This window comes from Rutilus rutilus (assembly GCF_951802725.1).
Source record: "Rutilus rutilus genome assembly, chromosome: 21".
NCBI lineage: Eukaryota > Metazoa > Chordata > Actinopteri > Cypriniformes > Leuciscidae > Rutilus > Rutilus rutilus.
Window position 1 is genome coordinate 12,725,959 of NC_140226.1, and position 121,305 is coordinate 12,847,263.

Genomic DNA, 121,305 nt, shown 5'->3' on the forward strand with positions numbered 1-121,305 from the left:
CTACATTTTGTCTAGTCAGAGTAGCCGTTTCACTAAGATATATGTCACAATAGGGGAGAAAAGACTATCGCAACTTCAGTTTCACACCGACTTGCAGAATAACCATGTTGACTTACAATATTGTGACTGAACATCAAACATGAAATGTAGTGAGATCATGTGGCAAAACAAGTAGCATACAACTGTTAATTACATTATTATGTTTATTATAATTATTATAACGTTGTGTTATTGCATGTTGCTTCACTGACTGAAATAGTAGATCCTGTACAGCATACACAATGCAGAATTCCATCTGCAACAACTGTTGTTTTTATATTTTTATGTGATGTCATCTTTTGTTCTCTGTTTATTGCTAGTAAACAGCATCTCTAAGCATGTGGATCGGTTTGACCGTAAGTCCCGGCCAGAGAGACACTGACGACCAGAGTTAAAAGCTATGAGTCATGCAGCACGCGACCATTAGAGTGATGTCATGGCCTGAGTTTAGAGCCTGCAGATACAGTATGACCTACTCTCTCACATCACGCTCTCCAGAGCGCTTCACACCTAGAATACACAATCGGATCACATAAAGCTTTGACTCAGTGGTTTGAATGCTAAATGCTTTACAGCTACAAATGGTGCCTAATGCATTGACATGTTTGGACGTGCATTGAATGTTGGAACTTCAAATGAAAAGTTGCATTTCAGTACCTCAAAAATAAATTGCAGCTGTCACACAGTTAATGTTTCTCAAGCTAGATTTAATTTTGAAAAAACTATTTCTGTACATGCACTAACCTTTATGTCTTGGCCACAAAACAAAGCAAATGAGCTATTGAACAAGGCACTGATATTACACATTTAATTTTTGGTTGTCTTTGGTATTTTATTTGTATTATATGCTATTTATAATGTATTGTAGTGTAATTTAGTGTAAACTAAATTTGTGTAGTATACAAAAAATATATATATTATAGAGTTTTTAATGTTTTTAATCAAAATTAGAATTACAAAACCGAAATGTCACACACAGTAGAAGAATAACAAAATCATGTTTTGACTAACCTGTATAAAATTGTATACCATTTCAACATTTAAGACACTCAACATAAATCAACTTGACATGAAAACAACGTAGTTCAGCTGCAAATTTGTTGACCTTTATTTATGGCATTGTGGATAGTTTTGAAACCAAAATACAAGATCACAGCCAGGACAAAAACAAGCATTTCGTGCATTTTCGACTCAAAACAATGCATGTCTATGAATTATTCACTGTTTGGCATTGTATTATTCAGGAGGGGTGTGTCAGAATGAGCTCATCACAATATGTTCTAATATAAATCATCTGGCATACCGTAATGTACCTCTTAAGGAAAGTGTGTCCATCTGTCATTCTGCCACAAGTATCACAAGCCATTAGACTGATGTGTTACTGATGTCAGAACATTTTCCACTGAACTGCAGCTCTGCTTTACTGTGTGTTTTATATGAAGTACAGATGTATGTACAAAAGTAGTTTTTAAAATGACAACAAACTGTTCCTTATTAAAAGGAAAAGGCTTAATGTAGTAGAAAAGAATTTGAAATCACTATCAATAATTTGAAAGTTAAATATTCTTTGTATATATAGTATGTACTATATACATGCATATACTGTATATATACTATGCTATATGTATAGCATAGTATATATACATTATATGCATGTATATACACTGTTCAAAAGTTTAAGGTCGGTAAGATTTGTTAATGTTTTTGAATGAAGTCTCTTATGCGCTCCAAGACTGCATTTATGTCATCAAAAATACAGAAAAAATAGCAGTAATATTGTGAAATAATATTACAATTTAATATAATTGTTGTCTTTTGTAATATATTTTAAAATGTAATTTATTCCTGTGATCAGAGCTGCATTTTCAGCATCATTACTCAACATCATTACATCATTACAGTCTTCAGTGTCACATGATCCTTCAGAAATCATTCTAATATGATGATTTGCTGCTCAAGAAACATTTTACTTACTAATGTTGAAAACAATTTTGTTGCTTTATAGTTTTGGGGAAACAGTGACAGTTATATATATATATATATATATATAACGCCATTACCCTAATGATCAAAACTGTTTAGAACACATTTTCTACAAAAAATATAACAAAATCTATTACAAAATAACATGGAAACCATCAGTAAGGTTTGTGCTTGTATGCATGATTAGCTTCATCATCATCATCATCATTGCCTGTCAGGTCAGATGTGGACTGGAAACTGCATCATTCTGACTAGAGAATCCAGCACACCGCTCCTGATTGGCTAGAAATGACATCATAGCAGGGTTACCATGTGATGATCAGGCTTTCCTTGCAGGCGCATTGTTTTCCTTCACCACATCCCCCCACCTTTCTCTTTTCAGTCTTTCTTTACCGCTCTGGTGCGGTTTCAGTGCACCATTTGCGAACAATACCCATTATACACCCTACTTCCTTTTTCCTCTGTCCTTCATTTCTCTGTTATTCAGTTTTAGGACCTCGTTTGCTGCATTTTTTGCTCTGTTGCCATGTGAAAAACCCTGTATGCAGGCACACGTCTCTCCACCTATAGCAGACAGCTGGATGACATCATCGTCTCCCCTCCCCCTGCGGCCTCCTCCAGTGATCACATCCAGCATACACCAAAACCAACAGTTCGTATGGGTGGGTGATCCTTTCTTGCACAAATTATGTGCTCATATATCGTTTACTGTATTATTAACTACAAAAATGCCATCTTTTGTTTTGCATTAAACCATGTGCATTGAGTTCCTTTGTTCTATTCACTTAAGACGTTGTCTGTGTGCTTGGAGGGATGCGGTGCCACTGGGAAATGAACTAGGTACAGTATGTTCTGTTCCACCATATTCAACATCCACATCAGGACCGCTGGGAGTATTTCTACCTCACCTGAGAGACCTCGAAACTGCAAACAGGTTCAAATAAGCACCTTATACAAGTTACTCCTGCACATTTACAAGTCCTGTCATTAAATCCATCTAGAAACCATTCATCTGTGACATTAGAGATGTGACGTGCATAAACTTGGTATTAAAATGAAGTTCGTTCTACAAAATGAATGCTACGTTGAACAAACTGTCTTTGGAATTGTGAAAACTCCAGTAGTTTGATTTGGCACAGGACCAGAGCAACAGATGGGCCATTGACAGACTGTTCAAACAGGCCCGCTCTACCCGCATCCAGACTGGGCATGTTGGCAAGGTTATTTTGTCATAGTCATCCACAAGACTCCAGCCATGAGTGAGTGAGAAGATGACACATAAATCCCAGTCCTCCTCCGTTTTTAGACATGACATTTCGAGCAGCTCCCAAAACCAGACCGAACTGGATTAGCACACGATGCTGCGCGTAATTCAGTTCTAAACTGGAATAACCTAAAAAAGGAAATGCATCTGGGTTTCAAGCCTCACAAATGTAGGATATATACTATTTAATATTCTTTGATAGCTCCAATTTTCAATAACAAAAAACAATACAATTCTGTTTTCTTATTAGATACTACTAATATTACTAAATAGTGCTTCTTCTGCATAAAGCTGCATAATATGCCCTGTCCTTCTCTGAAATCATAACCAGTTTTCAACAAAGAGTTAACCACCCCCTATCTGCACTCCCAGCCATTCCAGCCCATCAGGAGCCTGCATCCCTCTCGACCAATCACGGCGCTTGGAGGTGATGTCATGCTTTATCTAGCAGAGGTGGTGCTGATGCTGCCAGGTTGAGCATCCAAACAGCAGCAGACTGTCAGACTGAACGCAAGGGAAAGACCCTGATAGAAGATAACAGCACGCTGTCGGTGAGTTAATTGTATATCATAACCTGTCATTTGCTGTATTATGCTTTTGCAGGACAAAGGAGGACTGCTGATCTGTTGGACTAACGCGATTGAAGTTTTATTAACTATGGAAACTTCGTTCTGTTTTGTTCCGTTTTACGTAGGGCAGAAAGATTCTTAGATAATGTTGCACTGCAGATTTGCATGCTTGCAAGATTTAGATTTGAGATACGTCGTGTAGCCTGGGTTATTAGACGTATATGTAAATCATAGCCTATATAAGCATGAATTGTTGGGTTTTGCAACTGTTTAGTCTTAATACCACATCAGAAAGCAGTTGTGCTTGAAATCATGTTGGTCTAATGCATAGTGCATTGTGAAAAATAGGAGAGTGCATTGCTTGTTTAAAAAGGGGCAAAGTGTGCATAGGTCTTGCGGTGAGTGTGCTAGTCTGCGCTCTGGGTGGTAATGAGAGGTGAGATTATATGTTGGTGTGCAAAAGGCCACGGCCCCTTTATAGAGCGGCACAACCTCTGCTTTCAAAACACCAAGCGATTATTTCGATCAGAAAGCAGTGGGAGGTTAAGAAAATGACTTGCAGCATGAGCTGCAAACAAATGCATGATGAACTTGTATGTCTCTTGGATTGTGCTCCAAAGCATGTTTTATTTATTACATCAGCTGTGTTGCTGGCATCAATAAAACAGGAGCTGATTTTGGGCTTTGTGTGCATGCGGTGCGACCCTCACGACTTGGGAAAATGATGCACGTTCTCAAAGAATCAACATTTTTTGGCTTTCATGTTAGGAATGGAGTTGAAACGTTTTATAGAATAAGCCCATGCACTGAAAATGTCACAGAGTTGCAAAGGTGTTAGCTGGTGCAGCGATCGTGAAGCGTGGGAATTGAGGGGGCACGGCGAGGGCAGAGGCAGGACGAACGAGAGAGAATGATAGAGAAGGAGCGTAGGCTGAGAGATGATCATCAACCCTGAACAAACCAGATTCATTTACGCGAACGATTGCCATCAAGTACATTACCACTGAGTTTGTTTGTTCCTTGCTTGGTTTTTGTGGATTTGAATAGATTTGTACTTGGTATGCATACTACTTTGTGATTAGATGTAACTGTGAGATTCTCTTACTCTGCAAACAAATCGGTTTCTTTTCCTTTCTTTCTAAATTTTTCGATCTCTAAAACAAGGCATTTACTTGTGAAGCAAAATTGTGTAAGGAATTAAGGCTTGGGAATACATCTTTTAAATATTATTATTATTTGAAACTGTTTTATGCATTAACCAAATGATTTTTTTAGCTATGCTTAAAACAAAAACTTGATGCAAAATGCTTAATCTGACGGAATTTTGCCTTTATTTTTAATTTATTGCTTTATGCTTTATTTATCTAGTATTAACTGGTGATTTGGACTTGTTATTCATAATACCAGACTTTTATATGAGGACAAAGACATATCCATGAGAAGTGATTGACTGGATTCTGATTACATCATCGTTTCTCTCTCCTATAGGACCAGCTGAGTTTGAAACGCCTTCGAGGACTCAGAAGAAGGAAAGATGACTCTTGCAGGTACGTGTACATCCACCTGCTCTTTCACACGTGATCTTGTGAGCGTTTGACCGAGCAGAAGGAATGATGTGTGAGCACATGGCATCAGTGGCATGAGCTCAAAATAACCCGGTCTCTTTCTCCGTTGCAGCATACAGAGAGAAAATGAAGGAGCTCCCTCTAGTGTCTCTCTTCTGCTCCTGCATCCTGCCAGAGCCTCGGGAGAAGCCCACCAAGAAAACACAAGGTACCTTAAAAGCCCCTTTAAAGGTCTCAAATCTAAAATCTTGTGTAATTACTGTTAGTTTAATTTGATCTGAAAATTGTAACATTAGTTACATGAATCATTGTTGATCTTTCGTTTTAGATGTTGTGGACCTCAACCTGTGCATCATTAAAGACATGGAGGTGATCGAGCTAAACAAGCGGACATCGGGACAGGCCTTTGAGGTCATCCTCAGACCACCGTCTTTTGACGGTCAGAGGGAGTTTCATCCCACTTTCCCACCTCGCAGGGACCCTTCGCTGGAGGAGATCCAGAAGAAACTGGATGCAGCTGAGGAGAGAAGAAAGGTGAGGAATATATATCATGATGGAAGATTACGTGTGATTATTGTCGCTTTCACTCGCATATCTATAACGGAGACATAATTTGGTTATATATATGCATCAATTTAAACTTTACATCATTTGCTTTTTTTAAGACAACCTTGGATAGATATTTCAAAGCTGTATATGCTCAGTGGAGTATTATTTATATACTATTATAGTTTTTATTAATATTTTTGAGTTAGCTTTACTTTATATTTTCAGTTTTCATTTTAGTTTTACTTTAAGTAATTTGGATTACTTTTTGTCATCTTAATTTTGTATTCATTTCTATACATATATATTTTTTATTTTTTTTTTTTAAATGTTTATAGCTTTAATGTATTTTCATTTCTGTTTCAGTTTAGCCAAGGCCCGTTTGTCATGTAGGCTATTTGTATTTGATTTGATTTCAGGTTGGTTTCAAATACCGCAAATGATTTTGAATTATTTTCATTTTAGTAAACAATAACAACACTAGATATGTGTATAGTTGAGTCTCATATTGAGTTAGAATCTCCTGCGTTATCTCCACAGTGTCAGGAAGCTGAACTTCTGAAGCACTTGGCTGAGAAGAGAGAACACGAACGAGAAGTGGCCCAGAAAGCCGTAGAGGAACACAACAACTTCATCAAGATGGCCAAAGAAAAACTGGAGCAAAGAATGGAGATCAACAAAGAGAACAGGGAGGCCCACATCGCCGCCATGCTGGAACGTCTTCAGGAGAAGGTACGGTGAATCTCGGCATTTTAACCCAGGTCTATTTAAAGATGCACCACTAGTGGCACAAAAGGGAATTGCAATCTGTTTGTTCAAGTTGCTTTTTTCTAACGGTGTCAGAAATGTAACATCATCATCTCAAAGTGTGTTTGCTGCTACGACCTACGCACACTGACTAGCCAATAAAAACGCTGCATGAAATGGCGTATTGATCAACGCGAAAACTATACTTACCTCAAGCTCCATTTTCCAAGTTGTCCTTTTTCCCTAGCCATGACCGCGTCCATATTCTCCTCTTTCGCTTCCTCCTCTTTTTTCAGCGCACATAAAAACCACAACTGCCAAAGTGCGATTGATATTGTTCTGTTTGTTTACCACTAGCACATGCTGATGACGTTTCATCCTTCTATACTAACTTGCGTCGTCAATAGGTGTTAATTGGGCTTGTTTGGAAATAGGCATTCTTTTTGCAATTCTGTTTGGTGCCACTAGGAAAATCTTCTCAAAGCTTTGACACTTTAGGGTTGAGATTGTTCTATTATTTAATCGTTTTTCTTCCTTTTGTCTTGTATTTTTCCAGGACAAGCATGCTGAGGAGGTGAGGAAAAACAAGGAACACATTGAAGTGGACTGGGATTAGAATCAAGATCATTTCTTGTCCAGATTTTTTAAAGAAATGACAAAACAAGGCCTAGCAGGTCCTAGTCATGCTAAGAAAGGCTGTGCTTCGGAATTGACAGCGATTTGAAGGCTGCGATATTATCTTGCGACATTTGCAGCATTAGATACTATATTCTTGTGTTTGCTGCAGCACAAAACGCAGTATATTGTGGATGTGGAATTGGGCATCAATTGGAAAATGCAAAAAAGTCGTTTTGTTTTGTGGATTTGTTTACCGCCAAACTGTGTAAAATGCACGAGTGATCATCAATCCTTTTAGTCTTTAGTAATAGCTTTGCATGCACTGATAGGATAAAGATAATGAACGAAGAGGCAGATAGAAACTACAGAGTAACCAAGATGTGCATTTGTGTTGTAATGCTGTGAATTAGCTGTTTGTAACATTGTTTGTGTATTTCGAGAGGTGATGTGTACTTAGCACTGTAGTTCTGCTTTGTATTTATGTCTTAGAGTTGGTTTCTCATAGAAGAATCCCCCAAAAAACCAGTAGAATATTTGTTAGTTACCTGACAACGTAGTGTATTCAATGTGTCCGAAATCAAAGTTTTAATGCTTGCATGCCGTGATGCACTTGATAAAACTTGTGAAAAGCCATTTGCTGTGTGAAAGTGTGGTTTTTGTCCTGATATTAATTGCTATATCTCTGAACTTTATGTTCCAGGTGCCTTGAGATCTTCCCACAACACACGCTGATCATATGGGAGAACATTGACCAAAGGACTCACTATCACGCTGAGCTTATTAGCTTGGATCATATGAGATTATGACTCTGAAACCCGATTATATGATATCATTATATCATTGTAAGGTATGATGGCCATGTTGTCAGACGAACGGAACTGGCCGGCCAGCAAAGATCCCGACGGAATCTTTACTACCTTAATCTGAGAAGCGCAGAGAAGTGTTTGTCTCTGTGACGAGCTTGTATGCCAATAGTGCCAAAAAATGAGTGAATGTGAGTGGTAACTTTGTGTGTTTGTGAATATTTGGGTGACGTTTGGACGGTTTCATGTACTTTGCCCATGTGGATGCAGTCAGTTTGTCTTCTGTCCTGTCTTTAAGGCTCTATTTTTGGTAAACTGCTCAAGCTTTTGCCGCTGTACATATGTTCACTTGCCTCATGATCAGCTGGTGTCTGATTTGGCTATATAATTCTGTACAGAAATTGTGATATATTTTAGAAGCAGAGGGAATTAAAGGACTGCTGGTATAGTTTTGTCCTTGTGACTTCATTTGACCTCATTTTTAGATTTTGAATTTTTTTAAACGCTTTTAAAAAAAAACAGCCCATCAGAACAAGCATTGTAGTATTTCTTTCCTCATTTATTGCAATCTTTAAAACAGTCTGGATCAATAAATAAATAGTCATTTTCATACAAAAAAGCCAGTAAAAATAAATAACCTACAGTTGCAAACACGTTTAATGACATCAATAAATTAGATTATTAGACAGATCAAGTCGGTTGAGGGTTTGAATCAGATTTTTCTGGTTCTTCAAAAAATGTTAAATATCAAAATAAAGCAAAAATAAATATCCTATATTTGCGAACACGAACTTATCTGTGGTAACAGAAAAAATTATAAAGTCTTAAGTCATATGCCTTAAGTTTTAGAATAGTAAGAATACCAGTGACATAAGTAGAAAACATCTACAATACGTTAACTCATTTTAAACCTGTTCTACATATGGACGAATGCAGGTGCATCCCACTGCGATGGTTTTGTACTCAAGTCTAAAGGAGTAGTTGTGCTTTTCTCCTCGAATTCTCCTCAAGACCATGATTTGGGTGTAAATAGGTTTGGACTGGTAATCCTGGACCTCTTTCCATCCTGATTTGGTTTCGATCAAACATCCAGTAAGAGAACACTTCGCCTCTGCAATGCTAGAAGGGTACAGGTTCTCGTCATGCGTAAACCTATGAAACAAAATGAATCGTGCAATTTTAGGTCAGCGGGTTGCAACAGTCACAATCTCATTTTAAAAACAACAAAGAAGCTCTTAAAAAGAAACGTTCCAAAAGGGAATGAGGGTTGCAGCAATGCCTTAGAAGAGCCATTTTGGGTTCCCCAAAGAAGCTTTCAATTAAGAGTTCTTAAAAGAACCATTTGTTACCGTCATTTTAATAATCTAAGGTCCAGTTTCACAGACAAGGCTTAGATTAAGCCAGGATTAGGCCTTAGTCCAATTAGGACATTTAAGTAGCTTTTATAAATGCAAGTTGCTTTCAGTTAAAACAGCTCAAACGTGTATTTTAGACTTAAGCCTTGTCTGTGAAACCAGGGGTAAAGAACCTTTTTTAATATAAAGAACCTTTAGTGCAATGGATGTTGAAGGTTCTTCATGGAACCATAGATTCCAATTAGAACCTTTATTTTTAAGGGTATATAGGACAAGGTCTTACGTGTAGGTCCATGGAGAGATGGAGTCATTGTTTATTGATTGGATCGGTTTGGCCGCTTTGAACTCAGAATCCAATATCAACCGGTATGATGATGATGATGGATCCGATTCTTCTGATGACCTGTGGTGGCCGTTTCCTTTCTTCTGAGGATGTTTTGAAGGTGCCGCCTCAGCTCCAAATGATATCAAAACGATCGCCATCAAACAAGCCACCTGTGAAACACACACACACACTGTCATTTTACACTCATTTTTGTGACTTCAGCAGCAAAAACATCAGTAACAGTTAGCAGGCCATCTTCTAACATTTCTGCAATACTCACCACGAGGAACTGGATGTTTAACGCTGATGACATTGTTGCATTCATTTTTGTCTCAAGATTTCGACCTTTTCTTTTCAGATGTCTTCTGTCAATCTTAAGTCTAGCTGTTCTAGATTTGCAGTGGTAAATGCAGTTTATATAGAGAGGCCTTGGTGCATTCGCAGCAGTGTAGGTGCATTTCCTTCCCTTTGATCTATGTCGTCATATTTTATGCGTCAGCATAACCACTTTGAGTATTGTGACTCTACAATCAAATATCACAATGCTTTTCTTTTGACAAATGTTACAAAAAATGCATTTAAACAATATGATGCACTTATAAACTTCACAATTTTGTTTTATTATGTAAGAAACAATGTAAGCACTTGCTTCTGGAAATCACTTTTCTGAGCCATTTTTTGCTCTTACTTTTCAACTAACTGGACCCGAAGTTAATTTTAGAGGACGTATTAAGTCACTGATGTCATAGCAGAACTATTGATATGTTCTAACGTTTGAACCCCATTGACATTCATTGGGAAAAAAGATCTTCTTTTATGATCCACAAAAGAAAAAAGGACATAAATGTTTGAAATATGATGCATTTTTCCAATTAATTTGAACCAACTGGTGAATTTTTGTGGATGTATGGAGTTATTGAGTCCAAAATCTTTTTTTTTTTTTTTTTGACTTAATTGTGAACTCATCTTTGTATTGCAAAATAAATGTCATTTGGTTTGTTATTTTGTTATATAATGCAATGAAATTCATAGATTTTTTTTTTTTTTTTTTTTTTGGACTGAAGTGTCTAAATACATTTGTGGCCACATATAATTGTGTTTAGTGCACCTTAGCAACCAAGTAAATAACATAACCTACTTTCTCTGACAGATGTGTCACATTTATTCAGATCAGGAGGTATATATTAGTATGCTGAATTAAACTCTTGCTGCATGATTCTGACCGCCATATTTCAGCCCCCACGTTGCCTTTTTTTAATGCTAGTGACCTCAATTGACATAGTTTGCAAACGGAGACTTCCGCTCCAGTGTCTGTAATGGCTTGCATTTCACCGATGCACAATTTCCCACCGGTGCTGGTTTACGACTGCGTCAGATGCGGTGCAATTGCGGTTCCTACTCTGAAATTTCGAAGGATTTGGTGGGGGGAGATAGGGACCACATTTTCATGTGACTCAGAATTGATGCACTTGACAGTAACACAATAAATGTAATCTCCCAACAGTATGACAGCGCTAACTCCATGCATTTCAACTGTCAGTTTTCAATGTTCTTTTTGTTAGCATAAATATTGTTTACAGTTCATAAGCCTTTATTCAGTATATCATTTTGGGATTTTAAAGGGACAATTCAAAAAAAGTCATGCCGTTTCAAACACAAAAGTATTGACCCCATTGATCCTTCTTTTACCTTCCACTAAAGGAAAAAGATCATACTGGTTTGAAACTTCATTCCCTTTAAAAAATACTTCTGCATGTTCATCATCTTAGGCCGTTTAACCGTTGGAAATGTGACGCAGGCCTCTGACCTACTTCTTGGATTTCTCCTACTTTCAAACTCATGAAAGGGATTTCAGGTCAACATCTAGGAACGGGGGCTTTCATAGTGACCCAAATTTGGAGATTCTTTAAAAGAGCTGAATCACTAACCCCAGTTTACACGCAACATATCGGCTACTTCATTTTCACAGTTTCATCACTTCATCAATATTCCTACTCTGGATTTTTTACTATTGAAGGCATATTGTGAATATTTCTATTAGGGTTCATATTATGAATAATCTTTTACATTTTTGAGTTAGTGTTGCCATTAGTTATGATGAATATTACACTGCAGAAAAGGATTTTGCACCTACATGTCAACTAACTCTCAATAGAGGACTGTCTGCTTAATATCTGCTAACACTTTACTTTGATGCTCCCCAACGGACATTCAACTGCCTATAAGTAACTTTACCAGTACATGTCAACTTATTGTACTCACCCTAACCCTACCTGTCTTCTAAGTATACTTAATACTAAGAATACTACAAAGTATTTATTTATTTTCCATACTATGGAAGTCAATGGCTACCGTCAAATGTTTGGTTACTCATATTCTTCAAAATATCTTCTTTTGTGTTCAGCAGAAGAAATAAAAACATACATGTTTGGTTTAACTTGTGGGTGATTAAATGATGACAGAATTTTCATTTTTGGGTGAACTATCCCTTTAAATCAAAATACGTTTACTTGAGAAGCAAAACAACTTCAGTCTTGTTCACTGAAAGATTTACTAAAAGTTTGTGTTTAAAACAAGTTAAAACTGCACTGGCAGATGTTTTAAGAATATACTCACATTTTAGACAAAGGATTAATCACAAAGAGTGTGAATTAATTATATATTTTTAAATTTGGGTGCACCTAAAGTTTCATATTTCTTTGACTTTGAACAGTGATTAAGTGATTAACTAAATTGCATAAACAGATCTAAGGCTCTTTTTTTTCAAGAGCAATTTGTTATATCATCATTTGTAGTCACAGTGGTAATGCTCTTGGATTTATTCTGCCCACTCAGTGAGCGGAAATCAAATAATATATTTTATTGTGGTGAAATTACACAATCAGTGGCCAACTGATACTGTCATGAAAAGGATCATTACAGGATGCTATATTTCCTTTCATTAAAAGAAAAAAATGAGGTCAGTGATTTGCTGAGTAGCTTCCGCTCGTTGTGTGAATGCTATGTCATCAATCATAAAAACCACACAGAGAGGATTCCCGCATTGGGTGCTGCCACATCAAAGAAGAATAGGCACAACTGTAGCACAACTTTGGGTTTAGACACAGGGCACCCATGATAAACCTGCCTATTAATGGACAAAACATACCGACTAGTTGGAAACTTTGCAAAATGTTGCTTTATAATTGTTGTTTGTTTTTGATTGCTTAGGCGCTCTAAGCGATGTCACGCGTTTTTTAGGCCAAAACTTTTTTTGTCACATACAGCAAACATCTCCTCACTATCCGCTAGCTGCCCGTCCCCTGAACACACTGTAAAAAAACGCGGTCTCTGTAGACAGCCCAGGCTCCACAAACGGCAAGAAAAACAAACTGGCCCAGCCTGGACCACGAAACAGAACAAACAGTGTTCCAGCCAATAACCGACAAGAATGATTTGGGGGTGGGGGTTGGGGGGTTAGTGCACGTGCACATGAAGGGGGGTGTGGGGAGTGGAGGAGAGAGAAGCATGAAGAGGGAAGTTAGCTAGAGGAGAGATGTCCTAGACAACGACAACGTTAAAAATGTATATTCTTGAGAATTTAGATATGGCCGACACACGACCAAAGAGACGACGTTCCGATGAACAAATAACAAAGAAGAGGGAAAAGGAGAAGGAATGCACGAAGTCCCGAATTTACATCGGAAAAGCGTTCAAAAGGTGGCGAGAACTCCGTCGGGAGAAGAGCTTCCGAAATTCAGTTTGGTTTTTCTAAATGGTTCATGACTGTTTATGGAAGCACGGAAGAGAGGGGGAGGGGACGGGATGAGGAGGAGGGAGGGTCGAGCTAGCCTCCGTTTTGTTTGACAATACTTTGAACGTCAACAAGAAGTGACTTCACCCAACATCGCTTAGAGCACCTTTAATTTTTCGAAACAAAAAAACAAACAAATCTATGCATTTTGGTCTTAAGGCATACTTGTCCAAATGAACTCATATTACACAGATAATAAACGAAAAAGAAAGAAGCAAACGAATTCGGAATTCTGACCAAAAAAGGAGCTGTCTTTGCAACCAAAAGTGAACGGTTATGTGGGTGGTGAAAATAGGCCTTACTTTGCACTGAGACACCGCACAGAGACACTTATCAGTGAAATCAATCTATCAAGAACACTTCTCACTTTGATGCTTGGATAATCTCCCATGCATCAGTAAACTAACCCACCACAGCATCTATGTGAGAATAAGCGTGATGTAACGTTTTGTAATGGTTTCGGCACAGCGGAATTTCCCTAAAGAGTCTTGAGATGGCAAATGGCTTGATGAGGGTCCATCGCAATAGATAATCAACTTTCGTTATTTAAATTTGACATGTTATTGATAAAAAGTGCACTGCTTCATTTTTTCCTGCTTATTCATACAATTACAAATATTTGCTTAAGTTACAAAGAATGTACTGGTACACTGGCACATTCATTCATACATAGATACCTGAATTGTTAAACAGGTACTGATCTGAATCAAATGAGAGTAATGTAAAGTGAGTAAAAGTAATTATAACAAACCATAGCATTGACATGTCAGTAAAACTTAATGTCGACGACGAGGTCTTTCTTGTGGAGTTGGTTCCCAAGGTGGTCTAGCTCTCTTAAAATACCGTTTTAAGCTGTTTTGCGGGTGCAAACCAACTAGACATTGCTGGGATAAAAGCATCCAAAAGGTATTATAGGCTAGTCTTCTCAGCAACGGCATGCTTTGTCAATACATTAGAAAGCAGGAAATACATGTTCATTTTCTGTCTGGTAGATGTTTATTTTTACAGAAACTGGACATTTCATTCATATATCCATCAAGAAAAATTGTTATTAATCCATTTGGCACATTAGGATGACTAGAAATCCTTCATCACAATTATGCTTTTCAGTTGCTTTTCATTAAATTATACCAAACATTATTCATTCTTAGTCAATAAAAAGTTCAATGGAGTTCTATTTACAAGCTGTTTAAGTCATAAGATTTAATTAAAATTAAAAATGACTTAAAATAAAATAAATTAATTAAAACTAAATCCATTCAATTATCCCATGAAGGTTCTATAAGTACCTGACTGAACCCTTATAGTGCCAAAAACCTCACTGATAACAACATTCATTGTTCATTCAAGACCAGGATAAAAAGTGGCAATCACAAAGATTTTTTTTTTTCATGCACTCTGCAGGGTGTTCAATAAAAGTTTCCCAATATTTCTCCAAGCATAAAACTTAAACAGACCAGATATGACCAAATAATTTCCGAAACAAGACTAAAAAGATAAAACAGGATCGAAAATCTTGATAACTCACCCTAAAAGCCGGATTTTTATGATTCATCATTTTTTTCCCAACCAAAATTCGGTGAAATAATTCTGCAACCTTGCCAACGCAGACCGATCTTTACTCCGTAGATCAGATTACTGGCAAAGAGTGTTAAAATGTAGGTCTAAACATTACCCCCACCTATCAATTGATCTGATGAACGAATCCAGGTCAGAGGTAGGCCATATTATCTATGCAATCACGATCAAGCATTGCATAAATAGATGAAGTGAACAAGAAACATTTTCACTGAAGACGAGAATAAGAAGAGGGCATTAAAGATGTTTCTGAGCTTCTTCAACGCTAAATACATGGTGAGACGACCGATATTTAGAGTCTATTAGCTAGCCTAATGCTAACACGATTGGCTTGATTACAATGTTTGCTTCACTAAAGATTCATCTTAAAACTTTTTAGATTAAGTTAAATGTAATATGTTGTGACAAAAAGAGACCTAAACTCAGAAATGATTTGAGCCTTTGCTGTTAACAGCAAATTGTCTTCATGGATGAATTCTAATGAAATATAATAGCAGATAATGATCTTTCTCTCAGGTTTTACTCTGTGCACTGGCAAGCCTCACGTTTGCCAAACAAAAGCCGAATCAAATATGTGACACTGGTTTGACGATTTCCGATGACTTCTATGGCTCTCCTTCAGATGACAAGGGAAATGGCAACATCCACAGCCACTCACTATCTGCATGGACCTGGATGTGAGTCACAGAATCAAATGATACTTTCTCCAAATTCATAAGTGAATCAAAAATGATTTAGAGTTACAGAATGATGTAGATCTGTCTGGTTTACCCTGTTGAGAAAACAGCTAAAAAAAACAGCCTAAGGTGTTTGACTGGTCTTAGCTGGTTTAAGCTGGATGTAACTGGTTTAAGATGCTCAAGCTGGTCTCCCAGTCTGGCCTAACTGGTGTTCAATTGGTTTTAGCTGGTTGGACAACTGATCTCCCAGCCTGGCTATCTAAAAACGTGTCAAACCACTCTAAAACCAAGCTGCTAAACCAGCTATGACCCGACTGAAAGACCAGCTAGACCAGCTATGGCTGATATTTGCTGGGGGGTTTTTCTTTTCTTTTCTTTTTTTCAGCAGTGTAACGTTTAATGTCAATGAAAACAATTAGCAATTCTTGGCATACAAAAAGTTCCATGGAAAAGTTCCATTTCCATGTTTGGCAGGTTAACATTAAGCTAGCTCTCATAGCAACTATGCTAAAGTGAAAGCATTTTAAGGTACAGGAGGTCATGCATGTGATGTCGATGTGAAACATCAAGTAAATCAGGTGTTGGTTAGGTCTGTGGGTTTTGTCTCACTGAAATAACCACCTTCGTTTTCTCTGTTTTTAGACAAAATATTTCACAAGACAGAATACCACAGGTCATCTTTGAAGCCCAGTGCAAATCAGAATATTGCACCTTTCCTACTGGTGTGGAAGAGAGACTGAACTCTGTACCCATATATCAGGACATCCTGGTGCTGAAAATGGATTCAAAGAACAAGAAGTGCTTCAGGGCAACTTTTGAGAGAGTTATAGTCGGCTGTACATGTGTATGGGCCAAAACTTCCTAAAATGACTTGCATGTTTCCATGTTAGAATTTATTTATTTGTTCCAATGAAACTGCGACTTCTGCATTTTAATGGATTTAAATTTATTTTGTAGACAAAATAGTTTCTGATTTTTTTATTTTATATTTACATGTATTCATTTAACAGACACGTACAGTATGTGACACTTATATTAAACAGTTGTATTTGACAAATTAACAATAAAATGTATGCATCATAAAACACCAATCTATCACTGGTCTGATCTTTGCACTCTCTGTTACAAAACTGATGTCTTGAGTTAAGTTATTTTTTTCCTGAAAATGTTTGGTTTATAGAAAAAGAGTTAATGAAAGACATGTAGACCCCAAATCTAGAAAAGTTGGGACATTTTGTAAAATGCAATAAAATCAAAAATCTGTGATTTTAATAAACTGACAAAATAACTGACAAAAGTTCAGTGGATTTCCAATGTTTTCACTGAACAACTTAATTGCATTTTGTAAATATTAACACATTTTTATTTTGATGGCTGCAACACACTCCAAAAAAGCTTGAACAGAGGCAAAATAAAAGTGAAAAGTTTATAGAATATCCAAGTTAAACTCTTTTGAAACAGTCCACAATAAGTTGGTGAATTGGTAGGTGAGGGTATCGTGATGATGAGCATCTCAGTCTTTGCAAGCAAAGATGGGTCATGACTCACCACTTTGTGCCAAATTTCATGAGAGAATTATCAAACAATTCAAAAATCACATTTCTCAATGCAAGAATGCAAAGATTTTAGGTCTCTCACCAGCTACCACACATGATATTGTGAAAAGATTCAGGGAATCCAGAGAAATCTATGAATGTTCATGACATTGCATGAGAAACTGTCATGCTACTGTTAAATATAGCAGCATGGGCTCTGGAGTACTTTGGAAAACCGTGTCACTTAAAACAGTCTAATGCTGCATCAAGATCAAGGAATGCCACTTGAATCTCTGTTACTCAAGGAGAAAGCTATACAACTGTTCAATGCAGAGATGGAGCTGAGTTCTCTGGGCCCGAGCTCATCTCAGATGGTCCAAAAAACAGTGGAAATGTGTGCTGTGGTCTGATGAGTTTCATCACGTTTCAGCTTGTTTTTGGGAAAAACAGACATTGAGTTCTCAGTCCCAAAGATGAATGGGACCATCCAGACTTTCATCAGCGACAGGTGCAAAAGCAAACATCAGTGCAAATGGCATGAGTGTGAAGGTACCATTGGCAAGGAGCCGTACTGGGATTGTACAGAGGCATATGCTGCCATCAAGATGACATCTTTCCTGGGAAGCAAGACAATGCCGGGCCTAGACACTCTACACCATAGAGTGGATGTGTTTGAATGGTCTGCCGAAAAACACTTTTTTGATTGTTGCATTTGACCATTAAAGAATAAACTTTATGAATTATAAAACACTGATCACTGATCCTTATTTGTACACTCTCCAAACCAATGTCTTGAGGTATTTTTAAATAGTAATAAATTAAAGACATCTTAAATTAAAGGCCTCTGTTGTACTCATCTTTCATCAAATATAGAAATTGCAATTTATACACAGATTGTAATTGTCACAGTTATGTTCAATTAGTTTGTTTTCACAGACTTTCAGTCGGTTTTCATCAGTCATATGTGTTCTTTGTCAGACATCATTTCATGATGTTCACAATGACTCATCAGATCATCCTCTTTGATAATTTGTTATCTGGTCACGTCTACGTTAAGTGTGTGTTGCTCCTCCTGCCTGTCTGCTTGCTTGCTTATTGTCATTAACTTTGTGGTGGAAATATGATCTTCGTCTGCCTTCCTGCAAGCACCCGTGAGAGATGACCGCATCACAAAATGGATTTAAGAGCTCAGTTTATTTTGGTGGCTCAGGAGAACCCCGATTTTTGGAGCTTCACAGTTAACTTCAGTCGTCTTGCACTCGCCAGCCCTTCCAATGACGAAACCCTGAAGAATCTGTTCTGGATTGGGGCCAAGGTCCAGGACACGGCCAGACCCAGAGCCTGTTTCAACACCTGAGACCACGGAGGAATCGTGTGGGGCCCCCCACAGACGGAGAGCTACCACTTCAACCAGAGCCCGAGGATAAGAGGACAGTGCTGACCCTCACCCCGGAAGAGGAGTCCCCAAGTGAGTCTGACCAGGGGTGTGAGCCCACGACATCAGTGACCGATGGTATACTGGTGGAATTTGAGACTGAGGACTGGCTTATTGACTTCAGTGTGGAGGTATCATCTCCCACCCCATTTCGGATTTTTCATTGCTGTTCCTAGACAGCACCGTGGATGGTTTGAACTTTTGATCTGTTCCTTCTGAACCTTCATCACTGTTTTTAGACAGCACAAACATCTGCATGGACAATGTTGTGTTACCTTCAATCCTGCCTAGCCTTCATCTGCCTCCATCACAGCCCTGCTCAGCCAGTCCTCCACCCCCGCCTCTGCTGGAGGTTGTCAGCCCTTCACCATCTCCTGCGACGCCAATCACTCACGTCGAGCCTCAGGTCCTACAACCACCATCAGCACTTGAGTAGGTAAATCCAGTGGATCCACCTACGCACTCAGATCGTCTCAGCCCATCGGCTCCACCTTGGCTTCACCCACTCTGCTACACCAGACACCCTCTGCTTTTCGACTCCATTGGGTTCCCTCATCCCACCGAATCCCACTTGGTCATTCGTCAGACCACCTTTGCCACAGACTTGCGGGCCGTCCGCTATGCTCTGTTCCTCCACCCCGGCACCCCAGGTACAGACCCAGAGCCAAGAGCTGACAGCCCAAGGCATAGTCAAGGGAGGGAGGAGCAGTAGCCGATGGAGCAATGCCTCGGTGATGATCATGTAAGGAGAAGCCAGACTGCCCAAGGACTGAGGTGATACCTGAAGGGAAGGAGGAGCCCACTGTAGCTGTAGGGGTGGAGGAACACATAGCATAGCGGACGGCCCGCAAGTCTCACACCCCTGGTCATACTCACTGGGGGGCTCCTCTTCCGGGGTGAGGGTCAGCACAGTCCTCTTATCCTTGAGCTCTGGTTGAAGTGGTAGCTCTTCGTCTGCGGTGGGCCCACACAATTCCTCCGTGGTTTCAGGTGGTGAAACAGGCTCTGGGTCTGGCCGTGTCCTGGATCTGGGCAAGACACTCTCCAGACACCTAATGACTGCATCCCTCCAGTTAAGTCCAGAGGTGTCTGGGAGATCAACATGCTGATGGTAATTGACCCCAGTCCAGAACAGATTCTTCAGGGTTTCGTCATCGGAAGGGCTGGTGAGTGCAAGACAACTGGGATTGACTACGCCTAGGGCTGTCAGCTCTTGGCTCTGGGTCTGTACCTTCAGACGGATTCCATCATCGCTGCCGGGGTCTCGTCATTCATCTGACACCATTCCTCTGCTGCTTGCTATCACGATCCCTTCATCTCCTGTTTCCATTCCTGCACCATCTCCACGTCCTCCTCCTAAGCCTCGTCCTCCTCACCAAGTCACGAGGTCGAGCCTTCTCGGGAGGGGCCGTAATGTCACAGTTATGTTCAGTTAGTTTGTTTTCATGGAATTTCAGTTGGTTTTCATCAGTCACATGTGTTCTTAGTCTTTGTTTCCCGCCAGTCATCAGTTGTCATGGACACTTATCAGATCGTCACACCAGTTCGTTATCTCCTCATTATCACTGTGTATTTAAGTTTGTTATCCGGTCACGTCTACGTTTAGTGTGTGTTGCGCCTGCCTGTTTGCCTGCTTATTTTCATTAAACTTTGTGTTGGAAATATAATCTTCATTTGCCTTCCTGCAACCACCCGTGACAGTAAAACACCTGTCAGAAAAAAAAACCTTCAGGCGTAAAAATAATGTTCCAAAAAGCCTTCCAAACACAAAATACATGTTTAAATGACTCACTGAGGGATAATTCAAATAATAATTAATGGGTTCGTCAGAAGCTGATTAGATATGCAATGTTGCAAAAACACTTCTTAAAAGTGAAATGATTTCTGTAAATCCAGGCCATATCCGGATCTGATTAGGGACCTGAGCCTGGACACAACGACAACGCCGTCCTGAAGTGTCAACTAGTCTCTCCCCTGTGAAGGCCTCCTTCCCTTCCCTTTACCTCTGTACTGATAAAACGTTGTCAAAATGATTCCAGTTCACGTTGATACGTGGAAGCAAAAAAAAAAAAGTATTATGAATTTTTAAGGCCAGACAAGTAATTTGGTGAGGTTAATTTGTAAAGAAAGACTACACGCCTGCATACCTATGACTAAACACGTAATACATGTGCACGCCGTCAGCATTTTCACAGATTTGCGTTTTTGAAGTTTACGCGGAGATGATTGTTGTCGTGCAAATGAGCAGGCCGAAGCGCATTAAGGCTTTTCTGTTAGAATGGTGTCGTGTAAGCGGCCCCTTAGTTAATAACTAGTGATCTTTGCAACGGAAGTGAATCAATCAAAACTAGACTTAGCGGTACAATAACTTTATTCTAGAGCTGCTGTAAAGCCAAAACAATCCCTGTTACTCTAATTTCCTGTAAAGCTGCTTTGAAACAATCTATATTGTTAAAAGTGCTATATAGCCTAAATGAAGGTGACTTGACTTGACTTGGTTAATTATAGCCATCTGATAAGCAGTTGGTAAACTAGACTTTCTAAATGTAGCTGCTTTTTAGAAAGGACAGTTTAAAACATGAATAAAAAAAAGAATTAGGGGGGATCGCTAAATTATGAAGGATTTACTGCCATTGTGTAAATAATATGTAATCATGTAACCAGTAAAAAAGTAACTGTAGTCTGATTACATGCATTTTAAATGTAATATAATCTGATTGCAATTACTTAATTTTTGGAATCTGATTACGTAATCTATTATTCAGTTACTACCCAGCGCTATAGGTAAATAAGGTATAAAGTAGGTTACTCCCCCAGGGACAAGCTGTTGTAAAAATTAAAAATTAAAAAAATTAAAAGAAATTCTGAGCATGTAGGCTGCTGATGGCATTCTAGTAAGAAGAAAAAAGTGTGTCGTTTTATAATAGCCTATAGAAAAATTAAATAGCAACAGTTGCATCTTTTGCGCATAGGCCTACATGTCAGGACGTGGATGTGGTCTCTGCCCACTCTACACTGCACGGCCCCTTACAAACATTCACCATGGTAACCAGTCACAACAACAAAGCATCTTGCCACTGACTGTTGACCATAGACTGTAAAAAGCTGTTGACATGCAAAACCAAAACTAAATGAGAGCGATTCTGAATGCATCTTCCGGGTTTTTTTTTTTTCTTGTGAGACCTATTAGATGTTTTTATGACTGATTATCTAACATAAAATAAAGCATAAACAGTAGCTAGTTAGCTTATTTCAGTCTAAATTTGCAACCCTGCTGCTGCAACCCTTATTTATGAACAGTGCAATGAATGAGATTCCATAATAATTATTACAGTAGTATCAATAGGCTACATTTTTATAAGGTAGACTATACTTATCTATTATGCTTGCTATTAGATGTGTATAAGCCTAGACATTTATTGTTGAAGTCGTTTCACAGCCAAGCCACTAAGTGGCGATATACAGAATATGAAACGGAAGATACACATGATCTATGACCGCCAGCCAGCGGGCGGGAGGTGCAATTACACGCAGCAGCCTCAATAAACTAGTGTCTGTATTTACATAAACAAACATCAACCTGGGGATGTACAAAGTTCCCTAGAAGATAACCATTTGATCACCACCTTAGATCACCATCCAACCATATTTCATTACTTTTTTACACATTCATTAAGCGCTTAATGAAGGTTATTTAGCTCTAGCCAACGGGATTCTGTAAACTTTTCCTGCTGTAACGTTGCTACACATTGTCAAACTGGATTTACAGTCGAGCTAGCAGGCTAAAGGCAAGTAACGTTATCACTCTGAAATAATAAACAGCTGTCAACTGCTGTTTCAGGCGTGCATGTTCAGATTTGTGACAGCTCGTTGTTAATTAGACTTTTCGCTAAAGTGCTGACATAAGGTTTTGTTCATGTGTTTGTTTACCTCCGAGATTACGTAAATGCTTTCTGGTTTCCATATTTACCATGCTTTTACTATGGTAACAACTTCTATAACAATGAGATTTTAGCTGAAATGTTGTTGTAGGTTCTTACTAAATAATTAGTGAATGAAAGAGTCAGTGGATAAATCTAATAGTAATAAAATACAGTAATTCAATCTTTGTCGTTTGTAATTATAGGTTTAAAGTGTGTTTAGGTTGCTATTTTTCATAACACGTTCTATTGTATTGTATTGAAACCATATTGTATTGATCTAGCCATGCTAATAGTTACATTATGCTTACTATGCAAGAATCATGGTTCATTTAAGTGGCTAACTGGACTTCATATAAATGCTATTATTGCTTTATTTTAGTCTTCCAGTGGATTTCCTGATATTAAATTCAACGGTATCTGCAACATCCAGATCCTGTAAATGGGGAACAGCGCGCTCAAAGCTCATTTGGAAACATCTCAGAAGACTGGAGTCTTTCAGCTGACCGGAAAGGGTTTGACAGAGGTACTAATAGGCTTGTCGTAATCACATTCCCCACTCATATGCACTTAGCAGCGATGTCCTCATGGATTATTGACAGCTCATGTGTCTTTGTTTATATAGTTCCCAGAAGAGCTGCAGAAACTCACCGCAAACCTGCGGACAGTTGATCTGTCCAATAACAAAATCGAGGTGCTTCCAGCGTTCATAGGAGGCTTCCAGCAACTCAGGAGTCTTACCATAAGCTGCAATAAACTGAGTAAGTGTTGACAAATCTCTACATTAAGATAAACTTAACATTCTATATATTTTTTTGTAATGTTATTGAAGTTCTTTGCAATGAAAACATAGTTTAATACGCAAGTAATTTGAACTCTTTTGACTGTTAGAATTAAGTAGGCTCAATTTGCTTCTGTCCTTCTGGATATAAATTACATCTGTTGAGTGTTGATTAGGCTTGGTAGTGTACAGTGTACATTGTACAGTGACAATTTCTAAATGACCCATTTTTGGGTAGCTGACACCTAACATGCCTATTGACAGGGGTGCACACATTTTTTTGGTCTGGTTCTCAAGGGAGCACCTGGAGATGCTGCTTAGTACTCACACTTTACGTGGCACACTTATCCTACAAGCTGTCTAAATGTAAAATAACAATATTTGTTCACTATAGAAATTATATATAGGTTAATCTTTGTTAAAGCTGTATTTTTATTTTATTTTATTAACATTAAAGGGATAGTTCACCCAAAAATGAAAATGCTGTCCTCATTAACTCACCCTCATGTTGTTCCAAACCTGTATGATTTCCTTTCTTCTGCTGAACACAAAAGAAGATATTTTAAAGAAGGTTGGTAATTGAACAGTTGCTGGTCCTCATTGACTTCCATAGTATTTATTTTTTTCCTACTATGGAAGTCAATGGGGTCTATCAGTCGTTTGGTTACCGACTTTATTCAAAATATCTTCTTTTGTGTTCAGCAGACGAAAGAAAGTCATACAGGTTTGGAACAACATGAGGGTGAGTAAATGAGGACAGCATTTTCATTTTTGGGTGAACTATCCCTTTAATGACATAGACAACAGCAGGAATATTAGGCTGCTGTCACTTTAAGACCGAATGCACAGATCCGGTTACTTTCTCAACTGTTCACTTATGACATAAACGAGAGAATACTTGCAGAGACAGGTATTTTAACATAATTTTGTGTGTATGTGTCCGTTCAACCGCAATTAAACACGAAAGAGGAATCAATTGTTTGAATGCTGTCTGAAACGCCCCTCTCTCTCTCTCTCTCTCTGCGTGCGCGCACTTCGGGTGTGTGCGCTGTTTTGTACACAGATAAGAGCACGAGAGTCCTGATTTTCGCCTCTTTTTCCGCATTTAAAATCGTTTGAATGTGTAAATTGGGAAGACAAAACACGTCCAAATTATAAACTTTTACTTTAAGATGGTTAAACTTAGCAGTTAATTCGCGGATCACATGCGACAGGCCTGGTCCGTGCGGATCACGCATCAACTGCGATCCGTTGCACCCCTAATAATTAATGAACACACTTATCATAAGGATTGCTATCTTACCGGAGATGGAGAAAAATCCTACTCCAGTAAGTAAACGTGTCCCTGAGGCTGTACCCAAAAATGTTGGTACTCAAAAGCGCTTTCCTCCACGTTTTCTGCAGCACATCGTTCATTTTTACCACGCATGCGCACCAGTTATGTGCACCCCGTCTACAGACTTTTTTCTTAATAAACTGTGCTTACAAGGATATTCGACAAAACTGGAATTTTTGACGTCATTTTTTGTGTTTTTGCATTTAATTTGGCTGATTTAAATAATGGCTTATTTTCCTCTACTGCAGTGGTTCCCAATCCTGGTCCTGGGGACCCACAGCTCTGCACAGTTTGTATGTCTCCCTCATTTAACACTCCTGATTCAGATCATCATCTCGTTAGGAAAAAGCTCTATGAACTGAACTGGGAGTGTCAGATAAAAGGAGACCTATAAAATGTGCAGAGCTGTGGGTCCCCAGGACCAGGATTGGGAACCACTGCTCTACTGCAGTGTCTACACAGTAGATCAGTGGTTCTCAATTCCAGTCCTCGTGACCCACTGCTCTGCACATTTTGTACGTCTCTCTTATCTGACACACTCAGTTCTGTTCATGGAGTCTCTCCTAATGAGCTAATGATCTGGTTCAGGTGTGTTAAATAAGGGAGACGTACAAAATGTGCAGAGCAGCGGGTCCGAGGACTGGAATTGAGAACCACTGCAGTAGATTAAACACACATTATTGCAAAAAAAGCCTGTATTCTACTATATGAACCTTTAAGCACTCCATTAATGTGTGATTTTTATTGTGTACAGCCAGTCTACCAAATGATATCGGGAAACTCAAGAAGCTGGAGACTCTTATTTTAAATGGGAACCAGTTGAATCAGCTTCCTGCGTCAGTGGGTCAACTGAAGTCGTTGCGGACCCTGAACCTGTCTGGGAATCACTTCAAGGAGTTTCCCGCTGGACTCGGCAGCCTTCGCCAGCTCGATGTTCTGGACCTGTCCAAGAATCAGATCCACGTGGTTCCTGCAGAGGTGGCCGAACTGCAAGCCATTGAAATCAACCTCAATCAGAACCAGGTGAGTTTTTAGTTCATTGCGTCCAGGAAATGTCATGTCATGATTTAGGGGTGTCAGGGTGACTTTTTTTTGCCGTGTTTGTTCTGTTTCAGATTTCAACCCTGACTCCAGAGGTGTCTCGCACTCCCAGGCTGAAGGTCTTACGGCTAGAGGAGAACTGTCTGGAGCTCTCCTCTATCCCCATCTCCATCCTCACAGAGTCCCAGGTGTCCCTGCTGTCTGTGGAGGGCAACCTGTTCGAAGTGAAAGATATGCGGGACCTAGAAGGATATGATAAAGTACGTTTGTGTCAGTTTAGGCTACTCTTATATTTTTCTCTTCAATGCCATCTCTGGTTCCATGATGAACCTTTAGCATCCATGGAACCTTTCCATTCCACATAAGGTTCTTTCTTTCGGGGCTTTCGCACCAGAGGAACCTTTTTTATAGTTCCTAGAACTAATGGCTGAAGTACTCGCTTTTTGGCGTGATCGCACCGCAGGAACTAGGAACACTTTTGGAGGAACTGAATTAGCTCCTACTTTAGACCAGTGATGTTAGTGTACACAGCCGAACGCACGTGAAACACCAGCTCCCGCCATTTAAAAAAAAGAAAAGCCGTGTACACACACAGATTTATTTATTCTATGAACTAACTCTATGAACATGGAAAACAGTGATAGATGGACCTCTTAAAGGGATACTCCACTTTAAAATGAAAATTCTGTCATCATATACTCACCCTCATGTTGTTTCAATCCTTTATGAATTTCTTTCTTCTGCTGAACAGAAAGGAATATATTTAGAAGAATGTCAGTAACCAGACAGTTTCTGGTCTCATTGACTTCCATAGTAGGAAAAAAATATACTATGGAAGTCAATGAGACCAGAAACTGTCTGGTTACTGACATTCTTCTAAATATCTTCCTTTCTGTTCAGCAGAAGAAAGAAATTCATAAAGGATTGAAACAACATGAGGGTGAGTATATGATGACAGAATTTTCATTTTAAAGTGGAGTATCCCTTTAACTTTAACGCTAAGGAGAAAATCCATCGCAACTTTGAGGGGACCACACAAAACATTTGTATTTCTGCTCAGCTAGCGATATTGGGCATCAACCACACAGCAAACGCTAATAACATTTCATATACTGTCTACTTTCTATGTATAATAGTTATATCTAATAACGCATTAGACAGGACTGTTAAACAGATTGTAAACTAATGATGACAGAGAATGGGAGCTGTGTGCTCAAGCTCTAGCGTTCTCAGCGCCGCACCGTTAAAATAAAAGCGCAGAACAAGCGCAGCTTACATTACTTGAGAGTTCCAACTGGCGGTGCGAATGGTGGCTGGTTCCTATAACTAAGTTCCTATAGTTATAAACTCGATGCTAAAGGGCCTATAGTGGAAAAAGTTTTTTTAGATTATTAAAATGCATCACATTAAGAAAAATGAACTATTCACTGAAAGGTTCTTTTGGGAACCAAAACATTTCTTCTATGGCATTGCTGCATAAATACCCTTTTAGAACCTTAATTTTTATAGCTGTACATTTTGTCTTTTATAAGAAGGCATAATGAAAAAAAAACCTTTTGTTTTTAGGTTATATTCCAGGTCCAATGTTAACTGTCAGCTTAGTTTTGTGCGTCTCATCCTCTATAAATATCACGTTTTTTTCCAAGATGGAAAATACCACAGCTTAAGTTTGAATGTAAAACAAAACTGGTCTAAGTATTTATTTTTGAAACAAAGTCAAATCCCACACAATCTAATCCCGTCATCTCAGGAAGGTGTAATAGGAAAGACCAAGAAGAAATCTAGCTAGGCACCAGTACTTGACAATACAACTTGCCTCTAAGAGAAAAGGAAATAAAAAAAGAAAGAAAACCCCTCAAATATAATGTAGTTTGAGTGATTAAATCTCAATGCATTTTGGACCTTTTTTTTTACAAAAAAAAAGGTTAGTTAGTCCACTTGTGATTGGTTTGCCCAAAAGAGATCTTACTTTCAGGCATAAACGGTGCCAAGTGGCTATAAACAAATTTCCAACACTTTACAAAAAGTTCTCATTTGTTAACATTAGTTAATGCATTAGCTAACATGAACTAACTATGAGCAATATATTTTTTAAAGCATTAATTAGTCTTTGTTAACGTTAGTGAAAATCTAATTGTTTATTGTTCATGTCAGTAACAAATACACCCTTGGATTTTAAAAATTAAAATGAGTAAATTTACATTGACTAAGATTAATAAATGCTGTAGAAGTTTTGTTCATTCTTAGTTCATGCTAATTGATACAGTTATCTAATGTTAAACCTTATTGTAAAGCGTTACCAAAAAAAAAAAAAACTCGATCCAAACAGGTATTTGCTTCACTTATGAGTGAAATTTCAATCTTATAATCAGCTAAATCTTTTTATATCTACTGATATAAAAAGAAGTTTGAGAGGTGGCGCCCCGACAAATCTCGCGAGAATCACGACTTGCTTTACGGCACGACGTCACATACATCAACAACATATGAAGCAGCCTCTATGGAAGACACTAGCACGCATTTCAGACGTGAATCATGGCAGAGTCGACGAAGAAAGCGCGGTCGGAAGAGTGCAGAGACGGCTCTGCGTGAGTGGTATTTACGACAGTAATGTTAAATAATGTACTCCACAGCAACTCTAGGGGTCGCTGTTTGACAAAAACGGAAACTGCATTACTCATAAATTGAAAAACCCCATTAAAAACCACATAGGAAAATTTTGAAGTAACCAGGGGCAAATCAGTCTTCGGGGGTCTGACTTCATACCCGCACCCAAGCAGATCATTTATGATTACATGCTAAAACTATAGAGCTGGTAAGTCCCACCCATCAGTAAAACCCCAAGTGGACCTCTAGATTGAAAAATCGTCAATGCAAGTGAATGTGAGAAAATAATTATTTTCTGGTCCCGTTTCAATTGTGCCATGAATGTGAACATATGTTGTCTGGGAATTTTGTATATAATTTTCCATGTTACGAGTTTGACAGTATATTGTATGATTCTTCGGCTAGCAGTTGTGGAAGAGACATAACGAGAAAGACTACATGTCGCCTATGTGACGTCACCCCATAACACATTTTCCCTCCACTTGTCAAATCACGGTGCTAATGCTGCGATAATCTATGGAGACAGATCGAGACGCCCGTGTGTTTTGTACCCAAATGTCACCATCCAAACCAAATGAGCTGTTCTTTCTTCAGATTCCCGTCGAAAGCAGCGAAGAGTTGTAGTCCACAAAGTGCTCTCACACAAAGTCTAACCGTATCAAACTTCTACCCGCTAAATTGTAGCATTCTTCACACGAAAAATTATATTAAAAATTCACAGACAACATATGTTCACATTCATGGCACAATTCAAACGGGACCAGAAAATAATTATTTTCTCACATTCACTTGCATTGACGATTTTTCAAACTAGAGGTCCAGTGGGGTTAGCGGAAGGGGCGGGACTTACCAGCTCTATAGTCTTAAAGTGCAATAAGTGATTTCAAGTGAAATCAACCCAAACAAACACACACCTCCCTTCATTGCTCCGCCCCCAAAATGCACAAACACGCAGTCTCTTTATCATAACTGAAGCGAAGCAAATTAATGCTTTGCGAAAAATACATCGAAGATGGAGAACGAACGACAAGGAAGAACAAAATATGAACATCCACTTATTTCTCAGAATTCGCTTACTGCACCTTTAAGACAGTACTCAGCCTAAGAAAGCCATTTGAAATTCAGTTCTCATACTCATATATTACATAGTCATATAATGACTTGCTTTTATCTTTCCCTTGCTCAGTACATGGAACGTTTCACTGCAACCAAGAAGAAATTTGCGTGATCAGTCCGAGGCTTGCTGCACCTGTCATCTGCGCTGGGATTTAGCGTAGAGAGGCTCCGGCTTTGACCACACATGAAAATGGCTAGACGGGAATGGAAAAAAAAAAAGGTCAGGACTGCTTCACGGCGACGGCTCAGAGACCACAGGCCTGCTGCTCATCACCGTTACAGTACAGAGAGCACGTGTATGAATCACTCTATGAACCGTGCATCACTCTTTCTTTTGCAAAGATTCTATAAACTGAAATACAGTGCTGGTTCTGCTTTATGAGGACATTTACACTGGAGAATGGTTTCTTTTATTTTTGAGCGCACTAATGCCACGTCTCTTTTAACTAACGTAATGAACATCCTGTACCCCTTTGCAATGCATTTATTGATCCATTTATTTGAATGCTGTAGAGTTTGAAAGTAGCCTATTTCTAACAATTAAATCTACTTTATTATTTTGATTACACACGTTTATTTAAGCTTTATTGTGTCGTGTAACAGTATTTCGGTTGAACTGTGATCTCGAAAACTTCCGTTAAAGAATATTTGTGATATTTATGAAGTAGCCATTTTTTCTAACATCAAAGGCTGCATATAAGTCTTAATGTTGAACGAAACGAATGCCAGTGGATATTTATATTTTTGTTAATACAACACAATGTTCAGTTTGAATTTGCTTTTACACATTTATACTTGCTGCATGTTTTCTTTAAAAATGCAGAACCCGAAAAGCATTTTGGTGAAGGATTATGTATTTTCATGCCATTTTGAGATTGCAAATCCAATTCTTGTTGTGTCTACGTGTTAATCTATTACTTACACACTTGAATGTCAACTCTGTTTCTGAATATATGCACATGAATGGTAATGTGTTAATTACAAACATCTAAAGATGTAATTTCACAATCGGAATTATAACAAAAGCAGTCATTGGTAGCTTATACTTTCACGTCTTCTTAATGTACTGTCACCTAAATATTTTTACGCTACAGCATTTAGCCGCAGAATAAAGCTCGCATATAATGCCATGCAACTGTCAAGCAAATTACACCTGAATGTCCTCCTCAGGATTAATAAAGTACATCTATCTACCTGTACAGTGTTTATACTCGTGATTACTGACACACCAAGACTACCAACTTGCAGTTTTGTGTATAGTGCATATATAAATACTCAAACACAACTCGACATATCATTGATTCAAATGATTTGCTTTGAGACTAGTAATGTTACTCAATTGGTCCATCTGAAAAGCAGAAGAAAATTTTAAACTAATGCTCTTTAAAGCTTTAAAAGTGATGTCCGACCTGTAGGAAAATTGGCACAGGGTTTCTGCAGGTAAATTTATGACCAAGTAAAGAATAAATTGAAGGGAACCTCATACGTCAGTATGTTGTCTATTAAATGTAAATGTCTAGGGAGAAACACAATGAGTTGTATTGGCAACAGTTTCAATACTACTTCCAACAGATATGCTTTAGTTTTTAATTCATTTTATAAAAGATAAAAGCTTAAATCGCTTCCCAGCCACTAGACTAGAATATGTAAATAACTTTTACTGTACCTTCTGATCACATGCACTGCAGAAATGTTATGTTCTTAATCATTTTTATTTTGTTGTCTTGTTTTCCAGTGGAATTGTCTTACAATTCTTAAATCAAAATACATTTACTTGAGATGCAAAATGACATAAAATATGAAGTCTTGTTTTCTGTGAAATTGTTTAAAATTATGTGAGTTTGTGATTAAAACAAGAACAAATATCTGCCAGTGTGCTCAGAAAAATCTATTTAATTTAAAGGGAAGTTTTCATAACTCATTGACAGATATTTGTTCTTGTTTTAAGCACAAACTCACATAATTTTGTTACATTTTTCAAGACTTCATTTTACATTTGCATCTTTATGAATGGCTTTATGAATTTGACCTCTTCCCCCTTTATTAAAATATTATAAAAAAAAAATGTTTTTAAAGCATAAGCCCCTTTCACACAGAGATTCCGGAAAATACACGGATAAAGTGACCCGGGATTTGACCCGGGTTCGTTTGATTTTGGTTCATTCACACTGCCAGTGATTTTCCGGAATCAGAGAGTGCGTTCACACACAACCCGTAAAAATGCCGTAAAGACACGTGACATCGATGTGACTTGTAAAGTTGTAATCTCTTAAGTTTGCTTATGAGCTGCGAGAAACCACGCTTGTGCATTTTTTTCTCTGATTCGATCATAAACTTGCGCTTTACAACTTGACGTCGTTTGACAGCTTGCGAACGATCCCGGCTTTAGCGTCATCACTACGACACGGCAATATTACGGCTTTTCTTCACACAGCGCGCGTTCCGGGACTGAACACGGCAATGTTACTAGGTCCCCAAAACGGCATCGATCCCGGCATCAATCCCGGGTCGTGTTTGCGTTCACACAGAAGGCGCTCTGGCAATTTGCCGGCAATTTCCCGGGTTCAAAGCGCTGTGTGAAAGGGGCTATAGTTGTGCTTGGTCTCAATTGGTTTATTTGTTATAGTGCAATGAAACATGCCAAATTGTGCGGACATCATTTTTGGCCTGGACTGTCATACACGCAAAAACAAGAGAAATATCAATAACTGATTACACTGCAAAAATTATATGATCAATAATTTATGACATGTTTTTACATTGCTGTAACTCATCAAAATAAATTAAGCAATTTTCAACTTTTTTATGTTAAAGATACATTTTTTAGTCAAATGAATGTAATTTAAGTTGAAATGACTTAAACATCCAAGTTGATTGTACTTAAAAAATTTAAGGCAGCATGCTTTTTCCAGATATTTTTGTTTTTCTGTGCATTTTTTTTTGTTTTGCATAGTAAAATAAAACCTGTAGCTGTAGTTTGCCTTTTTTTTTTTTTTTTTTTACCAAATTATTTTGTCAAATACATACCTTAACGAAGTTTAGTGTTTTGTTCTTCCTGCATATTTAAAAATGTTGTTTTATAAAATATATTCCTCCTATTCTGATGGTTTAATCAAACTTGTAGAGTCATTAAATATCAAATATATTTATACAAATATCCCCTCTGGACATCACTTTTGGCCACTACTTTATTTAAACCAAGGTATGATTTAAGTCTTATGTTTTCTCTTCTTCATCTTGTGCTGTATTAATGATCTGGCAAACATAATTAAAGGATAATACTATGACTCCACGCTCACTAAATTAGTTTGGCAAAGATTATACAACTTGTCTCTTTTTTAACCCATGGTATTTCTATTCTAATTAGACTATTGAATTGTGTCATTTATTAAGGACAACAAAGCGCTATGATATTGAAATGCTGTATTTGAGAGTTTGTTCAATGTGAATTAATAAGAAACTGACAAAAATACATTCAGCACAGAATTTTCAAAAGTATGGATAAAACAAGAAATGTAAAAGTCACAGTACAGCAACAAACCAAAGGGTGGTGATATAACCCCACATTTAAAACAACAACAACAACAACAACAACCAATGACCAGAGCTGAAATGTACATTACAATGTATGATATAAAGAATTCATGGCTTGACTAGACTGTAAATAGAGCAGCATCAGATCACATCTTCTTAGAAGACCTGATAAAGGCCTGATACTCTGAGAAGTTGTGATAACGTCTTGTTTATTCACTCCTAAAAATACTTAATATATCTGTATTTCATAAAAGATGTTGGACGCGCGAGAGCGTTTCGTTACACTGAAAAGTCACCAAGGATGGAAACTGTCATATGAACACAGTGATGAGGCAGAAATGTAAAAAAATAAAAGTAGGATACAATTTGGTAGCTTGACACGGCATTACAAATCACTACACGTCAGAACTGGGTTCAAACGCCATTAACTGAGCAGAATTGAAATGGAAAATGAGCCCAGTCGTCAAAATACAAAAGTAAAACACCTCATTGTAGTAACTTCACCTGTAATTAAAATACATGGTTGAATTTGTCCGGCATAATAACCTTACAAACGGTGTTGCATTGAATAAACAATAAAAATAACATCAGCTTTCCCCACATTTCAAATGACAGACAATACACCAACGTATCTGTTTTTAAACATCAAAAAAGGTATTTAAATCATGATATACTGTACATAAAATGGCACTATTAAACATTTCAGACCTCAGGTAGATCAGGCATGTTTTATGGAGTATTTGCCTTTCTGAAGCTGTGAGATGTACAGTTTTGACTTGCTCCCATCGACCCGTTTGAACCAGACTTCATCGTGATTGATTGTAGTTATTATAGCACTGTTTTGAAAAAAGACAGAGGAGAAAAATGCTGCAGAATAATCAATATGAGCTTGGCAATTCAGCGTGTCTGGGTAAGGAACCCTCACCTCGTAGGATACTCGTCTTTCTTGTCAATACATATGGCTTGTCCGCGGCTGTACCAATCCCCGTCGTAAAACAAGCGTCCGTCCTCCGAGCGGGCATTGTGCTGGTGTTTCTCGCTCTTTGAAGAGACTACAACAAATAAAAGCAAAGTTCTGCTGTTACTGATACAAATCAACTAACCATACATACATGCTGTGTCTATAGTTAACTGGCATTTGTTAACAAGTTACCACTTCGCAATTTGATGAGATTATTATGCACCGAAACTCCTGGAAGTTTCCCCGAGCAAAAGGGACTTAAGTACATTGTTCAAGGTCACGATAGTAAAAGGGACATTTTAGAATAGTGTACCCTGATTTGGATTAACTGTTACATTTGTGCCAAACTTATAACCGTTACAGCAGGTGGTCTAGAGGTTAAAGATCTTCTGAAAGAACGGTTGCATAAAGCACCTTAAGTGTAATTTTCCCTTAAGTCCGCCCTTATGTTTCCCTTAAACCTAAGGGTGTTGCAGAAAAAAAACCTTAAGTGTTACTTTAAGGGTTTCTTTAAGTGAAACGTCATAAACACTTAGAATTTCCCTTAAATGCTGTTTTTTCACTTAAGTAATCCCTTAAAAAGCGTTAAGTGTTGCATAAAACCCCTTAACGGTCATTTCCCTAAGTATAACTTAAGGTTTGGAAATCGTAACCTTAAGAGTAACGCGGACAAAGATCATCAGCTGAAGATCATTATGTGTCAAGAAGAATTTTTAGGGATAGGGAGAACCCTTTGTTGCAAGAATACCAATTTGATCGTCGTGCAATATTTGACGTCGCTAACAAACTAGACGGCGACCTTGACCATGTCACACATCGCAACCACTCTTTACCTGCGGTGTTACAACTGCTTATAGCACTGCGTTTTTTTGCAACTGGGAGTTTTCAGACGGCAGTGGAGATGTTTTCCACGTGCATAAATCGTCTGTCAGCAGAGTGGTTCACCGGGTTGCGGGGGCTCTTTCCCGTCATTTAAACGCAACGGTTTGCGTATCTATGGCAACAACAGATTTTTATAACGTGAATCCAGGATCGCTGTCGTGAAACACTTACATTTTTCCCTTACCTAAGAGAACCGTTTAAGAGATTATATTCAACACCCTTAAGTTATTCTCTTAGGTAAGGGGAAATCGCCCCTTAAGTATCATACTTAAGGGAAAAACTTAAGGTGCTTTATGCAACCGGGCACTGGGTTGGTCACTGAAAAGTTGAATGTTGTAATCACTCAAGATATGATACATAATTACATACATTACTCTTCAAGAATTTGAGGTCTTTTATTCAGCAAGGACATATTAAATCAATCAATCGTCTAAGAATCCTGAATCCTGTTTCCACAAAAATATTAAGCAGCACAACAGTTTTCAACACTGATAATATAATCTTGAGCAGCAAATCATCATATTAGAATGATTTCTGAAGGATCATGTGACTGAAGACTGGAGCAATGATGCTGAAAATTCAGCTTTGCATCACAGGAAATAAATATTATTATTATATATTATTATATATATTAAAATAGAAAGCAGTTGTAATAATGTTTCACATTTTTACTGTTTTTTTTTATTTTTATTTTTTAAATGCATCCTTGGTGAGCAGAAAATACTTAAAAAAACATGTAAAAAAAAAATCTTGCCAACCTCAAACTTTTAAACAGTAGTGTATAATTATTCCAGTTGTACAAAAACTAATAAATAATGTAAATACTGTATATATAAATGAATAATATATTTGACTATAGTTGTGAATATTAAATATATCTTACCATCAGTCTTTACTCTGTGAGGTCCTAATGTTGCCATGGCCTACAAGATAGTAACATGATACATCACTTACAAAATAATAAAAATGTCTTCACATAAAAAAAGAAGAGTTTTTGACAGTCTAACCTTTCTAATAGCAGTCCAGTCTTCCAGTATATCCAGGTCTTGCAACATGTAAACTATATATGGCCGTGAACAAGTTAAGAAACTCATAAATCACATAAACTCACAATTGCGTGATATACAGTCGCTATTGCGAGTCATAATGTCAAAATTGCGAGTTATAAAATCAGAATTGCGCGATATAAACACAACTGTGAGATATGAAGTCTGAGGAAAAAAAGAATTGCAGCTTTATATCTCTCAATTCTAACTCTATAACACGCAATTGCGACTTTATATCATCCAATTCTGAGAAAAAAATTCAGAATTGTACAAAATAATAAAAAGTCGCGATCATCTTTTCTTTTCTTTTTTTATTCCATGGTGGAAACAAGCTTCCATAGTAGTTAAATACTGCATGTTGTAGTAAAGGATATCTGACACAACAACAGGCTTTTTCTTTTTGTCTGGACTGAAGGGATCTTTCTTCTTGTTTTTTCTTGATTGTAACTCATCATTCCAGAGCTCTAAAGAGGAAATATGACAAAGATTGCATAAATAACACAAAAACACAAAAATGATGTGTGACCGTATTAACAATTCCAGTACCTGAGGTAATATCTATACTATGTCGGTCTTCCTCCAAACGTCTGATCTTCTCCTCCAGTTCACTCTGAACCGTATCAAATAATAAGAGTTTCTCACTCTAGAAGAAATAAATTGTAAATATATAAATAAATAAAACTGGCAATTCTTTCTTTTTTTGGAATGTTGCAGTATTTATTATAATTTTTTATAAGTATTTATTTATAATGATTTATCCGTGCACATCATTATTTTTTGAAAATGTATGTTCCCTCAAAATCATTCATCAGAATATCTTCCCCTCCCTTTGTAGCGACATCTCTTCTGTTCTGATGATGTGTTTACTGGCACAAGGGCGGGGCAACCTGTCACTCACATGAGATCAACCAATAGCAAACAACAACCATCCAATCAATTCCCCATGGACAATATCAAGTCCCGCCCATTTTCTTCTCTTGTTTGAGAAGCCGTTTCACTCGGATATATGACTATCGCAACTTCTGTTTCATGCTGACTTTAATTCTGAAAGTGCATTTAAATCGATGCATGCTTCAATTGTGGTAACTGACTAACAGCCTCAAGCAATATAAACACTTCTGTATGGCTCTATAATGACATTTCAAGCATGCACCATTGTTTAAGTAATAGTGGATTACATCTGTAAATCTCACCTCCCAGTGCTGGAGCGCTGCTTGGGTTTCACAGTCGTATTTATTCTTCACCGATTCCAAGCACAACTCTCTGTAGATACCTATGCATATAATCAGTGAGATAATGCACTTTCTTACCTAATAAAAATCACCATTTCAAAGAACAAAAACCCCATGTTCGGTTTGGACTGACCTGCAACTTTAGTTCTGACTTGCATATTCTCCTGAAGAGTTGCAAGAGGTTCCAGGTACTCGGGGGCCTTTCCTGACATCACTTCCTGGAGTTTGGCGTCAACTTGACTGAGTCTTTCTTTATATAACCTAATAAAAGCATGCAAACTTAGTGACCAATGTGGAAAAATCCACGTGTAAATTCCACTTTTGCATGCACAGATTCAATTCAAACAAGAAGATTGTACATACTGGTCTTTGAGATCAGTGAATTGTTTTTCAAGATTGGTCATCTCGTCAAGGCATTCCGTCCTTCTCCTTTCACAGTCCTCATCGTCCATTTCTGTAATAAAACAGATTGTTTATTTCTTCATATGTTTCAAGTAAATTAGAATTAACAGAATCAGGCTCAGTATGTGAAGTGGACTGTCAACTGACTAGTAGGCGCTGTCAAACAGGGACCAGCAATTCCTCAATGCTACAATAATAACAATAATACATACATAAAATATTGCTATTACTGTCTCATTGTAATATAGACAGACAGACGATAGATAGAGAGATAAATACCTGAACTTTCTCCATCCTCGGAGACAGAAGAGCTCTCTGTATCCTCATCTTCTGAAGTGCTCCCCTCTTGCTCTGCGAAATCCACCTCCATCTCTTCATGGTTGCTCTCCTTCTTTTCTCTCGAGTGCACTGGCATCCTGTCTTTTATTCGACTAAGATTACCGCGAAAGCTGTGAACTGCTTCTCACCTTTAAATCAATGCTTTTTGTGAGCAGATATTTTTGTTAGCTTGATGTTATTGCTAAAAACAAAACATACATCTAGATGTATCATGCTAACAGCAAACGTTTAAATCCTGCAAATGACTAGTAGTTCGTTTAGTCTGGATTTGATGAAATCGAAACGGGGAGCTTTTGCTTATTAAGTAGCTTTAGCTCGTTTAATATTTTTGTAAACCACAAAAAAATCTCTTTTTGCTTCATTAAGCCATGCTACCCTGTGAAAGGCTGGGACAGTGGCGCGGAATGTGAGCTGTTGTAGCGCTTCTGGGGCTTGTAGTTTTATGGTGATACATGTAACTACGTTAATATGGGTCATAGTGATCTAAAGAACTACAGTTCCCTGCCAGTCACTCGTCCTGTGGAGAGCGTGTTTACTACTATAAAAACAGGCTGTATAAATCAATGGACGACTAGATGGAATGATTGTGTTATTTTCATTGTAGCAAGAACACTTCTAAAATCTCATTTATTATTATTTGATTTATTTTGAAATAGAGTTACTGTTCATCCAGTTTTATTTTTAGACAACTTGACAATCAAAAAATAATACTGTCTGAAACCAAACATTATTAAATAAACCTCTTTCTTTCTTTTTTTTCTTCTTTTTTTTATTAATTTATTCTCAAAGGAATATGGCACAAAAATAAAGGATATAATATAAGGAGAAGACATATTATTTTAGAAATACATTTTTTAAATTAAAACTCGATTTGATATACTAAACAATGAAAATGAAGTTTGAATTTGTATTATGTCTATCATTTGTTTTACTTTTTTTGCTTGAATAGACTAGTATTCCTACAGAACAAGTTTATGGGGAAACAACTTACAACAAATATGTACTACTGTACTACCTTACATTTATTTACTTATTGAAGTGGATGATTTAAAACATTTTTTTCAAAACTCATAAATGTGGAACTTAGTGTGCAGACTTCTGCTTATGAATCGACACAGAATCGACAAAACAAAGATGTTGAATTCATTATTTCATAATATATTGTCTTTCGTTTGTAAAGTATAATTTATATTCACAATGATAAATATATAATACTGCTCAAAAACGTTAACAATATTATAATAAATGAAAAAGACAGTTGTTTTGAATGTTCACATTTTTAAATGTTTGTTGTTGTTTTTCAGTCAGTTTTCCCCAGTTATTAGCAAACAGAAATTGACCCTTCTTTGAGTCACAAAGGCAAGCAATATAAGAAAAAAATAGAATTATAAATAGCGTAGAAATATTAGAATAGCGTACATAAAAATATAAACACATAAAACCTTTCAAACAAGAATACAAAAACATAACATTATGACAGTTTAGAAATGTCTTACACCTTTTTATCATCAAATATGAAGTGCAATGATCTATTTTTACATAAATTATGCAAAAACACGGTTTATGAACGTATAATAAAATAATATCGCTCTTGACTGGTGTGTTTCTGGATGTGTGTGGTTGTGCGTCTGAGCGTTGGATGACTCTGGCATCGATGAAGGTGTTTTTCATGTCGCGTCCTCCGACCGCCATGTTTTTTCAGATCTTCAGAGAGGTGTGTACTGTGTAGTTCACAAGACACTTACACACAGAGGAGGGCTGCCTGCTCTTTTCTTTTGTCTGACCTCCTCTGCAAAAATGCACGCCTCACCACTAATTCCTCCCGTTTCCTCACAACCCATAACTGCTTTCGAGCCGTGAATTTGACAACCCCTTCCATGTATGAGGAAATTAACGGAAGATTATCGTTCGCTCTTCAAAACATCTCGGAATGTTCTCTAAAAAACCTCATGGAGATGTCAGGAAATCGACACAGAAAGTCCTGGACCCCAAGAAAGACGTGCTGACAAGACTGAAACATCTTCGAATCGTTATTGGTGAGAAATAACATTATTTGTATTTATTTTATGAACCTAATGTTGCCTTGCATGGAGCTAACATGCTATGTAGAGAGGAGAATGAAGGCACCATCAACAATCATGGTGTTTGTTTACCTGCAATTCTGTGACACGTTTGACAGTGTTTGACAAGTTTGCATTTGGAAGTGTGGTCTGATATACAATGATTTGATATGGGTGTCTTTTTCTCTTTTATGGTTGAATGGGTTTTTTTTTTTTTTGTCTGGAGTGGGTTTTGTTTTGATAAGACATGCATTGGTTTCACTGGAACCTCTTTAGATGTCAGTGAATCTGAGATTGAATAGATGTTGTGTTTGCACATTTTGACAGTTTTTCTATTAAGTTCAATTGGTTATTATGTCTGTAAGTTATCTATCTATCTATCTATCTATCTATCTATCTATCTATCTATCTATCTATCTATCTATGCCATATCAATTATATACCTCATATACATATATACATATAATTGAATGAATCATTTTGCATGTGATGGCTCACATTGTGATAGGATGTTTAGAAGTTGAGAAGAGTATGAGAATTTTAATAACGGTAAATTATTCATAATTACAAGTAACTAACTCTAAGCCAAACCCTAACCGTAAGTGCATGTAGTTAATATTACTCAGTACTTATTTGAGTACAATGTAACTGTCAACTTTAAATAAAGTGGATCCCTGAACTTTTTTTTTTTTTAAGAGAGAGAGAAATAAATCTCACTCAAATTCATGGCCTGTCATGCAAAATGCGGTCGAAGGAAAAAGATGTCTCTTGACCAGTGGAGATTAGTTCATGTTTTGGGTGGGGGACAGCAACGATTTGGTTCTTTAGGAATGGGTGGGATGTCACTGAATAACAGAAATAAACCAGCACTTCCTTTGGGATTAGTCAAGGAAGTCCGAGAAGGAATCCGTCTGAGGCCAGTTCCCTCAGATTCCTGAGTTGTTTTAGCTGCACTGACTTCCTGAATGTTGGATATGTGGATGGTTTATGTAACATCACAGATTTTTGAGTGAAGTGTCTTCGGTTAAAGAGTCCTGTTAGAGATGTTGGCCTGCCGTGGAGTATAGGCTAGTTACTGTCCTGTTTCCTGAATTGCTCAGTGTGGTGTTATCTGGCTTCCTTGTGCCATTGTGTACACTGATGATTGTTTTGAAACTGAAAATGTGATGTTGCTATGAATGGCAAGGAAACTTCATGTAACTTCCATTACAGCAAAAAAAACGATGAAAAATGATTTTCATTGTAACACACATAGTTTTAATGTTGTAATGTATTATATTGTAAGGTCTATTTTAAAAGAAAGTGACTTGTAAGTAGAGGTGGGTAAAATATAATGTGAATTTCAAAGAATTAACCATAACAGCATGGCAGAAAAACAATATAGTTTTAGTTTCTGCACTTTTCACAATTAATATTTTTAGGGGAAAAGGAGCAAAACTGGTGGCTTTGCTTATTTATTTCAATTTTCCCAAAACAAACAAGTTCTAAATACTACACTACAGTTCAAAAAGTTTGGGGTTGGTAATACTTTTAAATGATTTTGAAAGTCTCTTATTTTATTTTCAAAAATACATTGAACCAGTAATACTGTGAAATATTATTACAATTTAAAATAAACGTTTTCTGGTTTAATATATTTTCAAATGTATTCCTGTGATGCATCATTACTCCAGTCTTCAGCGTCACATGATCCTTCAGAAATCATTCTAATATGATGATTTGCTGCTCAAGAAACATTCCTTACTATTATCAGTGTCGGAAACAGTTGCGCTGCTTAATATCACGTTTGTGGAAACCATTATACATTTTTATTGTACTTTCAGGATGTTCCAAAGAACAGCATTTAGTAATTTTATATGTCTCGTCTGTCACTCATGATCAAGTTAATGTATCCTTGCTGTATAAAAGCATAATAAAAAAAAAAAAAACTTCTTACTGATTCCAGACATCAGAATGGTGTTGAACATATTGCAGTTTTGAACGCACTAAACAAAGAATTGGTATGACCAAGTTATTAATTTAATGTTGTGTTGTATGTATCACTAGGTCCTTGCGTATTTTAAATGCATATTATACAGTAATGAAGTGAAGTTTCCCTGAAGTGATAAGCTCAACATTATTAAACATTATTCACACATCCACTTATTATGGCCTAGATCAGACCCTGTGCACAACAGCTTTTGAGCTTTTGTGCATTTGTGGACCTGAGGAAGTGAAGTAGCCTAAATAAACGGATGGGTGTGTTTGAGAAACTGCTCTGATAGGAAGCACACAATACTGTTTAAGAACTAGGCCTACCTGTTAGTCAAATGCATCTGTGACTATTTGAAATGAACTTCTGATGTGAATTTAAGATTGATTTAGTTCAAAGCTGACGTCCTGCATTACTACAGTACATTAGCCTTTCTGTGCACAGATCAATTGCCATGCTGAGCTTGAGAATTGCTGTTGTGATCAACAGTCATATTTTATATGAGGTAAACACTCAGTAACTTGTGAACTGCCTGAGATCTTAAAGTTTATTGATTTTCAATATTTAAATGACTACACTACTATTATTATTGCACATATACAGAGGTGGGTAGTAACAAAGTACATTGACTCCATTACATTTACTTTTGTACTTGTAAAATTTGTACTTTTGAGAGTGGATTTAAATGTGTACTTTTACTTTAAAAAGGACCTATTATGCAAAATGCAGTTTTATTTGGTGTTTGTTTGAACATAAATGTGTGTTGGCAGTGTTTGTACACAATAGAGGTTGAACGATTTCAGATTTTTTAAAGTCGACATTTATGTGACGAAAAATGCTGATGACGTCATTAAAGAACAGATAAGCCTGAACATCGAGCTGAGACTCGAACGTGGGTTGCCTTGTGCACATCTACGGCATATATGACTCAGACAGCGATGCTCACAAGGCTATTGCTCCTACATAACAGCTTATTTTTGATCAGTTCTCGTCTTTATGCCGTTATATTTCTTTATCACAGATTTCTGCTCGTTCTAAATCACATACAGATTAAGTAGCACAGTAAAGATTAAATTTTTATGAATGCATTAGTGAAAGAGCGATTGCTTGTGAACGTCTCTGATAGTGGCACCGTCTCTAATAGTGAAGCTGTGGGTTTTAGTTACCAAGAAATACAATATGCTTGAAATTTTCAGCTTCTAAGCTATTTTATTGATAAATCACAGTTAGTGTTGAGAATGCACTTCTGCGTTACTGAATGTTTCCGTGCGCCCGATCTGCACGTGATGTGCAAGCTTCTCTGTGTGTGTGTGTGTGTGTGTGTGTGTGTGTGTGTGTGTGTGTGTATTACAATGCAGTAGAGAATGAAGATTAACTTATAAGTACAATAAGCTCTCCAGATCGTATAATCAAACATATCTTGTGGAGCACTCTCTGATTATGCATTTACTTGTCATTTGAACTGTTTGGAAAAGTGGACTTAAAAGATTTCTTATCCTGTTGCGTCCTCTATAGACCATGACTAGCGACTAGTCGACGTCAAGCTTAAAGCGTCATGGCAGAGCATTAAAGTCGACTAGTCTATGCAATCCCTAGTACACAATTCCACCCTAAAATGATACAAATCCACCCACTCCTATTTTTTAATCACCATAAAACCTCAACAGTCTCATAGAACAAGCCGTTTAATTTTCTGACAATGTGACGTCACATCGCTTAGGCTCTGCCCGCGACTGCTGACGGATTCTGCCGTATTAGCACAGTTTCCGCCCTGAGTGAGCCGTACACATTCTGCCATTTTCTCCACGCCAGAGCAGCTGTAGCGACAAGAATGTCTTGTAAGCAATTCAGGTGTTTTGTTGTTGGATGTATGAGTGAACATAACAGTCTTAATGTACTCCAGATATCAGAACTGCTGAAGATGCAGTGGATACATGAGGGAGTCACTTCAAGCTGTTGTATCTGTCTTCTAACCTTCATTATAGTAAACAGCGTTAGGCAATGGTATTTCATAAATTAAATCTGTTTACAGTTTTACAGTTAAGTTACAACTATAATTAAAATAATGCCTCTTTTATCTCCATGCAGCATATATTTTCTTGTTCGGTATCAGTAGGCATCATGTCACATTTGCCACTTGAGCACCTGTACAACAAATAGGCCTAATAAGTGAACATGATGCAACATGTTTGTGTGTGTTGCTTCATTATAGTGCATGGCGAATGTTGTAACAGTATTTGTGTGTGTGTGTGTGTGTGTGTGTGTGTGTGTGTGTGTGTGTGTGTGTGTTGCTCATCCATCATTGTAAAATGGCTGAAAAAACTATCTGGTTCATTCTCAAAGAGAGTCTTTCCTTTATCAGTGTCTGACTCCGGTTCATACATATAGGGCTAAACTTATATGTAACTACTTTTCTAAGTGATTGAAATTATGATTTTTGCGTGATGGATGATAAAAAAAAAAATCCCATAGACTTACATTCTTTTGTCTTTGGCCAGAAAGTGGCCAACCACTCACCCACAACTTCCTAGCATCAGAATCTTAGTTAGTTCTGGTTTTAAGATGAATCATACATTATGCTCTCCTTTAGATTGACAGTTTAGGAGCGTCAGCGCTGTCGTTCTTTCCGTGGTGTTCAGTTCATCTTTAAAGATGAGGGCCATTGTCAGACACTTGTACTCTCTGCTGTGTTCTATTTTTGATCTCAAATATTTCCGACAGCCAGTGTAGCACCATCCGTTGGCCTGTTCTCTCTCATGTACTGTAGTTTCAGCCAAAATTCCCCTCTGTCTGTCTGTGCTCAAAGCTTTTTGATATACACCACAATCTGTAAAATTCATAGGTCTTTGGCTCACTGTTTGAATTCGGGATGGGCATTTTGAGGAATTTTGTGGTTGAGTACCTTAACCCCTTAATTTCAGTAGCTGATAACAATTTCATTGAAATTCCATAATTCTTGAAACCACTAATATGGTTATTGATTTTTTTTTTTTTTTTTTAGGAGCAAAATATGTGAATAATATTATTATATTCATAAAAAGTCTAAAGTTTAGGTTCTCGTTCTGTGATTTAAACTAGTTTAAATCCAGATGAAACAGCGCTGACAAACAGGTGAAACACTGTGCGCAAGAAACTATCACAGTGGGTTGCAGGAAGGCAGACGAAAAAGAAGATCATTTCCAAATACAAAGTTTTAATTTCAATCCAGAAGACAGGCAAACAGGTTGAGCAACACACACTTACACATAACGGTGATCAGACAGAGAATGATTATGAGAGACCAACTTGCAAACACAAATGAGGATGATTAATAGAACACATTAACTAATGACACATTAACTAATGACGAAGAGTGGGAAAACTGAACAAAGGAACACATGGTGAACATGAAAACAAATTAAAAGTCCATGATAAAGAAACAAGGCTGAACATAAGGTGACAAATACAGTCAGAAGGTTTTTCAATCTACAAATGGATTTATTGTAACACTAACTGCAGTGCACCATGGTATTGTGGCAGAAATGTAGGATTTTCATATTGAATTTTATAATATTATTAATGTAGAGATTCATATTATTAATAAAGGAGTAAGGGAATATAATTACAGTATTTTTTGTGATTTAAGCTATAGCCTATCATTATATTTTTGTACAAGTTGTATATTTAGCCTACTGTTTTTCATACAAATACCATAGAAACCATATAGTTGCATTTTACCATGGCAGTGAGGTGCTGTATGGTTGGTTTTAACTGTGGTTATCATGATCTAAATGTATGCTACTATGGAAGACCAATTATTAATTTTAATAAAACTCAAAACAGTAAGAATATAAAAATGGTTGTTACCAATTTTTTTTTTTACAGATGTTACTGATTTTGTTAATGAATATAAATTTACATCTGCATCCTAACTCAAGCTACTCCTACTGTCAACTCAAGCTACTGTCAAATGTGCATTTCTTAGAGACAGAACATGTAATGGTATTAATACTGTGATTAGTTCTCTGGTGTTCATGCTGGCTCACGGCTCTATAAACAGAATGAAGCAGGTGCTTGACTGAGGTTGCTGGACACTGCGGGAACGTGTCTGTGACCAGGACCGGCTGCATTAGGATGATGAGTGGAGCTGGACTGTGTGGAGGAGCTTTAAAGCACAAATATTGACTTGTGTTGCTGGGCTGCAGGTTGAAGTAGACTTCAGCATCAGTATAAAGAGACCCGCTCACATCCTGCATCCTGAAAGAGAAAAATTATAAACTAGACAGATTGTGTGCTTGAAAGAGAGACCAAGCATTAAGGGGTATTTTACACCGTACACAATGAAGTAATGTTTGTTTGTCATGATCCTAAAGTTCTTTTGATCTAGAGGTGTATACATAAATACCTGAAGGTAAAATATACATCATGCAGATGCATTGGACACATCATCATTGATGGAACCTGGGGTCATTGGGTGTTTTGGGTCTTTCAACATCAGGCACCAGAACCCAGGTGACCCGGCCAGTGTTGATCAGAACCCAGCTTATTTCCCTGCAACATTTCAAATTGTACAACTGTTGTTCAAAACTTTCTTGGTTTTAAAAAAAAAAAAAAAGCTGAATGTCTCGCTGATTACTTGTTATTTTTATTTATTTTTGTAGAAAATGCGGAGCCTGCTGAACTCAAACACCTCTTCGAGCAGAATTACTCGTACATCTACTATGTGTTCTTTGAAAATTTTGTCACCATCGAGGTTAACCTGAAACAGAAAGGTAAGACCTACAATGCTTTATTTTCTCGCTCACCCACTCTTTTAGTTTTGTCTTATGAGATCTTTTTTTTTTCTGACTGTTGTTTGCTAGTTTCATGTTTTTCAAGGTTCGATTGCATTGTTTTTCAACTGGCCTTCTCACTGTGTGCTCCCTGCAGACACACTGTCGGAATTCAGTGTTAATGAGCAAGTTTCCATAAAATGGCTCATGACGAAAATTAGCCAGCCCTCAGTTAGCCATGTCCGGTCACACGGGCTCATTATAGTACACAGAGAGCACAGCCAGTGTCTCGGAACACTGCACAGTTGCTCATTGAGTATGCAGAGAGCTGTTCACTGCCTAGCTGGTTCAGATTGTTATCCTTGCAACAAGCAATTGTACAAGCAAAAGAAAACGAACATACGAGTTGACCTAAATGTGCCCCCATTACTTTGCTTGCAGAACCTGATTTCACCAAGTGCAACATGTTTCTGGATTAACATCTTCGTTGATCCTGGAACAACATTCCAATCAACCCAATCAATCAGATTTGAGGAACAAGTTTACAGTTTATGTCAAGTTTAGGCTTACAACCTGGGTTAGGCGCTCTAAAATCATTTCCCTCTGATTTTAGGTATGACTTATGGGTAGGGTTAGATTTAGGGGTAGGCATAAGGTTATGATTACATTTTCGGGCAGGAATGTTGTTCCAGGATCAACGAAACATGTAGACCCATGAATGCATCAGACTCTGCAAAATCAGGACGTGCTACTTCGCTTACTGACCCCACTTGCATTGCATAATGAATTAAATTCTGACGCAATTCTGAATCAGCTTCTTAAGCATCCTTGCTCATGTTCTTGTATAGAGTAGGTTCTTAAAGTCGAGTGAATTGTATTATCGAAAAAGAAAAAGATTTTTTTTATTTTATTTTACAATTTTTTTTTGTAAAAAAGGGGTTGGGGTTTAAAGGGGCTATATGTAAAATTCAGAAACCCGTGTTATCAGCAACACCAGTGGCCGTTAAGTGAACTGCAGCCAGAAACGTATTGCTCGTGTTCACACTCATGCCCACGCAACGTACAAGAGACTGAACGTGATCCAAGGCCCCTATATACTCACGCCAAAGTTCTTTTTTGTTGTTCGCTTAGAAGTAAAAAGAAGTTGGAACGCCATCCACCCTGCTGAGAGGGATGTTTAGATGAATATGTAAAGATGTGCTGTATGGTTTCCTCTTAATAACAAAAGCACACAACAACAATGACAGCGGTGAGAAAACAAGAGTTAAGAAAGCATCTGATCATATCGATGTGGATATGTTTACACAAACTCTGCAATTCAGCGGCATCATGTTGACTGATGCAGTAATTAAAATGACTCTGTTAGGATAGTTTGATTATAAAGTATATTTGAGACTGTAGACTATATAATCTGGCTATGTGAGACTATAGTTTGAATTAGTCTCTTTTCTTTGCATGACACATTAACATTACAGTACAGAATAGCTCTTTCGGTATTATCCTGAACATTAGCCGCTTTCCGACCGGTGGAACCTTTTCACAGTTCCTAGAACTATTGGCTAATCTGGTACCCGGATGTCGGTGTGTTCGCACCGCAGGAACTAGGAACTCCATTTGGAGGAACTAATTTAGGTCCTACTTCAGAGTAGGGTCTAAACCAGCACTATAGGAACTACCCGTGACGTTAGTGTACGCTGATTGACCGAACGCACGCGGAACACCAGCACACGCCATTTTTAAAACAGCTATAATGTAAACACACAGATTATAGCCTATATATTTACTCCAGAAACTAACTATACAAACATGGAAAACAGTGATAGATGGGTCTCTAAACCTTTATGTTGAAGAGAAAATCCAACGCAACTTTGAGGGGACCAAGCCAAACATGATTGTTTATCTGTCCAGCTAGCAACACTGGACATCAACCACACGGCATAGGCTAATAACCTTTTCTTCATATACTGTCTACTTTCTATAACAGTTCTATCTAATAACATATTAAACAGTACTGTTAGACAGATCGCTAACTAATAAACACAGAGAATGCGAGCATTGTTTGCTCTGGCGTTCTCAGCGCCGCCAAAATAAAAGTCCGTCGCGCCGTCAAAATAAAAGTCACCGTGCTTGCGTCACTCCCTTATTACCCCTCCTACCAGTTCCTATGGCCACTTGGCCAGTGCAAACGCAAACAGCAAAACCGAGTTTGGGGGAGAGTAGTTCATAGAACTGTTTAGAAGTGGACAGTTCCTATAACTAAGTTCCTGTAACTACTTGGTCGGAAAGCGGCTATTGTATAAGCATTCGTTTCATGTTTCATAGAGCAGTACAGGTTCTCGGGAACATCCGTAAACATCACATACTTTAGATTTTCCTTCCAAAAATGACCCAAGTTCCTCACATAAAAAGCAGTCTACAGGTTATAAGTCAAGGTCTAGTTTTTTTTTTTAAGTTTCGCTACAAGCGGTTCTTGTAATTCTTACATATAGCCCCTTTAAGTGGACAAAATGATTGAAGAAGTCCGGCATGAATTACCACAGAAATGTTTGTCTTTTTACCCGGAACATTGAGTACATTTTGATTAAAAATTCAACAGTCAACAATACTTTTTGAAAATGAAACATGTGCGTGGATGAATCATTCACAATAAGATCTAGGACATGCATTTAGAAAATAGAATTTCCATTTAATACGATGTGATTGAATTATAAAAATCTTGACAAAAAATTGATTAGGGCATTGCTCGCTCTCTATCCAGATTTACTTTTCTTAAAACTTGTACATCTTTCATTAAAATTGATTAAATAGATTGCTTTGAGCTGGTCTTGATGCCACATGTTGAGTGCCCCATGTTTCCATAGCAGATAGGTAATCCTTGTTTGTTGAGCTATTAATATGAGCCCTGTGGGTTTCTGTGATCCCTTGGTGACTTTCAACATGTTCTGTGTTTGTTTGCTCTTTCCTGTAGGTCACAAATCGCAACGGGAGGAGCTTGATTCTATTCTTTTTATATTTGAGGTAAGAAATGTAGATAAGCATTTAATGGCTATTTAAACGCATTAGCTCAACCTCATCAGGTTTGGTTTCATTGTATCAGCTCTTATTCAAATACTCTTATCTGGTCCAAGATGTCCACATTGTTATATGTGTGATCCACTAAGTATTTGCTGAAACATTGTCATCAGTAATGAAATCATTGATAAGAGAGTGATTAACGTGCGGCTGACAGATAACCGATTCGCCTCACAAACAGAAAACAGGTGTTCTTTGCCGCACCCAAAAGCACTACTAATGAGTCACGCTTTAGCTTTTGCTCACCTGGTATGCCCCTATGGGCTGTTTGTAATGGTGAAGGCTGGAGACACTTTAAATGTACCATCATGATGAGACAGGCATGATGTCTGTGTGAAGGAGAGCTATTTCAACATTCCAACCTGTTTTAATGTCGCAAGGAAGCCCGGTAATGCGTGTTTGCACAAATCTGTTTTGAAATGTAAATATGTGCTGCACTCATATTTTAATCTCTCGATATATTTATTGAAATGTTTAAGTACATGTAAAAAAAAATGTATATAATGTACATGTCTGCAGTCAAATCCATGTGCTTATCTTGCAGAAAATCCTACAGCTGTTACCAGAGCGAATACAAGGAAGATGGCAGTTCCACAGCATAGGTGAACATTTCTACTCATTCTAATATGCTTATTTGGTGCTCAAGAAACATTTCTTATTATTATCAATGTTGAAAACGATTACTTAATATTTTACAATTTTACAATTTTGTGGAACTTTTTTTTCCAGTGATGAATAGAAAGTCTGAAAGATCAGTATTTATAACATTATAAAAGTCCTTTGTAACATTATAAATGTTTTTACTGTCACTTTAGATTAATTTAATGCATCCTTCTTTGCTGATATAAATACATTTATTATTCTATAAAAAATAATTTGTTAAAAAAAAAGTCTTATTTTGAGATTACGATTATTAGTGATGTCTCGTGAGGAAATTTTCACACAATAAACTTGGGAGATATTGTATATAATTTGCGAGCATCGGGGAGCCGCTATCTATATGCATGGTATTGAAATCGCTTTTGAATGCGCGCTTGCTTTGCACTTGGAATTCACGATCACATGTACATGTGTATAGGGAGAGGCGGTGCTGACCCCACATTTTACAAGATAAAATATCTGTCAAATAATGATGGTCAGGATGCCCACCAAATCCTGTGCCATCGTCCTGTCAGTCATCTCTCCTTACTCTTGTCACATGATTAGTTAAATCTGACTCCAGCTTCACTGTGCTTCAACTCTGCAACACAGTGTGGGCGATGCCACGAAGGGCAAATAATGTAATCGTGTACGAAAGAACACAGTGTAACACCGACTTTTTCAGCAAGCTTAATTACCATGGAAGAGATGTAATGTATCTTGTGATGCTTTGCGCCTGATTTTAGTGGCTTAACATCTTGTATTGGCCGGTGGTCTCTCCTTTTCCTCTGCTTTGAAGTCTTTAAGCAGAAGGATACACAGACCACCAAGATAAACACAGAGGATGCCAAGGATCTGGGGCCCAGAAACACCCAGATCTGACCGAGAACTCTGACATTACAGTCCTTCATCACTGACTAAATGAGATAAACAATACTTAGACTGGCTTTAACATGAAGGATAAATAATTTTCAGTTTTATTTTATTTTGCTCTCTTCTCAGTAAACCCTAATTACAAACAGGTTTTCCAGAATTATCCAGTTAGCTCAGTAAGCCAGCTCATTTGGAAGTTATGAATTTGTTCCTCAGACTAAACAACTGTGTTGCTTCATAGGTCTCGTTCTCAAGAAACTGTTACACACTGGAAACTCCCTAAAGGTATTAAATCTCAATACATAGTTTACAATATTTTAACGGTATCTCAGTAATCATTGTAAGAGTGTTTATTGTTCATTTTTTAAGAATCTTAAAGAAGAAATATTTTTCTATCCTTTTTTTTTTTTAAATATAGCCTCTGAAACAACTTCTTTTTTTCTGCTGGCACAACCAAGGCTTTGAGAGCAGCTAAAAATTGTAATCAATAATGTGGTTGTATGTGTGGTGCATAGATCCGGAGGGAAGGAGTGCGTCTGTTCCTTCTGTGGATGCAGGCTCTGCAGCACAATGCTCTGAGAGAGCAGCTCTGGATCTTCGCCTGTCTGATCCCAGGATTCCCTGCACCACAGTCCGAGCTGGGCCCCCGAACCCTGGATAATCTGATCAGCCCTCCTCTTAACCTTCAGGAGAGTGAGTGTTTGTTCGCTGTCTCTCACACCTTCTGTCTCATGAAAACTGATAACCAAAATCTTTCACAGAGCTTGTATAGTGTTAGTCAAGGTTTCTCTTACCAAAATAGTCATCATTTCAACCTTTCCAACCTTTAGAATTAAAGTTATTGTAGTAAAGTTTTTTTTATCTAATATTTATTTTATTTTATTTCATTTCATCTTGATTTCAATTAATGAAAATGATTTTCAATAGTTTTAGTTTATTAATAACAACACTGGCTGATTGTTGGGATGTCATAGGGTGCTTTCACACTGGCAGTTTACTTCGTAATGGGGCACAGTTCGCATGAAAAATTGGTAATGTGAAAGCTGTCATACGGACCCAGGAGTGCACCGGGCTACCGAACCCGAGACTAACCTGTTAGAGGTGGTTGCACTTTAACTGTAGTGTGATTTCCATGCATGTGGGAGAACTCGCACTTGGGTGCACACTTCAGTCAGTAAAGTAACCTGCGCATACATATTAGCCGAAGATGACGTCACTAATTCAACAGCGCATACTAGGGGATGACAGTGGTGGTGATTTACCTTGGATACGAGGGAGAGTGAGAGTGCAGTGTCATCGTGCAGAGTGCAATCAGAGCGGCAAATGAATGGCTCATAATCCGCGGTGTCCTCAAAAGAGTCCGTTTGCAAGCAGCAGAAAGCCACCTTCATGTGCCACATCTACATTAAACCCAAGAGTCGTTCATTCTGCTGAGCATAATAGTATAAAATAGTAATAAAAAACATAATATATTTGCCTGCATTCTGTTTTCTAGCATGTGCTGTGCACGTTTATGATGACATAAGATGAATGCAAATGCACATAGACTCAAGTGAGAGTGAAGCCAGACCAATGCTGCCAATTGCACTTAGACCGCAGCAAACGTGCCCCCTAACCACAACTACTTCTGAATGACCTGTTCTGTAGCTCAGTTTCAATAAATGTTTTTTGTGGACTGTGCTGGGAGCTTTTTGAGTTTCTCTGCATAGTAAATTAAACTCACATCTGATGTTATATCCCCTTTAAAACATATATTTTTGTCCATTGCTGCAGCTCAAGTGACTCCAGAGGAGATCAGCCCGCTGGTGCCTCCTCAGTCAGGTGATAAATCCCAGGAGGATCTCACTGGCTACTTCCTGGAGGCTCTACTAAAATACATGGTAAACCAGGTACTCCCCTCTTGCTACTAACACTGCTGATGCTAACACGGCTGGCGCAGACCCAACGCTAAAGCTGTGGAAACCAAACTTACTTGCCACTGACCCCAGATCTGCATGCAGTTGATGCCAGAAACCCTTGCTGCAGTGGTGTGTTTCCCTGGCGCTACAACGGCTGCTCTGCTTCACACCCTCCCCAACATAAACAACTGCACCACGCACTGCCTGCCTCCACCAACCCCCCTGTCCTCCACAAAACACAAACAGGCTGTTCTGTCCCAGCTGCTGTGTATGTGCTCAGCTTGCCATGTGTGTTCTGTGCCCCTACAGGCCAAAAGCCTGGAGTGGAAGTGCAAGGAGAACCATGAGAAGGGGTTCGCCTTCCTGTTCGCCAATTTCAAAAAGTATTACCTGCCCCATATCTTCCCCAACTTCTCCAAGGAGACCAGTTTGTACAATCCAATTCTGGGTAAGAGTTAATGAAAGTCCTTCATGACAAAGTAAACATAATTTTTTTTTCTTCTCATTGTTTTGGATGAGCTATTTTTGCTGTGACAAAGTTAGTTTTAATTGCTCTGGATGATAAGATGTCTAATTTGGATTTGTGTCCTGTTTTATAATAGAGGTTCCACCCATGAGACCAAAGCCTTACTACATAGTTGTTAAAAGAGACCCAGAGACCAATGAAGCCCTGTACTGCACTAAAGAGAACTTCCTCAATGCCAGAGTCATATTTATTCGCTGGCTGGTCTCCTTCTGGCTGGAGCCACGGTCAAACACAGGAACAAACATCCCTGGCATGGAAGGAGAAATCGTGCCAAAGAATATCCAGGTAGCAACACAGATCTTCACATGTATGATGCAGTAATGGTTGCAAAGCACTATTAGGGTTGGTCTGACTTGGCTTTTAAAGTGATATTTCCCTCAGAAATGAATATTCTGTCATCAGTTACTCGCCTTTGTGTTCAAACCCATAAAATTTGGTTAAACTTCGAAACACAAATAAAGATATTTTTAATAAAAACAGAGAGTTTTATGCCCTTCCATTGAAAGTCCAGGTAACCAAAATTTTGAAGATCATAAAAAGGTCATAAAGGTGTCGTAAAATTAATCCATATGAATTGAGTGGTTAACTCCAAGCCTTGTGAAAAGAGATATGATTGCTTTATACGATGAACAGATTTAACGTAGGCTTTAATTTACATCTAGCCAATGATCAACACACACACATACATCCATACATAAATAGAGCACATCACACATAGTAAACATGGAAACTCAAACATGCAAACCAATGAGGTTCGTTCTAGCATGTGATGCACGCTTGAAACAGCTTCCATTGTTTGACGAATGTGATGCTTGATGAATAAAAGCCTAAATTAAACCTGTTCATTATATAAAACGATCATGTCTTTTCACAAGACTTGGATTAAACCTTTTGATTCATGTGGATTCATTTTACAACATCTTTTATGACATTTTTTTATCTTAAAAGGTTTGATTTATACCTGGACTTTCAGTGGTGTTTTCAATGGGTGAACTAAGGTTTGGATTAGTAACCAAAATGCTGCTCATTTAACTCCAGGTTGCTCCTGAGGTTGTCTCAGCACCATTGAACAAGCAGTAAACGTGCATTTTTGCAATCCTGCTGCTGTTTCAGAGAGCAGCGGTGGGCCTGGCTGCCCGAGGGGAGGATGGCGGCCTGAGACCAGATGGCCTGGATGGGGGTGGGGTTGGCGAGCCGGAGCAGTCGCACTCAAACACCAGCACCCTGACAGAGAGAGAGCCCAGCTCCTCTAGCCTTTGCAGCATGGACGAAGAGCACCTCACCGACATCGAGGTGGTGCGCCGGGTCCTGTGCTCCTCTAGAACCAATGTCAACTTTATCACTGAGATCTTTCGACAGGTAATCCTCCCACATAGAACAGAAGCGCTTCACTAAATCTAAATATCAATGACTGAGGAAGAAGTCTGGATCATTTTGAAGAAGTGGTTATGAGAGGTTGATTGTTCTTTTCGGGGACTTCTGTGTCCTAGTGATAGACAAGTTCACAAAGAGGAACATGAATGGGGATTTGTACAGCCCATAGTTTGAGGATCTCAAAAACCCTGTTTAAAATGGTGCACTTAATGTTTACTTGTGGTCTTGGGGACTGGCAATGACTGTCAAGTTTGCACACATGAAGTGGAAAGATGGCCAGCTAATGAATCTCATATCTCATACTGATTCCTCTAATTATATACTATACACTGATTCTGTCTGTGATTATAAGTGAGTGTGTTATATTCTGCAGGCGTTTCTGTTGCCCATGTGTGAGTCTGCAGCCATGCGTAAGGTGGTGCGGGTGTATCAAGAGTGGATCTCTCTGCAGGATAAGCCTGTGTTTATGAGAGAGCCAGAGGAAGACCGATTCACAGGCCAGCTGGACTCTGCCCACGAGCAGAGAACTGATAAAGAGGAAGAGGTAGGTGTCTCTGAACTGAAGTTTATATTAGAGGAATGCTAAGACGGTTATTAGACGCTGAGTCAGCCTACACAGCTTGGTCCCTATTTTCTTTGTACCAGATATATTATGTGGTGGTATTGGCTAATATCCACTTTTTTAATTTTTGGCGTCAGTCTGGCAAGGTTGCTGCAAGGAGCTTATATCAGGGCTTATTTTTTCCAATTCATGTGTTTACTTTTTTTATTAGTATTTCTAAGTCAAGTATTTCTAAGTCAAGTATTAAATAGTCACACACTTTTCTATATTATATTATATTATATTATATTATATTATATTATATTATATTATATTATATTATATTATATTATAACATATTATATTATATTATATTATAACATATTATAATGCCAATGGAGTTTTAGTTTAATATATATATATATATATATATATATACACACCCACATTATATTACATTAATAAATAAATATAATTATATCTGTTATTATATTTATATTTATATTTTTATATTTGTTAAATATATAAACGTAAAACAACATACATTTTTAATATTGAACATCCAAATGGTTGTCAAGCATAACAAAAATATATAGCTATAGTACTGCTCTGTTATTGTTCACCAATCAATGGTTATCTTGTTTATGCAGGATATTGGGCTCACAGTGTCTGTTCACAATCAAAACCCTAATTGGTGCAGGAGTTCTGGGAATAAATCCTCTGATTCTGAGGTTTTGGAGTACAACGTCCATGCTGGTGTCCAGGCCACACTACAGGTGAGCCCAGGTGTTGGTGTACAGGAAACTAGTGGTTCAAGATCCAGAGTTGTAACTGAAAGGCTGTGGGTTCAAACCTTGCAAAGATCACTTATGCAAAACAGGCGTTTGTCATCTAATCTCATTTCTCCCACAATCCCTTTCTCCTTGCAGGTTTTCATCACCAACTCCTCTAACGTCTTCCTTCTAGAGGCAGCCAATGAGCTGAAGTCACTTCTGGAGGAGCATGTTGACATGTGCAAGCGTGTGCTCAACATATACCGCAGTCTGGTTATGCATGAAACCATGAACCAGAAGACCTGGTATGTCCATGCACATTACACTTCATTACTCTGGTCTCAGGTGTCTGCTTGAAAGAAATCTGCACAAGCTCTTGTCCAGCTCATCATGAGTGTGTTTGTGTCCATCACAGGGAACAGGTCTTGCTGGTATTGCTAAGGGTAACTGAGTGTGTGATGAAGAGGCCTCCATCCATAATGCCTCATGGGAAGAAGAGTAACACTTTATCAGGCCGTTTGGCAGGGGCCATTTTTCAGGTACCACCCACCAACATACCACAACAGTCAGCTTTTTTAGGCAAGAGCTGAGTCTTTGTGGTAAGCAGCCACACCTGTGAAAAAAGCCATGTTTTTGTTGCGTTGTGCTGGATGGCCCATAGGAAATTCTCATTGGTCCAAAATCACGCACCACATACTACACATCATAAATGTTCTGACTGGCTGTGGTTTTGTTGTTTTGCACAGTATTTCACTTTCAGTAGAAATCTTTGAAGAATTATTTGTTTGTCCGTGTTAAGGCCCGTTCACAGCAAGATATAGTTCTAAAAATCATTCTAAATATAAAAGAATAGGGAAGCCCACACCACAACTATAACTGCACAGAAGAATGATATAGTTGGAATCACTTTCAGAACGATTTAATTTTTTTTTTAAAACAATGACAGCCAATCAGAATCCATCCTGCTTTAAAGAGCTTGAGCATTTAAACTCAAATGTGACAAAACTGCAGCGCGTGCTTAGAATAAATGGAAAGATATCGTCCGCTGGTGTGGATGCTAATATAGTTATCTTTATAGTTATCTTGTTTGATGTGAGCGTGTCTTTTTATTGTTAACTAAAACTATTAAAAATTTGTTTTTGAAATAAAGATAAAATAAAATAAAATATAATATACATATTAGATGAAAAACTTAAATAAAATAAGTTTAAATAGACATCTTACAATTACTAAAACTGAAATAAATATAAATTAAAGCTGAATCTAAAAAAATTATAAAGAATCAGCATATAACAACATTTTCTAAAACTTCAAATTAAAATACTGAAATAACTGAAAAAGAAAAGCTAATTAAAAACATTTATTTGGTATATAATATAATATATATAAATAATACTACAATTATTATTTCTAGTTTATCTGTTAAAGGTTCTGATGTAGTCCACACTGTGTGGTCTGTCTTCCTGTTCAGACTCTGATTGTGGCCTGGATCAAAGGGAATCTGAACGTGTACATCTCTCGGGAGCTGTGGGACGACCTGCTGTCTGTACTCTCCTCTCTCACCTGCTGGGAGGAGCTGGTCACAGAGTGGTCCCTCACCATGGAGACACTTACCAAGGTTCTAGCACGCAACCTTTACAGCCTGGACCTGAACGAGCTGCCCCTGGACAAACTCAGTGAGCAGAAGCAGAAGAAACACAAAGGCAAAGGTGAGTTTATATAAAAGTTCTAAATCACATGAATACGTTTGTGCTTGCACATAGACTAAAGTAGTTGCATAACATCTCAAGCCTTTGAAACATACCAGCTTCACTATCATAAACGTATATAAATCATATATTATATTTGTCCCACTACCTCTAGGTGGTGCCCACGAGGGCCAAAAAATCACCGTCGATCGGTCGTTCTCCAAAGGCTGGAGTCGAGACCCGCCAGGCCAGGCTGTTGCCATGAGACAGCGCAGCGCTACCACTGCTGGCTCACCAGGCATCGAGAAGGCCAGAAGCATCGTCAGACAGAAGACTGTGGGTGAGTGTGTTTCAAACCCTTCCTGTCAGATTAAATCTATGATGTTTAAAAGAAGAGAACAAGATTGTGTTAAATGATGTCCTTTCTTAAGGTGCAGTCACATTAGCGAAGTTTTGCGGGCAAAAAGGTCTGTTGTAAATGATGTAGAGATGTATGAAGCACAGCTCACACAGAAATCACTTTCTAACCAAGATGATTTCTGTTGGTCAACGTGGCAAATTTGCTTGACCGTCTTGAATTGTTGCGAATCTTTAACACGCCATGTTTCTCTTAATAAGTTCACAGTCTAGATTTTCCAGAGACTTGATTTTCATGTGTTCACCAGTCAGTGCTGATTTAAGATGCACTGATAGGCTCCTTTCTTTACCTCTTCTCTGTGATGCTCACTGCTTTCTGCCATCACTTTCTCTTTTTCTCTTTCTCTCTCTCTCTCTCTCTCCACCTCTCCATCATGTCTTTCTCTTCCCTAACACCTCCCGTGTTCCTCCATCACTCCTTGTCTCTCTCTGCCCCATTTCCCTTCTCTATCCGTGTTGTTGTCGTCATTCTTCTCTTTTTCTCTCTGGGTGTGTGTGTGTGTGGTCTGTAGCTCTGCGTAGTTGCTCTACGGGGGACAGTCTGCTGTCCTCAGCCTTTATCCGCAGTGCTAAAAGCGCACCTGTCCTGATCCACCCCGTACACCCTCTCCTGCCTGATTCTGTCCTCACTCCCCTAGCTGACGAGCTGTCAGGTAGAGCCCTCTACGCCCGTATCGGCACTCTCGCCTCTGACTGCGTCCCGGCCTATGGATGTGCATGTATACGTATGTGTGCACACTTCCTATAGTTAGCAGCACCATCCTGACACTTTTATTATTGTATTTGTTTAGTGGTTTTCATTTATTAAACCTGGATGTGTTTTTCATGTGTTTAATGTGGAAGATTCCCTTCTCGTTCACCATTGCTTTAAAGCCTCGTGCACTTACGCAGTTGCTTTCTGATAGGATGAATCTCAAGACAAATGTCAGGAAAGGATTTGGTCACATTTATTCCTCAAATAACAAGAATAAAAAGTAAATTATATTTAGCTTGAAGACAAGAATAAAGAAAAATAAACTATTTTTATATTTTATTTATTTACTTGTCAAACTGGAAATGTAGGGAATTACAGAAGTGTAATTTTCAAGCTTAGAAAAATCATGGACATTAATAAAATCCTAAATATCATTGAAAAATGTTAATACCTTTTTTTTAATCAATATATATATATATATATTGGCTCATGTTTTTTGGCTATAAGTACACTTAGTCTCTATAAAATTATAGGAAACACTTTATAATAAGATTAAATTTGTTAACACTAACAGTAGTTAATTCAGTAGTTATCATGAACTAACAATGAACTGTAATTTTTGAAGCATTTATTAATCTAGGTTAATGTTAACTAATAAATATAACATGGTTCATTTTTCATTTGTCCATTCATAGTACATTCATGTAAATGTATTAGTTACATTTATCAAGTTAATTTTAACTTAAATATAATTATAAATGATATGTATGTATTTTTATTTTTTTAAATGATTTTGGGGTGAAATGTGACCCGGACATATTTCTTTGTATGCACTTCACCCAGCAGTCCTGCATGTGTGTTTATCTTTACATTTTTCCTTGTGAATCTACAGTATTATCTTTCTCGCATCACATTTCACTCAATATAATCCCTCATCACACCCAGAACTTTTGAGAAAAATACCCTCTACAGGATTTACCCTTTGTCTGCATTTCTTCATCATCATGATTATCCGAATTATTTAGGAGAATGCCCAAATGTAATAATTCATTTGTGTTTTAAAAAGTGACTTTTTGCTTGTGATCTGATATTCTTAGTTTAACCTTTGAGATTCAGTTGTAAATTTCATCTTGATTTCATTTTGTTTTACATATGCATGTATTTTTTTGTTTTTGCATGTAAAATGTGGCCACAGTGGATCTGTTAATATGATAATACTTTCTAGGTCCTTTTATCACCTTTAGGTATCTAATATTTGAAGACTTGTTGCTTAACTTGTCATGTTAAGATAATATATCTGACCATATTAATGCATAATCAAGCTTGCATCCTTAAACATGCTGATTTTTGCATATCTGTTCGTGTTCAGACCTGGAGGAACCTCCCATGGTCCAGCGCGGGCCGCGGATCCGCCACTGCTCTCAGAGCGAGGAGACCCCGTCGTCCGAGGTGTTTTCTGCCTCCGGTGAGCTGGAGCAGCCCCCTCTCCCCCGCAGCAGCAGCGCCTCTGACATCATGGAGCCCTTCATCGCAGAACGGGTCAAAGGTGCACTTCCTGTCTCTGACAGTCCCTCTCACTCCTCCCACTTTACCACCACCACTTCTGAGTCCCCCCACAGTTCCCAGACCCCACACCAGCTTACTGACCCACACCAACCCCCCGACAGCCAGGCATCCCTGGAGGTGGGCGAAAGCATCTATGACCATCTCTGCCAGATGTCAGGGCAGCAGCCCCCCTTTATCCCCGATTGGTCCTGTCCGGCCGCGGCCTCGACCAATCAACCCGAGGGCGAAGGGGAGGAGGATGTCTTCAGCGCTTTTAGGGAGTTTTGTAGCAAGGAGGACGTGAAAGTAGAAACAGGTGCAAATAACAAGCAGGTGCAGTTTGAGGGAAGTGGGGATTGGGCGCTAGAATGGGATAAACAAATGGAGCAAAGTGAGAAGAGTTTTTACGAGTGCTTAGGGGAGTGCGACTGGGATTTGAGTGATTTGAGTTTGAGTACGCAGCCAACAGAGGGCAGCAAAGTCACGCAGCTACACCGACAGAACGCCACAGACAGGGTTAGCGAGAGCGAGCTTAGTCCGCAGCCTTCCCAGTTTGAACCGAGGCCCAAGCTGTCCCATCTTGACCCCAAAAAATGCCATAGCGGTGGGGTCCATGTCAGCTTCCGCCCATCCACAGAGTCCGTGCAGTTTCACAACCCTCTGGACCCCAAAGAGGCACACTGGAAGACCCGACTTCGCCGTCTCGGCCACTTCAGCAGCCACTCAGTTGGGGCGAGCGGGGCAGCAGCAAAGGGCGTGGGGGAGGGGGTCACCAGTTGCGATGCGGTTGAGCGCGATAAAGGCTCCATCAGCGGGGCTAGACGTGGCCGACTCGGCCGTCCGACTCTCCGCCCGCGGGGATCCCGCTCTAGGTCTCAGGAGTCAGGTTGCAGCCCTTCACGACAGCAGCAGGTGATGTTGGGCGGTGTGTATAAGTCTATGTTCCACGCTCTCTCCAAACCCAAGGCCCAGGCGGTGTCGCCCCAGCGTCAAGGCAAAGCGCCCGCTTCTGAGGCTCACCTGAAGGACCTGTACACTCAAGTAATGGGCTATTTTGGAAGAAAAACATCAGGTGAGGACTTGATCGGCTCGATGTCAACATGGAAGACATGAAAAAAGCGCCTGTGCATTTTCTCTTTTTTTCTATCTTTTCTTGTGACTGTTTGATTTTTGCTGAATGTGGATTGAATTGAAGCCTTTTTTTGTATTTTCTTTCAAAGTAGCTCAATTCCAAAAAAAAAAAAAAAAAGACTCCCAAAAGACCAACGGCCCCCCACCTGTGGGACGGCTTCCCCTCCTCCTCAAGCTTCTGGGACCTAATCTCTGCTGCCCCTCTTCCCTGGATGCTGCATGCGACCTCATGCCTACCTCCCCGCCCTCTGTCAATCTCTCACACACGTACACGCACACACATACACATGCTCACTGACACATTCATAAAAACACAATGATCTTTAATATAACCTAATGTTATGTATTTTAATCTATATAGTTGTTAATAATGTCATTTTTAAAAGGAGTAGCGCACCCAAGAAATGAAAATTCTGTCATCTTTTATATCCTTATTTTGTTTTCTGAGTGTCCTTTTCCATTATGGGCTTCAGAAATGACAAAAAAGCACCTTATAATCTAGTTTTTCTTAGCCATTGATTACTCATCTTGATTATTCTGGGGGATTTTGACAAAAACAATGTTGGTACCCTGGCTGATTTATGCCTGTCGTGCTTTCATATTCTTTATTCTATTCGGTGGTTTATTTGCAGCAGTGACATAAATGATCAGGGTGATTATTTGCTATTATGATTTCCAAGGGCATTTTTACTTTTATGAGGGGATATTTTTCTGTATATTATTCTTACATGTGATCAATAACTTCAATTCTAATAATAACTCACTATAGAGGTGTTGTCAATCAAATATGAATATTGCAATATGAAATAATTTAAAAAGCCTAAATGACACTTGAAATATGAACTAAGTGGTGGCATGAATACATTTACACATGCACACGCATATATAATACACACACGCACACAGACATGTTTTTTTGGGACATACTCGATCACATACTCGATCACAAAATAACATTTATATTATCATAGGCAATATATATATTGCACACCCCTACTTATATGATGCTTTTTTTTTTCATTTTTGAAGCTCAACAGTTTCTCATTATGGAAAAAAGCACTCTGAACTTTATGCAATACATCATCTTTTGAGTTATACAGGGTTTTGAACAACATAAGGATGTGTATATGATGACAGAATTTTCATTTAAGAGTGATCAAACCCTTTAACAGTATACAGTTGTACTTGCCATAGTTGCAGTGTTTTGAATGTCCAGTAGAGGGCAGCACTATCCCTCTCAAAGTAGGCTGTTTTTCAAGCTAAAGTCAATAGCTTGTGTTACTGTGTGTTAAAAGCTTGCCGGCTTGTCTGTAGTGAAGTAGCAGGCATCACCTCTTAGAACGCCTCCTGTGTACAGTTCAGTTGCGCAAGCTGATTGTTGATCAGGGGCTTCATGACTTAAACACAGCTTGTAGTCTACACTAACAAGACTTCTAGGATTATCCAATGCCCAAAGTCACCACCCCACCATACCAAGTGAGCTGTCGTGTTCGTATGATTTGTTTTTAACCAGTGGCTCCCTAACCCTTTGCTTTGGGATGAAGGCTGCCTCGTCTTGTTGTGGGTGGCTCCTCTAACATACTCACTGCTGTCTCACTTTAACATCGGTCACCATAAAGGCTAACTAACTCCTAGGTTTGGACTTACAGGGTTTGCTCTGTCTCTCTCTCTCTGTCTGTCTGTCTCTGTTTGGGGACTGCATGAACTGTGAGTAACTGCATTGCTTCACTGGATGGAATCAGTTTTGTGGTTGGCTTCCATTTAAAGATTTTGTTTTCCATTTTTGTGCTCTTTTGTTTAGCGATTTATGAGTTTAATGTCAAAGGAGTTTGGTTGTGTTTAAAGGACAATAGTGTCGAGTTTCGTCCACTCAGTTTATCACCACAAATATTTTATGATCTTGTTGATTGATGCTCAATGCAGGTTCAAGCATCCTGTTACTGTGTTGGTGAAACAAGAAACGTTTTTAGCGTGATATGAAAAACATTCACTTCCATTCAAAAGCTTGAGGTCAGTAAGATTTTATCAAAAGTGACAGTAAAGCCATTTATAGTGTTAAAAAAATGTCTATTTCATGTAAATGCTGTTCTTTTGAACTTTCTGTTCATCAGAGAATCCTGAAAAAACATCATGGTTTCTATAAAAATATAAAGCAGCACAACTGTTTTCAACATTGATAATAATAAGAAATGTTTCCTGAGCAGCAAATCATCATATTAGAATGATTTCTGAAGGATCATGTGACACTGAAGACTGGAGTAATTCAGTTTCGCTATCACTGGAATAAATAACTTTTTGAAATGCATTATTAAAATACTGTGATTTTTAAATTGTAATAATTCACAATATTACAGTTTTACTGTATTTTTGATCAAATAAATGCAGCAGCATTGGTGAGGAGAAGAGACTTCTTTAAATCTTACCAACTTCAAACTTTTGACATGCTTTCGTCCTAAAGTGATTTATAAGATACATTTTATTTATTGAATGTGAACAGGTTGCTATTGTAAAAAAAAAGTCAAATGTCAAACATGAGCAACAAAATTTTTTAATGACACTGTTGTCCTTTAAGAAAATTGTGTTTATTTACTCACTGTCCCCAAACTTGTATAAACTAATTCATTATTATACTCAAGATATGTACTGTACCTGTAGACAGAGGCAGACACCACTACAAAGAGGAAGTCAGTCAGTCCATGCCACTCTACTAGGTCATCTGTGTTTGCACTCACACTTTTTGTGAGGTCTCTGTAAAAGTACTGATGTGTCGTTTTGTGCCTGTTGTCTTAGTCAATAAAGATGAGCTGACGCCGAAGATGAGGCCCATGTCCAACGATGCCGGCAGCAGCAACCCTAATGACAGTGACCTCATGGACGAGTTCATCCAGGAGAGACTGAGGGCCAGAGGCACTTCTGTATGTCCATACACACATTCAGTATGCATAGTGTCTAAAACTACATCGAGTTAAGTGGTAGTTGATGCACGTGCTTCAAGCTTGAACTGCTCAGATGGTAGGAAAATTACAAAATTAACGCATGTCTGAGGGCATGATTAATTATTTTGGTTGCATTATTTTCTATATAATAAATCATAGTAAATGATTGCATTTAATTGTCAGTCTTAATAATTATTATATACAAATGAGTAGGGTTGGGTATCGTTTGATAAGGTAAAAATAAGGTTAAACAAAAATTCACATTTATTGATAATTAAGATAGCAGCGACTAAATTTGATATCTGTCTTTTGTTGTTTAATTAACATTATTATAGAGATGGCAGCAGGAATTTTAGGCTGCTGTCACTTTAGAAGCTGCATGGATCCAGACCAGTATACTGTTATTCGTTTTCTTTGTCAACGGTTTATGTTCACTTAAGACATAACCGACTGTTTACGAGAATATTTTGACATATTTTTGTGTGTATTTGTCCGTACAAGTGCAAAAACATGCAGAAGAGATCTCAGTTCAGTATCACGCACTATTCAATATGGGAGGCTGCTTTCTGTGCACACGTTTTGGATCTGTGCGCAGCAAAGAAATCAGCGCACGGGTTTTCTTGTGCTTGAAAGGTTTAAAGTCATATTAAAATGGACACAGGAATCGATAAGAGCAACTGAAAAAGTATCCGATTCCTGAACTTAAGTATCTGATTCCTGAATTTGAATAGATTTTCGATTCCCAACCATGCAAAAGCAAATATGCCGTTTAAAATAGTTTGATACTACAACATGGCTAACCAAAAGTATCTCATGTCAGCTAAATACTGCATAATTTCAACTATATAATCCAGTTTTTCATTCTGGTCTTGAGAAGTAATGTAGTTTGACACTGATATTCTGCTAATTATATGTACAAAAATGTAATATATTTATTATATAAATTATACTCAACTACTATTAAATTTTTTATTCTGTTCTTGAAATTGTAGTTTGAAAGATTCTGCTAATTATTTATACTAGAATTTAAATATATGCTAAAAAAAAGTATAATTTAATATACTTTATTATTTATATACAGTATTATTAATATATGTTATGATTTTCTTATGTTCTTTTTAGAGCATGACGAGGCGTGGCAGTAGCCCGGGAAGTCTGGAGATCCCCAAAGATCTACCAGAGCTCCTGAACCGCCAGAATGCCACGCGCCCTGCAGACGACCCCGGTGTGCCCTCTGAGTGGACCTCCCCAGCCAGCGCCAGTGGAAGTGACCTCATAAGCTCTGACAGCCAATCAGATTCCTTCAATGCTTTTCAATATGACAGCAAGTTTGAAAGTAAGTGGATCAGAGTGGTTTAGCTTGAGCTGAAAGTGTGCTTTGAGAGAGGTTGGATATATATTGGATGTATTTGTGTGCAGATTTCAGCTTCCCCCCTGAGACGTCCGCTCAGGCCTCTGCGGATCAGGATAGTTTGGGTGGAGCAGGGCAGACCGCAGAGGAACAGGAGCTTTCCAGTCTCACAACAGTCCACATCGACTCCGAGACCAGCAGCCTCAGTCAGCATGGCCTGTCTGCTGACACGGTCACCATTACTGGTACACTCTCTCACACTCACGTGCAAAAGGGTGTCATGGGCTGGTAACTGAAAGGTTGTTGGTGTGAACTCCTGGCATCACTGTAAGCAACTATCTTATGTTGTAACAAAAGTCTTAATTATAATTTTAAGCAATACAGCCTAATTTGATTATTAAACTTCAGAAGGCTACAATTTAATTAAATAAATGTGATATTACTGCTATTTTGGTTACGCAATAAACTGTATCTGGGATTTAATTCAACGTAAACTCTTGGCTGTTCCGTCATAGGAAGGAAAGACTAAGACATTTTATTAAACAATCAGTATATAGATTTTACTAGTTTTGCCACAATAATCTTTTACTGAGTTTCTTTAAACACAATTTATCGTATCCGCAAAATCCAGTTGCGATTTGACTAATTTGTTTATATATTATCACATAAACCAATTTCAATGTATATTCAAAAAAACATGTCCTGAGTATTTTCAACTGGCAGTTTAATTTTTGCAGTCTAAGTAAAAGGATCTGAGACACATGGTTTATTTTGAGATGTACGAGCATGTTCTGTATAGACGTGGTATTCATTTTAGTTGTGCAGGACTTAAAAGGTTTGCAAAAGTCTTTTTTTTTTTTAAAGAAAACTTTGCATATACCCTGGGAAAATGACATGTTTTGATTTCTTGGTCTGAATCCATATTTGATTTCTTTTCAAAATGGTATTATTTGACTCCAAACCAATCCAATCACTTTTTTGCAAGTTTTTTGCTCTTTTGGTTTAAGTTTCAAATCTTAACATACACTGACCGACATGTAAGTCGTGGTTGCATTGCAATTAAAACAAAGAATGTGAGCTGCTCACCAAATGCAATTTCAGTGAGGACGAGCAGCAATGCGAAATGCATTATACTGTAATAGACAAATAATTTATCATCAATTGTGGTTCCCTCGGGCAATTATCCCAGATTGCTTTCATTTTGATTGCATACCATACTTCACTTCACATAAATAGCATCTGAGCCTTTCTTTCAAGGGTGTTCTTTGGTAAACCCAAAACTATCCAAACTAGCCTAACCAACAAACATTCCTCCTGATAAGTATTCTGAAAGTTTCTTTGGGAAAAAAGCATCTGCTACATGATTCATTGCTACAAAACCCAGTCAAAAACAAACTCTCTTTCCATATGCTGTTTTACTGTTAGTGACGTATTATAACACATTGCCATGTCATGTTTATAGATCTGATACCTGATGCACTTGATATTTCTTCAGGTTCTGAGAGCGCATCTCCAATGCACTCTCTGGGAGGTTCCCGATCACAGACGCCGTCCCCCGCCACGCTGACCTCTGAACATGTCCAGCATAAAGACCTGCAGCTGGATGAGAAAATGCACCACTCTGTGCTGCAGACCCCTGATGACCTCGGTAATGTACATAGATAAGAGATCTTCCCTTCATCAGACATATTTGGCTGAGGATGTGCAAGCTAGGACACTATCTGTTGCATCTTTTTACTGACCCATGCTTGATTGCACTGTTAAGAAACCAGCGAGTTCCCGACCGAGGACTGTAGCGTGATGGCTGGCGGCACTCTGACCGGATGGCACGCTGACGTCGCCACTGTGATGTGGAGGAGAATGCTAGGCATTCTGGGAGATGTCAACACCATCAAGGACCCTGAGATCCACGCACAGGTCTTTGACTACCTCTGCGAACTCTGGCAGAACCTGCCCAAGGTGAACACGCACACGAACAAACGCACACGAACAAACACACACTCGTGCGGAGTCCTTCAGAGTGCTCTGAGAGGATGATTTACTGTGCAGTTACTAATCAAATTCCAGATGAAAAACGTCCTTGTGTGCTTTTTCTGTCTCTGTAGATCAGAGACAATCTCGGGATCTCCCTTGACAACCAGTCGTCTCCACCCCCGCCAGATCTGATTCCACCCCTGCGGATTCTGACTCCCTGGCTTTTCAAAGTGAGTTTATCAATATTTTTTAAGCAAATCTACTTTACTTTTTTAGCTGAAAAGCAAAGATACCATTGACAATCACGCACATTTTTTATTAGACTGTCTTGCTTGTAAAAACTTTGACCAAATTATCTATCTATCTATCTATCTATCTATCTATCTATCTATCTATCTATCTATCTATCTATCTATCTATCTATCTATCTATCTATCTATCTATCTATCGTATCTATCTATCTATCGTTCTGTCGTTCTATCTATCGTTCTGTCGTTCTATCTATCGTTCTATTGTTCTATCGTTCTATCTATCATTCTATCTATCGTTCTATCTATCTATCTATCTATCTATCTATCTATCTATCTATCTATCGTTCTATCGTTCTATCTATCGTTCTAGCTATTGTATGTTCTATCATTGGTTCATCTGTCTATCTATCTGTCTGTCTATCTATCTGTCCGTCCGTATCATTCTGTCATTCTATCATTCCATTGTTCTAAGTATCTATCATTCATTCTGTCTTTCTGTGTATTGTTCGTTTGTTTGTTCTATCAATTGTTCTGTCTATCTTTGTTTATTTATCTGTTTTGTTTGTTTGTTGGATCTATCGTTCTGTCTATTGTTTGTTTGTTCAATTTGTCTGTCGTTCGTTCAATCTTTCTGTTGTTCTATTGATTTGTTGTTCTATTTATTGTTCCATCTTTTCAACCTATTTTTAGTTCTATTGTTCATTCTGTTTTTGTCTATTTAATTACTTTGCAACTTCACTCATGGGATTAATAAAATACATACGTTTATCTGTCGATCTGGTGCTTCATTGCTGTGTCACTCACAATGTTTCATAGAAGTAGTTCTCTGTGATCCAGGATCTGATCATAAAGGTTTTTTTGTTGTCTGTGTGCAGGCCACTATGTTGGGCGAACGATATAAGCAAGGTAAACTCCACGCCTACAAGCTCATCTGTAAGATCATGAAGAGGAGACAGGATGTTTCACCCAACTCTGACTTCCTCACACACTTCTACAACATCATGCACTGCGGCCTGCTTCACCAAGACCAGGTGTGCTTGCGTGTACCTGGTGACCATGTAGGGCGAAAACTTTGTACAAAACTTTTGCTTTGACCTCTTTCTCTTTGTCTCACAGGACATTGTGAACACCATCATTAAGCACTGCTCTCCACGCTTCTTCTCTATTGGACTTCCGGGAGCCACTATGCTTATTCTGGACTTCATCGTGGCAGCGAGCCGTGTGACCGCCTGCTCGTCCCTCAATGTGAGAAACCACCAAACTGCTTCCAGACATCACTACCCCTACACAAGGCGACATCTATTTAGATGTGCTCACATGTTTCACATTCACTGTCTTTAATTTAGTCTTTAATTTACTGTCGTTCTCTCTTTCCTAGGCTCCACGGGTAGAGGCTCAGATCTTGTTGGGCTCCCTGGTGTGCCTCCCAAACCTGTATAATGAACTTCCTGCACTGCACCCTACAACGGCCGACATCATCATGACGAAATTCACAGATGTCAAGGTATTTTTTGTATAAATACAATACAAATTAAATGTAAAAAAAGAAAAAAAAATGCTTGGGTCGATTCACATGGATGCATTTGTGAGGTCAGCTATTTATCTACTCTTTGTCCTTTATATCATTTTATAATATCAAAAGAAATTATATATTTGGAATGCTTAATCGACAGTTTAATAATAATTTAATCAATAAAACATTTCAATGGTCTATTAAGCAAGGTGTATAGTTTTGCATGTGACTAGTTGTTCAGACAACACATCAACTAATCAGTCTGGGAAAAAGTACACCGTTTTGTGTATCTTTCCTACAAATAACTCTTACATTTCATGCTGCTACATTCGACCACCGACCATCAATCAGGACTTCCCTAATGTGCTCATACTATCTATAGTCTGCGTTTAACCTCTGATACACTGCCTGCCCTTATGCAGATCCAAGTGGCTGAATGTATGCGACTCCAACGGTTGTTTAGAGTGCAGGGAAATCTGATGTAATTGTTCCTGCTGGCGCTAATGTGCTAATGGGCGATCAGCAATGCAGGCTGCATTGAGCCGAGCTCCACAGGGCTGTTGTTATTGTGTTGCCGTGTTGTTCCGGGTGACAGTAAGGAGCTAATACCATGCGGGGAGGCGTCCGACACTCGCATGCAGAAATTCACATGATGGCATCTGATAACCAGGAGCAGGCCATGAATGACAAGACTGTGGTTAACGTGATCTTTTTTCTGTGTGTGTGTGTGTGTGCGCACTTGTGCACAGATGCTTCTTTTCCAGATGGTTGGATATGTCATGTTCCGAGTTGCCAGATTGCTGGTTTTATGTCAGATTTTGTGTCTGTTGTGAGCGGTTCTGATCATTATCTTTTTGTCTGTCTGCATTATCTCACTCTGTGCATCTGTCTCTGGTGGGAGTGTGTGGTGTTGTGTATGTTTCTGTGTGCAAATGTGCCCTGTGAAAGTCTGTGTGGCTAAGAAATGGGTGGCGTATAATCGGATTCTCCCTAGATGGAATGAAATGGATCCGTTGCAGGATATCACCAGGCCCTTGAACAAGATATTTTCATTGACGCCCAGAATTGGTCATGAAATTTTTATTCAGAAATGTAGCAGTGGCACAAAAATGTTGAGCAGAACTGTTTTCAACATTGATATTAATAAGAGATGTTTCTTGAGCAGCAAACCCATCATATTAGAATGATTTCTGAAGGATCATGTGACACTGTAGACCGTAATGTAATGATGCTGAAAATTCAGCTTTGCATCACATAAAGTACATTTTAAAATATATTAAAACAGAAAACGGTTATTCAAAACTAATTTTATTTCAAAATATTTGTGTTTTTATTGTTTTGATCAAATAAAAACAGCCTTGGTGAGACTTATTTTAACAACATGAAAAAATATTGTAATGTGGTATTGTATCGCTTATATTTAATTACATCATGCATTACTAGCAGCTTTTTAAAATTATTTAATTGTTTTATTATTTTAATTATCTTTACTCTTTTAAAGGTTTAACATTCACTTTAAACTTCAGAGGAAAACATTTATAAATAAAATAAATAATAAAATGATGTATGATGTGACCCCTTTAATAGCAATTCTTTTGTTTTTGTGTTTCAGGAGCATATAATCAAGCACATCCTGACCTCTGCCAGAGATGAGCCTTCTGCACCAGCAAGGTACAAACCCTGAAGGCTAACACCTTGTCCTAGTCATAGCTGTGCCTTGGCCACCTTACCACCTTTACTCTAACGCAGACTGCTGTGTGGCTCAAGTAAACGACACAAGTTTGAATTTGGCTCGCAATGTTTCCTAATCCTATTTGCCCCTTCCTTTGCACATCATCTCCTCCCCTTAAAAAACCTGTTGTCTTAACTAGGTTCATTAAGTAATTTCCCTCTGCTTACTGAGTGTGAAATGCTGCATGAAGCAACTAAATTACAGTCGAACAGAACATAAATAGATATACATATGGTGTACCAGGATTTTTGACCAATTAAATTTCAACTAGAGGACAAAAAAAAAATTACTGTAAATGTGAACATGACTACCTTGTTAAACTAGCTCGTGTTTCAAAGCACATAACATTACAATATTAATGAACATAAACAACTTAAAGAGCACTGACTTGTACCACCTGACTGCTGCAGATTCATTTCGGCGTTGATAGTGTTGACATAGAAACACATAAATTCGAGTCTTAAACCGCTCCGAGTATAACGTCACAGGTTTCCATCTCCTCCAAACTACAGTAGTTATGTAGGCATGAACGCAGCATAAACTCGTTATTTTGGTTCAGGAGGAACTGTAAAAGGTGGCTGTATGAAAATACATATGCTGACAGGCAGGTAGAACATCCTATCATTGCATTCGGTCCTACGCCTTCCACAGATGAGACTTTATATATATATATATATATATATATACATTTAGACCACTTAACTTAGTGATTGCTTTCAGGATGTGAAGACACTAATATTGGAAATGTTTCCAGGGGCCTTATTTATAAAACTTTGCATAGGATTTGCGTCAGAAGTGGCGTACGGATGAAACATAGGACGTGCGTACGCACAGAAATATTCGGATTTATAAAACCATGCGCACGCACATCCTACGCAGTTTTCCCTTAATAAATCACAATCAATTCTAAATGTAGCGCAGCTTTTGCGGCTTCATGTCACGCCCATAAATAGTCCGTGAAACGCCCACAAGTTAATATTCATTGCTGTCTGAAGATGCGTTCACTCCGAATCCTTCCATTTGCCACATCTTCTAAGAGCGCAAGATCAGCCATTGTGCGTCATTACGCATTGTGATGGCATCATGGCATTTTATTACCATCCATTTGATTGCATCTGACAAGCTACAGATGTGTTATGAGGATGAATTGCATAACATGCCAATATTATTGCAGAACATATTTCACTTTTCTTTTTGCATATCTGTGTTAATTTGCATTTCTGTTGTAATCTTCGTTTGATTTTGTTTGTTTTACACTGCAGATCGATCAAACGGGTGTTCGTGTAGGCTGTTAATTGTAAGACTTGCTTTGTGAAGTCTTCATGTTATTTATGAGAGGCAGTATTGCCATTTCTTTTACACAACGGTCTACAGTTTCACACAATTTCACACACTTTCACGTGTTTCCTCCATCTGCCGACGGTGTCGCCATTTCTCATTTCACCCGTTTTTGCGCGTACGCCTGGGTCAGAGTTTGCGTGAAGGACCGCAAATTTTCCTGTCAAGTTTGCTTTTTTATAAATACCAATTATTGCGTAGAGAGCGGCGTAAGCCTTCTTTTGTGCGTACGCAACGTTTATAAATGAGGCCCCAGGTCAGTGCATACTCCATGTTAGATTTTGTTTTGAAAAGGAAGCAAGCAAGCAAGCCCCATGCCAGACAGATTAATAAATCTATACATTACAGTCGGTGTTAAAGCATTGTTGGGCTACGTGTCTGGTCATATCTAGACAGCTTAGGAGCAGTGTCATTTAAAGTAATCCAGTACCCAGTAGGATTAGAGTGGATCCTGATGGGGCTCAAGTCATTAGAAGCCCCCATAACTCCCTGTGGAAAAAGTTTGGGTGTTCTTACAGAGAAAAGCTGAGGAAAGCCTTAGATCATAGAAGCAGACAGGAGGCAGGATTAAATATCTATGGCCTAGCAGTTAGGGCACAAGCCCCAACACATTGAGCTAGGGACCTTATTCAGGCAGTGCAAATTTGAGTCATACTTGATCTTTTAAAATAAGTTTCAGTATACTATAAAAATCTGTCTTGTCTATCTATCTATCTATCTATCTATCTATCTATCTATCTATCTATCTATCTATCTATCTATCTATCTATCTATCTATCTGTCTATCCGTCTGTCCATCCATCCATCCGTCTGTCTGTCTGTCTGTCTGTCTGTCTGTTTATCTCTCTATCTGTCTATCTATCCATCTGTCTGTCTGTCTGTTTATCTCTCTATCTCTCTATCTATCTATCTGTCTTTCTGTTGTTCGTTCTGTCATTGGTTCATCTATCTGTCGGTCGGTCGGTCGGTCGGTACTGGCCACTTTAGTACACCTTGCTAGTCCCGGGTAGGACCCCCTTTTGTCTTCAGAACTGCCTTAATTTGTCATGGCATAGATTTAACTAGATCCTGGAAACATTTCTCAGAGATTTTGGTCCATATTGACATGATAGCATCACGCGGTTGCTGCAGATTTGTCGGCTGCACATCCGTGATGTGAATCTCCCTTTCAGCACATCCCAAAGGTGCTCTATTGGATTGAGATCTGGTGACTGTGGAGGCAATTTGAGTTTAGTGAACTAATTGTCTTGTCCAAGAAACTAATTTAAGGTGATTTAAGCTTTGTGACATGGCGATTCATTCTGCTTTAAGTAGCCATTAAAAAATATTGGTACACTGTGGTCATAAAGGGATGGACATGGTCAGCAACAGTACTCCGGTAGGCTGTGGCATTTAAACAATGCTCATTTGGGACTAAGGGGCCCAAAGTGTGCCAAGAAAACTTCCCTGACACCACAACACCACCATCAGCAGCCTGTGAACCGTTGATACAAGTTAAGATGGATCCATGCTTTCATGTTGTTTACGCCAAATTCTGACCCTACCATCTGAATGTCGCAGCAGGCTCATCAAACCAGGCAAATTTTTTCCAATCTTCTGTTACTATGTATTTATTACTTTTTATTTAGCAAGGACACATTAAATGAATCAAAAGTGACAATAAAGACATGTATAATGTTACAAACATATATGTAGCTAACTTTATATATAAGTAACTTCTTTATTTATACATTTTTTATCTTTTTAATGCTAACAAATGTTTTGGCATGTCAAGTAAATTTTGTACATGGCAGATGTAAACATTTCCATTTCCTGATCTAAAACACAATGGATTGTGCATTTTGTCTTATTTCATGTTTGTATGTTTTATTTTGAATGTGTTGGCAATTATTCATCCATATATTTTACATGAGATCTAAAAGTTATCTCTGGTTTTTTTTGTGTGTTTTTCAGGTGTGTGGCACTCTGTAGTCTGGGTATTTGGCTCTGTGAAGAGCTGGTTCATGGCACTCAGCATCCGCAGATCAAAGAAGCACTTAACGTCATCTGTGTTACTCTCAAGGTAACGGATGCTTGGTTACACAAAATATACATGTATTCTGCTGTTAAAGATTGATTATAAATGGCATAGAAGCATCTGTGTTGTAAAATAACCTTCACTGGCAATGTAAATGAACACAGCAGAGAAATGATGGCATTGCCCTTGGCCTGAGTCTTCTGAAGCCGTTCCTGATGCCTGGGCTCAGTGCACTGGCACAAGTGTGTTCTGTTCATCCAGAAGAAGATTATTCCATATTCCCTGCACCCACCCCTACCAGCCTTCCTAAATCTGGACCGTCAACATGTTTGGCTTCTCTGCTTTTCACAGACAGAAGGCTAATCCACTGAAGAATTTATGCTTCAGAGAGTTCGAGGAATTATTACATTTCTGTCTGAAATGAAGTCTAGGGCCAACAGACACACACATACTCAAACTCTGGTCCAATCAGAAAAGCCTGTTTGTGATCGGGTCGATTTTATTGGCTTTTCTGAGAATCTGTTGTCAGTGGAGGGTTAGACATGAGTGTCTCTCTCCTTTGGGTGCGTTCCATGAAGCAGAATTAGGAAAAGACTCATCCCGTCTTAATCAGCTCAGATGCAATTTTACTGTTTTGTTCCACACATGTCTGAGCACATTAAAGTTGCTGATTGCTTCTGTTTTAACCATTAATACCTTCCTTGCAGTTCTCAAATAAAACGGTTGCCCTCGTGGCCTCGGACATTTTGCACCTGCTCATAAACTACGTTGACGAACTGCAGAAATTCCCGCCTAACACTCCAAAGAAAATAGTGGAGGTAAAGTCAGTCACGCTGCAAGTTAAGCCTGATTTTGATTTGTTACATAGAAAGTTACTTTAATTTCCTGCTTTTTTTTAGGTCCTTATTGCAACCATCACTTACCTTCTTCCCGTCACAGAGTCCTCCCCTCATGAGCTGGACAAGAGGGTATGTCTCATGACACAAGTGCACCCCAAAACAATGAAAGGACCCACTCATATAAATGTGAAATTAATGTGGTTTTTTTTGTTTAGCCGACAGTTTGTGATGATTTTTATTAAAGAGGAAGTATACCTAAAAAATTTAATTCTGCTCACCTTCACATCTTTCAAAATCAGATTTTTTTTAATATATATATATATATATATATATTTTTTATTGAACACACAAAAAGTGTTATTTTACTGAAAGTCCAGGTTGCTCTTTTCAATCCAAATGAAGTCTTTTGAAGCACAACTGCTGTCATCATTGATTATAAGAAATGTTTCTTGATCACCGAATCAGCATATTAGAATGATTTCTGAAGAATCATGTGAAGACTGGAGTAATGATGCTGAAAATGTTTTTCTTTTGCCTTGCCATCACAGGAATAAATTACATTTTAAAATATACTGAAATAGAAAGCATTTATTTTACATTTGAATAATTTCACAGTATTACTGTTTTTATTGAATACGTGTATGTATTTATATTTATACTCTCTTTCCAGCTGGTTGTGTCTCTGCTGCTGTGTTTGCTGGACTGGGTGATGGCTCTACCTCCAAAAACTCTCCTCCAGCCGGTCCAAGGTGCCTCAGACAAGGAGAAGACCGACAAGTCCGTCCTAAGCTGCATCTATAAAGTACGAGACCAATGCTCACATCATCTATTAAACATCATTTCTATCTCTTAATATACATTGTTTTTATCTGTAAATTAAGACCCTGTGAAACAACTAAAGAGCTGTGCATAATGCTTTATTTCTTTGTATTTCTAACTCCTTTGTCCATCTCACAGGTCCTCCATGGCTGTGTGTATGGGGCGCAGAGCTTCAATAACCCCAATTACTTCCCCATTCACCTGTCGGACTTAAGCAGCCCAGACTATGACCCCTTTCTACTACTAGAGAACCTGAAAGAGCCAGAGCCGCTTCATTCACCCGATTCTGAACGCTCCTCCAAACTGCAGCCCGTCACTGAAGGTGAACGCATGTCTTCTGCCTCTCGTACTTGTTTTGACCTTCTTGGTCGTCTTGTTCTTTGTGTTTATGCATCTGATATTTCAGTCAGGTTCTTTCTTGCAGTCTTGTCTTTCTCCTTTTTCCTATTTCTTACACCTTGTCCTAACCAGGTGACATGACAAGTTAAGAGTAGAAAGTCATTCTGTCCTCACAAAAAGCAAAATCACACGGTAGCCAATCAAAACGATTAACGGTTTAATATGCAGCTACGAAAAGCACCATTTTGGACCAATGAGATGTCACTGGGGTGGAGCTAACAAAATGCTTTGTCTTTCTTTTCATTACATAGCTTTTTACTTGGATTAACATAGAACTGAATTGATCAATTCTCTCTGTTGCTACAGGTTAAGACAAAAACATGTATTAACATTGACGAATAGAGCTTGACACACAGTGTTAACCACCACTCACCCATGTTCCTCCTATCTTTATCATCTTCTCTAAAACAAGTACAACAGTAGTAGAACAAATCAGAAGCAGGAATGAGCTAGCTAAATGTCTTCACCGAATCGGTTTGCTCCCTCATACTAATTTCAGTGTGTGTTAGGGCGAAGATGGGCTTGAGATTGACAGCAGGGGGCTGGTTTCCTGTGCTGCCAGTGCTGTGTCTCTCTCCATCAGACGAAAATAACTAATCATTTCAACCCTGAGTGAGACATGTGCCCACCACTTTCCTACCTCCGTTCTCTTGAAATTACTCCTAGCACTGAATTCTTGCTGGATCGGAGGGTACTCTGCAGCTGAGGTGGCCCGAACAGAAGACTGCTTCATCAGGATAAAATCCCTCCCCCTGAGAGCTCCAGTCTAAGAATGTTTTGGCTCATTAAGGCGATGGAAAGTGTCGCTGAATGTGATTGGTGTGGTGTGTTGATTGGGGGGAGTGGGCCTCTGGCACGTCTAGTGTACTGGTATTGGGCTGCTCTCTGCATGGTTTCTTTGTGAGTTCTGGCAGTGTGTGAAGAGGGAGTGTCTCCGTCGGGAGCTTCTTACCAGCATCGAGGCATCTGCACCTCTCACCAGGCATCCTGCATTCTTCATCACACCCTAATGTCCCCGTATTCACACGAGCTGTCTGCACCTTCACTCACTCCGGCTCTGCAGGAGTTTAACACTGATAGATCTGAAAATCAGTACATCCCTGATGAAACAAGTGCCTAAACTCTTTTCTTTTACTCGTTCTAACACCTTGTCATCATCACTGCGGTCTCTTCATATCTCTCACTCTTATACAGACTGATTTTTGATGCAATTCTACAGGATATATTTAGGAATGGATGAACAGATTTTTCGATTAGTGAGGTCAACTCGTTCATCTAAAATTTCTGATTTATTCATTTATTATAATTTTTTTAATGCTGCCGCTGTGGCCATTAACATTCAGAAAAATAACTTTGGTCACTACAACGTATCTTGTGCCTTTTTTTGTTTTATTTAGCAATTTATTTATTTTTTGCATTTTTAGGAAAATGTTGATTTAAAAATATTCTTAAATGGTCCTAATTTTTTATTTAAAAAAAAAAAATCACACCTTGAGGCCTATTTATTATTTTTGCTCCATCTTATTAAAATGGACCATTTTATGTAAATGACCCTAAAGAAATGTATCTGATTATGCCAGGTGACCTAAAACCACCATAAATATACAAAGCTTCTGTAATACTGATTTGTCAACAAAATTGTTAATCAAGATTATTTTGAAATTGTGTAGTTTCCAAATGGATTTAACCTGAGCTGAGAGTAATTCACTCTTCATAGTAATCTTCGTTGATCTGAAAACATCAAATTAGCCAAAATCTGTACAAAAGTGAACATTCAAGGATTGGGGGATGTGTAAAACTTTATGAATAATGGGCACTCTAATTGTCTTTGAAAATCAATGGAAATTTCTGCTCACACTTCTTACAAATACATCTTTCTCTTTCTGTCTGTTTGTAGTGAGGAGCCGTATTCAGCAAGGCCTGATTTCAGTTGCGGCACGCACGGTCATTTCGCACCTGGTCAACCACCTGGGTCACTATCCAATGAGTGGTGGTCCGGCCACTTTGACCAGCCAGGTGTGTGAGAACCAGGATAACCCGTACAGCGAGAGCGCAGACCTGGCCCCTGAACTCTTTGACGCGCCCAACTTGCAGTTCTTTGTACTTAATGGCACCACCCTGCTGTCCTACCTACAAATCCGGGCAGAGGACGGGCTGCCCGGTGGGGGGATGTCAGCTGGCCTCACCACCACCAGTGCCTGCGTTCGGGTGATCGTGAGAGACATTTCCGGCAAACACTCCTGGGACTCGGCTGTACTATATGGTCCGCCTAGTCAAACTTTGCGCCTCTACACATCCTCGAATCAAGCAGGGGGCGGTAGAGAGCGTGGCCGAGATGAGGACAGTCTAGAGAGAAGCAGTCAAGAAGAACCAGAGGATGAAGCTTTTCAGGAGAATGAGGAGGACCTGGATGAGCATGAGGAAGAGATGAAAGAAGACAGACAGGAGGAAGACCTTGAGGAAGAGGACGAGGAGGAAGAAGCGGGTCTGGAACTGATGGCCCCACAGGCCAAACGGCGGTGCAGAGAGGTGATCCCGAGCTGGGACTCCCTGCAGGATGGGGAGGACGCTCTGGATGAGATGCTGCAGTACCTGGGATACTCCAGCCCAGAGTGCCTGCAATATACTGGCGCACCGCTCAACATTCCAGCCCCGCCACCCACCTGCGTGTCCGAGAAGCAGGAGAACGACGTCATCAACGGCATCCTGAAGCAGTGTGCCGAGGAGCGGGACTTCACGCTGCATCGTGGGAATGAGCTGAACATGAGGGCCGTAGTGCAGCAAGAGCCAAGCCCGCAGAGACCCCAGTCAGCCTTCTACTACTGCAAACTGTTCCTCAACATACTGGGCATGAACTCCTGGGAGAAGAGGTAAGACCATGAGAACACCCATTGCAGTTTTAAACGCCTGGAAATCACATAGGGTCTCCACAGGTACAAATCTTACAGATGTTCTTGGGGTGGTGTACCCTAGTGTTTACCAACCTCTAGGGTACTGGAGGCACCCCAACAATACACATTTTTGATGCATTCCTTATCTGACCCTCCTATTTCACTTCTTGGAGTCTTCTAATAAGCTGATTCTGGTGTGTTTGATTAGGAAGAGTTTAAAAATGTGTAGAATTGGGGTGCCTCCAGGAACAGGGGGAAACATTGGTGTGCCCTACTGGTTACAGGTTTTGAATGGTTGCTAAAAATGAGCTAGAAGGGATATAAATCTATAGGAGCGATCTTCAAAAAATGGCCACTTTCAAACAAGATAAATTCTAAGTAGTTCGTAAGAATGTTCCCAACTGCAATTCTTATGAAAAAATAAGATTTTATTTATCTCATTTATTTATTTTTAAAAACACCTTATTTTTTCTTAAGAAGAATATGACAGGCAGTTAAATGATTTTTGCAGAAAACCCTAAATCTACTCTGTGAAAAACACAGTTTTGACTTTTTTCATGAACTGAACCCCAAGTCATTACTTTCGTCATGTCCACCTAAAAATGAACAGAGAACTGTGTTATTATTTGTTGTTTGACCGCGTGAGTCTTCAATCAGTGCAATCAAGATTTATAGATGGTACATTGATAAAAATAAAAAAAGTTACCAAAAATAGTCCCATTTTTGGCTAACATTGAGTTTTTGAGTGGTTTATTACAAATCACAGAAGCGAATTTCACCAACCACAATTCTGCCGATTCTGTTATGTTTTTATCGTGGCTTTGTTTAACTGCCATAGAAAGTTTAATCCTTTGGTCTGTGATTAAGCGTTTAGCAACACGTCATCAAACCATCCTGCCATTTCCCCCCCAAGAGAATCACTACATTGTTGTGCTAGAGTTTGTTAGCACAATCTGGGTGACGTTTTTGAAGGCCGATAATGCATGTAAACATCCTGTTTGCTCGCACCTCTCCCTGATTGTGCAGAGCCGTGTTAATCTGCTTTAAACAGTCAACATCTTTTTGATTAGCTTATCCACCAATAGACGCTACAGTGCTCACTTACTACTCAATCTCAGTGTCTATCCCCCTCCATGATTCATAATGGCTCCCCACATTGCATTTCACTGTGAAGGTTCAATCTCATTCCATTTTGTGGTATTACAGAGAATGGTTAAATATTTCCAGATGACAAATAATTAGAAAATTGGGGTTATTTTTCACCTTGAATGTAATGGCATTAATTTTCATGATATACATGCTCTGGGTTATGAGATTAATGCAGGAAAATTGTTTTTTCACTATTCGCTCAGAGAGTTGTTGGGGGCTTTTATTCAACAGCTCCGTGTGTGCACGTATGCAGCTTTTATGGGGGGATTAATTCTTGAGGGGTCTGTTATCTGCCGAGCAGCCGTGGTACTTTTCATTCTTGCCTGATACACTGGTGAAAATAAAAGGCTGCCTTTCGAATGTGGCTGAAGGGTTATTATGAGTTGGAGAGCTGGGAGAAAATACATAGGGGCTGTTTAATGAGGAATTGTCCTGCTGCCGCTCTCCAGGCATTCATGTATCATTTATCCGTGGTCAGAGACTAAGGCATTGCAATCCGCCGGCCCATTGTGTGTGTGAGCGCGCACCTAATGTCGGCCTTTTATGCCGTTCACGCGTTCGCCTCCTGAAATGGCTCACTTTCAATGGAGAAAATGAAGACCATTACATTGCAACAAGCTAATAAAGAGACCCCTGCTCAAAGAAAAAGAGAACAAAACAAAAAGTCCTTTTAGAGAGCATCGTGTGGCTTTTCCACATGACTCACGCGGCCACTTGGAGGGAGGGAATGATAAAGAGGGGGAGAGGGAGAAAGTAACTGAACTCTAGACTATAAAAGCTGCAGATAAAAAAAAAAAAGTTGCATTATCTTATAGATTTATGGATTTATTTATTTTTTGCTTCTTTTAATAATATCATGCGTAGGTTTTTGTTTTATGGTTCATTGTGTCATAAGATGTTTTTCCACATAGGATCTTCCTTTGTTTTTGTTTTCATTTGTGTTTCTGTTGCAGGGTCAGATTTTCCAGGAGTCTGTGAGAAAAATAAGAAAGACAGTAATTAAGCAGGCAGGCACATAATTAAAGAGATCTGACGCATAGTCTAGACTAGAGCAGCGCTCCTCCAAAGGGGGTCCGTGGACCATAGCTAGGGCATCAAAACAAAACTGTCTGTCTATCTATCGTTCTATCTAACGTTCTGTCATTCATTCTATCTATCTGTCTCTCTGCCTATTGTTATCTTTCATTTCATCTATCTCTTTCTGTCTGTCTATTGTTTTATATACAGTATTTACCTTTCTGCCTCTCTGTCTATCGTACTATTTATCATTCAATCTATAATTTTATATATCTGTCTTTGATCTGTCTGTCTGTCTGCCTACTGTTATATTTTTCATTTTATCTATCTCTCTTTCTGTCTGTCATTTAATATATTTACCTATCTGCCTCTGTATCTATCGTTTTATATATCATTTTATCTGTCCGTGTCTGTATATCATTCAATCCATCCGTCTGTCTGTCTGTCTGTCTGTCTGTCTGTCTGTCTGCCTGTCTGTCTGTCTGTCCGTCTGTCCCATCCATCCGTCTGTCTGTCTGTCTGTCTGTCTGTCTGTTTGTTCCATCCATCCATCCATCCATCCATCCATCCATCCATCCATCCATCCATCCATCCATCCATCCATCCATCCATATCAGTCTGTCTCTTTATCTTTTGTTCTTTATCTCTTAATCTATGTATTTGTTTATCTATCTGCCTACCTTCTTTCTTTTTAAATATATAGATGTCGTTGATCACTAATTAACCTGAATTGATACAAATTTGTAATTTGGTAGCATATTTCTCTCCATTACCTCTTATGTTAAAATGTCTTGTCTCTAGGAACAGTTTTCACCTGCTGAAGAAGAACGAAAAACTACTGAGAGAGCTGAAAAATCTGGATTCAAGACAGTGGTATGTTATGCCTCTTTTTGTTCAGTGTTGTTTCTTTAAAGTCATTAGGAACGTTGTTGTAAGGAAACCAATTATAGCGTTTACTGTAGCTGTTATCGTCTATAGTCTGAGAGACAACCTCATGAAAGAGTACTCCTGTTTGGCTCCTAAATTTACTTTCTTCTCCATTTACTCTCTGCAGTCGTGAAACACACAAGATTGCTGTGTTTTATGTGGCAGAGGGGCAGGAAGACAAGCACTCAATTCTGTCCAACACAGCTGGGAGTCAGGCGTATGAAGACTTTGTGTCAGGCCTGGGCTGGGAGGTAAAATCAGGATAATTAATTGCTGGGAGGCAATTCTATATTTAAGTATTACTTGCAGTGTTTTATAGGATATTTATGCATTGGCCCCCAACAAACTCTTTCCTCTATGTTCAGGTGAACCTAACGAGTCATTGTGGTTTCATGGGCGGCCTACAGCGGAACAAGAGCACTGGTTTGACCATGCCCTACTTTGCCACCTCCACAGTTGAGGTGATGTTCCATGTGTCCACACGCATGCCTCCGGACTCCGACGACTCGCTCACTAAAAAGGTGAACTTATAAAAGATGCCATTTTGAAGTAAATTTGTGATGTAATTTGGGTTACATGACCAATTTCTGTTTAGATACTAATATATTATTTATTCATTTTTTGAATTAGCTTTTTATTTTTTAATTTTTAATTTTAGTTTTATTTAGTTTGTTTTATATTTAGTTGTGCTTTAAAAAAAATATATATATATATATATATATATAGTTCCACAGAGATTAAATTTTTTATTTCCATTTTAGTCATTTTAGTACTTCAGCTTATTTTATTTCAGTTATTTACCAATGCAACATTTTTTAATTTTTTTTTTTTTTTTTATTAAGTTAAAGTTTTTCATCTAGTATTTTTATTTTATTTTTATTTTCTGCTTTCAATTAACAAACCATATTTAATAGTTTTATTTAAAGGCACACTATGTAAGATTTGTTCCTTAATATAACAGCTTCAAAATCATTTTGATGGTGAACGAACTTGTAGTAGGGCGAATCATCCCGATAGCAAAGAAGGGGGGGACGCCGCTGGCAAAACCAGCAATGCAAGTTTGAGAGGTGGCACCCCGACGAATTTGGCAGAGGTGGCGCCTTTACGGCACGACGTCACATACATCACCAACATATGAAGCAGCCTCTATGGAAGACACTAGCACGCATTTCAGACGTGAATCATGGCAGAGTCGACGAAGAAAACAAAGAAAGTGCGGTCGGAAGAGTGCAGAGACGGCTCTGCGTGAGTGGTATTTACGACGGTAACGTTAAATACAAGTACTCCACAGTGACTCTAGGGGTCGCTGGTTTAGAAAAACAGAAACTGCATAGTGTGCCTTTAACAATAACAACACTGATTTCCACCGCATCTCTGATCCTTAGAATAAACAACTAAAAAAAGGTTTGTGCTCCTGTACCTTGAGGACTTTATTGTAAATAACCTCTGCATTCTGTATGAGTTTAACTTCTGCGAAACACAAAACACATATTTTATACCTGCTTTCCATCACTCAAAAACTGTTGATTCTCTAAAGAGTTCAACTTTCCCCCTTGCCTGCTCACCTGTGCAAGGCCTTTTAGATTGTGGTCTGTGATTTCTTTTCTTTCATAGCTCTTCTGTCTTGAGTTCTCTCCAGCAGTGCAGCTCTTCTCCTCCTGTGCTTTGGGTGAAGTGGGATACAGAACCTCACTGACCTGTGCGTTCACACCTCATCATTAAACCTAACCCAGGCTAATCTGAGGGGTGGGATACTTATACCTGCCGAGAGCGGCACTTTTGTGATTCTTGGTTCCCCATAGAGAGAAAAGGTCCTCTCTGCTATCAGAACAGAGAAAAAGAGAGAGTAATGACTCCTAACAGCAGTACTTTATTCTCTCGTTCTGCCTCACCCTCTGGCTTTTATCTCTGTCTCTCTTTTATTTAAAGAGGTTTATCACACCCTTTCTTTTTCTCACTATTCCTCACAGTCGATGTGACCTCACGGGAGAAACATGGATACATTTTTCTTTTTCTACAATGCTATTTTTTTTTTCAACTATCGCCTCTTTTTTTGGCCTGCAGGTTTTTATAAATTCGCTCTAAAAAACGCTCTTAAAACACACTTTTTACATTCTGACTAGTTTATTTTTTGTCAACTAATAAAATCCAACAGTGTATACACATCACAAATGGTTAATTATATGTATATAATAGCATTCTATGGTGGAAAAGATGACTCCAAAAACATAAAAAAGAAAAAGCAAACTCTTTTTCCTTGCTAAGGCTATTTTCATAACATTTTAGGTATCCCAAATATAATAATTTAATATTTTCTTTCATAAATGGACAAAATTACAACTTTATTGTAAATTGTGTAATTAAAATATTTTGTTCAAGGTATAATTACATTTTTACTTCACATCAAGTCTTATATTTAACATATTTTATTTAATCTCAAGTACGCTAGCTTTTGAAAAACGAACAGTTAATGTCTGTCTATGTCTGTAAATTTAATCAAAATGTGACTTTTTTTTCTCATAATAAAGTTTTAAATGTGTTATGATTATTTCTTAAAGATTATCATAGGCTAAAAAATAATAAGAATGAAATATTTTCATATTTTAAGATTGAAATTCTGGGTCTAGGACAAAGGTAAGCAATACAGTCTAGTAGCAAAAACAAAACAGTTAAGGCATGGTAAAAAGTTACCAAGTGTGTTCTAATGTGACCTTCATATAACAAAAAGAACAATGTTGAAAGCTGTTAGTTTTAATAAAAACCAACCCATGGGGCATTAAAGTGTCCGTAGTTGAAGAAACACCCGCAAATGTCTGTCTGCATGGGTATTTTTTTCTGTTCACATGGGCAGCACAAATCTAATAATGTGCAGCATTATCCTTAATGAGCTTGGCTGGAAGGCTGTGATATGGGGTTGTTTGTGGAGCGGCCAGCCCCATGCCGAATGACCAATCGCTTGTCATTAGATCTGTCCCTTCACTTCCTCACTCATACGTCTTCTGGGGCAGAGACGAGGCGATAAGGTGCTAATGCGCCCTAAAGACTTATTAATGAACGCTGATAGAAATGTGATATTGCGGCGAGTGACACAGTGGAGAGGGTGGGAGGGCTACAGTGCACCATAAGAGAGACGTTTCATGGAGCGTTATTTAGGATGGGAAAGGGGGGCTCTAATTAGATTACCACATTTAATCTAAATGGTCTCGCCTACAGCTTATTGTGTCTTCTCTGTTTTTATGAGCTGAGCAGGTATGCTGAAAGGAGGGGGGAGGGGGGAGGGGGGGGGGGGGGGGGGGGTTGTGGGATATTGTGGGGAAGATGCTGGTCTGTAATTGGCTTTAAGCAGATGGATGACAAGATGTAAGGTCCATTTTCAGGTCTTTAAAAGGATGTTTGTCTCTTTTGTTTGATGCTTGCACAGAGATGAAAGATGAAGTGACATGTTGTCATTTTTATTTATTTTTTAGCATCAAGGCCCTGAAATGTTGTTTGCAACCCATTTTATCTCTGACATTTTTCTAAGTGAAATAGGATATTTGGGTGCTGGACTTTATTTTGTCCGTAATTATATGATTGTGGAATAATTGGATCATGAAAAGTGGGTGATTTTAAGAAACGAAACCAGGTCATTGTTTAAACATCAATGGCTATTAAATGCTTAACACTCAATTCACATTTTTATGTAGAAGTCTTGAAGGGTCAGTTCACCCTATAATAAAAACTAATTGTAATCACCCTGGTGATCTAATGCTGTAGGCCCTTCTTTTTTGGACCACAAAAAAAAAAAAAAGTCCCTCTTTTAATAAAAATTAAAAAAGAATAAAAACATAACATGAAATACAGTCCATGTACTTTCTTCTCTGGGGTGAATATATCTTTTATCTACATCTTCTTATCACATTGAGGACAGGCCGTTTGAATATCTCCTGCAACGTTGCCACGATCTGTACCACGGGCCGCCAAGCGAATGTGGCATTTCTCAGAATGATGTTACATGATTAAACAAAGATGGCCGAGATGAAAGAAAATCTCTCAGTCCAGACCACCTTATCGTCCAATAAAACTCCAATCATTTTGTCACACGGACACACACCCTGGAACGAAATGGCAGCCCCCGGTCTGTGGTAGTGCAGCTGAAGGCTGGATGTAATTCATGGCTGTAATTTGAGCACGAGGCATGGGGTGAAGTGATGTGAGGGGTTGCTGGGCCCGGTGGAGGGGTTTTGGACTGCTGTCCCTGCCCTGCAGGGGAGCTGAGGGGACCTCCACGCCACGCACGGCTATATTCCGTCCAAATTAGATTGGGTCCGTCCCTGTGCTGCATCGCCTATCATGACTCCTCAGAGGCAAATTGGATTTGCAAGGGCTGCTGGAGAGGCTATCCAGAGCACGATCTTCCGATAGCAACTCTAAACCATGTTAACTAGACACTAAAGCGTGTCAGCGCAGCAGGATTAAAAAAAAATAATAATCACGAAAATTCCCCCCATGTTGTTAGTGCTGAGAATTTTCACGTGAATAAAGAAATAGATCCGACAGTTTCAAGTGTGTATTTAAATGGTCCAGTGGCAGAACTTTTGCCAAGCGTGTCAGAGGTTCTAGGTTCTAATCCGCACTCGTATATTTAAAAAAAAAATGTTTTTATCAAAACCGAATATGTTTATCAGTGGTTGTATATCAAGCAGGGACACGTTTGTGTGCAGTTTGTTTTGTAATTTCACTGGAACGATTAGAGTCTCCACAACGGTTTGAAGCACGCTTCCGAGTGAAGACTGTGTGCGAGCCACAAGAGAACACAGTATCCGCGCCACTGATCGCAGCGGCAGCGAGCACTTTGATCACTTGATTTCAAAAACAACACATTTCAGCGCTGGATCGCCTCTTATTTAACAAACGAACTAAATGAATGCTCTGCTAGTTAACTGGAGATGTTTTATTTATTTGTATTGGTATTGGTACATTCGTGCCGCGAGATAATGTTAATGTGCTCTGTGTGAGGCAGGATTCTCAAAAATGACTGCACTCAAAATGAAATACCGCAATCGTGCACAAATCGAGGATGATTTGAGGCTATGTTTATCAGACATTGCGCCAAGAATTGAGGATCTTTGCAAGGCAAAGCAGGCTCAGGTCTCACATTAACATCGCCTACCTGCAAGCTTCTGTAAAAAATGCAGATGCCTAGTAATAATAACAATAATAAAGCATAAATTAATATCAGAGGTCTGGTGCCAATTCCCAATTATAGCAATAGACTAGTAATGATAATAGGCCTAATGATGATAATAATAATAATAATAATAACAATGCATGTAACCTCATATAATTATATAGCCTAGTAATGATAATAGACCTACTACTACTCATAATAATAATAATAATAATAATAATAATAATGCCTGCAAGCTCACATTAGAAGTCTGGTGCTACTGCCAATTATAACAATAGCCTAGTAATGATAATAGGCCTACCTACCGCTACTGATGATAATAATAATAGTAATAATAATAATAATAATAATAGTGTGGGCCTAAAATTTATAATGGGGCCCCAACTGCAATGAACCAGCTTTGGGGGGGACCAGCTTGCAAAAGGTTGAGAACCCCTGCTCTAAAGGATCCAATATTAGTTTTAGTCAATCTCTTTGCCACACTTGCCAATTGCAAGTGAATTGAAAAAATAAATCGGCCAGAAAAGTTTGTTATAGTCCATGAAAATATATTATTAAATATTTTATTAAATTACTTGTGTGTGTGTGTGTGTGTGTGTGTGTATATATATATATATATATATATACAGTGCTATGCATAAGTGAATACACCCATGCTAAAGTTGACTAAAAAGAGGAATAAAAAATCATATTTTGGAAATTGAACTTAATGCCTTAATTTAAAAAATTAGGAAAAATCCAACCTTTAAGGACACCAATTTTCTTTGTGAATGAATAATGTATCGTAAATAAATAAATGTTCTTCCTTAAAATACATGGTGCATAAGTTAGTACACTGAGAGCAATGCAAATCAAACTAGCTTTTAGGCTAACTGAAATAAAATCATGCCAATCTCTAGGTATGGTGAAGGCTATGTGATGATGTGGGGCTATTTTAATTCCAAAGGCCAAGGGAACTTTATCAGGATGCATAGTATCCTGGATCCATGAAGTAACTGGCCTTTAAAAATAAAAATCTGCCTGCCTCTATGGGAATTTAACATAGGGGTGTACTAACTTATGCACCATGTATTTTAAGGAAGAACATTTATTTATTTACGATACATTATTCATTCACAAAGAAAATTGGTGTCCTTAAAGATTGGATTTTTCCTAATTTTTTAAATTAAGGCATTAAGTTCATTTTCCAAAATATGATTTTTTATTCCTCTTTTTAGTCAACTTTAGCATGGGTGTATTAACTTATGCATTGCACTGTATATATATATATATATATGTGTATATATGTGTGTATATATATATATATATATATATATATATATATATGTGTGTGTGTGTGTATGAGTGTGTGTATGTATATGTATATAATTATTTTTAATTGTTCAACATTTTATGTATATAAGTCTATATGCATTTGGCGGTCAGCGAGTGTTCATTTTGGACCTGTTCAACTTGTTCATTACGGGGCTGACTGCCTTCCTATGACCCACACTGTTTTAAATAACTTCAGCCATAGCTAAAGAGCAGAACACTGCAGTTAAAGAAATGAACGATGTCCATCGCTGAGTCTAAAGGACAGAGTTTGTCATTAGTTGCATAAAGGTTGCGGCCGTCGCTCGGGACAGTTGACGGGTCACCGCGTCCATGGCTGTGGCAGTGATTGAGCGGGTCCCAGGAAGATGGAGTGATCGGGCTAAGATAGATGAGAAGAGAAGAGAGAGACCGAGTGGCCGTTCTCTCAACTGTCACAGATCAAGGTTAATAAATACCGTAGTGGATAGTGCTGCACCACTGCTCAGACAACGCACAGTTGAGATTCAATTCAGAGTAGTTACTTTTGTTTCAGAGATTGTGGTGGTCATAAAGTATGACCGGCACACAAGCTCAAGGCTTCTTGTACTGTTGCAGTGTAAACAATATTATGGATGTGAACTCCACAAACAAAGTAGCATCACCTTTCTGCCTGAGGTTACTATAGAGGAACCACATCTTTAATAAGTATGTTTGGACAAAATATAATCTAAATGGCATCTTCTATGTATCCACTCTCTCCATACAGTTAAGACACCTGGGTAACGATGAAGTGCACATCGTGTGGTCCGAGCATTCACGGGACTACCGGAGAGGCATCATTCCTACTGAGTTTGGAGATGTGCTCATCATCATCTACCCCATGAAGAACCACATGTACAGCATCCAGATCATCAAAAAACCAGAGGTGAGCTCAACTCTGACGAAGGAACGCTTTCAGAGGCGCCATCATTTAATTATTTAATTAATTTTGATTCCTGTCTGTAACTAGAGATGTCATAAACAAACTGTCATAAACAGTTTTGGTTACACTTTATTTTAAGGTGTCATTGTTACAGTGTAATTATATATTTAAGGACTGAGTAATATTAATTAACTAAATGTACTTACTATAGTAAGGACTATACTATATACTATAGTATAGAGTTAGGGTCATATTAGGATTTGGTTGAGGGCTATTTGCATGTAATTATGCATAATTTACTGTTATTACTATGGTGAGTACATGTAACATATGTAACCAAAGACACTGTAAAATAAAGTGTTACCACAGTTTTTTTCTTCTTTATTTAAATCACTTGACTCCTATACTCTAGTGTGAATAAGTTTGGGGTCAGTTTTTAAAACTTTTACAATTTTAACTGTAATAATAATAAAAAAATGATTCCTATGTGCTAAATCAACATATTTGAATGGTTTCTGAAGGATCATGAGACACTGAAGACTGGAGTAAAGATGCTGAAAATTCAGCTTTGACAACACAAGAATAAATGACATTTTAAAATAGATTAAAATAGAAATAGTTATTTTCCAATTGTAATAATATTTCACAATACAATTGTTTTTACTGTATTTTTGTTTAAACATGCATGAAAGACTTCTTTTAAAAACATTAAAAAATAATCTTATGAACCCTAAGCTTTTGAACAGTAGTGTATAAACCTTAAAAACCTATTAATGTACAGTGTTAGGTGACTAAATATTTATAAAAAAAAAAAAATTGAATCTTTTTGAGACTTTTTGGCACTTTTGTTTGACGGGCCTATTGGCTAAATGCATTTGAAATTCATGAAACCCTCGTCCACACTGAAGGGGAAAAAACAATTTTAATGAATGTCGAAGAAAGAGATCGATGTACAGTAAAATAGAGATATTTGTTTCTGCATCTCACCCATTTGTTTTTCTGTAAATGAGCTCAATGCTTCGTACAGGAGACAGTGGAAGCATATCTGTCTTTGGACACTACCAGCCATTGCTTCCTGCTCAGTTATGTCAGGGATAATTGAATGAATGGGATTCTCAGAATCGAATTCCGCTGTGGAGATGGATCCGAGACGAGAGGCTCAGTCTTTCATGCAGTCTGAGGAAATGTAGAAAGATGGAGAGATAAAGAAAGACGAGGCCTGGCTTTTATGAAAGTCCATTTAGACCCCATTTCAGTGCATGAGGGCTATTCACTGTGTCTTTTCTGCTTAATGTCAGGGGTTTTTGTGTAACAGGCTGAAATACGTAGAAGGTTTTGACATTTCTATGCCTCCTTTTATTTGAAGGATAAAGCTACTAGCTTATATGCTGTGTAAAGGCTTGCTCACAGAAAATCGAATACGACTATTTATTTGCAAACAATTTTTATTCCAAAACTATTTACTCTGACTGGGAAAAAAAAGGTTTAGATGCCTGAATAAAATGTTTGGTATCTGAGAACATATCAAATACACAACTGTTCAAAAGTTTGGTCAGTAAGAGTTTTATTTTTTAACATTTTTATTCATTCATTCATTTTATTCATTCATTAAATTGACCAAAAATAACGGTCAAGACATTTTTAATGTTGCAAAAGATTTCGGTTTCAAATAAATACTGTTCTTTTGAACTCTATTTATCAAACAATTGATAAATTCTTTTTCCTGAAAAAAGAATCAAGAAATGTTTCTTGAGCAGAAAATCAGCATATTAGAATGATTTCTGAAGGATCATGTGACACTGATGAGTGAAGACTGGTGAATAAAATAAAATGAATAAAAATATTAATATAGACCATCCCAATTTGATATTTTAGACTCAGTGTGAAGGGGTTTAGAGAGATTCATTGTTTTGTTTTACTATTGTGTCATGCACATTTTTCATGCTGAAAATGTGGACTTGTGGGTGTGTGAATAGGCCTTAATACTGATTGAAATGTGTATTTTGTTCCTGCTTGGAGCATCTCATATTTATTTTGCTCTTCACAGTCCAATAAGTGTTCATATATCATATCATCTCGCTTTCCACAGGTGCCATTCTTCGGTCCCTTGTTTGATGGAGCCATAGTGGATGGAAATATCCTACCCACAGTGGTGCGAGCCACAGCCATCAATGCCAGCAGAGCTCTGAAATCCCTCATTCCTCTTTACCAAAATTTGTATCCTTTTTCCAGACTAATGAGTGCACATTTTGTCATGTTTAAGGTGGCAGAAGCTTATTATCATTGTTACCGCCTGCTTGGTTCGTTTTCTGCTCTCTCATATGACCTGGCTCACATATGTACGGATTGACTTGCAAGCAGTCAGGTTGGTCTCTCTCTCAGAGCGGGAGCAGGTAGAGCCGCTCGATAATTATCGACATCTTATTTCTCACATATAGAGCACCGCTCTCTGCTCACCCAGTCAGGCGGGTGATGGAATCATTCTGATCACCCCTCAATAACTGCTAACCTTGATGCACAGCCATTTGCTTTTGAAATCCTTCTCAAAAGCATTGCCTTCTCTGGCAATTTGCTTTTATTTCTGTCTCTCTCTTTTTCTCGGTCACACAATCCGAATCTCTACTGTGGCACTTAATCTTATTGTTTGGGTCTTTTTGACCCCTTTTTAGTGATTATTATACATGCTCAATATACAATGTCTCTTAAAAAAGCTTATATAAGTACTCCTTTGACCCTCAAAGTAACATCATTTTAATAAGAAAAGAGCACTTTTAAGGAAAGGTTGAAGGCCTTCGGTCTGAACGAGCCCCACAGGCTGGATTTGAACTTGGATTTCAACCACCCACCCAAGTTTGTCATTTGCCAAAAATGTCATTTGTTTTCAACCACAATTACACCCACTGTATTCTTTAGATAACGTTCAATATCTAAGCATTTCCGAGTCTAAATCCAGCGTCTCCTGGCTTGTTGGTACCGAAGACCTTTAACCTTTCTTTAAGAGCGCTCTTTTCTTATCAAAGAGATGCTACTTCCAGAAAACAAAGCAAAGACGGAGAGGAGGGGAGAAAATGAGAGAGAGAAAAGGGGGGGAAAGCGATTCTCATCTGCCATGTCCTCCAAGCCAGAGAGATTGTTTGGCTCAGCTTGAGTCTTTCGCTCGCAGCAATCTCGCCCATCTGTGTGCCTGCGCGGAGCTCGATAGTGGACTGAGCTATTGATTGGCGTGAGCCGCACAGGTCGATGCTCCTGACAGCCTGAATTACAGTAATCTGTCATTATCGACGGATGTCTCTCCAAACCTTTTCTCTCTCTCCGTCTGTTTTTCTTTCAGTCTGATTCTCTTTATTTTGAAACTATCCCTCCCTCTTTTTTTTCCTCTTTCTTTGAGCACCCTCGCACCTTATTTTCTTTCTATCCTGTGCGAATAATTGATGACTGGGAAGGGATGGATGGCAGGCTAGTAGTGATTAGAAGATCTATGTGCCAGAGCGACTGCTCTCCCGCGAGACTGAGAGGACCGCAGGGATGCATGGAAGGAAGTCACAGCGTCTCCTGCTTACCTGTTGATGGTGCCGCCACATGAAGTCATTGCAGATAGAGAGAGAAAGTGATGTAACCTAATTGTTCCCTTAACATCCTAGTATCTCTAAATCAATCACTAACTGGTGGGGTGGTATAGTTGTTAAAGTGCGGAGCTGGTAAAGGTAAAGAACAGGATTGCACTGGCCGCACTATATGTTGTTTATTTATTTTAAAAAACAGCTTATGAAAGTCATTTTTTGGGGGATTTAGGCTGCACCGATTGTGCTTTGTTTTTGATTCACTTAAAGATCCATCTCATAAGAGTCATTTGTTTTGGGTTTCAGGCTACACTTGTTTGTGCTGTACGTTTTTGATTCACTAAAAGAACCGGCTTAAAAGAGTCATTTGTTCATAAATTGAGCTACATTGGTCACTCTGTATGTTTTTGAATCACTAAAAGAACCGGCTCATTAGAGTCATTTGTTTTGAGTTTCAAGCTAAGCTGATTGCGCTGTATCTCATAAGAGTCATTTGTTCATGGATTGGGCTACATTGGTCATGCTATATGTTTTTGATTCACTAAACAAACCTGCTCATAATAGTCATTCGTTTCAGGATTTAGGCTTCAATGATCGTGCTGTGTTTTTGATTCACTAAAAGAACTTCTAAGAATCATTTGTTCATAAATTCTTGTACATTGATCGCAAAATATGCTTTGATTTACTAAAAGAACTTACTAAAAGTCAATCTGTGAAGTGGACTACACAGGTTGCATTGTTAGTCATTCACAGTATTTGGTTTGATTTGTGTAATTGGAAAGAAGAGAAAGTAGTTAAAGTAACTTTCAATGCTTCCTTTGCCTTTTTGTCTGTATAATCAAGCTCATTTTCTTCCACCTGAACTGCATCATATGCTGAGCCTCATGTAACCGCCTTTAGTTTCATACAAAAACAGAGACAATTAGATTTGCTCTGGATACACGTCAGGTGCTGTTCTTTCTGTAGAGCTCCTCATTTAGAAATGTTTAAATGGTGCACCAGCTGCTTTCTTAGCAATCAACTGACACATGGTCATCATAATCCCCTTTTTAGCTCAGCAGGGACATGTGTTGTGAAGTAAATGATTTAGATTTAAGAAAGACAGACCAGCATTTTCCTTTTGTAAAGAGTCTGCAGTCAAGCCATGTCAACTGCTTTTTTCTCCTGAATTTTTGCCCTTAAACTCGATAAACTCACTTTTTTCCTTCATCTCTTCCCTTTTCTCGTTCTGTAAGCCAACACGCCTCAACCTCTCTTGTGCCTGACTCTAAGTTCCAGTTTTTTCTCTTGGCCCCGGGCTGCGTCCATCTGCCTCCCCGCGCACTGATCCCTCATTCGGCATGACTGTGAAATTAGGGCCTGGAATGGATAGAAAGGGGCCTCTTTGGTCTTAATGTCTGTTGGAGGGAAAGAAAAAAAAAATAGCAGGTAGCTGGCGTGGGTCAGTGTTATGAATGCTGGGCAGACAAAATAACAGGGTTAAACCGCAGATAGCACAGGAGTAATCCAAAGGGCCATGTGTGGAAAAAAAGAGCCCGAGCTTGGGGCCTTCCAGCCAGCCTCAGTCTCTGAGGGCACCATGTTGGGCCTGAGTGATAAAATGTTCTGCTACAGTCTGGGCTGCCATATGTGGAAGTGTGTGTGCGTTTTAAACACCCCATTTCGATTAAAGCTAGTTGACCTGTCTAGCCCCCAGGCTACCGGATCGTTACAGCTGCTCGGTTCCTTGTTATACATCCTGGAATGAAGTGGATCTAGATCTGGTCCTTCAAACCCTGATTGTGTTGCAAGAAACCCACATTATCTGATCCGTCTGGCTCGCGGCTGCGAGTTGGCTGGGTGAAGATTGGGTGTTGTTGGCTTGGACTCGATAAAAATAACAAAAAAACAAGTAAGTCTAAGAGTCACGGCCATCTTCCATCTGTCAGTGGTCGATTGGGACGCAGGGGGAGAGGAGGGGACGTGCTAAGCGGCTTCCCCATTGGCCGTGCCAGTCCAGTGGTGTGTGTGGGACCGCGCCAGCTCCGGCATGACAGTGGGGGCAGGCCCGCTGGCTGCTGATTGGCAGCGATAAGTGCCGGGCTGCTGGGGTCAGCATATGGCAGGGCGTGATAGCGGAGAGAGTGGAAGAGCTTTGGGTCATAGCCTCCTTCCTTCTGACTCTGGCTTTTCCAAAGGCAACCGAGCTGATGGAAGCAGCAGGCCAGCGCTTCCCCTTTTGTCCCCATGCTTGAGCGGCCAGCACACACACACTCAGTGTAGCCACAGCCAAACGCCTAACGGGCAGCGCTGTCACACACTGCCAGCTCTCACAATGGGCCCCATTGTGTCCCAGTAACAACGTGGTTTGTTGGTGTGTGTATGTGTGTGTGTGAAGGGGGATGGAAGGTTGCGCTATTCACTAATTGTCCCATCAGTGATGAAAAGGGGTTGGAACAGATTAGGGGGGTTGGGGTATTGGTGGGGTCAGTCCTTAATTGCTTTTGCCATTTTCTTTCTCTTTATTTTGTGCATTAGTAATTATTGTAACTGCACAAGTGACCCCCGTTGCTGTCTGTGTCTGTGTTGGGTTTTTTTTCCAGCACAGTTCACCTCAGTGGCCGACGATGGCAATAATATGTCGATCAATCACTGAGCCACTCCTCCTAACTTCTCTCCTGTTTTGACCTGTTAGCACCGACAGCTTCATCCTCAGACTTTCCAGTCAGTCAAGCACAGCCTGTGTGTGAATGAGTGAAGTGCAGGGTGTGTTAACAAAAAAAAATGTTGTTGTGTGGCCCCCTCCGGCTCGGGATAGATTGGTAAACAACAAGCTCCCTGGGGGTGCGTGGCGATGGGGAATGTGGGTCTGACTCTTACGAGGTGTTTAGGATGCGCTGCAGGCTCCTGACATGGAGTTTGTGGTTAGTGTAGCAGATATCTTATCTGTTTGTCTATCTGTCTGTCTGACTGTCTCTCTGTCTTCTATTGTTTTGTCTGTCGTTCTGTCTGTCTCTGCCATTTTATCTGTCTCTGTCATTCTATCCATCCTATCCATCCATCCATCCTATCCATCCATCCATCCATCAGATCTGTCATTCTGTCTCTGTCTGTCTTCTATCGTTCTATCTTATCATTCTGTCTATCGTTTTATATATCATTCTATTTATTGTTCTCTCTGTACTTTTAAAACTTTTAGCAGAATTTGGAATCTTGGCTTGACAAAGCCTTGTTTGAAAGTTTGTTTTGAAAAACTTGCTTTTGTAGTTATGAATTTTCAAATTGCAGTTTTATTTGAAAACTGCAGAATTTCAAATTGCAGAATTTCCATTTATTTAAATTTTGCCTCCTTTCATTCAAATTAGAATTGCAATTCTGTGCTCTGTTTGATACCTCAATTCAAATTAAATTTTTTTTAATTAAATGTTTAAGATGACAATCTCAATTCAGTTGTCAATAACTCGTGACCCTGGTATGTCAGGACCCGATACAGAGCTAAGGATGATAATGTAATTTTTTTAAAAACTTTTTTATGACTTGTAAGGGATGAATTCAGAGTGAAATACCCTTAAAACATTTTTGCAGCCTCTGTTCTCAATAAGCATGAAAAGAAATCACACAATCTCTTCATTGTGGTGCAATCTGGTACGATGTCAGGTACAGTAATTTGCTCTGGCCGCCTTCCTGTTCACAGGACTGATGAGATACTTCGTAGACTGTGCTCACTCAATGGCTGGCTGTCTAAGTGGTGTCCGCAAAATAATATAGAATTCATAGACAATTGGAAACGTTTTTGGGGCAGACCTGACCTGTTGAAAAGAGATGGTATTCAGCCCTCCTGGGATGGTGCTGCTCTTCTCTCTAGTAATATGGCACATAGTCTTAGAGCTCAAACATGAATTGGGGCTCAGGTCAGGAAACAGACAGACTGGCTAAACCGACCATCTGCTAGCTGCCTCACGTCACTGAGGTCAGATAAATCACATCACATAAAGACTCTTTCACCTAGATATCATCATATAGATACTGTGTCTGTTCCCCGAATTAGGAAATACAAAAAACTCCTAAACCCATTTAAGGGTAAAAATTTTATTGAAGTTCAACAAATAAAAAACAGATATAATACGGATGAAGATAAAGGTCGGGTTGTTGAATATTCAATCCCTAACTTCAAAAGCACTTATTGTTAATGATATGATTACAGATTATAACCTAGGTGTGCTGTGTTTGACAGAAACCTGACTAAAACCAGACGATTACATTACTTTAAATCAGTCCACCCCCCAAGACTACTGTTATAAACATAAGCCTCGTCTGAAAGGAAAAGGGGGAGGTGTTGCTGTAATTTATAGTAATATCTTCAGAATTACTGAGAAGTCTTGTTTTAAAGATCATTCTTTTGAAGTGTTGGTGCTTAATGTAACACTATCTAGTGTAAATGATAAATCACGTTTGAGATTTGTGCTGGCTACTGTCTACAGGACACCAGGGCACCATACAGACTTTATCAAAGAATTTGCTGATTTTCTATCGGAGTTAGTACTGGCTGCAAATAAAGTCCTAATTGTTGGGTATTTTAATTTACATGTAGATAACGAAAAAGATGCATTGGGATTGGCATTTAAAGACTGAACTCTATTGGAGTTAGACAGTATGTGTCAGGACCTACTCATTTGTCGTAATCATACTCTAGTCTAGATCTAATATTATCACATGGAATCAATGTTGATGCCGTTGAAATCAGAGCGATGACATCTCAGATCATTATCTAGTCTTGTGTATACTTCATTTAGCCAAGGCTGCAAAGTCGACTATGTGTATGTTAGACCTATCATTTCTGCTAACAAAGATTGCTTTATTAATAATATTCCTGATCAGTTTCATCTCCTCAGCATCCCAGATAGCTTAGAAGAACTAGATATTGCGACAGAAACGTTTGACTCTCTCTTTTCCAGCACCTTAGACACAGTTGCTCCATTGCGCTTGAAGAAGATTAAAGAAAATAGTCCAACGCCGTGGTACAACAAGCACACTCGGGAAAGCAGCCAGAAAAATGGAGCGCAATTGGAAGAAAACAAAAAGGTTTTCCGCATTTCATGGAAAGAGAGCACGATTGCGTACAGAGAGGCCGTAAAAGCTGCTAAATCTGCTTATTTTTCAACCCTAGAAGAAAATAAATAAAACCCTAGGTATTTATTTGAAACAGTGGCTAAATTAACGAAAAATAAATCTTCAACCCCAGACGTTTCCAAGCAGCACAGCAGTAATGACTTTATGAACTTCTTTACTAACAAGATTGATAATATCAGGGAGAAAATTATAACTATGCAACCATCTACTACAGTATCACATCAGGCAGTATATTGTAGTCTCCTTGAGGAAAAATTTGATTCATTCATTGCTATAGGAGAGGAAGAATTTTCTAAACTCGTTTAATCATCTAAATCGACAACGTATGTTAGAACCTATACCGACTAAGCTATTGAAAGAGATGCTTCCAGAGGTAAATATATCCTCTTCTTAATATCATTAATTAATCTTTGTCATTACGTACTTAAGCTACTTACTTTAACCAAAAACTTTTAAGCTGGCTATGATTAAACCGCTTGTTAAAAAAATGCAACTTGATCCTACAGAATTAGTCAATTACAGGCCGATCTCTAATCCACCTTTTCTGTCAAAGATACTAGAAAAGGCAGTATCCTCACAACTATGCTCCTTTTTAGAAAGAAATGGTATCTGCAAGGATTTTCAGTCAGGATTTAGACCGTACCATAGTACTGAGACAGGTCTCATTAGAGTCACAAATGATTTGCTCTTATCATCCGATCGTGGTTGTATCTCGCTATTAGTGTTACTCGATCCTAGTGCTGCATTTGATACTATTGACCACAACATTCTTTTAAATAGACTCGAAAATTATGTTGGCATTAGTGGAATTGCATTAGCATGGTTTAAATCATACTTATCTTAATCATACTTCTCGTTATCAGTTTGTAGCAGTAAATGAAGAGATGTCTTATCGATCAAAAGTTCAGTATGGCGTACCACAAGGCTCAGTACTAGAACCGTTGCTGTTCACGCTGTACTTGCTACCCTTGGGAGATATCATTAGGAAGCATGGCATTAGTTTTCACTGTTATGCTGATGATACTCAGGTCTATAACGGAATGCTTAGCTGATATAAAAAATTGAATGACTTGTAATTTCCTACTACTTAATTCTGAGATTCTAATTATTGGACAAAAAACTTCCTCACGTAATAACCTTGAATACTGATGGCTGCTCCGCAACCTTCTACAATGCGCGTAAATCACTCGCATTTGCGAGTAAATTTCACTCTGGGCGACTAAAGAATGTATATTATTAGCCATTGGCTAATACATTTTTTGATTTTACTCGCCAGTGTGTGTGTTAGATGCCAAGTATAAGTTTAGCATAGATCTATTTTCACTCGCTGAACACTGACTGAGCTCTTGAGAGTTTCGCTGTCCGTCAAGCGATCTTTACTAATATTTCGGAAGCGATAAAAATTCTGTATTATAAATTCTAAGGCCAGACAAGTGGTTTGTTGAGGTTTTGGTTTGTAGGGAAGGACTACACGCCTGCGCACATATATATTCAAACGCGCATACCTACTGGACACGTGATGCACATGTGCACGCCATCAGCGTTCTCACAGGTTCGCGTTTTTAAAGTTTGCGCTGAGAGAACTTAAGGGTTTTCTGTTAGAACAGTGTCATGTTAGCGGCCCCTAAGTTAATAACTAATAATCCTTGCGACGGAAGTGAATCAATCAAAACTAACTTTAGCTGGACAATAACTTTATTCTAGAGCTGCTGTAAAGCCAAAACAATCTCTGTTATTTTAATTTCCTATTACCACTGTAAAGCTGCTTTGAAACATCTATATTGTTAAAAGTGCTATATAAATGAAGGTGACTTGACTTGACAATCTAGGGTCTAAAATTGCCTATGGATGAAGGCCATCTTTGCCTAAAATTGCCCATGGATTGAGGCCATCTTTGTTAAAGCTGGATTCTAAATCCTGAATTCTAGATAAGAGAAAATTATCTTCACATTTGATATTGTTTTGGCTGGTGGAGCTTTGACGATAATCCACAGAACTGGATAATAATAATAAAAAAAATGTTTTAAAGTTGCAAGCTCGTCCATCTGCGCATTAAAACATGCTGAAACATGTTAGAAGATAAACACTCCTTGTGCAAATTCAGACTTCAACCATTTCTGCAAAGCTAAATGCGATTTAAAGAATTAATAGCCATGGCATTTGAAAGCCGCGGTGAAAAATCCCCACTCTCCATAGAACCACAAAATCAGGTTACCGTTTAAAAAAGACATGCATGGGAGGCAGATGGCAAGGCCACCTTCACTCATTCATACTAATCAGGACCTCCACGTACATGTAGCTCGACGTACGCACTCTCCTCTCTGATAGCATTAGCGCTGACTTGTGCGTCGTGAATGTTAAATAAATGTTGCATTTGCAACAGCAGCACGCACATCACTTTCCCCCTGGGGCGCTGGGACAGGACGCAGGGCGATAAATCGGGCCGGACGCTCTTGGGGCTGTATTTCACGAGCCCTCCAATTTGGTTTCAGCGGAGATTAATAGGAGAGGCTGTGATGCTGGAGCCCGGGCCCAGATCAGTGTCTCGGAGCCCCAGGCAACGGTGCATTAGCTTGGGCTATCTCTCCTCTCATCTGCTTGTGCCACACGGAGACATTGGCCGTAATGACGGGGCTATGGCAGCCAGCCGCAGCACCGTGCCTCGCTAATAAAATCACTGTTAGGGCCACGATATCAGCAGGCATCAGATGGAAAAATAAACCGATTAGCCTGCACTTCAGGGCACACATAGATTTCTGTAATTATACTCTGTAAAACTCCTCAAATTTGATTATTTGTGTGATGTTTTTCTCTGTCACTTTTCTGATCTCTTTCTCTCTCCAGCGTCAGTGCAGATGTATTTTTATTGGTGGATTTGGGCTTCCTAGATCTTAGTAACTGTGTTGGTTTTAAGGTTTATCTTTTTTTTTTTTTTGATTGAGACTGATAATTGATTCATAGTTTTTCAGCATGCATAATTGTGTGGATCTGATTAGTATAATTGCTTAGTCGATGACAGATCTTAAAGTTGTCATGAAACAGAAATTGTAATCATCTTTTTTTCCCTATTGTGACGTTCATCCGAGTAAAAATGCCTCTCAAATGAGATAAAAATGTAGGACGGGATTTGATTTTGTCCATCAGGAATTGATTGGATGATTTGGATCATTGTTGCTTGCCATTGCTGTCTGTGATCTCACGTGGGTGACTGGTTGTCCTGCCTTCACTACAGTAAACACATCATTAGAGAAGAGAATCATTTAAAATAAACTGCAATATTCCAAAAACAAGACTTGCCAATTTTGATTTCATGGTGACTTTAATAGCAAGAGTTAGTTTGAAGTGCAGACGGTCCATTAAAGTTGTGCAACTGAAAACTGTACATCGGCTAAGTGATTTCTCACAGGGCTTGACAGACGTGTCCTGACAAAAGCACCTGTGGAGACCTTGTGGTTTGTGGTTTGAGTGAGCAGCCTCCTCCGTGTGTATCCCACCGGGTTGTGTGTGAGGATATGAGAGCCGTTCGGCAGCCAGACAGTGGCTTTCTCTGTGGGGCTGCAGATCCTTCTCTGGGTTTCTTTTAAAAGGTGCCAATGATGTCCTACGGAGGAATTCTTAGCACAGATAATAACGACCACACCATGTGGAGAAAATGACTGATCATGTGTGTAATTAAAATGAGCTGTGTGTGTGTGTGATTTGGGACCGTGTTCTCATTGCGCTCGTCAGCTACTGTGCTGTGTTAATTTGCAAGGCGAGAGCAGGGAATAGCTATGCTCTCGGAGAGTGGAGATATTGGCCATGTGTCATCCTTGTGCTGTCACACATCCGATAATTGTCCCAGAACTCTTGGCTGCATTGATGTTTCCAAGCACAAATGTCCTTTGAGATGCCCTGTTTTTGTTTGTGTTCTCACTGTATTTTATGATTAATTCAGACCTCAGTTCAGTATAATGAATATGTTGTAGCCAGTGGGCTCATGCTCTAGTCAAAACTGAATTGAGACTGCCTTTTAAATTCCATTTCAGCTCCTTAATTTGAATAAAATTTCAATTGAGGTAGCAAACAGGATGCAGAATTGAACTGAATGTTATTTGAATGTAAAGTAGAATTGCCTTGACATTTGAGAATAGATAGATAGATAGACAGACAGACAGACAGACAGACAGATAGATAGATAGATAGATAGATAGACAGACAGACAGACAGACAGACAGACAGACAGACAGACAGACAGACAGACAGACAGACAGACAGACAGAACAATAGATAGACATATAGAATGATAGATAAATGGACGGACGGACGGACAGATAGAACGATTGGTAGATAGACAGATATATAGACAGACAGAACGATAGATAGACAGAGACGGACAGATAGAACAATAGATATATAGATGGACAGATAGAACGATAGACAGACAGACACAGACAGACAGACAGATAGAACGATAGACAGACAGACACAGACAGACAGACAGATAGAACAATAGATGGACAGACAGACAGAATGATAGATAGACAGACAGAACGATAGACAGACAGACAGACAGAACAATAGATAGACAGACAGATAGATAGATAGACAGACAGATAGATAGACAGACAGACAGACAGACAGACAGACAGACAGACAGACAGATAGATAGATAGATAGATAGATAGATAGATAGATAGATAGAGACTACTGACCCCAAATTTTTTAACAGTTATGTATATTTTGTCATATTGAATAAATTAAAATATTGTGATCAGTATAATATTACAGGCAGTAAATTCCCCTTCCTGTTATTCCAATTCAGATTTCAATTCAATTGGGTGTGGCCAATTCAATTCAAATTCACACTCAAGAATTACAAGGGAGCCACTTGTTCAAATTTTCACTATGGTGATTGAGAGACATCAAAACTGCTGACATAACAGAGGTCATTGACATCTACCTAGAAGTGTTCACCAGACAGCCTGTCATCAGAGAGTTGTGGTCGGAGTCAAGGTGGCTGACATGACTTTGACATCATGAAAAGCTTCTCCTCCTTTCTATAGGCTTGCTTGTGTTCTCCACCGCTGCCACCAGCTTCGAGAGGGGGAGGGAACGAAATCGGGGGTAGCAGGAGTGATCAATTTGGAGGCTATCAGCACCAGCATGTTCGGAGTGCTGAATTAACACACCACCAGGGACTGTTCCTGGAGCCCACCACGAGCCCTTCACTCCTAATGTGCTAACAAGCTCACTTTTGCTGTCTCTTCAGTGGCAATTTCTCTCTTTCCTTCCAGAGCCCAGGAGTTCAGCGCGGTGACAATGAAAAGCTCCGTAGGAGGGGGGGAAGAGGCCAGGAGTATTTTTTCCCCCCCTTCTGCCTTTCATCCACAGGGAAAATGAGTTTCTGGTAATGCACAAAAGGCTCTTTTTTATCCTCCTCTCCTCTAGTAGCATGTGATGCTAGAGAGGGCGCGAGAACCCGGCACGCACTCTCTTAAAAGGACTTTCTCCTTTTTAACAAGCCGTCATAAAAAAAACACCACCCATCAAAAATTCAATTATAGGCCCGGGTTATTTGGGTGAATACATGGTGCAAAAAAGCACCATGTATGAGAAGGAAAAAGAAGAACTGTTTTTCCCTTTACCTCTCTCTTTGTGACACACAAAGAGCATCTGAAGTCAACAGCGGAGAGGATTTGTTGTCTTGGTGACAGGGTGGCATTAGAGGCTCATCTCAGGTTCAGGATGGTGGCCACATGTTGGGCGGCTCTGAGAGGGCTATTAAGATGCACAGCGGTGCTGCTCATGCCTTGCTTGCGCTGTTTGGAATGGTTGCCCCCTTGTAGCCGGACTATCGGCATAAAATATGGTCCACTTTGCAGTTACTCTGGCCATGAGCCATATATGTAGCAGAGTTGTAGTCAAAGACCAATATCAAATCCCCAAGATCCAGATCCTTACTAATTAAAGACCATGACTAGACCCTTTAAGATCTTAATCTTTCAGTCCAAGAATTCAGGTTTTCCATTTTAGTGACCTGAAGTGGAGAAAAAGACTGATTTCATTGCAGCTTTTTTGTATATTTATACAGTGGTCAGTGTTTTTTTTTATTTGTCAAGTCAAGTCAAGTCACCTTCTTTTATATAGCGCTTTTAACAACTTTTGATAAAATTATATTTTACATTTTGTAAATATTTAATAATGTCATATTCATTTTAGTCAATTCTACTCTGAATAAAATGCGATCTAATTTGCAACTTCTGTAATGGCAACTACCGTTCAAAAGTTTGAGGTCTTAAGATTTTTTTTATGCATTTATTTGATCAAAAACATAGTAAAAACAGTAATATTGAGAAATATTGTTACTATTTAAAATATCTGTTATTAAAATATTTATTTTAAAACATGTATTCCTCTGATGTCTTCAATGTCACACGATCCTTCAGAACTTGGTGCTTAAGAAACATTTCTTATTATTATCATCAGTGTCGAAAAGAGTTGTGCTGGTTAATTTCTTTGTGGGAAACGTGACACATTTTTTTCAAGATTTTTTGATGAACAAAGATCAAATAAAAAATTTTTTTTTTAAATAATGTAACATTATAAATGTCTTTACTGTCAATTTAATGCATCCTTGCTAAATAAGGCATTAATCCCTTAAAAAAACTCCAAACCTTTGAACAGTAGTTCAATATTATATATATATGCTGTGTGTATATCAGATGACATTAATCTGTATAGGGTTCTGTATATGTATTTTAGCTGGTCATTTTACACGTGACGGTTAGTGAATTACCTGTTAGTGGTTCATGAGGTAGTTCTGTTCTTACTCTCAATAATATGGAAGTGCAGAGCAGTTGAAGTCTACAATCAGAATTGATTTGTATCAGCCGTAACTGAATGATTCAGTCAGTAAGATTGTACGAGTGCTATTCTGAGCTGTTAACAGCTGTCAAGACCGTCATGTTCTGCCTATAGTTGTAGTACTGCATGTGTCTAATTACGTCGCACCCACTGACACTTTCGCTAGCTGCTTTCTCTTCTCCTCTGCGGGAACCTCTCACCCATTCACTCCAGGGCTTGCTCTCAAACAGCAGGACCCGTCGGCAGGAAACGGGTCGGCTGGAGATTGGAAAAGGCAAACGACAAATCTGCGTGAGTGTTGCGTTTCCTGGAGATGCTGTATGTGCGGAAACACCCGAAGAACATGAGCCGAGAATATCCTCCCCCTGCCTCGTCCCAGCAGGGACTCCGTTTCTCTCTTGTCTTTTTGTCTCTCGCACGCTTCATTTCTCACCGCTACTTCATCAAGTTTCTGCAGTGACGCAGCATCCGTCGTTATCCGAACCGCGTGTTCTTGGTTTACGAAGTTATGAATGCAGCAAAGACCATATGCCACCGGACTATTTAATCGAATCGTCCCCATTAACAGAATCCCTCCGTTTTTAAACCCATACACAGCGGCATAATCCAATCCCTTCCATTTACTCAATACCATCATTTTTCGTAACCGAATAACACAAGACAGTAAGATGTCCATTGATACCCACTGTCACCATACGTAAAGCAATGACAGCTTTGTAATACAGTTTACAGTATGATGGGAGAATTATTAACCCATGGTATCCTGGTTAACTGTTTGACCCCTATTGATGTGTGTGTTTGTGTTGCTTTTGAAATCGTTGCACCAACCTTGTTTGACCTTAACTGGCACGTTTATCAGCTATGAAGAGAGAGCAAGATATCTGGAGACGATAGTCCAGCACCACTTGGAGCCCACAACGTTCGAGGACTACGCAGCTCGTGTTTTCTGCCCTGCACCTTTCCACCATCTTCCATCTGAAGCAGGTGGGCGTCATTGACTTAATGAATTGATTCTTAATTCATCTGTCATTTTACACCACTCACCATTCAGCTTCACTATTCCATCCAATTCTAGACTCTCTGGCCTTATGTTGCATGTGTCATAGCCCCATCTGTTGAGACTGTAGAATCACACTTACTTGGTTTTACATTCACTTTTTTATGCATTTGGCATACTATTTGATCCAAAACGACTTGGATTGCATATATATATATACTACCATTCAAAACTTGGGGTCGGTAAGATATTTTTTGTTTGTTTTTGAACAAAGTCTCTAATGCTCACCAAGGTTGCATTTATTAGATCAAACATAGTAAAAACAGTAATATTGTGAAATATTATAAACCGGAGTTATCAATGTTGAAAACTGTTGTTCTGCTTAATGTTTTTATGGACACCGTGATGCATTCTTTAATAGAAAGAACACCATTTATTTGAAATAGAAATCTTTTGTAGCTTTGTAAGTTTCTTTACCATCACTTTTGATCAATTGAATGCATCTTTGCTGAATAATAGTGTTCATTTCTTTCAAAACAAAAATCTTACTGACCTCAAACTTTTGAACGGTAGAGAATTTTAAGAAGTTCTTGCTGGGAATCAAACCCATGACCTTGCCGTTGCTAGTGCCATGCTCTACTATTCGAGCTACAGGAATGCTAACTTTACAATGAACGTGGAAGCTGAACTTGAACCTAAGGCAGTCCAGAAATAGCATTTTTGTTTCTGGGAAAATAATTGAGGATAAATTAATTTCAAGAGAGTTATTCGACATTTTCTCCCAATCAAACACTGAGAATGTAGTGCACAGATAGAGATGAGTCATTGAGCCTTTCATTTCAGAACACATGCATGCCTGTGCACAAATTCCTTTTTTTTTTTTTTTTTTTTTGGTTCAGTCATTGCAAAACAATTTGCTTTTGGGGCTGAAAAACAATCTTTTGTTTTGTATTTTATGCAACCGAAGTTGTTTTTCAAACCCAAAGCTTTGATTCTGGCGTTTGTGTTGGGCTCCTGTTACCTTTCTTAACACAAATGATCATTTTTCTTTTCTTTTTCTTTATTTTCTTTTTCATTCCCATTTTATTTTGTTTATCTTATGTTTCCCCTTCAGATCATAATCTATCACTTGTGTATATCTAAAGGTAAGATTCCTGAAGATGCCGTACATTGAGACTGCCTGATTGTCTTATGCGTTTGTTTGGCTTGTAACGACGTTATGAGCTCCTTCTCTTTTTGCTTTATCTTGTTTGTTTGATTCCTTTCTAGACTGAAATATGTTCCCTTCTTTTTCCATGTTCTCTATATTTTGTTTAATGGGAAGTCTGCAACATTCATTGCATGGCATGTTCACACCAGATCCCTAACATTGACCAACATTTACACTCTTTACCACACGTCACTCCACTAGGTTCCTCTAAGGGTGTGTTCTCTTGGTTCTTTTGGTCTGGACCAAATACGAAAATGATACATTTAGTTCTGGTTTGCTTAGCATTCACAATGACATTTTTAACACCGAACTAAACGATACAACACACACACACACACACACACACACAAAAAAAAGGCTTTTATGGCTTACCAAACATCCAAAACAATGCTGTGTGCTGGGCTAAATGCGCTCTGTGTGTGCGTAGCCGACATATGATGATATTTTGACCAGCTGAGAACTCGTGAAGAGTGAATAAAATGTGTAAAGGAGTCAAAACAGCAGCAGGAATTCCTCCATCACACACACAAAGAAAGATGTGCTGCGAGGAGACGCGGTTCTGTTGCCTGTACTGAACTGTGATGAGAGGAACCAGGTATGCTTGAACATTCTGTCCTTTTTAGGGTCGCATCTTGTGACATCACGTCCTGATTTAGTTTCGTTTAGATGTCTTTGGTTCGTGTTGCGTTCGTATTTCAGTCAAAGCGCACCAGAGTTGGTTTGGAAGTGTACCGAGACCAATTGCTTGTTTGGTACGCTCCAGGGTTCGGATGGCAGCCTTCACACTTAAACCGACAGAGCAATCGCACCAAAGTTTGTTTTAATAGAACCAAACCTGCCAAGTATGAACACACCCTAAGTCATGTCTGTGTCCGGCATGATCTTACAGCTTCACTCCTCTCATCTTCTGTTCTTTATATCACACATATGTCTGTCTGTCTCTGTAAATGTTGAATGGAAGCACCGGAATGGTACAGTATAACAGCTCTCATACGGGTAATTGAGCTCAGCTTTTTCAGCAGCCTTTGTACCAGAATTTTTTTTCCCTGTTCCATAAGTATTTCAGAAGATTCTTAATAAAGAAAGAGTCCTTCAATCAACTCTTGACTGAATCACAACATTACGACAATTCATTGTCTTATATGTGTGGAAGGAAACACTAGTCCCTTAATCACTGCAGATCATAATTGAATCTGAGATTACAAAGTTTTCCCTATTTTGTTTCCCTAACACCCTATTTTGATTAATGTTAGGTAGCTGGCTAGCTAAAGTTTCCTAGCAGGCTTTTAGCCTGCCAAAAATCTCCACCAGTGTGGAGATTGCCCGTTTCATTAAAATTAATTAATAATTTTGTTCAGAAAGGATGCATTAAATTGATCAAAAGTCACAGAAAAGATATTTATGTTGAGATTTCTATTTCAGAATAAAAAAAATAAAAAAAAATCACGGTTTCCATAAACATTTTTTAGAACTATTTTAAACCTCGATATTAATAAGAAATGTTTCTTGAGCAGCAAAACATCATATTCTAATGATTTCTGAAGGATCATGTGACACTGTAGATTGGAGTAGCTATTATTTTGAATTGTAATAATATTTCACAATATTGCTGTTTTAACTGTATTTTTGATCAAATTAATGCATAAGCTTAAGAGACTTCTTTTTGAAATATCTTACCAACCCTTTTGAACGGTAAAAAAACAAACAAACAAAAAAACTCGGCACTCATGTGTAGATCTGTTTTCAAATATTTGAATGAATAATGTTGCATTATATGATTAATGGCATTTTACTTCCGGAACCCTTCTGCCGAGTGAGATTGATTTACAGAAGGAATTCAGGTACAATATTACAGATGATATTTATTAGATATACATAATAGTATTAAATGTGGTTTCGCAGCATCTTTTCAGTGAGATTTGTGTCACAGCATTCATTTATAGAGTTTAGTTATTAGTGGGTGGTAATTCTGACATCTTTTTTTTAGTTTAGTGTTTGTGTAAGGGTGTGTTTAAATGTTTGTAAGCGTATGGAGAGAGAGATCAACTTTTGCATTTATTGTCTTGTATTTTATGTGCACCAGCTACTGTTTTCCCTCCCAGCCTGCTCGTACCTTTATCTTATATCTCTTCTTCTGTTTTTCTTCCTCCTGTCTTTTTTTATATTCTTTCTCTACTTCCTCTTACATCCCACACCAACGCCCATCACTTTGCATCTTTCCTGCCCCTCTCTCCTGTCCTTTTCCCACCCTCTCGTCCTCCTGTCGTCCTTTCTATCTGTCTCTTCTGTCCATTCTCGCACCCCAAGAAAGAAATGCTGTGATTTTTCTCCTCCTTACCAAACCTCCAGTAGAAAACATTGGGCTCATCAAGGTAAAAGGAAAAGGCTTGAAACGGAAGGTCTTTCACGCTAGCTGTGAATGGTATGCTGGAACCGAAAACGGCAAAGTACCTTCTTTGTGTTTTTTGTTTCTTTTTTTCTCCCCGTTCCTCTTTTACAATGTAGTTTGTGTTGCGATATCATAACTGCACCCCTGTTGGTCTCATCCAAGGGACGACGTGTCAGATTTCAGCGTTGATTAGTCCCAGCATCCCTCTGTGAAATTCACCCACAATGCACTGGTGCTTTAACCTCTCACGCCCCACAGGAAGGGGTTTTTGCACTTATTCTGCTCTCAGTTGGTTACATTTATTGTACAATTTGCCAAAATGGCTTAAACCAAAGTATCAGAGAGGTTTTTTCCCTTTCCAATCTGAGTGAAATTCACAATGAGACTGATTTATGATTACAAAAAAGTTTTTTTTTTTTTAGTATAGACATTTATTTCCCTCCTTTCAACCCAATTTCCTTGTATATTTCATATTCTAATTCACAAACCCAAGCTGAATTTAACCCTTTAATGAGATGCGTCACTCGAGTAGATGTTTGAGAACAGCGCAGTGTTTAACGTGTGCGAACGCTCTGGCCGTCGTGACGTTCTGATCTCTGTCTTTTCTTCTTCCTCCTCCCTTCCCTCCCCGACAGGCTCATGCCTCGAGAGTCAGCTGGCCGAAAGTCCGGCAATGCAGGTCGACGGGAGCGATTTAGCCTCGCCAATGTCACCTCGTGCTAGCAAGAGCCGGATGTCCATGAAGCTTCGCCGTTCCTCGGGTTCCGCCAACAAGACTTGACTTAAGTGAGCAAAACACACACACACGACACAACTTCCTGCGGGACACTCCAGAACTCCGCCCACTGCACTGTCAGAGACAAGCCACGCCCTCTTGCCTGCGATAGCTGTCCGACTCCTCCCATCCAGAGCCAGAAAGATCAAAGACAACCGAAATGTTTATTTTTGTCAACCGCTGATGGAAATCGCATCGCATTTTACTTCAATAAGTTCCTCTGCTGTTGTCGTAGCTGGTGCCACTGAAGCTGCCCTCCACTCAGAGTGCCAGTGATCGCATAAAAAAGTCGCCATCGTATCAACCACAACTCTTTTTTTTTTTCTTTTTTTATATATATATATTTGTACAGAAGACGCACTGAGGTTTTCGACATATTCGACGGCTGGAGAAGTGCTCGACGTGTTTGTGGAGCAGATTTACGTTTAAACTGAAACACTTCTTGCTGTTACGTTTATTTCAGTTTGTTTTTTTCACTCCTAATGTGGAACATGTTTTTTTTATGTAACATTGACACTCACGTTTGTTGGTTTATTTGCTGGTTTTCTTTATGGATCACGGTTTATTGCAATTTGTACATTTAGTTTTCTCTTCAATAGAACGTTACTGATTTTGTTACCGTTATACTGAACCGCCCCTTTGTCATTTGAAACTGTGTATATATCTATAAATATAAAATATATACATATTTAATGTATGTGTATAGTGTATGAACAGTATCTGATCTGTGTACATATTTGACAGTATTTAAATCAACCAAAAACAAAAAAATCAAAAGGCCACTTAGAACAAGTCTTCAGCTTGAATGTCTGTCTGTATGGCTAGGTTTTGTTTCGTTGCACAGCAGCCTTAGAGACGAGCCCACGCTGGTTCATCAGCTCATTTACAGCAGAAATCATTTGACTGCAGCGCTCTTTTTGATTCATCTCATCTCGGATGGGATTTTTAAGGAAAGTGTGAATGAGACGCCACATTAACAGGTCTTGCAGGGAGACGGCGACGTTGCCAAATTGAACCGAACTACCCGCTTGAGGACTTTTTGAGCTAGTTCAAAAGCCTTTAATGTAATCTTGTTCTGTTCTTCTTTTTTTTTCGTTCTTTTTTTGACGTGGAAGTGTACACTATAGTTTTTGGTCTGCATTTCTTCCTTCCACGTTTAAGGGATAAAAGGGTAACTGACCCTGTAGACTACGGATGCAAGTTATAACTGTTGCCATGTTTAAGATAAAGTCAAGTTTGTATATTTTCTTGAAAGCTATGTGAGACTTCATGATTTTTATTGTTTTTCTTTTTAATTTGAAATCATTTAGAAATTTATCTCAAGAAATATATATATGTGTGGAGTTGAAATCATGCAGCACCCTTCTGGATTGAAACGATAAGGTGTATATTAAAGGCCTGCACACGAGCAACTGAAACCTGTGTGTAATTTCAAGAGGTAAAAACAAAACAAAAAAAAACATCCTCATGGGTAGATTTTGTGTGTTACTACTGACCAAATGCTGCATGATTCCAGTACTAACTGCATGTGTTGATATAACAGCTGCACAACACACAAGCACAGATCCACAATGTTGTCACACGGTTGTATATCTATACATTTGTATCGGATGTTGAAGGAGAGTGGATGTGCAACTACACTTAAGAATAAAAGTATTCTTACAACATAGCAAATCCTGTGCAGTTACTGGGTGCAACAAATGTTTAACCTGTTTTACTGTTTTTTTCTGTTTTAATAGCAGCTTCTCCAGTGTGCAAATAACAAATAAGCTAATGGTATTTGAAGACAATTCGGTTTATTGACCTCTTCATTTCCCCCATAACATCTGAAAATGACTACATATGAAAATATAAATTACACTTATGGTTTATTATTACATGTAGGCCTCTAATAGTCTTGATGTATGATATGGCATTTCTTGGCAGTTATGATATAAATACATTTCCTTTTTTTTTCGCAGCTACTGTTGTCAATTAAAATATGAAATTACAGTACCTTAATTCATGATCTAGAAATCAAAGCAGCTTCTAAGACGATTGAGACTAAATAAGCTTTCCATGGGAGCTACTTTTACAATGAGACGGAAAATATATTCATTTACTTTTTCCCATATTATAATAATATATGTTTATGAAAGAACCTGCTGAAGCCCAATAGGTTTGATGTCTTTCCCGCTATAAACAGTTTCATGAATGAAATTAAATTGGCAACATTAAGTACTTTTTAAGGGTAACACTTCATAACTTTGTCCAAAAAAATTATTATCAGTAATGAGTTTCAACTAGAGATGAATTTAACATTTCAGTGAACATAATTTTATATATTATATTATATTATACATGTGAATACATAATAGTCACATTTGAATGTGAGAACTACTGTGAAAAGAATTATACAGAGTTCCCACAGTTGTGGAAAACTTGGAAATTTCAGATAATCCATATGTGAGGTTTGGAAAAGGCACAGAAATGAATTAAATATTTGAAATGTTAAAATAATAAAAATACAAAATAAAAGCAGTATTTATATTTCTCAGCTCTAATATATGTAATACATTAGAAATGTATATATATATATGAAGAGTTCAGATGCAAAAGCCTCTAAGTGTCATCTGAAATATTCTTCTAGAATGATCATTTTTATCAAGCTCTTATATTTAAGTTCAGTAATTTCACTTAAATGACAATAGGTAATTTTCATTGCCATTTAAGTGAAATTACTGAACTTAAATATACAAGCCTCTAATGACACTTAGAGGCTTTTGCATCTGAACTCTTCATATATATATATATATATATATATATATATATATATATATGAATGAAAAAGTCATGATCAGAAGTGTGGGAATGTCTGTTAATAAAATTTTATTAAAAGTTATTCAGTGTTACCCAAGATTATCAAAGAATACATAAACTAGCTCTGTCATCAAAAAGTTCGATATTCCCACATAAAGACACTGGATGTAGTCTATTGAGTGATAATATTAACAACAAACCGTTAGACATGATCAGAACTGAACATATTTCAGAACTGAGCTCAGCACCCCGGCCTGACGGCCATCTGTAAGAGCATCACCTGTCTGTTCTCTGTGGGATGAGATTTGTTGATGTGTCTGGTCAAGCCTGGAGAACTGAAGAACGTGGAAGGACAGTGTTTGCATGAGAATATCTGCTGTTCTCCAGTGCTCAGCGTCAGATCGGGTCTGAGGAGCAGGTCATCTCTGACCGCGTGCCAGAGTCTGTGTTTGTCCCTGATCTCCGCGGAGGGGAAGTGCGCTCCGCACAGGTGACACGGGAAAGTGATCTGCCCGCTCTCGATGTGACTGTACGGGGATGCTTTGATCGTCTCGTGCGCGGCCAGGTGTTTCCTCAGGTAGGCTTGCCTGCGAAACTTCTTGCTGCAGTAGTGGCATTCATACACTTCTTCTGGGCCGGGCGAGGGCAAGTAAGGGGTGGTGGACCTGTCGGGCTCATCGGGGCAGTGATCGAACAACCTTGAGCTTTCCGCGGGGCCGATGTGCATCTCAAAGCATTTCTCGGAGGATAGGTACCTTTGATCCAGAGGAGGGTCTTGGGAAACTCTGTGCATCATGTTGCTGTCCGGTGCTGATCTGTGATGCTGCTGGGAGCTGTCCGGGCTCAGCTGGTGCTGATTGTTTCCACTCATCTTGCTGGCGTTCTCCTTCCCCTCCACTGAGGTCTTCTCGTGGTTACGCGCCTCCAGCGGGGACTTCTTCGCGTCTCCGGTGCTCAGACTACGAGGTTTGTGCCATCTGCGATGAGACGCGAGGTTAGCAGGACAGCTGAAAACTTTGTCGCACTCCGGGCAGCGGTATTCAACCCGCACGATTCTGGAGCACTTGTGCTGGGCCAGAGAAAACGGATCAGGGTATTCTTCCTTACAAAGCTGGCAGATGAACTCACCCAGCGGCTTTTTTCTGCCACTTTGCGGTGCCAGTTTTGACTCGGGGATTTCTTTTTTGATTTTAAGCCCGAGGACTGGTGAGGTGGTGACTTCGTCTTCAAAGTTGAGCTTTCTGATTACTTTAGTCTTTTTTGGTGCTTTGCTTTTGCGCTCTGTGTCCATGAACGCGCGTTTTACGCATTGATGAAACGCGGGGTAGGTGGGCACCGAAGAGGGCACCGGCGTGCCAAACTTCATGTCAGAGTGGTTCATTAGCAGACGCTCGATTGAAGACACCGGGGTGGCCAAGGGAAAGGACTCTGCCATGGCTGGTGAGCTCAGACACCTGTCCAAAAACTCCGTGCTGATGGGTTTGATCGGGTTGTAGGAGTCGGTGCTGTTGCGCGGAGATGAGGCGCTCTGTTCCGGGTGGCTGAAGTAGTTCTGTGCGTCATTGACGCTCTCTCCAACAACCCCAGAGTCCTCCAGAAGACGCGTCTGCTCATTTTTAGAGCTGATACCACTTGCCCATGATTCTCTCATAGGTTCCAGCACGTCCAGGACACTTGCATTTGAAGTTTGGCTTGGCAGGTCCTCCTTGCGCGGCTCTTTTTCTTCTTGCGCACGCACCTTGTAGGATGCTGATGAGGCACGTTTACTCCTTTTCACTAAAAATCCTCGTGGCATCTTCTCGTCGGATTCACCCAGAGTCCAGATGAAACTTGAAGAGAGGATGCGGGCTGGACACTGTCACCTTGATGCTTCCCGCTCGCGTTTTATCCTTTGGGTCGCCTTCAGGTTCTGTGTGAGGTCACTGTCAATGACGCAGTTGTGCCCAATCAGCGCTGGCATTCGAACGAAGGGGCGGGACGGGCATTAATGAGCTGATCCAGTTACAGATTCATTTCTAATGGGCAGCAGATTATTATCTCAAAAGGTCTCAGGGGATCGATGGGCTCTTTAACCTTCCCATGTTTTCAGTTTCCTGCTCGGTAATGTGAGATCGGTCCATCTACATGCACTGAACTTTCTTTTTATTATTATTATAAATGTCCATATACAGAATGCATATTTTACATACATTAATACATACATCATTACATACATACATTATAGCATAAATTATTTTATAAATGTATATGTATTTATTTTAATTTATCCTGAGATACTATATAAATGAAAAAAAGAAAAAAGACAAAGAAAATACATATACATTTATAAAATAATGTAAAATAATATCATATAGGCTATATTAATTTACTTTCCTACAAATAATAGGAAAAGGAAAAATATGAAAATGTTCATTTTAAATGTTTTATTTAAAATCAATTAAATATATAGTATTTATATTTAAAATAAATAAATATATATATATAACATTTAAAATAAAAGTTAATTAAAATTAAATTAGAATTAGTTTTTAAATGATCACATTTCATGTTTATCGCTATTATTAAATCATTTTTCAGTTTATCGTGTTTAGCTATCATTACCTTTATCTTAACGTTTTTTTTAAACCAGATTTATTTTAACTTTTTTTATTATTATAAATATATTTAATTATATTTTAATAATAATTAAAGTTAAAATAATATGTTGTCTCGGAGGACAGGGAAGCGTATTTCAAATTAATAAACATGTTTCTAATAATATCATAGCTAATAACTCGACTAATAAATAATCCCCTCTAAATATAAATTCATACTTTTTCTAAATCACTTAAGTTAAATGTCCGTATAGACCTACAGAAATAGCAATCTATTGCTGTCTTAAAGTGACTGCTTTAACAGGTGTTTTATTTTATTTTTATTTTTTGCCGTAGCGTACAAGAACGAACTAATATAGCCTACAACAGTACAATACAAGAATAGGTTATATTGTAATTGGTGGCCGAGCACATGTGTCAGTGATGAACACATCTGTACAGTGAACGATGGGAATGTGTTCCACTGTTTTTCCCATGTGAGTGTGTTTGGGGTCAGACAGGCTGCTGATAACCCGCAGAATCTGCAGATGCTGATAAGAGACGCATCTCTTTCTCCTGTGGAGGGGGTGGATGCTGAAGCCACAAACCTGTTAGGATCCCATTATGTTCAGCTGGGATTCTCCTCCCAGGACACTCATCTGTGCGGCAAATGAGCGTGAGAAACCACTAGTGGAGAGACGCTTGGCCAGTTTGCTGAGGTTAGTAGCCTAGAAAGATTTTTTATTTAAGAAGATCGCTCTACAGTACCTGTAATAATCGATAACTATATTTATAACCAATTATACTTTATCAGTATACAAAGGACATATTAGCATTTTATAAAAAGATAGATGGATGGATGAGGCTGTTCCGTGTGGAATGATGTTTTCACAGATTCTGGCAGCTTTACTCTCAGACTGTTGAATAATTCATATTTAATCATCTCTAATTAGGGCCCGTGTTGTATTTATCACTAACACAGTTTTGGTCCATTAGCTCAAAATGATCACATGGACATCATTATATAATTAGAAATATTTTCATAATTGAGTTTGTTTTAAATAAGCATTTGCACCTTTTTTTTTTTTTTCTTTTTTTTTTTTTTGATAGTAGCAATTTGATCATTTAGGCTAATAATGCTTTGTGCATTGGATAGGCCTACAGAAACTTTCGATTTCAATGTAATGGCTCACTTTCTTTAAAATAATTAATAATTACGGACAAAACATTGTGTAGGCCTACATTATGCTTTTAGAAAAGAGTGCCTTTAACCAGTTGGCTATAAATCTGGAACTTTTGGACTAATATGTAGATTATCTTAAATATTAAATTATTTGCTAAAAACACACTTAGTTTGAGAGGTTATTTACATATTTAATTGAGAGAGTATGTTTATCTTGCACGGAAACTGGTCGCGCGCTCTGAATCTGCTGTTTCTTACAGTCTGTCGCCATCTCCTGGAATATTCGAGTAATCGCGCTTTTCTAATACAAAGCATGTTGCAAAACAGCCCAGTTTTTATAAATATATAAACAGATATTTGAAAATGTTTTGCACGCTCATTTTGTAAAAGCAATATACAATTTTATTTAAGGACATAATATGTGTATCGTTTTCGAGAAGAATAAAAAATTATTCTATCCAAAAGTATCAAAAGAAAATGTATCCGTTAGAGGGCGCTGTAGGGCACTAGTGTGTGTAAAATCCTTCATAGATTACATCTGGGAATGTTAAACTGCACCATGAGTTCATGCAACTAAATGTGTTTATAAATACTATATATAGCCTACCCTGGATCACAAAACCAGTCATAAGTTGCACGGTTATATTTGTGGCATTTGCCAACAATACATTGTATGGGTCAAAATTATCGATTTTTCTTTTATGCCAAAAATCATTAGGATATTAAGTAAAGATCATGATCCATCAAGATATTTTGTACATTTCCTACCGTACATATATAAAACATTTATTTTTGTTAGTGAATGCAGCACAATCGCGAACATAAATGGACAACTTTAAAAGCGATTTTCTCAACGTTTCGATTTTTTTGCACCCTCAGATTCCAGATTTTCAGTTGTATCTCGACCAAATATTGTCATATCCTAACAAACCACACATCCATGGAAAGCTTATCTATTCAGCTTTCAGATTATGTATACATAATAAGAGAGAGAGATGAATTGTCTCTATAGACAACAAAGGGAAACCTCACCTGTACTAAATGCAAATGCTTTGTCTGGGCAACTTTTGCGTGAGAGAAAACCTGTGAGGTAAATATGCAGGGAATGCACTCGATACAGCCCAAACTCTCCTGCTTTAAAGGTTAAACTACTCATAACCATTACATAACATGGAGGAGTACTGCACCCTTTCAGGTGAGAAGTCACATTCCATTCATTCTGATTGACCTGTGTGATTCATGGACTGAGCTTCAGGATTCCCCACTGCATGGAATGTCCACTGCTAAACACTGGGAAAACTGTGATGACTTGTTTAAAAGTCCTGTGCAGTGACACACACGGCAGAATCCCCGTTTACACCTCTGGGATTTTAAACAGTATGTGTCTTTTGAGGGAAAGATGGGGATATCTAAAGAGAAGATATAATCAGGTTAGTGATTTACCCTGTTTTCAGTTTTGAAATGTCACAGCAGCCTATATCTCCAGTGTATATAAGACATGGAAGTGACACTAGAGGAGTCTGGAAGAAAATGGAAATTCCAGTGGCGTGTGGAGAGGGTGGGTCACACATGTCCTCCCTGTATCTAAACATTCGGTGTCATTCGCTATGAGTCAGCAGATTGTGTGTCAGAACATGCTGTTTCATGTGAGCAAGTTTCATATTAAACTACACTATGCTTACACATGAGTGAAATGGCATTCTTTTAGCCTGACAAGCTATCGGGAAAGTCACCATCATGGTATACTGTTTAACCAGTTTCAGACACTGGTGTGAATTTATATCAGTTATACTGTTCAAAAGTTTGGGGTTGGCTGCATTTAATTGAACAAAAATACTGTACATAGTGTGAACTATTATACAGTGTCAGGTGATTCTTCAGAAATCATTAATATGCTAATTTGCTCAAAAAACAGTTAAGATTTCTTTTGAAACATATGATCCATTTTGTTTTAGGATTCTTTGATGAACAGAAAGTTCAAAAGAACGGCATTTATTTATATAGACATTTTTAGTAACATATCTTCACTGTCACTTTTCATCGTTTTAAAGGGATAGTTCACCCAAAAATGAACATTTTTGTCATCATTTACTCACCCTTTTCTTCTGCTGAGCACAAAAGAAGATATTTTGAAGAATATGAGTAACCAAAAAGTTGACGGACCTCATTCACCTATATGGCAGTCAATGTTCGGTTACCCATATTCCTCAAAATATCTTCTTTTGTGCTCAGCATTTCAGTGATTCGGGGGCCCATTTCAAAGAAAAAAATCTGTATTTTTGATGGCAAAATAGAGGAACAGGCGATATTGTGTCACCTAATAGCCTATTCACTAATTGTTTTTTGAATTGTTGTATAAAATCAATATCACATTTGGAAATGTGCTGGTATTCAGGAAAACAGCACTTTTGCTTGTGTGATATTGCTTATATTAAATACAAGAACTTATACAGAGTTCCATATCTTGGTTTTTGGAAGCATTTTTATGAATTTTTATGGCTTTTTTGCCCCAAGCTCCTTTCAATTTCACCCCTGGTGTGTGTGCACTGTGTAATGGCAGGGGGCGAGGCTCTTTTTCGACAGAAAACGGAGGCCTCTTCTGTTGCGAGTGTTTTTTCAGCAGTGCAACATTGCATATCAAATCAACATGTTACTAACAACAATTTTTGTCCTGTAATTTGACTACAATTTGTGAGTAATCTACCCAGCACAGGTAACAAAATAGGCTACTGGTTGTCCATGCAAGCTGACAAAACGTCTTTCCGGAAAGAAAAAGAAAAAATCCGTCGACAAATACTCCAAAAATAGTTGTGAGTTATGGAAATTACGTGATCTAGGACCTTTTTTTAGTGCGCACTACTCACTGTAAAAAAAAAAAAAGTTGCTGCCTTCATTTTTTTAAGTCATTTCAACTTCAATTATAAAAAAAGTTGAAATTTGCTTAACCTATTTTGATGAGTTACAGCAATGTAAAAACATATGTCGTCATAACTCACCGATCATATCATTTTTACATGCTGTAAAAACTGTAAGTCTATTCCTTCACAGCTTTGTTTTCAATATGGTGTCCAAACCTGACTAAGGTCTATTCATCCATATGTGAACTTCAACAATGCTACATATGAAGTACACGATATACGGTAAATGATGAGTCAGTGATCACGTTTAAACGTGCTGGACGGTCTCTTGGCCTGCGCTCACTTGAGGAAGTGTGTGTTTATGCTGCTTAAACATCTGCCTCAGCAAAAGAGGTTTAGTAATGGTCAGCCCACTGTTCTCCCACCAAAGATTCCCGCTCATAAACATGCCGATGAGAGCTCTCGTCACCTATCTATGTAAG

General features: G+C 38.6%; 6 protein-coding genes across 15 annotated transcripts; 3 read left to right on the forward strand and 3 right to left on the reverse strand.

The window, feature by feature from the left end:
- Positions 1-3,726: 3,726 nt before the first annotated feature.
- stmn4l (stathmin-like 4, like) lies at positions 3,727-8,579 on the forward strand. 4 transcript variants are annotated; one of them, XM_084393113.1, is made up of 7 exons: positions 3,727-3,837; positions 5,344-5,402; positions 5,533-5,628; positions 5,749-5,954; positions 6,507-6,698; positions 7,270-7,287; positions 8,032-8,579. In XM_084393113.1, the coding sequence occupies exons 2-7, from the start codon at positions 5,390-5,392 to the stop codon at positions 8,038-8,040; spliced, it is 534 nt and encodes a 177-aa protein (XP_084249239.1). In that variant the 5' UTR covers positions 3,727-3,837; positions 5,344-5,389; the 3' UTR covers positions 8,041-8,579. The 4 variants fall into 4 exon arrangements, with proteins under 4 accessions (XP_084249239.1, XP_084249237.1, XP_084249240.1 ...); XM_084393114.1 differs by lacking the exon at positions 3,727-3,837 and adding an exon at positions 4,771-4,913; XM_084393111.1 differs by lacking the exon at positions 8,032-8,579 and having other exon boundaries at positions 7,270-7,963.
- A 95-nt stretch (positions 8,580-8,674) lies between these two features.
- On the reverse strand, positions 8,675-10,199 carry il17a/f1 (interleukin 17a/f1). The gene is made up of 3 exons (XM_084393115.1): positions 10,095-10,199; positions 9,773-9,984; positions 8,675-9,286 (listed from the first exon to the last, which is right to left on the reverse strand). Exons 1-3 carry the CDS (start codon positions 10,137-10,139, stop codon positions 9,040-9,042), a joined length of 504 nt encoding a protein of 167 aa, XP_084249241.1. The 5' UTR covers positions 10,140-10,199; the 3' UTR covers positions 8,675-9,039.
- A 12,131-nt stretch (positions 10,200-22,330) lies between these two features.
- lrrc57 (leucine rich repeat containing 57) lies at positions 22,331-30,834 on the forward strand. Its single transcript, XM_084393108.1, has 6 exons — positions 22,331-22,623; positions 23,138-23,281; positions 23,381-23,516; positions 25,627-25,895; positions 25,988-26,173; positions 29,707-30,834. The coding sequence occupies exons 2-6, from the start codon at positions 23,198-23,200 to the stop codon at positions 29,746-29,748; spliced, it is 717 nt and encodes a 238-aa protein (XP_084249234.1). The 5' UTR covers positions 22,331-22,623; positions 23,138-23,197; the 3' UTR covers positions 29,749-30,834.
- Positions 30,835-33,044: 2,210 nt separating this feature from the next.
- brms1la (BRMS1 like transcriptional repressor a) lies at positions 33,045-38,580 on the reverse strand. The gene is made up of 10 exons (XM_084393104.1): positions 37,973-38,580; positions 37,655-37,745; positions 37,425-37,552; positions 37,253-37,332; positions 36,606-36,702; positions 36,434-36,523; positions 36,021-36,085; positions 35,897-35,936; positions 34,096-34,222; positions 33,045-34,006 (listed from the first exon to the last, which is right to left on the reverse strand). The coding sequence occupies exons 1-10, from the start codon at positions 38,106-38,108 to the stop codon at positions 33,889-33,891; spliced, it is 972 nt and encodes a 323-aa protein (XP_084249230.1). The 5' UTR covers positions 38,109-38,580; the 3' UTR covers positions 33,045-33,888.
- Positions 38,581-39,732: 1,152 nt separating this feature from the next.
- Positions 39,733-113,081, forward strand: ralgapa1 (Ral GTPase activating protein catalytic subunit alpha 1). 7 transcript variants are annotated; one of them, XM_084392734.1, is made up of 42 exons: positions 39,733-40,068; positions 46,705-46,815; positions 49,784-49,833; positions 50,432-50,489; positions 51,641-51,684; positions 51,915-52,092; positions 53,173-53,288; positions 53,607-53,745; positions 53,900-54,108; positions 54,937-55,182; positions 55,571-55,741; positions 56,389-56,514; positions 56,668-56,816; positions 56,927-57,050; positions 57,983-58,220; positions 58,375-58,539; positions 59,129-59,269; positions 60,680-61,927; positions 64,777-64,901; positions 66,045-66,258; positions 66,342-66,518; positions 67,769-67,921; positions 68,039-68,232; positions 68,379-68,477; positions 69,374-69,529; positions 69,615-69,743; positions 69,877-70,002; positions 71,624-71,682; positions 75,035-75,143; positions 75,806-75,916; positions 75,998-76,066; positions 76,608-76,739; positions 76,895-77,078; positions 79,053-80,025; positions 83,014-83,085; positions 83,267-83,390; positions 83,505-83,660; positions 90,369-90,527; positions 92,614-92,741; positions 106,899-107,023; positions 110,554-110,668; positions 111,271-113,072. In XM_084392734.1, the coding sequence occupies exons 1-42, from the start codon at positions 39,963-39,965 to the stop codon at positions 111,356-111,358; spliced, it is 7,596 nt and encodes a 2,531-aa protein (XP_084248860.1). In that variant the 5' UTR covers positions 39,733-39,962; the 3' UTR covers positions 111,359-113,072. The 7 variants fall into 7 exon arrangements, with proteins under 7 accessions (XP_084248860.1, XP_084248859.1, XP_084248856.1 ...); XM_084392733.1 differs by lacking the exon at positions 110,554-110,668 and having other exon boundaries at positions 111,271-113,081; XM_084392730.1 differs by lacking the exons at positions 59,129-59,269; positions 110,554-110,668 and adding an exon at positions 108,151-108,181 and having other exon boundaries at positions 111,271-111,405.
- A 1,163-nt stretch (positions 113,082-114,244) lies between these two features.
- Positions 114,245-116,055, reverse strand: insm2 (insulinoma-associated 2). Its single transcript, XM_084394031.1, has one exon. It carries the CDS (start codon positions 116,002-116,004, stop codon positions 114,451-114,453), a length of 1,554 nt encoding a protein of 517 aa, XP_084250157.1. The 5' UTR covers positions 116,005-116,055; the 3' UTR covers positions 114,245-114,450.
- Between the last annotated feature and the right edge of the window lie 5,250 nt (positions 116,056-121,305).

Excerpts from the sequence above, each read along its gene's own strand:
- ralgapa1 (XM_084392734.1), top strand. The coding sequence starts at position 39,963 with ATGTTCTCTAAAAAACCTCATGGAGATGTCAGGAAATCGACACAGAAA. Across the intron at positions 56,515-56,667 it reads GTGTCCAGGCCACACTACAG|GTTTTCATCACCAACTCCTC; the intron begins GTGAGCCCAGGT and ends TTCTCCTTGCAG. Across the intron at positions 61,928-64,776 it reads TTTTGGAAGAAAAACATCAG|TCAATAAAGATGAGCTGACG; the intron begins GTGAGGACTTGA and ends CTGTTGTCTTAG.
- insm2 (XM_084394031.1), bottom strand. The coding sequence starts at position 116,004 with ATGCCACGAGGATTTTTAGTGAAAAGGAGTAAACGTGCCTCATCAGCA.
- brms1la (XM_084393104.1), bottom strand. The coding sequence starts at position 38,108 with ATGCCAGTGCACTCGAGAGAAAAGAAGGAGAGCAACCATGAAGAGATG. Across the intron at positions 36,086-36,433 it reads AAAGCCTGTTGTTGTGTCAG|GGCCATATATAGTTTACATG; the intron begins ATATCCTTTACT and ends TAACTTGTTCAC. Across the intron at positions 35,937-36,020 it reads ACTGGACTGCTATTAGAAAG|GCCATGGCAACATTAGGACC; the intron begins GTTAGACTGTCA and ends ACTATCTTGTAG.
- il17a/f1 (XM_084393115.1), bottom strand. The coding sequence starts at position 10,139 with ATGAATGCAACAATGTCATCAGCGTTAAACATCCAGTTCCTCGTG. Across the intron at positions 9,985-10,094 it reads TAAACATCCAGTTCCTCGTG|GTGGCTTGTTTGATGGCGAT; the intron begins GTGAGTATTGCA and ends TGTGTTTCACAG. Across the intron at positions 9,287-9,772 it reads ATCTCTCCATGGACCTACAC|GTTTACGCATGACGAGAACC; the intron begins GTAAGACCTTGT and ends TTTGTTTCATAG.
- lrrc57 (XM_084393108.1), top strand. The coding sequence starts at position 23,198 with ATGGGGAACAGCGCGCTCAAAGCTCATTTGGAAACATCTCAGAAGACT. Across the intron at positions 23,517-25,626 it reads CATAAGCTGCAATAAACTGA|CCAGTCTACCAAATGATATC; the intron begins GTAAGTGTTGAC and ends TATTGTGTACAG. Across the intron at positions 26,174-29,706 it reads ACCTAGAAGGATATGATAAA|TACATGGAACGTTTCACTGC; the intron begins GTACGTTTGTGT and ends TCCCTTGCTCAG.
- stmn4l (XM_084393111.1), top strand. Across the intron at positions 5,955-6,506 it reads CAGCTGAGGAGAGAAGAAAG|TGTCAGGAAGCTGAACTTCT; the intron begins GTGAGGAATATA and ends TTATCTCCACAG. Across the intron at positions 6,699-7,269 it reads TGGAACGTCTTCAGGAGAAG|GACAAGCATGCTGAGGAGGT; the intron begins GTACGGTGAATC and ends GTATTTTTCCAG.